We start from the raw sequence: 144179 nt of genomic DNA on the forward strand, positions 1-144179 counted from the left end.
GTTACTCCAAACCACAACCATCCCTTTTACCTGACGTTGACTCAACCCTTCGCTATATTGGTCAATGGCGGTACCTTATTACCTCAGACCTTATCAGTGCCTTTTATCAGATCCCCCTTGCAAAGGCCTCAATGAAATATTGTGGCGTGGCAACTCCATTTCGCGGAGTAAGGGTATACACTAGGTCAGCAATGGGAATGCCTGGATCAGAAACAGCCCTTGAGGAGCTGATGTGCCGTGTCCTTGGTGATTTGTTACATGAAGGTGTGGTTGTCAAATTGGCCGATGACTTGTTCTGTGGGGGGAATACCCCCAATGAGCTCTTGGATAATTGGACTCGTGTCTTACATGCTCTCCGTTCTGCTGGACTTCGCCTTTCCCCTAAGAAGACAGTCGTTTGCCCCAAATCAACTGGCGTTCTTGGTTGGATCTGGTCTCAGGGCACTCTTTGCTCTAGCCCACACCGTGTCGCGGCCCTGGCCTCTTGTGACCTACCCAAGACTGTCAAGGGTTTGAGATCATTCATTGGTGCCTACAAGATGATTTCACGAGTTGTTCCTCATTGTGCTGTGTTGCTCAGCCCCTTAGATGCTGTTGTTGCTGGTCGTTCTTCTTCTGACCGCATTGACTGGTCTGATGACTTACGCGATGCCTTCCAAGCTTGTCGAGATGCCCTTTCCTCTCCTCGTACCATTACACTCCCCCATCCATCTGATCAGATTTGGATCGTCACGGATGGCGCTGTCCGGAACCATGGAATTGGCTCTACGATGTACGTTACCAGGGCTGGCAAGCCTCATCTGGCTGGATTTTACAGTGCAAAACTGCGCGGGCGGCAGATCACATGGTTACCCTGTGAAGTCGAAGCCCTGTCTATCTCGGCTGCTTGCACTCATTTCGGCCCATATATGGTTCAATCCCGTCACCACTCATGTATTCTCACAGATAGCAAACCCTGTGTCCAAGCCTTTGAGAAGTTGTGTCGTGGTGTGTTCTCTGCAAGTCCTCGGGTGTATACCTTCCTCTCCAATGTCAGTAGGTATCAGTGTTCCATCCAGCACCTGGCTGGTGCTGTTAACATCCCATCTGACTTTGCTAGTCGTAATGCTGCTCCTTGTGCTGATCCCTCGTGTCAGATTTGCTTGTTCATCAACACAACCGAAGATTCCGTCGTCCATCGGATCACACCGAGTGAAGTCCTTGCTGGCCGAGAGAAACTCCCCTTCACGTCACAGTCTGCCTGGCACAGCATCCAGGCTGAATGTTCTGATCTTCGACGCACACATGCCCACCTCCATCAGGGGACGCGTCCATCCAAGAAGTTGACTGACATCAAGGATGTCAAGCGGTATCTTCGCGTTGCCACAATAGCACGTGATGGTCTCCTTGTGGTGCGTAGAGAAGTTCCCCTCCTTTCCCCACGTGAATGCATTATCGTGCCTCGAAACGTCCTTGCTGGTATCCTCACATCCATTCACCTCCAACTTGATCACCCAACACAGAGTCAGCTCAAATCCGTTGTCAACAGGCACTTCTTCGCCCTGGATATGGATCACGCCATCAAGCAGGTCACTGATCGATGCCACCAGTGTGCTTCTCTCCGCACTGCTCCCTCTACAATGGCTGCTCAGTCCTCTGGTGATCCCCCTGAAGTAGTCGGTGTTAACTGTTCTTAAGCGGGCAAAGCAGTTGATCCTTGTGCTCCGTGAATCTGTATCCGCATACACTGCTACTTGCCTCATTGCTGATGAGCGCCGGGATACTCTTCGTGAAGCTCTGATTCGTCTATGTGTTGAGCTTCATCCACTCGATGGCCCCCATGCTGTCGTTCGGACTGATCCTGCCCCTGGGTTTTCCTCCTTACGTGATGACCACCAGCTTGCTTCGCTTGGCATATCCATCGAGCTCGGCCGCCCCAAGAATGCCAATAAGAACCCGGTTGCTGAGAAGGCCATACGCGAGCTTCAGGACGAGCTGCTCCGCCATGCTCCTCGCGGCGAGCCCCTCTCTCCTTTGACATTGTCTCTGGCCACGGCCCGCCTAAACAGCCGTCTTCGTTCGCGAGGCCTGTCAGCGCGTGAGATATGGACTCAACGCGACCAGTTCCCAGGACCAAAATCCAGTTAAAACCAATTGGGGCAAAACCAATTGAAACCAGTTGGCCAACTGGTTTCAATAGGGAAATTGGAACAACTGGTTCCAATTGAAAACCAGTTGCCAATTGGTTCCAGTTAAAACCAATTGGTTCCAATTGAAACCAGTTGCCAATTGGTTCCAGTTAAAACCAATTGGGCAACTGGAACCAGTTGGCAATTGGTGTCAATTGGTTCCAGTTGTTCCAATTTCCCTCTTAAAACCAATTGAATCCAATTGGAGGCAACTGGTTTCAATTGGTTCCAGTTGAAACCAATTGGAGGCAACTTGGTTTCAACTGGAACCAGTTGAAACCAATTGGTTTCCAATTGGAACTAATTGGAATGAACTTAATTAGTTACAAATTAATTAGCATTTGCACTAACTATTGCTCATATGCCAACACAGAAGCAGTATTATATGTCTATTAATACCAATGTAAAGGGCATTGATAAAATACAGACTTTCATATGTATATATTATATGGAAGATCTTCAAATATATGTATTTTTATTTGATGTAATTTGGTAACAGTTAGTGGTGTACTAATTATCCTTTAATCTGTTTTTAATTATAATCTATAACATTTATGAACATGGTTTTCACTGCTAAGTATTCTAAATACTTATCTTTAAAAAGTGTGGCACTTGAAATTGAAAAGAATTAAATAGATACATTGTTAATGATGATGAATCTCATAAAACATTAATCTGTGCACACTGGCAGATAATATGCAAATTAACTGGTTTCAATTGGATCCAGTTGGGTAACTGGAAAATTTCCAATTGGAAACCAATTGGAAATCATTTCCAGTTACCCAACTGGTTCCAGTTTTATTTCCAGGTACCCAACTGGTTCCAATTAGAATTCATTTCCAGTTACCCATCTTTCCAGTTAGAAGTCATCTCCAGTTACCCAATTGGTACCAGTTAGGATTTCCAGTTACACAACTGCATGTTCAAGTTAGGATTTCCAGTTACCCAACTGGTTCCAGTTAGAAGTCATTTCCAGTTACCCAACTGGTTCCAGTTAGGATTTCCAGTTGCCCAACTGGTTCCAGTTAGGATTTCCAGTTGCCCAACTGGTTCCAGTTGGGATTTCCAGTTACTCAACTGGTTCCAGTTAGAAATTATTTCCAATTGGAAGTCATTTCCAGTTACCCAACTGGCTCCAGTTAGGATTTCCAGTTGCCCAACTGGTTTCAATTGGTTTCAACTGGAAATTGTTAAATTCCAGTTAAAACCAATTGAAACCAGTTAAAACCAATTGAAACCAGTTGGAAATCCAACTGGTTTCAATTGGATTTTGGTCCTGGGTTCTCCCATGCTCAGATTCCCATTTCTGACAAAGAACTCATCGCAAGCCAGCATCACCAGCGTATGGCTAACCACCCCCACAGTGAACGTGCAAAGGCCCCGTCCGGCCTCCTTCCGGGTGATGTTGGTATTGAAGTCGGCGACCTTGTCTATCTTCGTGGTGATCGCACCAAGTCTCAGGCGCGCCCTCGCTACCTTGTCGGCTCTGTTGACGGTGCATGGTGCAATATCAGGAAGTTTGTTGGCTCCCAGCTCCGTGACTCATCTTATCGTGTGAAAACATCAGACTGTCTGAAGGTGCCTGGTTTCCCTGCCCGGCCTCAATCGGACCCCGTGGATCCCCAACAGAGCGACGATGATGAGGTTATCACTGCTTCTCCACCTGATGCCACCCAGCCGGATCCCCCTCCCCCGGTCCCTCCGGTTTTGTCGACCCCTTTGTGTGACGGCGCTTTCCCCTAGCTCGCCACCCAATAGCCCCCCTGTGCTGCAACGCCCCCAGCGTCGTCGACGCATGCCAGCTCGTTTTGAGGACTTTATTTGTGACTAATCGACCCCCCTCCCCCTCCCTTTGCCCCGTTTATATGTGACGTCTACTTTTCTGGACTTACGCTCAAGATGTGACAGATGGTTGTCGCGGTATTTTCCAGTATGACGGTTATCGATGCCTTTCCGTCATTCATACTTAATTTTTGCTTGTGTTTTAGACACACATGTTGTGTGAAGCATTCCCTTCTTCACCTGCATTATAGGTGGTGTACCTATCTGGTGGTTGTCATGGACAAACCGTTTTTCACTTGTGTCATATTCCCTTTCAATATTGTGGTAACGACTACCCCATGCTTGTACCAGCTATAACTCACTCTTACAAGCTTTAATTTTTGGTTTATCTGAGTCACTGCAATCTCTGTTATATCATACCCCCCAGAGGGAGTGAAGAAGGGAAAGTGATCACGCCATTAATTGTGTGTTGCTTATTTTATGTAATAGCGCCACCTTGTGGTCGCTTTGGCTTGTTGAAGTGTTTTTACTGTTTTGCGTGCTTTGTAAGCACTTCGGTAGCATCTCCTAAGGCCTACCTGCTGCGGGTCGTGTTGAATAAAGAGTTCAAATTGTACGCCTTGTCTGTCGACTTGTTTGTTCTTTCGCTATTTTTTGGTTCAGAGTCTCTTTATAGGAACCTGTTGAAAACTTGTTGTTGGGGACTTCATTTTGACCACAGACAAGATTAAATTGATTTTAATGAGTAAAACAAAAAAAAGATATATTTATAAATTTGTGCCAATTTGATGTACACAAATTTCGAATTTTCGGCAATTTGGGGTCCGCGTGCAACTTATAAACGTTGCATGAGACTCGAAAGTAAAGTCATCGAGCAACGTGTTCCAAAATGCGATTTATCGCCAAAAAATGTGGCGGGGCGGGGGGGGGGGGGTTAATCACCCCCCCCCCCCCCCCCCGTTTTATAAGGGTTAAATCTCAAGTAGTGTAGTGTTGACAAATTTGGGGGATGGGAGAGGTAAAAACAGAAAAAGAACAAGGCAAAATCAATTTTGTGTCTCGCCCACTTATATGAAAATGACCAGTAATATCGTGATTTGCGAGGGCCGGCACGCAACAGAATTCATTGTGATATGACAGATGGAATAACACTTATCATGTGACCTCTAACTGCAGCATAACATGCAGGTCCCCAAAGTCCATCCACCATCCAAGTTTGGTTGAAAACCCGGGGGGGGGGGCACTTTCATTCACGAGTGGATACCATGCGCAACCATGGGGTCTCGAAAAGCACCCTAAACACGTATTTTCCATATACTGAAAATGCACCCCTTAACAAGTATTGGCGTGTAAAACCCTACCCTTAACAAGTATTGGAAACAAAACGATACTCTTGGCAAGTATTCCCTGAGATGAACCCCTAAACAAGTACAGCAATATTTTATTCATATGTCACGGGTCCTTCGGTCATCGGTTTTAACTTTACACATCATTTGGTTTTGTACGACCCCATGCACCTTCCACACCTCGCGCAAATCGGACTCTAAACACGTATTGCTGGGGCAAAAAGGACATCCTTTATAAAACATTTTAATTTTGTTTTATCATCCCCACAATTTGACCCTAAGCACGTAACTTTCCTAGTGAAATTAGATACCCTTTTTTCATTATTTTTGTGTTTTTGACACCCTTATCATGTTACGTACGTAACGTGCCCTATCTTAAAAAAGACATCCTTTTTACGTCTTTTTTGGGTCGTGCAATATGGTATCCATTCGTCAATGTAAGTGGCCCCCCGGGGTTGAAAAGCAACTTACGGTTGCGGAGTTAAGGGAGTCTTGCATGTAAACTTTAATGTTGACCTGAAAATGACCTTTGACCATACCATGTGATGACCTCCAACTACAGCATAACATGCAGGTCCCTCAAGTTCATCTACCATCCAAGTTTGGTTGAAAAGTGACATAGGGTTGCAGAGTTTGGTGTCATAAGAGAGTCTTGCATGTAAACTTTAACGTTGACCTGAAAATGACCTTTGACCTTACCATGTGCCCTCCACGTCTGCAGCATAACATGCAGGTCCCTCAAGTTCATCTACCATCCAAGTTTGGTTGAAAAGTGACTTACGGTTGCGGAGTTAGGTGTCATATGAGAGTCTTGCATGTAAACTTTAACGTTGACCTGAAAATGACCTTTGACCTTATCATGTGACCTCGGACTGCAGCATAACATGTAGGTCCCCAAGCCCATCTACCATCCAAGTTTGGTTGAAAAGCGACTTACGGCTGCGGAGTTAGGTGTCATAAGAGAGTCTTGCATGTAAACTTTAACGTTGACCTGAAAATGACCTTTGACCTTACCATTTACATATATTCTGTAAAGGAGTAAGTTGGGGCGCGTCACAGCTGCTCCAACTTTCTCCTCGATTTGGTTGGACCTGAGTTCTAGGTTAATTTTGATTTTGTTACTGATTTGTTCATTATGTGTCACTCATTATGCAGGATCACTTGGAAGTGATATTTTTTGATGGATTTTCTGTATTTGTGTGAACTATTTTTGACTGTTTGGATTCTCAGTTTGTAAGTAGTAGCCATACTGTACAGCACAGGTTCAAGTCTATATCCACTTTCTATTTAGTGTGTTTGGTGAAGTGTACCCATTCATACTGTTCCCTTATTTTGTAAAGGAAGATTTAAAGGTATTGAATTATACACAATAGGTTACGTAACCTCATACAAATGGCATTCATTCATAATACCTTTACGTTTCAGGGCTGTGCCCTTGTACTGGTTTTAATTTCTTCTAATGTCTTTTTCAGTATAGCTGGTGGCGATCAGTTTACTTGTACTCATTTTCTCACAGATTCCCCATCAACTGTGATTCTTAATTCACCACCTTATCTTAGATACCGATATGTAGGTAGAAGAATATCTTATTACTGTACTCCTACATGTACGTCAACTTTTCAGTTAAGTTTTATTCAGTGTGGGGACGTACATCCGAACCCAGGTCCAACCCCTAAAAATAATGAGGCTACTTATGCCAGCAGTAATTATACAAATAATATATCTAAGATATGTACCACTAGAATTAAGTATGACATCATTACCCTGTACCAATTAAATTCTAAGCAATACAATGTATCTTCTACCATATGGTCCACATTAAATGATATGGGTATTTGTAGAGGTCGAACAAGAAGATGTCGAAAAGGGGGAAGATGTAGACGACGAGCGCGTCGAGAGCTACATGAATCTCAGACATCTAATGAAGTCACCAAAGATTCAGTGACCCTAGCCCTGTGGAACGCCAGATCACTGAATAATAAGACTCATATGTTCTGTGACCTTATGATCAACAATAGAGTAGACATCGCAGCTATAACAGAGACGTGGTTCACAGGTGATCATCGTGATGACATCCCACTAGCACATATATCATCCACCCTCCAGAGCTATATCGTACATCATGTGCCAAGAGAGGGTCGTCTAGGAGGTGGTGTAGCTGTATGTGTACATCAATCCTTCAAAGTCAAGAGGTTTCAATCAGCCAATATCTTCACATCATTTGAATACATGGATGTACTCGTTACTGCTCATGGACATGTTCCGGTTCGACTTCTGGTCGTGTATCGCCCACAACGAACCGCTTCTGGACAGTCTACTGATCAGCTTTTTCTTCAAGAATTTTCTACACTTATGGAGCAGCTTGTATCTTCAACACATCAGTTGCTGATTGTTGGTGATTTTAATTATCACGTGGACATTGCTACGGACTCAAACTCTGTCAACTTCCTGAATGATATTGCAGCTCTTAACCTTCAGCAACACGTCCATTTCCCAACACATAAAAATGGACACACATTAGATCTGGTCCTTACACGAGCAAATGAGGCCCTCATTAGTAATGTATCAAAAGAAGGTTATCTACCATCCGATCATGTAGCCGTCACTTGCTCTTTGAACATTCGTAAACCAAAGCCCCAAAAGGTACAGATCAGAACTCGCAAAATCCAAAATATTGATCTTGGGGCATTTCGTCAAGACATTCTTGTGTCTGAACTATACTCTACCCCCTCGGACACCATAGATGGACAGGTTGACAAGCTGATATCTGCAAAGAGTTTGTATCATCGAAACCAGCTCAGAGACTGCACTCCGCGTGAACTATTCAAGAAGATTGAACGGTTAACGCAGCCTACCACTTCTTCAGTCATTCCCAGTATAAATAACTGTGACTCAGTAGCTGAATGTTTTGTTAATTTCTTCAAAGAGAAAGTGACAAGCATAACCAATCAGCTAAAGGTTGCATCTTCGGCTACATCTTCGCCGAGTGGCATCTGTTTTGGTGAGGGGCTTTCCAACTGCAAGTCATCATTTACACACTTCAAAACAGTGTCAGATGAAGAAGTACGTAGGGTAATCATGCAGTCCTCTACATCAACTTGTGATCTCGACCCCATCCCGACATCATTTCTTAAGCAATTGCTACCTGAGCTTGTGCCTATTATGACAGAAATCATAAATGAATCATTTGTATCTGGTTGCTTCCCTAGTAAATTTAAGTGTGCTAACATCATTCCCAAATTAAAAGGAAATTCCTTGAACAAGGAAGAGCTTAAACATTATCGCCCCATTTCAAATCTAAGATTCTTTGCCAAGATCTTGGAAAGATTAGCTGCTTCTCAATTACAAGCTTATCTTAACGAATATAATTTACATGCCAAATTTCAGTCAGGTTATCGCCAATACTATGGTGTAGAAACAGCTCTTCTTAGGGTAACAAACGATATTTTGATATCATTAGACAAAGGTGAAGAAGTAATTCTTATATTACTAGACTTTTCGTCAGCTTTTGATACCATTAAACACGACATTCTACTGAAACGTTTAGAGTACAGATTTGGGATACGTGATCTGGCTCTGCAATGGTTTCATTCATATCTTTTAGGTCGAAGCCATCGTGTCGTCATTGGAAGTGAGAAATCAACTTTCCACTCTTTAACTCAAGGTGTTCCTCAGGGATCTGTACTGGGGCCGATCTTATTTACACTGTACACTTCCCCACTTGAGGCAATAATTGATAAGTTCAATATACAAAAAATGTTTTATGCGGATGATACACAACTGTATGTTACCCTTAATAAGTGTAAGGATTCTGACCCCACTGCTGAAATTACACAATGTATTCAAGAGATCAAAGAATGGTCACAGATGAATAGCCTCAAACTAAACGGTGAAAAAACAGAGTTTTTACACATTTCCTCACGTTTTCGAGAAACAGAATCAATCCAGATATTAAAACTTGGTGGAATGGACATACGCGCAAGTACTTCTTGTAGAAATCTAGGAGTTATATTTGATGATAAATTGACATTCGATGAATTTATATCCCAAAAATGTCGCTCTGCATCATATGCCTTATACAAAATTGGTAAACTTCGTGAATTCTTGGACAAACCCACCACTGAAAAATTGGTACATGCTTTTATTTTATGTCACATTGATTTCTGCAATAGTCTCCTTTCAGGATTACCTCTTAAACAAATTAAAAAACTGCAAACCATTCAAAATTCAGCTGCGAGATTAGTAACACGAACCCGCAAGTATGAAGCAATTACTCCAGTTCTCAGAGAATTACATTGGCTCCCTGTCCGTTCCCGCATTGTATTCAAGCTTTTAGTTTTTGCACACAACTGTTTTTATAAAATTGCCCCATCCTATTTACTCGATTTAGTATCATATTACCAGCCATCCCGAAATCTTAGATCAAGCTCAAAAGCATTATTCATTGTTCCCTCTGTCTCTACAAAGTCATATGGTGAGCGTGCTTTTACTCATGTCTCTGCTGTCCTCTGGAATGCTTTACCTAATTCAATGAGATATCAGAGTGATTTATGCAGGTTCAGAAAGTCCCTTAAAACATATCTATTCAATGCATAAAATACCAACTTTGAACTAATGGTCCAATATCAATATCTTGATTACTTTATTCTTACCTTACACTATTCCTTCTTTAAGCGCATAGGGACATGCTATGCTATGTGTGATGCGCTATACAAGAATTGAGCATTATTATTATTACCATGTGACCTTCAACTGCGGCATAACATGCAGGTCCCCAAGCCCATCTACCATCCAAGTTTGGTTGAAAAGCGACTTACGGCTGCGGAGTTAGGTGTCATAAGAGAGTCTTGCATGTAAACTTTAACGTTGACCTGAAAATGACCTTTGACCTTACCATGTGACCTTCAACTGCGGCATAACATGCAGGTCCCCCAAGTCCATCTACAATCCAAGTTTGGTTGAAAAGTGACTTACGGTTGCGGAGTTAGGTGTCATAAGAGAGTCTTGCATGTAAACTTTAACGTTGACCTGAAAATGACCTTTGACCTTACCATGTGACCTCCAACTGCAGCACGACATGCAGGTACCCCAAGTCCATCTACCATCCAAGTTTGGTTGAAAAGCGACTTACGGTTGTGGAGTTATGTGTCATTAGATTTGTGATGGACGGACAACGGACCAACGACATTTGGATCCCTAAGTCTCGCCTTCACCTCTGGTGGGCAAGACAAAAATAGAAATCATACAGAAAAATTTTAAAAGTTCTAGTCATATAGCTATTGGATCGATTGCACTTTAACTTTCAACCAACTTCAATAAATACGAAGCAATACATGTCAAGTTCATATTATATACATTTATTGTAGATGATGATAACTTGATGACAGATAACAAATAGCGCAGGATACCTTTACTCTGAAGATTAAGGTAGGATAAACTCTGCAAACTGACATCAATTACGTATTGATGTATTATTGAATGTGGGATATGTCTTATAACAGAATTAAAGTTCAAAGTTTAATTTTCACATTCCTATAAAAATGTATAAAAACAATTTATGCTACAAGCATATCATATCATAGCAAATATCACGTAGACACAGAGCATAACCATAGAGAATACAAAATACATTACAAAAATGTGGAGGGTCAAAAGAAGTAAATTAGAAACTTAAAAAGATTGACCCTAATTTAAGTGGGAGAAAATACAGTGGCATATTAAAGATATGTACAAGGTAGAAATAAAATAGAAAAGCAAATGTGTGATTAAATTGAATTTAGATAATTTCTTAACCCTAACTAGGCCGGGCTTTTTTGGCTGTTCTGTGGCCGGGGGGGGGGGGTTCAACCCCCCCCCCCCCCCGAGATCTCGGCCGCCGATCTAGCGAGCGCCGCAAAATTTGCACGCTGGTAGTGTGCGATGTAATCTACAAGGCTGTATGGTAACATTTTCCAAAATAATGAGATTTTATTTTATATGAATTAATTATGCTAATTTATGCATAAATCATACTTTTTGCTCTAATTCACTAAATAAAGCTCCTAGAATGCTAATTTTTTGTAAAAATATTCTTTGTAGCATTCTTAACAATGGCAATTGAAAACGAGTGGAACGCCTCTGGCAGTCTCGCCTGCATTACGCGATTTAATATAGCAGCAGTGCTAACTTTGAAAACTACTATAAGATAATCATTCACAAAAACACCATTCATATAATGACATAATACCACGTTCATTGACCATAGATGACATTTGAACGGTGACTTAAGACTTGTCAACAGAACTACACCCATGTCCACATTTCATTCACTCTATCCATAAACTTTCAAAGTTATGATGGCAATTCAACAATTACCCCAACATGGCCAAAGTTCATTGACCTTAAATGACCTTTGACCATGGTCATGTGACCTGAAACTCGTACAGGATGTTCAGTGATACTCGATTACTCTTATGTCCAAGTTTTATGAACTAGATTCATAAACCTTCAGAGTTAGAATGGTAATTTAACAAAGACCCCAACACGGCAAAAGTTCATTGACCTTAAATGACCATTGACCATGGTCATGTGACCTGAAACTCGCACAGGATATTCAGTGGTACTTCATTAACCTAATGTCCAAGTTTAATGAACTAGATCCATAAATTTTCAAAGTTATGAAGGTAATTCAACAAATACCCCCAACTTGGCCAAAGTTCATTGACCCTAAATGACCTTTGACCTTGGTCATGTGACCTGAAACTTGAGCAGGATGTTCACTAATACTTGATTAACCTTATGCCCAAGTTTCATGAACTAGGTCCATATACTTTCTAAGTTATGATGTCATTTCAAAAACTTAACCTTAGGTTAAGATTTGATGATGACGCCGCCGCCGCCGTCGGAAAAGCGGCGCCTATAGTCTCGCTCTGCTATGCAGGCGAGACAAAAACTTCGGTTTGGAAATCAATTTCTTATGTATTTTATTGTTTTATGAAATTCTTATGTATTTCTTTGTTTTTCAACCTTTTGTTTTTCTTTGTTTTTTTCACCAGATTTATTGCACAACCTTTTTGAAGCATAATTATGCTAAAATCAATTGCTTTCAGCTGTTTAAAGTAAAAATAATCATATCTTTATGAATAAGATGAGAAAACTCAATTTGCATTGACTTTGTACACAAAATCACGTTTTGGAACAATTTTTGGTCTGACCAAGGAGATATCAGAGTGATATCTCCTTGGTCTGACATGCACTTACAAAACGTTGTGTAATTTCGATACCGCGTACCCGGGCATCGTAAATTTGGTCTCAAAAAATGCGCGAGACTTAAAAGTATAAACTCTGCGAGTGGCGCGCTAAAAAAAATTCGCGCGGCGGAATGATCGCAGAAAATATTGAGGGGGGGGGGTTGATTGGGGGGTTGATTCAACCCCCCCCCCCCCCGGCCATTTTAGGGGTAAGAGATAGGGTATATAAAGTAATATTTAAAAATAGTGATTTGCACTGTTAAAGTTCATGAGACATCTAAAAACAAAAATAATATATATTGCATGAAGATTTACATAAAACATTAATCACTCTTTTAATATAGGCCTTCTACTATCAATACAGTCGTATCATGGGGATTTTCCATTTTTAGATGACAAAACCGTATTTTGGATGTAATGGGGGAAAGAAACAGATCCTGAATTTGGTTTCCATAAATGAAATACATAAGAATCACTTTCTTGACACGTCAATAGTGTTAACCCTAATTCTCCCGGGGGGGGGGGGGCCATAATGGCCCCCCCCCTCAACAATTTTTGCGATATATCTGCTGCGCAAAATTTTTTGACCTCGTCGCTCACTGACTTTACTTTCAAGTCTCGCGCAAATTTTGAGACCAAATTTGTGACGCCCGGGTACGCGGTTACGATATTACACAACATTATGTAAGTGCATGTCAGACCCAAAATTGCTCATAAACGTGATTTCATGTACAAATTCAATGCAAATTGTGTATTTAGCCAAAATTCATAAATGTATCATTATTTCTACTTTTACTGATTAAACTTAATTAATTTTGCCTTGTTTATGATCAGAATTATGTCTGGAACGATTTCCATTGAAAAACCAATAAAAAACAAAAATTAAAAAACAAGGAAATACATAAGAAATTCATAAAACAATAAAATACATAAGAAATTGATTTCCAAACCGAAGTTTTTTTTAATTGCGATTGTTAAGAATGCTACAAAGAATATTTTTACCAAAAATTAGCATTCTAGGAGCTTTATTTAGTGAATTAGAGCAAAAAGTATGATTTATGCATAAATTAGCATAATAAATTCATATAAAATAAAATCCCATTTTGGAAAATTTTACCATACAGCCTTATAGATTTCATCGCACACTACCGGCGTGCAAATTTTTGCGTCACTCGCGCGATCGCCGGCCGAGATCTTGGGGGGGCCATAATGGCCCCCCCCCCCCCCCCCCGGGAATGACAAGAATCAAAATACCCCGGGAGATTTAGGGTTAAGATTCTTTGTAATGGTGATAAAAAAAATAATAATGTTCTCTTTTATAGAGTTTCTATCCGATAACCAACAATCATATTTAATAATTTCAAGCATTTTTCATACTAAGAATATTGTTTATGATTTTCGTGGTGCCACTGACATATTTTCTTTTACTGCATTAAATTTATTTGAAAATTTAATATTTAAATTATTTTTACAGCATTTGCATAATAGTTATCCCATTTTTCTTAATTTTACATAATTTTTTAAAATATGAATTTAAAACAAAAAATTACATACTTTTTTCACACATTCTAACATATGAACAAGTGGAATGCCTCTGGCCGTCTCACCTGCATCACGCGATTCAATATAGCAGCAGTGCTAATTTTGAAAACTACTATAACTCGCACAAGATGTTCAGTGATTCTTGGTTACTCTCATTTCCACGTTTTATGAACTAGACCAATGCACTTATAGAGATATGATGGCAATTCAACAAATACCCCCAACGTGGCCAAAGTTCTTTGACCTTACATGACCTTTTACCTTGATCATGTGACCTGAAACTCGCACAGGATGTTCAGTGATACTTGATTAGTCTTATGTCCAAGTTTCAAGAGTCAGATCCATCAACTTTCAAAGTTATGATGGTAATTCAACAGATACCCCCATTATGGCCAAAGTCCATTGACCTTTGACCTTGGTCATGTGACCTAAAATGTGCACAGGATGTTCAGTGATACTTGATTACTCTTATGTCCAAGTTTTATGAACTAGACCAACACACTTTCAAAGTTATGGCGGTAATTCAACAAATACCCCAATTTGGCCAAAGTTCATTGACCCTAAATGACCTTTGACCTTGGTCATGTGACGTGAAACTCATGCAGGTTGTTCAGTGATACTTGATTAATCTTATGTATAAGTTTCATGAACTAGGTCCATATATTTTCTAAGTTATGATGACATTTCCAAAACTTAACCTTAGGTTAAGATTTTGATGTTGATTCCCCCAACATGGTCTAAGTTCATTGACCCTAAATGACCTTTGACCTTGGTCATGTGACATGAAACTCAGGCAGGATGTTCAGTAATACTTGATTAACCTTATGGCCAAGTTTCATGAACTAGGTCCATATACTTTCTAAGTTATGCTGTCATTTCAAAAACTTAACCTCTGGTTAAGATTTGGTGTTGACGCCGCCGCCGCCGTCGGAAAAGCAGCGCATATAGTCTCACTCTGCTATGCAGGTGAGACAAAAATGATGAAAATGAAAAGCCTTAATTTATTGTTCGAAATTGACATGAAATGAAATACTCCAAAAATTTGCTTTGCCCAGGGTAGCAGCAACTCCCATCTTTAACTTCTTTTGGTCTGACGCGGCTGGGGTTTGAACTCCCAACCTCCCGGTTGTGAGACGGATGCTCTATCGACTGAGCCAACACACCAGTATACAAACTGGTCTGTCTTCCGATGCTGAACACATGCATTTTGCTTCTCAACCACAAAGCATACAAGAGCTTTTTTCTTTTTTCTGATTCACAAAAAAACTATTCCACAGGATGCACCTCTATATGATGTCGTGTAAATTAAAAAATGTTAAAACTGTATTTATCAGAAACGTCTGTGAATTTGTTTTGTGAGGATAGATCCGCATCTAATTTCTGTCGCACATTGAAGACATACATATGCTACTTTATTCAGGAGTCAACTGTCTGTTGTTAAAACAGTGGACTCAAGCATACTTAACCATGGCAACAAGCGTAAATTTGGCGACCTGAAAAGCACACATCAACATTGGAAATTGTTCTCTTGCAAGGAAAATTTATACAGGAAATCTGCATATGAAAACAGTGGGTTCAACCGATGGTTTTCAAAACTACCTTTGTGAATTTGGACCATTGGGTTTCTTCACTGAATGGATTTGTTCATGTTTTTACTGATGACAAAATGCCCTGCCATATTGTTACTGTTAGGGCTTCTCAACTGTATGGAATTGCATACGACTTTTGAGATTGCTTCCAAGATGAAAAAAAAAGCTTCACCGCACATGCAATGGGCTTCTCACTTGTGCTTACTTGTAATGTGGCTTTTGAGAGTGCTACTTTGACGAAATGCCTCATCACAAAAATGACATTCATAGGGCTTTTCACCGGTATGGATTCGTTTATGAATTTTTAGATCACACGCATAATTAAATGACTTACCACAATAAATACATACATAGGGTTTGTCAGAATCATGAATTCTTTTATGTGCTTTGAGATGATCAGCTCTATAAAATGCCTTACCACATTGATCACAGAGATAATTTTTCTCACCTGTATGGTTTCGTTCATGTATACTAAGATTTAGCATTTGATTAAATGCCTTACCGCAGTGAACACATACAAAGCGCTTCTCATTTGCATGACCTTGTTTATGTCTACTGAAAGTAGTTTCTTCACTAAATGCCCTACCACATCGATCACATACATATGGTTTCTCACCTGTATGGATTCGTTTATGTCTTGCGAGATTACCCTTCCCATTAAATGCCTTACCACACTGATCACATACATAGGGCTTCTCACCTGTATGGATCCGTTTATGTGCTTCGAGAGAAGAGGAACTATAGAAGGCCTTATTACAATAATCACAAACAAAGGCCTTATCACTAGTATGGTATCGTTTATGTGCGCGGAGAAGACCTGGTAGAATAAATGCCTTACCACAATGATCACATACATAGGGTTTCTCACCTGTATGAAAGGGTTTCTCACCTGTATGAATTCTTTTACATCTATGTGCTTTAAGAGCGGAAGCAAAATGGAAAGTCTTATCACAATAATCGCAAACATGCACTTCATAATGGATTTGTGCATGGGCTTTGAGAGCACTTGCTTCATAGAATGCTTTGTCACAATAATAACAAACATAGCGCTGATCACCTGTATGAATTCTTTCACCTGCTATGGCATCCCCAACTTGATGATTAATTACCTTCTCACATTGTCTGGAGAAGTAAGAATTCTGTTTTTGCTTTTCACTCGGTTTCCTAAGATATATTACATATTTAGTCTTCCTTCCTATTTTTGCACTTCCTGTTTCATCATGTGAAGGCTCTTTGGGTTTATCAAAAGGGTTTAGTATTTCTCCATTGATGATCTGCAGAAAACGTGAATGGGATGAATCTGGTACCAGAATACCACCATTATGACCATGTTTGTACTTGAGATGCCTTGCTAAGATAAGAGGAATAGCATAGGGTGATCCACAGTACTTGCATCTGCAAATTCCAGAACCTAATGTTAAAGAAACAAAGATATATCTAGTGTTATAAATATTGGAATTGATTAAACTGGTAAGTAATGTGGAAGCCTAAAATAAATTCCAGACATTTGTGTTATGGGGGCCTCAAGAGCATATTCAGGATATTGACCAAAAGAAGAGTAAGTACAGTGTCTGAGCTGCCATACGAGTTTGAGGTGAAGGTAGGTGTACCTCAAGGTTCTGTACTGTCACCATTGCTAATTGGAATTAATGTTTGAGAGGCACAAAAATATTTTTGTTAGTGGAATATGTCATGCAGTGTGAACCCTTCAATTTTTTTGCTTGTCAATTTTTTCTTTGGACAAAATTACATTGATTTCGTGGTGAAAACCCTTTTTTTTTGCTTGTCAAAATTTTCCTGGAACAAATGACCTCAATTTGGCAGTGAAACCCTTTTTTTTTGGGGGGGGGGGGGTGGGTCAAATTGTTAATGGAAGAAATGACCTACATGTGTAAATTTGGTAGTGAAAACATTTTCTCTGTCAAAATTTTCTGAAAAAGCCCCCCCTTTGGAAAATCCTGTATCCACTCCGCCCCTACATACACCTTATTAAAACATTACCCTATTGAAAGCTTTTTAGCTAAATTTACCTCAATATATGTACAGTCCGACCTCTCTTTTCTGGTTACGTTGGGACCAGCACCAATCTGGATAAGGGATTTATCCGGATCTGGGAGACCCAATATTCAATACACGCAGCTGCCTCACAAATGGTAGCTACACATAATCTATTGCAGTGGGCCTACAGACAGTATTTCACTGCTGTCAGTACAAAAAATGGCTTTTTTTTTTGCGGAAATGAAATCGAGTGGTTGCCAAAACTCTTGGATGATTTACCTGCTGAAATGATAGAGGAATACATCGAGCATACCGTGAAAGAAAGAAAATTACTTGATGAAAGTAAGAGTCTAACGTAAAAAATTGGATCATCTTTGCAAATTCAGCCATTGTTACACTAACTGTATGCTCAAACACGATAGATGGCGCTGTCCTAATACTAATGAAAGACTAGGCAGGAGCATGGACAGAAATTTCTGTGGGCCTGGGCGTGCTAACGAGACATGCATTGTTTTGTAAACAATAAAAAGAAAACGTGATGAAATAACAAAATGCTTGTATTCTTTCGGTGATTTGGGCAAGATATTTTCATAAAAAGTAATGATGTTGCAGATATAGACTATATTGGAAAATGTATTTATTCAAAGTGAATTTGCGTAGAAATTTTAGATTGAAATCCCTATTCCCCACGTACTAGATTAAAACAAAAATAAAAAAATCTCTGCAACTTTGCATCCAGAAAATATAGAGATCTAGATAAGGGGAGGCCAGATAAGAGAGGTCGGATTGTACATCAAAACTTCACTGCGGGCAAAGGATAATTACAGTCAAAAAGTCCATCCAGTATTCAAAGTCCTTCCTATCATACAACTCCATTTCATTTTAAATCATCTTTACCTGAAAGATTTCCACCCTGTCCAGTTACTTGTCCATTGTCATCCAAAGAAGTTGCCTGGGACTGCTTGGGGGTTTGGTCAGTTCCTTGAGCTCCCTCTGTTAGTTTGGTCTTCTGATCACATGACTGGGTGTTGAGATCACCTGATTGACTACCCTGATCACCTGATGATGTTGGATTGGTTTGTAATGGGATGGATTTATCAAAGTCTGTTGATTCAAGGAGATTACCATTTCCCAAGTCCTTTAGGATCGGTTTCTTTTCACTTTGCTGAGGCTGCAAAAGCTCCGATGGACGGACATCTAATCCTATTTTCAAAAGAAGAGTGAAGGTTGGAAGATGTCTCAAGAACTTTTCAGTAAAAGAAAAAAAAAAAAGGATCTTGTAGGTAACTATTTTTGCTACCTGCAGGTTGCCCACATTGACAGTCTCTAGCATGCATCTCACATGCAGCGTATAGTTTATTTTTTTCTTTACGTAGTACATAGTATATGATAGTAATAACATCCTGATCATTATTAAAGGACAAGTCCACGCAAACGAGAAGTTGATTTGAATAAAAACAAGAGTGTCATGCACTTAGGCGAGCACATAATACGCCCGTCTGTAATGCGGAAAATGGAGCTATTGGTCAAGCAAGCAAAGTGGAAGATGGCAACTTCACCTTTGACCTTCTGACCTCAAAATCAATATAATTGTTAGGATCTATGCTAGTATCATACACACCAAACTATATGAGCCCAGGTTAAGTTCAACTAAAGTTATCTCGTGAACAAGGACTGCAGAAGGGTAAGATGAAAACATGTCACTGTGATCTTGACCTTTTGACCTCAAAACCTATAGGCTTGCTGGGATCCATGCTAGTATCATACACACCAAACTATATGAGCCCAGGTTAAGTTCAACTAAAGTTATCTCGTGAACAAGGACTGCAGAAGGGTAAGATGAAATACGTCAATGTGACCTTGACCTTTGACCTCAAAAATCAATAGGCTTCCTGGGATCCATGCTAGTATCATACACACCAAATTATATGAGTCTAGGTTAAGTTAAACTGAAGTTATCGCATTTACAAGGACTGCAGAAGGGTACGATGAAAATAGGTCACTGTGACCTTTGACGTTTTGACCTCAAAATCAATAGGCTTCCTGAGATCCATGCTAGTATCATACACACCAAATTATATGAGTCTAGGTTAAGTTAAACTTAAGTTATCGCTATTACAAGGACTGCAGAAGGGTACGATGAAAATGGGTCACTGTGACCTTGACCTTTGACCTTTTGACCTCAAAATCGATAGGCTTCTTGAGATCTATGCTAGTATCATACAAACCAAATTATATGAGCCTAGGTCAAGTTAAACTGAAGTTATCGCGTTTACAAGGAAAAGTTAACGGACGGACGGACGGACACCGAGCGTGATACCATAATACGTCCCGTCGAGACGGGCGTATAAAAAGAAAAATCCAACAAGCACAACACTGAAAATTTCATTAAAATCGGATGTAAAATAAGAAAGTTATGGCATTTTAAAGTTTTGCTTAAATTCACAAAACAGTTATATGCACATCCTGGTCGATATGCAAATGAGGAGACTGATGACGTCATCCACTCACTATTTCTTTTGTATTTTGTGAGAAATATGTAATATTCTAATTGTCTCCCCATTGTCAAGCGAAACAACGATTAATTCCTCCATGAACATGTGGAATTAGCATTGTTTAATACTATGTGGTTCAATCAAGTTGGTCCTTATTGTCAAATTTGTAAAAAATGAAATATTGTATAATTCGAACAATAAAAAACAAAAGAAATAGTGAGTGAGGGACATCATCGAATGTCTCATTTGCATGTCACTGAGTTTTGCATATCACTGTTTTGTGAAAACTAAGCGAAAATTTAAAATGTCATAACTTTCTTATTTTACATCCGATTTTGATGAAATTTTCATCATAATACTTGTATGATTTTTCTCTATTTATTCAAATTGACATTTTTCTGGGGTGGACTTGACCTTTAATAGGTGGTTTGTTGCCATTTATGCATGGGAGAGCAAAAACTTAACTCAGTGAGGTTATCATGAATCACTAACATTTAATGATATTTTTCTTTCAAGTCTCACACAACTTATCAGACCAAATTCTTATGCCAAGGTACACCGTGCACCACCTTCCCAGAAACCAGTGTTTTCATGGAAGTCAAATATTCTAATATACAGTGCGTCCCACAAAAAACGAAACCGAGATTAATCAATGATTTATCATAACTCAATCAAAAATACAATAGACAAATGACCTACTTATTCACGCATGAGTGAGCAAAAACAATTTGAAGAGGGGATACCAAAAAGTCACTTGGCCGGCTGTATCTGGGTTTCAAAACGAAAACCACATTTTTAAAATCTGCTTTTAAATATCTGCTCTTTAATTTGATAACTCAATTACAGAAATTGGTCAAGAAATGACAAAGTTCTGGTCATTTTAAATAAGGCTTGAATTTCAATAATTTCATAAAATGAAGCAGATTTACAGGCTAGCTTTCAAACTCACTCGACACTCTGCTTTGTTGACGATCAGCCATGCATTAAGTCTTTTGTTAACCGTGCGATAGCTTCTGCGGGAAACCGGTGAAAACATGTTTATTTAATGAAATTATGGAAATACACGTACAAGCATTGTTTCGAGAGAACATAACTTTTTTACTTCTTGACCATTTTCTGTGATTAAGGTATCAAATAGAAGAGCAGATATTGAACTTTTAGGCATGCAATTTTCTCTTTGACAATTCAGATACCCCCGCCAAATGAGTTTTTGGTATCCTTTCTTCAAATTGTTTTTGGTCACTCATGCGTGAATGAGGAATAATCTAAGTAATTTCAGAACAAAGAGGACATTCTAAGCTTTACAATGGTAGGTCATTTGTCTATTATATTTATGATTAAGTTATGATAAATCATTGCTAAATCTCGGTTTCATGTTTTGTGGGACGCACTGTAGAAAGGGTTAATGCCTTTTATACTTTGTCATGATTTAGGACATCTTTAAAATATTTCTGACGTAATACATTACTGATACACAAACTTTTAGAAGTCATAATGAAATATGGCATTACGCCAGCTACATCCACGAACCTCTTGACTTTCTTTCCTCCTTCCCTCCATCACTTTCCTCTTTGATCTCTTTCTTTATAACTTGCAGACGTTGCATGAACTTTGGTTGATTTACTTGTAATCCTATGTGTAAAAACAGAACAAATTGTCACCAAAAAATTCACAAATTTGAACAGATGTTTAATCAAGGAAACTAGTTTTCTACGCGATTTTTTTTCTGAGGGGCTTGAACAACGTTGATCAAATAAACAAGGTACTGGAGGAAATGCTATTGTCTGTGCGGCCTGAATGACTTTGATCAAAAATTCAATTTACATTTAGTGTCTCTCCAAGTTACCATCTATTAGGCCAGTCAAGTTGAGATAATAACTATTAAAAACAATTTTTAGTTATATTGCAATTTGTACAATTTTGTTCAAACTTTAGTCTAGACCTCCTCTGATGTTTTTTCCTGATTTCTTTGGGGTTTGAGTCCCCTTAGTTTGGAGAATTTTCTTTGAAAAGAGTTTGCTCTGTGAAATAGTTGCAGGTTTCTAACACAATGCATTACTGATACACATACATTTAGAAGCCATCATGAAATATGACATTATGCCAGCGACATTCACAAACCTCTTGACTTTCTTTCCTCCTCCCCTCCATCACTTTCCTCTTTGATCTCTTTCTTTATAACTTGCACACGTTGCATGAACTTTGGTTGATTTACCACAGGTATTCCTGTGTGTACAAGCAGATCAAATAAACAAGGTACTGGGAGCATATGATATTGTCTGTGCAGCCTGAAAGAGTTTGATCAAAAATTCAACTTACATTTAGCGTCTTTCCAAGTTACCAGCTTATACATCACATGTATGCCAGTCAAGTTGAGATTATAACTTTTAACGTTAAAATTTTTTTTTTTTTATTGAAATTTGTACAATTTTGTTCAAATCTTAGTCTAGACCTCCTCTGATGTTTTTTCATGATTTCTTTTTGGGTTGGAGGCCCCTTGATTTGGAGAATTTTCTTCAAAAAAACTGTTTGCTCTGTGAAATAGATGCAGGTTTCTGACACAATACATTACAGATACACATAATTTAAGAAGCCATCATGAAATATGACATTATGCCAGCGACATTCACAAACCTCTTGACTTTATTTCCTCCTCCCCTCCATCACATTCCTCGTTGATCTCTTTCTTTATAACTTGCACACGTTGCATGAACTTTGGTTGATTTACCACAGGTATTCCTGTGTGTACAAACAGATCAAATAAACAAGGTAATGGGAGCATATGATAATGTCTGTGCGGATTGAATGACTTTGATCAAAAATTCAAATTATATTTAATGTCTTTCCAAGTTACCAGCTTTTACGCCAATCAAGTTGAGATTATAACTTTTTGAAACAATTTTTTATTATATTGAAATTTGTACAACTTTGTTCAAACTTTAGTCTAGACCTCCTCTGTTTTTTCATGATTTCTTTGGGGTTGGAGTCCCCTTAGTTTGGAGAATTTTCTTCGAAAAAAAAGTCTGCTCTGTGAAATAGTTACAGGTTTCTGACACAGTACATTACAGATACACATACTTTTAGATATGATCATGACATATGACATTACGCCAGCAACATTCACAAACCTCTTGACTCTATTTCCTCCTCCCCTCCATCACTTTCCTCTTTGATCTCTTCCTTTATAACTTGCACACGTTGCATGAACTTTGGTTGATTTACCTGTAATCCTGTGTGTACAAACAGAACAAATTGTCACAAAAAAGTTCACATATTTGAACAGATAATTCATCAATGAAACAAGTTATCTACGCGATTTTTTTCTGAGCGGCTTGAACAACGTTGATCAAATAAACAAGGTACTGGAGGAAATGCTTTTGTCTGTGCGGCCTGAATGACTTTGATCAACAAGTGGAATGCCTCTGGCCGTCTCACCTGCATCACGCGATTCAATATAGCAGCAGTGCTGATTTTGAAAACTACTATAACTCGCACAAGATGTTCAGTGATACTTGGTTACTCTTATTTCCACGTTTTATGAACTAGACCAATACACTTATAGAGATATGATGGCAATTCAACAAATACCCCAATTTGGCCAAAGTTCATTGACCCTAAATGACCTTTGACCTTGATCATGTGACCTGAAACTTGCACAGGATGTTCAGTAATACTTGATTACTATTATGTCCAAGTTTCATGAATCAGATCCATAAACTTTCAAAGTTATGATGGTAATTCAACAGATACCCCCAATTCGGCCAAAGTTCATTGACCCTAAATGACCTTTGACCTTGGTCATGTGATGTGAAACTCATGCAGGATGTTCAGTGATACTTGATTAACCTTATGTATAAGTTTCATGAACTAGGTCCATATATTTTCTAAGTTATGATGACATTTCAAAAACTTAACCTTGGGTTAAGATTTTGATGTTGATTCCCCCAACATGGTCTAAGTTCATTGACCCTAAATGACCTTTGACCTTGGTCATGTGACATGAAACTCAGGCAGGATGTTCAGTAATACTTGATTAACCTTATGGCCAAGTTTCATGAACTAGGTCCACATACTTTCTAAGTTATGCTGTCATTTCAAAAACTTAACCTCAGGTTAAGATTTGGTGTTGACGCCGCCGCCGTCGCCGTCGGAAAAGCGGCGCCTATAGTCTCACTCTGCTATGCAGGTGAGACAAAAATTCAATTTACATTTACTGTCTCTCCAAGTTACCATCTTTTAGGCCAGTCAAGTTGAGATTATAACTTTTGAAAACAATTTTTTTGTTATATTGAAATTTGTATAATTTTGTTCAAACTTTAGTCTAGACCTCCTCTGATGTTTTTCATGATTTCTTTTGGGGTTGGAGTCTGATTAGTTTGGAGAATTTTCTTTAAAGAAAAAAAGTTTGCTCTGTGAAATACTTCGCAGGTTTAATACCTGGAGGATAGAATCATCCTTCAACAAATTAAAAAAATGGAATGTACGTACCAAGATTTATCATCATCTCATAGTTCTCTTTGACATTCTTGATACATGTTCTCTCATAAACGCTGATCTTTGCCCATTCCTTGGCTGTAAAGTAAACCTGGACATCTGAATATTGATCCATCTCTGGAAGGGACATGGTGATTAACTTCCAACCCAACGGCACAAAGACTTTCCTGTGATATGCATCAAATAGTAGAAATAAAATTTGCATTTAAAAGTAGAAATAATTGTGAAAGTTTAATTAAAGCTAAATGAACGTAGTTGCAGTAAAACACTGATTTCGTGAGAAAGTCTGTAAAACCAAGGTAAAGTATTAATATATCATCGTGGATCTAGATCTGGTACAGTTACATAAACTGAACTTTGTGAAATCATAATATCTAGCTAAAAAACGATCACACTGAAGATCGCCAACACAGATAGGCACACGTGGGACAGTGTATTATTATTGCTGGAATAAAGACCCGACGGAAGTGACCGAATCCGCGCTTATTTTGCTTATTTCTCAGCAATAAACCTGTTCCATAGAGATGTATACTTTAGTATACATCTCTATGGCCTGTTCACGGTTGTAAACTGCACACGAGCAGAAAAAGGTCATTGGAGACAACCATGAAGGTGGCTTTCAAATTCACTGACATAGGCATTTGTGATTTGATGATTATTCATGTATTCCTTTCAAAATATTTATCACATCCAAGCTGAAGAGTAATAAATAGAGCCTTCACAATCACTGGTATTTGACAGTAGCCTAAACAATAGTCAAATGTACCAAAGGCAGACAATAAAACAGATTTCGAAACTTTATCCCTGATGTACTATTCTAGTCACCTGGTCTATACAATGCCTTTTGTTCTTAGAATTTAAATACTCTACGGTAAAGCTTACGCAACATCTACATTTCAAAATGATAGTGCTTATCCTAATGAAAAATCACAAAGGTCATTTGAGAAAAGTTGATCATGAGCTAACCGTGAACTGGCTTATAGACCAGTTCGTAGTTACCTCATGGACAATTTTGGTCAAATGACCTTTCATTTCTTTCATTATGATAGGCAGATTTCAAAGCAAGATATTACGTAAGCTTGCCTTATATAGCAGGATGAAGAAATTGAATAGACTAGATGACTAGAATAGCACACCAATGAACACCTTATGAAGGTATTTGTTGCATTCCTACTTTGAATGCATATCATAGCATGTTGCACAATGTACTTGGCAAAGTGTGAAATACCAGTCGTTCGTGGACGCATTGTTGTTTTTTGATGTAAATGAAAACCACAATTCAAAAGAATATATGAATAATCAAGACATCAAAGTTGGTGCTTATCTCATTAGATTTTAAACCACCATGTCCCTTTAGTACAAATGATCTTCCTCTGATCATGCGTAGAATCTTTTGATCATGCGCAGAAAGGAACTACGAACTGGCTTATTACAAAATTTCTTCCAGAATCCTTCGGCACATATTTTTTATTCATACAAACAGACACTTTGGTGATCATTATACAGTGCATCCCCCCAAAAAATATACACTTTGAAATGGCTGCCAAATAAAAAATGTAGCACTTTGGGGGAAGAGACTTATAGATATGGAAAGCCAATAAAGTCAACTTTCAAATGACACCAAAAAGTTGGACAACTATTCATGCTTGAGCGAGCGCTGCCCAATGAGACAAAGGGTATGAAAATTAGGGTGGGCCGGAATTAGCCTTCCAATTTCTTTCAGGTTTTTTTTGTTTGGTACTTGCAAAGTTGAGGGTTATTTGGTGAATTAAAGATCAGTTGTGATCAGTTTGTTGTTTGTGAAAATTTAATGCGTTATTAAATTGAAATTTAATGCATGAGTGATCTTGAATAGCAATTTTTAGTGCAGCATTTTGTCATTATTATGTGGATCTCAACAATGTGTTCATGACAGTCAGAAGAGGGGGTAATATGACTTAGGTAGGTGAAGTATACTTACGTTGATGGGATAAAGGTCAACAGAACATTTAGCACCCCCTCTCTCATCTCATCCCCCCCCCCCCCCCACGCTTCTCTCCTCCTGAGAGACTATAAACTCGACTAGGCTGGGCAGGAATTAGCCTTAAAGTTTTTTTTTTGAGTGGTTAGTCCTTTGGAACTTGCTAAGCTAAATTAATGAGAGAGATAAGTTTTGGTTTCTTAGGCAAATTTCATGAGTTACTAAATTGAAATGTAATGCATGAGTGAACAGGAATTGTAATTTTAGTGTAGCATATTCATCTTGTGGACCTCAGAAGTGTGATAATGAGAGTCAGAGTAATGTGATGGTACCTGGGGCATTCCTCTTCTTTTTGTCCTTTTACAAATTAAAAGTCATATGTACCCTCCCCTCTCCACCTCCATTTCCCAGCCCCCTCTCCCTCTCTGTCTCACTTCGTGGATTGTAGCCTATTCAAAATTTAACTGCCACTAAAATGACCGGTGGCTGATGGTCAGTTTTTCTATTGAATGATTACCACGAAATTTAATGATTATGATGATTAATGAAATAATTTATTGAAAAAACTGAATGTTTGATTGATCACATTGCACATTGAATGAGTCTGTGTTGTCCATCCTCCGGTTATCCTCAAAATTGGTGATTTTCGGCCAGTATCTAATTCCTCACACGTATTATTCACGGCCGATTTCAAAACATTGCATGCGATCGGTCGTAGGTCAAACAGCATAAATATTTATATTATATTGGATGGCTCAGAAAATACCAGAAATATTCTAAGAGTTTGGGAAAATATTCCACAAATTATTTTCCCAAACTCTTAGAATATTTCTGGTATTTTCTGAGCCATCCAATATAATATAAATATTTATGCTGTTTGACCTGCGACCGGCCGTGAATAATACGTGTGACTCGACTGTGAGGATTTAGATACTGGCCCAATAACCAATTTTGAGGATAACCGGAGGATGGACACGGAGTGAAATACGGGTGTAGAGTAAGAAATTAAGCTATTTTTCTTTCTCGTTATATTTTTTTTCTATAATTTTTACAATAAATAACTTTTTTATCCCACCTTTGCCTCTATGAGTATCCGAACGAGTTCACGGTCCCGAAGTTCGGGTAGGTAGAGTGTATAGACTGTGGGATGGACAAGGAAAATGTAGTCTCTATAGTTTTTCATTTCTGTGGGGCGGCAAATGCAACCATGGTTCTTGGACATGATAATATGTAAAATATTATGTGTGAATACTTGCAACATGTTGCCATCGCTAAATTCTGCTCCTGAACTCAAAATAAAAACAATAATATGCAAAATCATACCATTGATCCGACTGGAAATTCCGCCATTCACCTCGGTGTTAAGGATTTCCGTGAACGAGCGCAAGCGTGTACAATGCATGTAACCTCGTTCGCGTTTATTTTTTTATTCGCTGTACATGCTATACGTTATATACAAATTCTATTATGGCGGATAAGATGTCGTCATCTTCGTCGTGTTTTGACAGCGAAAATTACGATTTACCACCAGCAAATATATGCTACATGCACGTCTTACCCAAGGAGAGAGGGCCAGTAAATTTCTTTCAAATAAAGAGCTAGAAAAAAATTCAATCCTTTGCTGCATTTGTTGAATTAGACTACCTGGGACTTCGGAATAAAAATAGCTATTCGTGCAGCAGCTGAGAAGTTTGCGATTGACTTGCAACCCGGCCCCGGGAGCAGTGGCGTAACAGGCGGGGGGCAAGCTGTCCCCCCTGGCAGAGTTCACCGGGAAAATTAAAAAAAAAAGGGAAAAAGAAGAAGGGGGGAAAGGGGAAAGAAAACTAAGAAAAAACATAAAAAGTGAAAACTGGAAAAGGAAGGAAAGAAGAACAGTTAGATTGTCATGACGAGGTGATTTTTTTTATAAATCTCGCTCGCTTCGCTCGCTCGGGACTTATATTAAGGTACTTCTTGCCACACGCGCCATACTGGGCCCCCTCGAGCATAGAGCTTCGCCGATTGTCGCGCATGCAAAATCATAACAAAAATCCTGTTCACCTTGACGTACAGACCAAGAAAAAAATAGAGAAAAGGGTGAAATATATTATCTTCTTTAACATTATGTCAAAATCTATCACAAAATTGGATTTTTGTTATAAAAATGTCAAAATTTTTGCTCACTCGCATTCTTTTTTTTTACCCAATACACCATATCGCCCCTCAAAATGTTGCCTCATGACGCAATTGCTTGTTCCATGATTGCCTGTTCCACCCCCCCCCCCTTTTGAGAAGCAAAAACAAAAAAATTGTAATGTAAAAATGCCATTGAAACAGAGGTGCGCCCCCTCTTTTGAAATTGAAGAACTTTTTTTTTGCTTTTTTTCATGTACGAAATATACTTAAGTTATGGTTGAAAACATTTTTTTTTTTTTTTTTTTGCTTGTCATTTTTTCGGGTACGAAATATCCTTCAGTTGTGGTTGGAAACCTTTTTTTTTTTGGGGGGGGGGCTTGTCAAAATTTTCCTCTGAAAAATTGGGCCCCCCCTTTTGGAAAATCCTGGATCTGCCCCTGATAAGACCGGGAAACGTTATAGACGTCACGTGTTACATGCATTAGCGTACCTATGGGGGGGGGTGGGGGGTGGGCAGAGTGCCCCCCCTGATGAGTCACAACTCATGCAAGGGACGTATCCCTGCCCCCCTGACGAGTCACAACTGATCCCTGCCGAGCCACAAGTGGCCTGCTCCTTGAACTTGAAGAGCTTTTTTTTTTTTGCTTGTCAAATTTTTTTCTGGTACGAAATCCTTTATTTGTGGTGAAAAACTTTTTTTTTGGGGGGGGGCTTGTCAAATTTTTTGGCGGACGAATTTGCCCCCCCTTTGGAAAATCCTATGTACGCCACATCTTGCCCAGAGCCAGGTCAAACATCGTTCGTATCACCAGCATTCCAGCAATCAAGCGATCGAAGGTGAAAAAGATACAAAGGATGATTTTGAAGATGGTGATCTTTGTGACAGCGATCTTTGTCCATGCCAAAAATGTTTCACTTTGTGCTCTTGCATTTCATTCTCTGCAAAAGTGAAGCAGTGCAAACTTTTATGATTTTTGTATCGGTCTAGATCTAGTTTTCTTAAATTGAGTCGATAAATAATGTGACTCGTGTCATGACTTACTTCACCACCACATTTATAAGGCGTATGAATAGAAGATGAAATTAGTAAGTCATGAGTCACATTATTCATCGACTCAATTAAGAAATCTAGATCTAGACCTATACAAAAACGGTTACATCTATAAATAACGTTAGTTTGATCCATTCGGATCTTGCTGCAATGCTGGTCGGGCCGGTCTCCTGGGGCTGCAAGTCAATCGCAAACTTCTCTGCTGCACGAATAGCTATTTTATTCGGAAGTCCCAGGTAGTCTACACCAACGAATGAAGCAAAGGCTTAAATTTGTTCTAGTTCTTTACTTGAAAGAAATTTACTGGCCCTCTCTCCTTGGGTAAGACGTGCATGTAGCATATATTTGCCGGAGGTAAATCGTCATTTTCGCTTAAAAACACGACGAAGATGACGACATCTTACCCGCCATCGTAGATTTTGTATATAACGTATAGCATGTATGATGGGGGGACCTAAAGCTACGCACTTTGTTTTCAAACAATAAAAACTATCCCAATTCTAATATTTCAACAAATCATCTTTCACTAATTTGTGGCAAACATTCTAAAGATCGTTAACCAAGAAGAAAATATCGCAAAACTCCCTAATACGAAAATCCCGCCGTGTTTTCCGAACACCTCTTGATTTCGCCGCCCGATGTAGAAGGGGTCCTAAAGCTACGCACTCGATTTATCATGCAAAAAAATAGTATTTCCTGTGCCTCAATTTCTAAAATATATTCAAATTATTATAAGATAAATGAAATTAAAGCGAATATAACTCCAAAATTTCAAACATTTGTTGGTTTTCTCTGCATTTAGAGATTTACTGCAGCCTCTGTAAATAAAATTGAATAGGAATCGTTCGTCACTCTGCAGTCACAGTTCCACACACAGAGTGCGCATTTGCCATAAAAACTGCATGCGCGATGAGTGGTGCGTAGCTTTAGGACCTGCGCAGCTTTAGGACCCCCTACCATACAGCGAATAAAAAAAATAAACGCGAACGAGGTTACATGCATTGTAAACGCTTGTGCGCATTCGCGGAAGTCCTTAACACACGGGGTGAATGCGGAATTTCCAGTCGAATCAATACAATGGTACGATTTCACATATATATTATTTTAATTTTGAGTTCAGGAGCAGAATTTAGCGATGGCAACATGTTGCAAGTATTCACACATAATATTTTACATATTATGTCCAAGAACCATGGTTGCATTTGCTGCCCGACGGAAAGTCACAATTTTAGCGACCATCCCTCAGTCTAGTAGTGTAGCGGCCCAGGGGGGGGGGGGCCTCTTCCAATGACGAGTGGATACCATGCACGACCATGGGGTCTCGAAAAGCACCCTAAACACTTATTTTCCATATTCTGGAAATGCACCCCTTAACAAGTATTGGCTTGTGAAACCCTACCCTTAACAAGTATTGGAAACAAAAGATTTTCTTGGCAAGTATTCCCTGAAATGAACCCCTAAACAAGTACAGTGATATTTTATTGTTATGTCACGGGTCCGTCGGTCGTCGGTTTTACCTTTACACATCATTTGGTTTAGTATGGCACCACCTTCCACACCTCGCGCAAATCGGACTCTAAACATGTAGTGTTGGGGCAAAAAGGACATCCTTCATTAAACATTTTAATTTTGTTTTATCACCCCCGCAAATTTGACCTTAAACACGTAGCTTTCCTAGCGAAATAGATACCCTTTTTCATTATTTTTGTGTTTTTGACACCCTTATCACGTTACGTACGTAACGTGCCCTATCTTGAAAAAGACATACTTTTTACATGTTTTTTTGGTCGCGCATGGTATCCACTCGTCAATGTAAGTAGCCCCCCTGGGTGTAGCGGTAGTGAAGTGGAGTAGAGCCTGCACGAACTTCGCTCGAGGTAACCAGGGGCCTGTTGCATGAAATGGTCTTTGGTAGAACTGCTCTACGTAAGACCGAGATATCCCTCAACTATTTCACAAAGCCGATCATTGGGCTAAACAAAGAATGGTCCTTGGAAAGACACCTCCAGACATGTCCTACGTAGGCATGATCTTATTTGGACACCGCCCGCCACCGTCGGCATTGAGAGAAAATGCGTTTATGGCAAGCCACACTGATATATCACCTTTAAACATTTTGGGGGTCATTCGATCGCACTCAGATGCATTTTATCTTGGATCGGATGGGGCTTGGATGGCGCCAAGTTACGTGGCTGGCATCAAATTAAAAACAGAGGTCATTTTTCTCCGAGGTAATCTATAGGCCCGAATATTTTTTTTTTTAAATATGCTTTCTGTTATTTCCTCACATCAATTTCTCCCTCTTTCCCCACCCCTTTTCCATTTTTTAAAAACCAAACTTGAAATATCGAAATGGGCGGCAACCTCTCAGCTCTGACCCCCATGCTTTATCATTAGATGAATATTATGAAAAAATATGTATGGTAAAGTAAACATGTGTTTATTACGTTCAGCAAAAAAAAAAAAAAATGAAATAAAACATGATACAAAACTGAGATGTTACTAAGCATGCTAAATCATTTCTTTATCTGTTTATATATATATATTTAATTTATTTTCTTTATCATTACTATTTTTTTGCTGAGATTGATGGCAATCAATGAGAATTGTTGAATTGGTGTTAAGGTGATGAATGAAAAAAAAATCTGCCAGTAACAAAATAACTAATTGAATTAAAAATATTAGGCCTATACATGTAGCTTATGAATCCATCACAATCATTACAAATAAAGTTAAGTTCATTGTACCTATGATGATAGACAGGGTTGTGGAAAGTCCATACGAAAAGGCTCATCGTAGTATGTCTCGACTCCTTAAAGGACAAGTCCACCCCAACAAAGAGCTAATTTGAATAGAAAGAGAAAAATCAAACAAGCATGCACTGATAATTTCATCAAAATCGGATGTAAAATAAAAAAGTTATAACATTTTAAAGTTTCGCCTAGTAATTTCTCAAAAGAGTTATATGCACATTCTGTTCGGTATGCAAATGAGGGGACAGATGACACCACCCACTCACTATTTCTTTTGTATTTTATTATATAAAATATGAAATATTTTGATTTTCTCGTCATTGTCATGTGAAACAAAGTTTCATACCTCTATGAACAGGTGGAATTCCATTATTTTAACATTTTGTGGTTCAAGCAAGGGGGTCCTAATTGTCAAATTGGTAAAAATTGAAATATTGTATAATTTAAACAATAAAAAACAAAAGAAATAGTGAGTGAGTGACATCATCAACTCTCATTTGCATATCACCGAGTTGAGCATAGAACTGTTTTGTGAAAAATAAGCGAAACTTTAAAATGTCATAACTTTCTTATTTTACATCCGATTTTTATGAAGTTTTCAGCATTATTCATGTTTGATATTTCTCTATTTATTTAAATCGACTTTTTTCTGGGGTGGACCACTCCTAGTACCAATGAGGTCCAACATTACATGTATGGACCTCATAGGCGACATCAGTAGTATTTTTGGTTAGAAATCTCTGAGAACAGGATAATATCACAAGTACAAGCTATATTCCTTTCTCTTATTTAAATTATAATTTTATAGTGTAAATGCATCGTTAGCAACAACAAAAAATGAAAGAAATGAAGGGGAACTTACATTTTCACGGCTTTTTCCTGATTTTCTGGGCAGCTGCTCTTCTCTTCTGACTCGCGATCGAAGCTGATATGAAGATCACGTGATTCGCGTTCTCGTCAGCTGATCGGTTGGTTATTCTTTTCGTCAGACGTTAATAATATATATTTTATAATGCTAGCATTCATCGCTAATTTAGGTGAAAGAGATTGAAGTTAAACAGCGCCAGGTCGGAATCATAATTATTTTGGAAGAGTGTATTTATACACTCGATCTCATACCTGACGTAGACGGCGCTATTCAACAAATGCACAATCTTCAATATAAAAAATAAAACAGAAAGAACGCCTTGAACACAGGCCAAAATGCCTAACGATTTCTCCGCGGCATTAACAACTATCGTAAAGGGCGCTCCATTTATCAATAAAGATGGATGCTAAGCTGTCTATGGCGACAAAATTTGCCGCAAATATTTACGAAGAATTGTGAGAAATGGTCTGAAAATGCAACAAAAGAACCGGTGAGTACCGATTAAACATTATTAAAGTTGTAAATAGATTATACATACCTTGTAGATTTAGTTTTTAAGGTGATATTAGTGCTTAGTTCTAAGCTAGGGAGGCCCAAACGCGCGTGAGTGGAGTCCCAGTTTATTAGCACGGGTAAGTATTGCGGTGTCGCCTAGAGTGGGGTGGACTTGACCTTTAACTTTGAAATGTTGAGCATATATATTTTTTTTTTATTATCAAAGCTTATGTTATATTAACTTCCATAAAGTTATCAACTTTAAACGTTTATGATCATTGTCATTTTAGCATTGTTTCTGTAAAAAGTAATTTCCCCCGTTCAATTGATTTCACATATTTTTCTATGTTTTATTATTGTAGTGCTACTATACCACCTTGACAAGTTTGCAGCAAGTTTCATATTTTGATTGTCCTCGGTTACTGAAACTTAATTTTCATGCAAATGTATGTTTATACTCTAAACACTCACATTTGTATTTCTTGCGTTATATCTGATGAATGAAATAAATAAATTCGATTTTTCACACGCAGCCTCTCATATTTTTAATGTTGTAAATCGGATCAAAAATCAGATCGAAAATCGGATCGGCAGTTAAGCTTCTAAAATCGAAATCGAATCGAAAATCGAATCGGCGATGTTTAAAAACAAAGGAATACATCAACATTTTGTTCGCGGTCGCGCGCATCTTCCTGACAAAGTCACAAATACCGTGTTTACACTTAATCGGCATTTGAATCGGCTCGCGGTTCTGAACCGCGAGCCGATGCAGCATCGGCTTTTTCATAGCGTGTAAACGCGAGCAACTAGAATCGGCTCGCGGTTCAGAACCGGCAATTTGCACCACCAAAGTAGTAGGTTCTGAACCGCGAGCTGATGCAGAATCGGCTTTTTTACTACGTGTAAACAGAAAGCCGATTCTGCACCGGCAATTTGTGCGCATTTCTATTACTTTACCATTGTGACGTAATTGTAAGCGCACTGATCCAGCGTTGTCTTTATTATGACGTATATTGTAGGTATGCGTATCATTTCAGGTTTTTGCATCGGCTCGCGGTTCTGAACCGCGAGCTGTAACAACGTGTAAACGCAATCCAAATGCCGATTCTGCATCGGCATTTGGTTCAGAACCAATTGCCGATTAAGTGTAAACACGGTATAGACGAATGTTTAGGAATGGAAGTAGTCGACATGCGCGATCGTTTGGAACATGCTTTTAAAGGGTTTTGAGGTTTAACTGCTTAACAATAAAATGAGTGATTTTTATTAGAAAGATAAACGAATGACGCATCTTCCGAGCAGTCGCAAAGGAAAATAATTCTCGTAGATCACAGGTCAATGAACGATCGGCGGGACATCTTTTATAAGTATTTTTATGTGAAGCTGAGCTCAGCTAAGTTCGCTCATTATAATATGTGATTACAGCCACGCCCAATAACCATTCCAAAGTACACCCATTTTGTTATAATAGCTTACTTGGTACATCATTTCTCCGAATCAGTTCTGGGAAAAGTTAAGTCACGCCTCAGTATCGATCTTTTTGTATACCCACCCACTCAACAATATCAGTGAATTACGCAATGCGCGCAAGCATTCACACAATACAAGATAGTTTTGTGGCATAGCCGAGAACTGGAACCGCCCAGACTCAACGGGCTACCGCAAAATTCTTTACACTACCTTTTGGCATGTGCACGTGGTGGGTTTGATTGACACTGCTAACAGTGCTATTCTTTGAGTTGGCTCACTGGCTGGATTAATGACAATATATCACTGCAAGTATGGCTTACATTATACATACAACACATCCATACACACTGCTCTCAAACTCCCTTGCTATTATTCGTACCTAGGCCGTGTGTGCACTTATGGGCGGGATTTAAGCAGGGCATTGACTAGCATATACAACACATCCATGCACCCAGCATTCATATACATTTCTCAAACTCCCTTGCTATTCGTCCATTGTGTGAACTCATGGGCGGGATTATGACAAAAATTAGCGCAAGCACTAGCATACGTAATACACACAATACATTCCTGCACCCACGCGGTCACACATAGCTCTCAAACTCCCTTGTCATTCGTCCATTGTATTCACTCATGGGCGGGATTTATCAGCGTAAGCACTAGCATACATAATGCGTACAACACATTCATGCAGTCACACACAGCTCTCAAACTCCCTTGCTATTGGTCCATTGTATTCACTTATGGGCGGGATTTATCAGCATAAGCACTAGCATACATAATGCATACAACACATTCATGCACCCATGCAGTCACATACAGCTCTCAAACTCCATTGCTATTGGCCATTGTGTGCACTCATGGGCGGGATTATGACAAAAATTAGCGCAAGCACTAGCATACGTAATACACACAATACATTCCTACACCCACGCGGTCACACATAGCTCTCAAACTCCCTTGTCATTCGTCCATTGTATTCACTCATGGGCGGGATTTATCAGCGTAAGCACTAGCATACATAATGCGTACAACACATTCATGCAGTCACACACAGCTTTCAAACTCCCTTGCTATTGGTCCATTGTATTCACTTATGGGCGGGATTTATCAGCATAAGCACTAGCATACATAATGCATACAACACATTCATGCACCCATGCAGTCACATACAGCTCTCAAACTCCATTGCTATTGGCCATTGTGTGCACTCATGGGCGGGATAAATGACAAACACAGTACAAGTACATGTTCATTGTTTGTATATTATACAATACATTCATTCCAAGTTACACTCCCGCCATACCAGTCAGCGCAGCTACCGGTAGGTCATCATAAGTAGGTCAACCTTTTATGAGTCATTTCTGACATTCTAGGAATCTCGATTGTTCGAACTATTCGATTGTTAAAAAGCTCTAAATAGCTAGCACCTCTGCAAGAACAATCTTGAAATATGTTCTGACCGCACTGTAACTAGATCTACAGGTATGCCGATTTTTCATATCCGATTTTTTCCTTCAAGGGGCATGATCGAAGATCGGCAAGTGATCGCCGATTGTTGTGAAATCGAATGGAATCGGTTGCCGATTGCAAAATCGGTTACAAGCTTACATATTTTCCTTTTTAAATTATAGTCTCATACAATCAGACACGTTGATTATGTTTACTCCATTCAAACCCCATTTTTACATCAACAAATAACATTTAAAGCATAATTTGCAAAATTATCACTTTAAGTTTAGATAAGTATTCTATAAAAAATCAGAATATTGAAATAATACAATGCCGAAATTAATTAGTTACTTTAATCAAGGCTCCACATTAACTTTTTTTGGTGGTGGCCCGTTCGGGCCACCAAAACCTTCAAATAATTATTTTTGGTGGCCCGATATCAAAGTCTGGTGGCCCGAAAAGTATAAAGAAAAACATTAATTTAAAATGAATAAAACAAACTTCTGAAATATTAATTCTGCAGCCACTACCACCAAGTTACTTTCACTTTGTACATCTTGTATGTAAATCTTGTTTGCTGTTATTTTACTTTGCTAATTGATTTGTGGTAATATATAAATTGTTCTATCGTTGTAAATTAATATGAAATGATTGAAAGAGAATAAAAGAATTGTATTGTTCCAAAGGTTGTGTGGACTTTCGATTTTTCCTTTCTTCCTATTTGAATCCTAAAACCTAGATTATGCAGGCCCCACATCTATAGTTTATTTTCTCTTCCAGCATATTATAGCAGGAGAAAATCACAGAAATATGCTGCAAAATTAGAACAATGCATAAAAAGGGGGAAACAAACAATAATAATTTTTATTTAGTATATTAAAAAAAAGAAAACAAAAACAATAAAATTAGAAAAAATAAAACAAAAGAAAGAAAATGAAGAAAGAAAAAACAAAGAACAGGAAAAAAAGAAAAGAAAAAATTTAGAGGAAAAAAAAACAAAAAATGAAAGAAAAATTAATAAAACAAAATTTATAAAAAAAATTGGAAAATTTATAATTATTTTTCAGTAGAAACATATTATTTAATCAGGCATATTCAATAGGAAGGGGTATAAATGGTTTAACCACTATAAAAAAAAAATGAAAGAAAAAAAATAATAAAAATTGCATAAGTTATATCTGGAAAAAACAGTGTGAGAAAAGTCCTTCCCTATAATATATTTGACAAATGCTGGAAAAATTCACATTTCATATCAATGAAATGCCTTCCCAAAGTATTTACTTCCTCAAGAGTGGTTTAAGAAGTCATTTATAAAAAGAAATAAAGAAACTGTGTGCTTATTTTTGGCTAGAAAAGACACAGCTTCGGAAGAAACAAAGTATCAACATACATACAAATGCACACGTGGGACTGTGATGTACTCACCTATGTGTTTTATGTGCATTATTGCATTTGGAAATCGGTCTTTTTGAGTCAAAAGAGAGGTCATAATTCCTCTTTTAAATGCTTGCAAATAATCAGGTTACACCAGATTTTAGTAATATGGACTGTAGAAGGGCATTTCATAGGTGTAAAATGTGACTTTGACGTAGATTTTCAAAGTTCTGTGGAAGATTTCTTAGCAGCAACATTTCGTATCGCAGCTCCCTGAGTCTGAGTAGTCTGCTAGCGCACAGCTAACTAGCTGCATGCAGTGGTTTCATGCCATGCAAAGCTCTCGCCAGACGGCCGGCACAGCCGGCTGGATAATAGTTTACTGTATGCTATAGCGGTAGGCCTACATACTGTCATGACTATGCAATCTTTGTGTGTGTGTATTTGTGTGTAGATTAACAAAAAGGGCGCATGACGAATTGACTTGCAATTTGAACTGTAGAAAGTTGATAAATGCGTGCAAAATCGGGAGAAAAATTGCGCTACTTTGAAAATTATTGGTTGCCCGATTCGGGCCACCAAAACTTAACATTTTTTCAATAATGGTTGCCCGAGGTGAATTTCTAGTGGCCCCGGGCCACCGCTAATGTCGAGCCTTGCTTTAATTTTTATTTTCGGACAAGGGTCTCTTTCGTTGGAATATCAATGAAAGGTGTCCTTTAAAAAAAAGGGCACCTTGTCCTTGAAAAGAGGAAATAATGAAAATTTCGATTTTATCCAGGTAGGCCTATGTTTGTGAAACTTCAATTTTTGTTCTCCTTTTTTTTAGTCTTACCTCAGTCAAACAAGTGATCTCCATACATCATTTCTACTATCGGTAACAAACAAATTATTTGAGCTCCATTAATTGAAATAAATGATTTTTTGATAAGTCGTCATTTCGAAATAAATCAATGGTTCAGCCTTCAGGTGAAGATGAAGACTAAATATTTTTCTGATAATATCGAAATAATATGGATATCAAATGATGTCGCGGACTTGGAAGACAAGAATGCCTTCGTGAAACGGAAAGCGCCGATTTGTCGCCAATCTTCCTATCTCAGAAGAATGGTCCTAGGAGTAGGACTAGGAGTAGGACGTTCCTGAGCGTGATCAGTTCATCACGGACGGACATTTGATAGATTTTGAAAACTTTGAAGGCTTGTAACAAATTAGGAATAAGATGAACATGGTTCCTTTGTGTTTTATAGTGAAGGGTAGGACAAAGTATGCTGAATGATGAAAAAAGTTTGTTGCCATGGTTACCTACAAACATAGGTAGCAACTAAATGTGCCAAATCACGGACGGACATGATAGAAATGTGGTTTTCAGAATTTTTGAACATTTTTATTGTTTCTATCTAAATAGCTTAACATTGACCAATAATTGTTAATGCAACTTACACTCAGGTATATTAGCTTCTATGTTCAGCATATTGAATTCTTAACCAATACCAAACTTCTGAGAGAATTGCAAATATTTTCCATCCCGGACGGACATCACGGACATCACGGACGGACACAAATAAAATACATTGGAAGTACCTTGTAAGAAGTTCTTATTACTTGTTTGGGGGAACAAATGCTAATGTATTGATGATTTGTACATTTTTTTATATGATTAAACAATATTAGTTGCACAATCAAGTTGCTACAACTTCAATCAAGTTGCTACAACTTGATTTAAGTTGTAGCAACATGATTTCTATGCTAGACACACAAAGTAATCTAGCCATATGATTGCTTTTAAACACAATTCTTTTCAAAATCAAATATCCTAATGCACATTGTCTTCTTTTCAATTTAGAGAATACTATAGTTGGTACCAAATCAACATCCAGTGGATCAATGATCATGTTGATACTTTTTATGATATATCATGATGATACATGTTCATACATTTTTAGGCATTAATTTTCGGAGAGCACATATTTTTTTTATGTCCATTAAGTAAATCCAAAAGATTCACAGGTTGCTGATCATTATGCTTGTTTGGTGGATCAAGTATGACCACAACACTTGTCCAGGCTCTCTTCAAATTCATCTTTTGTCCATATTAAAGTGGAGACACACCTTCACATCAACAGCCCTCATGTATTTAGGCCCTGACCAAATCCAAAATTGAAATCAGATACCAATTAAACTTCTAAACACTGCAGTGCAAGCTTTATATGAATTGTATTCATTTTCAGATTACCAGATCAGCAATTTGCTCAAAATTAGCTCCAAAATGGACTTAAAAAAAAAAGGAATTATTGTTCTTTTCACAAGCCTCAAGGACGTGATGTCATGTTCTGTTAGAAGCATTGTTAATCCATAGGTTTGCACATGGAAAAAATGATTTTTTTTCCCTGCTTATCAGAATATGCATTCTACTTTCTTCTTTTCCATCACTTTCTGCAAGCTTCAATTGATGAAATATACAGCTTTTGACTTATTCTTGCTCTATTTCATTTCCTGCTTTTTGGCATACATGTAGCTTCCAACTCTATCTGCATTCCAATTATGTTTTTAAAAAAATTCCTGACAACAATTAAGCCCCAATAACAGCCAAAGAAAGATTTCACAAAAAAATGTGAAGAGTTGTAGGTTTCCATCCATTTGAGTTCTGAATAATTCTCAGTACCATTATTTACTGCAAATTGGAACTAATACTAAATTCATAATCTGCTCAGTATTTGCTCATTGTCTGTCCGTGATGAAATTAATGTCCGTCTGCGATTATTTTGATTGATTTATGATATGGATAAAATGTACATGGATTTTAGCTATATTCAAATGAAATGATGTACAGTGTCTAATGAGATGCTTCTACACACTTTTATTTTTGTTTCTATTCTGATAAAGAATTAAAACTGAATCCATACATATTATCCATATCATAAACTCAATAAAAATGATCACGGACGGACATTAATTTCATCACGGATGGAAATTTCAAAATGGAATGTTAACATCTACCAGAAAAATTTACTTCCCATATTTTTTCTACTAATTTATGTTTGATGATAGATTAATGTTCAGAGTACAAGAAAATCCAAACCAAACTGCAGTAACTTTGAAAACAATAAAACTAGAGTGAATTGAATTTGAGTGAATTTACATTGTCCGTCCGTGATGAAATTAATGTCCGTCCGTGATCATTTTTGATTGAGTTTATGATATGGATAAAATGTATGGATTTCAGCTATGTTCAAATAAAATGATGTACAGTGTTTAGTGAGATACCTCTACACCTTTTTATTTTTTATTTCTATTCTGATAGCAAATAAAAAAACTTTTAATATTTTTTTTCATCACGGACGGAAATTTCAAAATGGAAATGTTCACACCTACCAAAAAAAATTACTTCCCAATATTTTTTTTTTACTAATTTATGTTTGATAATAGATTAATGTTCAGAGTGCAAGAACATCCAAACCAAATTAGAATAACTTTAAAAACAATAAAACTAGGGAGAATTTAATTTGAGTAAAAATGTCCGTCCGTGATGAGAGGTAATAGCACCCCCACGAATAAAATGGACTATTCCAGTACTTTCGGATTTATCAATCTTCATGAAACTGAGTTCTTTGAAACCTGAGATATCAAACATTATCTTAAAAGCAATTTTGATAGAAATATCGGCAAAATCGTGATATAGGCCCCGCTCGAGAAAAACTTGTAATCGATTATACTACCTCAATATCTAGGTTGCTAACTTCAGCTCACTAATATATACTCGTGATATAGGCCCCGCTGCTGTGTTGAATGGCTTAGAATGTCCGTTTGCGGGGCCTGTTTCACGAGTATAGTACTATAACCGTTATATAGGCCCCGCACTACGGCACTTCAGACACTCCAACACAGTAGCGGGGCCTATATCACGAGTATATATTAAGCTTGCATCCTAAGATAATCGCTAAACCGGCCCCGTCCAATGCGCTTTTCCCAGCATTCGCACGTGTGTGGGGCTCGGATGACGACTATAGTAGTATACTCGTTATCGAGGCCCCTTACACTGTTATATAATGGAAAATAACGTGGTCGTGGGGCTTGTTTCCCCGGCCGGTGAGAATTATCATGGGCGGTGCTGTAGGGGGCCGGAGGATCGAGGGGGGCTCCAATTTATTTTCCAATAAACAAGGAAAGAATATCATAATCATTCAGAAATTTATTTGTGGATTTATTTATATTCATTAATCATTTGATTTATTTGTTTTCAGTTTTATTTCTTTTGTGATGTAGAGGGTCAGAGGTATCATTCGTTTTTAATTATTTTTATGTGTAAAATTTCATTTAATTTATTTATCAATCTATTTTAATTGATTAATTAATGTATTTATATTTATTTATTGATCATTTAATTCATTTGTTTTCAGTTTTTTTTTCTTTTGTGATATAGGGAGTCAGAGCTAGGTATCATTAGTTTTTAATTCTTTTAATGTGTGGAAGTTCATTTAATTTATTCATCAATCTATTTTAATTGTTTTATTAATGTATTTATATTTATTTATTAATCTTTTAATTTATTTGTTTTCAGTTTTTTTGTGATATAGAGCGTCAGAGGTATCATCCGTTTTTAATTCTTTTTATGTGTGGAAGTTCATTTATTTATTTATTATCTATTTATTCATTTATTATATTTTCATCTTTTTGTTATCTGAGGTCTTATGTTGATACAGGGTCATACATTTCATTTATTTTTCATTTATTTAAAGGTCAAGTTCACCCCAGAAAAAAATGTTGATTTGAATAAATAGAGAAATATTATAAAAGCATAACGCTGGAAATTTCATCTAAATTGGATGTAAAATAAGAAAGCTGTGATATTCTAAAATTTCGCTTATTTTTCACAAAAAAGTGATTTGTATATGCACAACTAATTTGCATGCAAATGATAGTTCCGGCCTCGCTATTTCTTTTTTTTATTGTTTGAATTATACAATATTTCATTTTTCACCTGACAGATTTTACAATAAGGGCCAACGTGAATGAACCATATGTTTGGGACGAATTGTTTCACTTGACAATGAGAAGAGAATTGGAAAATATATTTCCTATACACTGTAATACAATACTAAAGAAATAGTGAGTGGATGGCGTCATCAGTTTCCTCATTTGCATACCGACCTGGATGAACTATTATTTCAGATTAAACTATACTTCCAAATGTTATAATTTTCTTATTTTATCTGACTTTGATGATTTTTTTAGCGTTATGGTCGTTCGACTTTCTTCTTTTTATTCAAATCAACTTTTTTGTTGGGGCGGACTTGTCCTTTGAATTAAACAATTGATATATTTGTTTGTATTAAACTTTTTGTTTTATTTGATGTTAGACCATTGCAACCATTATCGTTAATTTCTCTTTTCTGCTTATGGATTTGATCTCTCTGTGTATCATAATTATTATTATATATATAACAAAATATATTTTGTTACCTTATTGAAGCCAATACGTGAAACGTTAGAAAGAGAGAGAAAGAGAGATGGCCTAATGCATTACTATTTCAAGTTCTCCTTCGTATTGTTTCACTTATTCATTTCCTGGTTTATTCATATATTCGTTCATGTTTGCACTGTTTTGGGACAAGATGTTGTCTATCAATTGACACGATAGGCCTACCCTTCAAGGGGGCAGTTTATCCTGACGCAAAGTTGATGATAATTAAAGCAGAAACCTAAAAAAATATTCTTAATCTAAAGGTTTGATGAAAATGTATATTTTTATTGTCACGCATTTCGGTTAAGAAGTTCGATATTCTCTGATCAAATATTGCAATTCTCATACTTAAATTAGTGTTTATTATTTGAAATAGTACCCAAATAGTACTCTACTCATTTGTGTAATGAATGTCTTGCTAAGATCAATTGTGAATGTCACTTTCACTTGCCCAGTAACCTGCACAATCAAGGTACTAATGGATGATTTGTTTTTCTGTTTCAATCATGTAGAAGCGAAAACGGAAATCAGCCCCCTTAGTTTGGTTTTTGAAAACACAAAAACGATATCACAACAAGAAAAACGTGTTGTGATTTGGCATTTGCATATAAAAAAAAACATAAAAATGAAATTAGAAATACTTTTGTGCTTTATCTGATTTCTCATTCTAAATTAATTTTGTGTTTTTATATATAAAAAAACAATCTCAAAACATGCCACGATTCGTGACCTCACTGTCAACTAAGTATGGATGTCGCCTTGCAACAGGATAATATGTGAGTGGTAATTAAACTACATGTAAATCAATGTAAAATAATGATATTTACAGATGAAGTAAAGTGTTGATCAAGATGCCCCCCCCCCCCCTCTCTCTCTCTCTCACTGTCAGCAGTGCTTAAAAACATACCCTTTTCGTGTCGATATATATCAACAAAATTCATCTCGAACTTCGATCGCATTGGCATCCTATTTTCAAGAGTGAATGGCAATGTGTCCGACCAGCCTGTATCCCCGCCCCTTTAAAAATACTGGACCCGTCAGTACCTGTGTGTATATTTTTTCCTGGCGCATTCAACCAGACAGACCACCAACTGTCTTCTCAAATTTGAGCCCCCCCCCCCCCTCCCCGCTACGAAATCTCGGATCTGGGGGACGCAATAAACTCCTGAAATGAAATATCACAGAAAGGGAAATAGTAGAATAATTCGTACATAAAAATGAATTATAAGAAGACATTGAGACACTTTTTCCGAAATTATTAAATCTTTGAACAAAAACGAGAAATCGGGGGGGGGGGGGGGGGGACTTGGATGTATGATTTAGTAAATAAATGAATACCATATAGGCGAAGAAAAATGCAATATGTGGATGGTGAATTAATGAAGTGACGAACAATAAATATTTTTTGATGAAATTTTCGGCAGTGAATTCTACTCTATTTATTAAGCTATAAATACTTTCAACCCGGACCATCCCTTTAGGTTTTAAAATAAATGCAGGAAGAGAAAATAGGTTAGCTGACGAAATGCTGGCATATCAATGAACGGTATAGCTTTAAAAAAAAAAAAAAGATTATTAAGGTAAAAAAAAAGTACTTTGGAAGTAGCTAGGCCTACTTTTATACGCAAAATAAATAATATACATAATTATGGGCCTATCCCCAATTGCCGGGGGGATAAGTCTCAGTAAAATATAGATTAATATAATTAAGTGTAGATATCCCTCAAGCAATAATGAAATTGACCAACAGAAAATTAATAAATCTTCCCCGAATGAATATACATATTCGTTTTCTTTTTCGAACTTAAATGGATGAAAAGTGGGGAGGCGGGGGGGGGGGGGGGAGGAGGCATTTATGAAAGGAAAGAAAAAACCCAAATATACACATGAAGCCAGATGAGTGATTCAATATTGAATAAGAGAAGAAAGCTGATTTAAAAAAAATATTGACTACTTACATCCAGGTGATTATAAATAGATATATGATACATGAATGAATAAATGGATTCAATCGCAGCATTACGTCAAGTGAAATATTGGGGAAAAATCATATACAAGAACTATGTAATTTGATTATTGATGACACCTACCCATAGGCGGTGGAAGCGGGGGGGGGGGGGCTGGGGACCGGCCCCCTAAATTTGCGGTGGGGGGACGCCCCCCTAAAATTGAGGTTGATAACCTTCTTTTTTTTTCTTTTTTTTTGCTTGTCAAATTATTTTTTACCTGTGTGTCCATCACAAAATTTCAGGTTGACCCCCCTAAATTGTTTGGCTTCCGCCGCCAATGCACCTCCCTCCCCGCAAAAATATAATTAAAAAGAAATGCTGGGGCTCCAATTTATTTACCCCAAAACAAGGGGAATAATAATTAACTTCCACACATAAAAAGAACTAAAAACGAATGATAACTCGATCTGACTCTCTATATCACAAAAGAAAAAACGGAAAACAAATAATTCAAATGATTAATGAATAAATATAAATACATTTATTTATCAATATAAATACATATTAATCAATTGAAATAATAGATTGATGAATAAATAAACGAAATTTCACACATGAAAATAATTAAAAACGAATGATACTCTGACTCTCTACATCACAAAAGAAAAAAAACTGAAAACAAATAAATTAAATGATTAATGAATAACTATAAATACATTTATTAATCAATATAAATACATTAATGAATCTATTAAAATAGATTGAAATGAATGAACTTCCGCACATAAAAAATGATTAAAAACAAATGATACCTCTGACTCTCTATATCACATAAGAAAACACCCTGAAAACAATAAATGATTAATGAATACATTAATTAATCAATACATATAGATTGATAAATAAATCAATAAGGTAATAACTGTAATAATACATAAATAAATCGACAAATAAATTTCTGAAGAGGTAAATTATTATTCTCTCTCCCTGTTTATTTGGAAAATGAATTGGAGCCCCCCCCCCCGCCCCTTACAGCGCCGCCCATGATATTCTTTCCTTGTTTATTTGGAAAATAAATTGGAGCCCCCCGCCCCTTACAGCGCCGCCCATGATATTCTTTCCTTGTTTATTTGGAAAATAAATTGGAGCCCCCCCGCCCCTTACAGCGCCGCCCATGATATTCTTTCCTTGTTTATTTGGAAAATAAATTGGAGCCCCCCCCCCGCCCCTTCCCGCGCCGCCCATGATATTCTTTCCTTGTTTATTGGGAAATAAATTGGAGCCCCCCTCCTCCGGCCCCCTACAGCACCGCCCATGATAATTCTCACCGGCCGGGGAAACAAGCCCCACGACCACGTTATTTTCCATTATATAACAGTGTAAGGGGCCTCGATAACGAGTATACTACTATAGTCGTCATCCGAGCCCCACACACGTGCGAATGCTGGGAAAAGCGCATTGGACGGGGCCAGTTTCGCGACTATCTTAAGATGCAAGCTTATATATATACTCGTGATATAGGCCCCGCTACTGTGTTGGAGTGTCTGAAGTGCCGTAGTGCGGGGCCTATATAACGGTTATAGTACTATACTCGTGAAACAGGCCCCGCAAACGGACATTCTAAGCCATTCAACACAGCAGCGGGGCCTATATCACGAGTATATATATAGTGAGCTGAAGTTAGCTTAGCAACCTAGATATTGAGGTATGATCGATTACAATTTTTTTCTCGAGCGGGGCCTATATCACGAGTATGCCGAAATATCTAAAAAAAAAAATTTCACCTCAATGCTAACCCTTAACCGATCATGCTCTCCTATACGTATCGCTCATCTCGCCGTGCATCAGGCCCCGGCCATAGTCCTACCCGTAGATTCCCCACACTCACAGGCAGGATGGTTGGGGGTGCAGTGGGCCAGTGTAGCGGTAGTGAAGTGCAGTGGAGCCTGCACGAACTTCGCTCGATCTCGAGCCTCGCCTCGAGGTAGGTACACAGATTCACGTCTTACTCTTATTTACTAGATCTATATACTGCAGATCTGTAACTAAATCATAGTGAAAAAACTCACCAGACTCTGTCTCAAAAAGATTCAAGTCAGCTGTGCCTATGCCTTTTGGCTGCGAAATTTATAAGGTCTCCATTTCTGTTGACTAAATAAGCGCGGCTCGTGTCGTCGATGTCCGGGCTTTTTTCTTTTCATGATTTGTATTATTGAGCATACGGTAACATGAAATGTACGGAAAGCAATTTGTCCAAGAAAAAATTTATCATATAAGGTGTCACGCGCGTAAAACATTCCCCATAGACTTGTGTGTTAAAATGGCACTTCTGAAAAATTCATTAAAAAATAAACGTGAAATTAGAGGGTCGAATGCCTACTACTGTTGGATAGGATATATATCTGACTTTCCATATCTGACCAGAGAAGAGTATCGTAGCCAGCTCATTTTACTAATAAATAGCCATTTATGAAGATAACTATGATAGAATAAAATTTATGAGCTATTCGAAACAGTAAAATTGCCCCAATTCTTCCGCCAGTCAAAAAATAGTTCCAAATTCATTGATATATCTTCCCAATTTGGGGAAATGAAGTTCAGTAGTTACCATTTCTAGAATCAGTGTTAGATTTTCGATTATATTCATATATACTTTTGTCAATCAACAATATAAAATGTGAATGGGTTAATTGGGTCGAACAAATATCTTTAGCCTAATTAGGAGACTGAATGGGGTGGGGGGGGGGGGGGGGGGCTGAGTATGATCTCGGCTATCGATCATGCAAACGCGACAAAAATTGGCACGTACGTTACCCATGCCATGGCATAATCTACAAAACTAGTAGTCCCTAGCCTAATATTATAGAATAAGATCAAACTCTTCAAAAATCCAATTAATCAAAACTGCTTATTTATTTATGCGTAAAATCATAAGTATGCTCTATCTAACTAAATAATGCCCCTAAATGCTAATTTTTGGTTCAGAGACTCTTTATAGGAACCTGATGAAAACTTGTGTATTCTTATATTGTTTTTTTTGTTTTTTTTCTTGTGTATTTCTGTTTTTAATTCTTGTTTTTTCAATGGAAATTGTCGGGGACTTCATTTTGACTACACACAAGATTAAATTAATTGATTTTAATGAGTGAAACAAAAAATAATGATATATATTTATACATTTTTGCTAATTTGTATCGGATGTGTACACAAATTCATGTTTTTGAGCAATTTTGGGTCTGCGTTCACTTACAAAATGTACCTTGCTTAATTTCAGAACTGCTAGGGCTAGCGATTTTGATCTCAAACGTTGCATGAGACTTGAAAGTAAAGTCATTGACTGATGTGTTAAAAAATGTGATTTATCGCAAAAAAATGTTTTATAAGGATTATAAGGATTAAATTTCAAGTAGTGTAGTGTAGTGTCGACAATTTTTTGGAATGGGAGAGGTAAAAACGCAAACATAGAATTAGAAATCATACAGAAAAATTAATAAAAAGTTGAATTGATGCTGCTGGATCGATTGCACTTTAACTTTCAACCAACTTCAATAAATACAAAGCAACACATGTCAAGTTCATATTATATATATTTATTGAAGATGATGATAACTTGATGACAGATAACAAAAGCGCAGGAGTAACTATATTGATGACTTAACTCTCAAGATTAAGGTAGGATAAACTCTGCAAACTGACATCAATTACGTATTGATATATTATTGAATGTGAGATATGTCTTATCACAAAATTAAAGTTCAGTTTATTTTTCACATTCCTATAAAAATGTTTGGAAAAAAAATTTTACACTATAAGCACATCAAATCATAGCAAATATAACGTATACACAGAGCATAAACAAAGATAATACAAAATACATTTGTGGAGGGTCAAAAGAAGTAAATTAGAAACTTAAAAGATTGACCCTAATGTTAGCAAATTAAAGTGGGAGAAAATACAGTGACATAAAAGATATGTACAAATAAAATAGAAAAAAAATAGAAAAAGCAAATGTGTGATTAAATTGAATTTAGATAATTTCTTAAGAGATATAGGATATCATCCAAGATTTAAAAATACTAAGTAATTTGCACTATTAAAGTTCATGAGGCATCTAAAAACAAAAATTATATGTATTGCATGAAGGTTTACATAATACATTAATCACTGTTTTAATATAGGCCTACTATTATCAATACAGTCATATCATGGGGATTTTCCATTTTTAGATGACAAAACAGTATTTTGGCAGTAATGAGGGGAAAGAAACAGATCCTGTATTTGGTTTCCCTAAATGACGTAAATAAGAATCACTTTCTTGACCTGGTGTTAAGATTCTTTCCAATGGTGATAAAAAAAATAATAATGTTGTCTTTTATAGATTTTCCATCCGATAACCAAAAATCATATTTAATTATTTTAATCATTTTTCATACTAAGAATGTTGTTTATGATTTTCGTGTTGCCACTGACATATTTTCTTTCACTGCATTTTATTTTTTAGTTATGTTAACAGCATTTGTATAATTGTTTTTCTATTTTTTTTTATTTTTACATGATTTTTTTACAAACTTTTTTTTAAATATGAATTTAAAACAAACAATTATTCTAACATCTGAAAAATGATGAAAATGAGAAATCCATAATTTATTATTCGAGATTGACATGAAATTAAATACTCTGAAAATTGGCTCTTCCCAATTGATCGTGGGCCCGGCAGCCCCTGTGCAGCGCCAGATCGACGAGGCTCTATCCCTTTAATTGTTGAACGCAAACAGGGTAGCAGCAACTCCCATGTTTTAACGTCTTTTGGTCTGACGCGGCTGGGGTTTGAACTCCCAACCTCCCGGTTTTGAAACGGACGCTCTACCAACTGAGCCAACACACCAGTATACAAATTGGTCTGTCTCCCAATGCTGATCACATGCATATTGCTTCTCAACCACAAAGCATACAAGAGCTTTTTTCTTTTTTCTGATTCACAAAAAACTATTCCACTGGATGCACTTCTATATGATGTTGTGTAAATTAAAAAATGTTCAAACTGTATTCATCAGAAACGTCTGTGAATTTGTTTTGTGAGGATAGATCCGCATCTAATTTCTGTCGCACATTGATGACATACATATGCTACTTTATTCAGGAGTCAACTGTCTGTTGTTAAAACAGTGGACTCAAGCATACTTAACCATGGCAACAAGCGTAAATTTGGCGACCTGAAAAGCACACATCAACATTGGAAATTGTTCTCTTGCAAGGAAAATTTATACAGGAAATCTGCATATAGTAGAGCGGATTAGCTCCAAAAATCACAACAATTGTGCAAATTTTGACTAAAGCATGAAACTTTCACAAGTATTAGTATATGCCATAAGATTTATTTTAAAGATGGGAGGTAAATTTATAAATGCCATTTTCGGCCGTTGCCATGGCAACGGATTAATTTCTCCAAAACAACATACATTCCCATATAAATGGTAAATAAACATGATATAGATGACCAAAATGATAATTTTCAGGCTCCCAATTGAATACATATGAAATTTAGAAATATTCAAGATCATCAAGATAGTTCCAATTGGTCCGTTGCCATGGCAACGGCTTGTTTTTCCCCAGAAAAATAAACATTTTGATTAAAAAAAGTTGTAGAATATGATATATCTTTAATTTCCCCTAATTTTACAGTGCTTAACAAAGATATTTTGGTTGCTAAATGTGTAAATTACATCTCAAGCCATTGCCATGGCAACCAAATAACATCTAATTTACAAAAATAACATGGTTGTCAAGACAATGGATAGGTGGAAAATACAATTGGAATTGACTTAATCTGTATGCTTAAGTTTTGACCCCCTCATTTGAACAAAAAATACAAAATTGTTCTGCAGGAGTTCTTTATAAAGATAAAATATTATGTTGCTTTGGAAATGCTTGAATTGAATTTAAAAAGGAACAATTTTACAAAGGGCCCGTTGCCATGGCAACAGCTTATTTTCCTCTAGAAAGGTAAAAATATTGATAAAAATGTAGAATACATGTACGGTATGATCATCATTCCATTTTCCCCAATTTCAAGGTACTAATCGAGATATGTTTGTGACTAAATTTATAAATATAACATCTTAAGCCATTGCCATGGCAACCAAATAACATCTAATTTTTTTTTAAAGTGGATGATAAGGTTAAAAACAGGTGAAAGATACAATGAATATTAACTTAATGTGCATTCGTAAGGTCTGACCTACTCAACTAATTTAGGGGAAAATAATACAGTCAGTGTTCTGCATGAACTAATTAAGATAATAAACATTGATGTTGCCTTGGTAATACTTGAATTCAACGATAAATATCAATGTTCCAAATGGCCTGTTGTCATAGCAACGGATCATTTACCCAAGAACAGTAGCAGTTTTGATTTTTAAAAAGGACTGTATAATCTGATTTTTCTTTCATTTCCCTTAACTTTAGGGTAAGAATAGATATGTTTGCTGTTAACATGCAAATAACATATAAATCCATTGTCATGGCAACCAAGTAACATCTAATTTGAAAAAAAATTTAACATGGTTGACATGATAATGGACAGGTGGAAACTGCAATTTATAACAATTAACTCAAGGTTTGACCCAGTCATTTAATTTTGAACAAAGATTACAATGTTTCGCATTAGTTCATTAGAATGATGAAATTTGAGGTTGCCTTGGTAATGCTTGAAGTTAATGATAAATATCAATGTGGCAAATGGGCCGTTGCCATGGCAACAACTCTTTTTTTCCAAGAAAAGCACCAAATTTGATCGAAAAACAGTTTAAAATCTGCATTTTGTCATAAATTTCCCCTAATTTTAGGATGCAAAGCATAGATATGTTTGCTGTTGATGTACAAATAACTTCAGCCATTGCCATGACAACCAAATAACATCTAATTTCAGTGGCTTAATTTGGTTTCTATGTTTTAAGGGTGAAGTAGTACATTGGGACTAGTTACAAGGACAGCCAGTGGTCTGACGTGTCCAAAACCCTAAGACGGCTTCCAAAAATGGAGTTTGAAATGGCTGTTGATATATAAATGGACATATAGGTCATTTCCTATCAATCTGAGATATATGATTTTGGTGTCTAGACCATGGTTTCAATGGTCAAATAATACACTATCACAAGTTGAATGGACAGTCAGTTGTCCATTATATAAAAAAATCCAAGATGGCTTCCAAAAATGGAGTCTAAAATTGCTGTTGCTGCATTAAAAAAGTAGTTTGTTTGATATCCTGGAATATGTTTATGTCATGGTTAAATGGGTCAAATAATACATTAGGACAAGTAACAAGGACAGTCAGTGGTCAAGTTTGTCCAAAAATCCAAGGTGGCTTCCAAAAATGGAATAGCTCCTGTTACTAACAAATTGACATATTTCGTGTAATATATGTCAGTAAATACATCATGTACATTTGAACAAGTTACAAGGACAGTCCGTAATCTAGTGTGTCTAAACATCCAAGATGGCTTCCGACGATTGGAGTCTAATCGGAGTCTGTTACTTAAAATTTGACATAGTTCATTTAAAATCCACCAAGAAATTTTTTTTTTGGTGTTCACACTTTGGTTTCAAGGTTTAAAAAATATGTTTAGACTGGTTACAATGATATCCAGTTGTCCATTTTTTCCTAAAAATCCAAGAGGATTTTCAAAATGGCATCTAAAATGACTTATATCACTCAGAAATTATCTGAGTTCATACAACATCAACATGTGAGAAACATTTTTGGTGTCTACACTGTGGTATGAAGGGTCCACTATTACATTAGGACAAGTAACAAGGATGGTTAGTTATCAATTTTGTCCAAAATCCAAGGTAGATTCTAAAATTACATCAATGGGTGCTGTTGCCAACTCTTACCTGCTTGCATTTTGAATGTAGGCACCAAAATTATTTCTCACAAGTGGATATTACATCCACTTCAAAGTAACAGTTGTCATTTTAGAACCCATTTATGGAAGCCATCTTGGATTTTCAGGCAAAATGGACAATTGTAACCAGTCCCAAAGTATAATTTGATCCTTGAAACCCTAGTGTAGACACCAAAATAATATCACCAGGTGTATTTTTGATGTACTATGTCCATTTTTTAGTAACATTATAACCCCCATTTTTCAAGCCATCTTTGAATTTTTTGACACAATAATGACACCCGACTGTCCTTTCACCTTGACCAAATGTACAGTATTACTTGACCCTTTAAATACTAGTGTAGACATCAAAATCATATCCCCATATTATATTATTAATGAACTATATTATGTCCATATTGAAGTACCAACAGTCAATTTAGACCCCATTTTGGAGGCCATCTTGGATTTGTTAACATACCAGTCCACTGACTGTCCTCGTAACTTGTTCTAATGCATTAAACCGTGGTTTTATGATTATGGTTTAGACATCAAAATCATATTCCCCAGACAGATATTGAACAAACTATGTCCTAATTTATTATTTGACTCTTGAAAATATGGTTTAGACACCAGAATCACATCTCACAGGCGGATATAGAATGAGCTCTGCCAATTTTTAAGTAACAACAGTCAATTTTAGACCCCATTTTGTAAGCCATCTTGCGTTTTTTAACATACCAAACCACCGACTGTCCTTGTAACTTGTCCTAATGCATTACTTGACCCTTTAAAATATGGTTTAGACACCAAAATCATATTCCCCAGACAGATATTGAACAAACTATGTTTATTTGTAAGCAACATTAGACATTGTTTTATATCTTTTTTGGAAGCCATCTTGGAATTTTGGACATACAAGACCACCGACTGTCCGTGTAGCTTGTCCTTATGTATTATTCGCCTTTGAAATCATAGTTTAGACACCAAAATCATATCTCACATGTGAATATAAAATGAGCTATTCCACTTTTAAGTATCAGCAGCCATTTTATAATTATTTTCGGAAGCCATATTGGATTTTCGGACATACTTGACTGTCGTTGTAACTTGTCCTAATATTATTAGACTCTTGAAACCAATGATTTAAAGTCAAAATCACTTCCCCTAGGCCAATATGAAATGAGCTACGTCCGCTTTAGGTATCAGCAACCATTTTAGATTCAATTTTTTGAAGCCAACTTATGTTTTTGGACATTCCAGACCACTGGCTGTCCCTGTAACTTGGCCCTATGTACTATTGATCCTTAATAACCAATGAATAAAAAACAAATTAAAGCCATTTTATCAAGTAATGGATGAGTTGTGGATTTTTAGCCTACGGCAGCCAGTGAGGGCACCATCTTGGATTTTCCTGTTACCCTGGAGTACTTAATTTTTCTTTTCAACCTTTCAACCAGTAAGGGTATTTTTAAAAATTTAAATATTTTAATAAGTCTACTTATCATGTAAAATTAGCAGTGAATAGATTATACTTCATGTTGATTAGATTCATAATTATGTTAATTTAAAAATTATCACAGTATTTCAAAATCTTCTTCGTCAAAATCTGTGATGTAATTTTGAGGGGTCCAGATATGATGTATTGAGTAAAATTAATTTTTAAAAGTTGTCAGCTAGCCCAGCGAAAGAGTAAAACTTTCGAAATTTTTCATTTTTTTTACAAAAATAAAATTTTGTAAAAGATTTTGGGTATAGTATTCGTAAAATAATCATATTTTATCCATCTCTCTTTCAGGTTCTCTTTATTTTTTTCTTGGTAATGATTTTTTTTGGGGGGAGTAGGGTTGCAGAATTTCCGGGAATTTTCTTGATGGAATCTTTTCATGGGAATAAACGGGAATTTGGTGGGAATTTTTGGAATTTTCGGCAATTTTCAAGAAATGATGGGAATTTTCAAAAAGTAACAATTTTCTGATATATGCAGAAATTAAAATGCGTACTAGCAGATGATACTTGATAATTCTTTGTCATCAAATTTCGAGCCAAGTATTATGCTAAAACAGTCAGACAAAGCAAAATTTTAATGATTTCCATGTAAAAGTTGATTTACTGTATTTACATTGATTAGGAGCTCAAGACCATGTCAACTCCTCAGATAGACTTTTGATTTTGATTTATCAACGCCTATTATCCCCTTATATATTGATATGATGAACGGCCTTAAAGCACAAATCACACCAAGACGCTTTCTTCAAAGTGGCAGCCTGCGAATACTTTGAACGAAATTGACCAGCCTCGAAATTAGAGTTTCGGGAATTTATTTGAGCCCAAAAAAGTCTGATAAGATTTTTGTAGGTCTTATTTCGATGCCATGTATAACGTAATAAGATGGTGCTTATCATTTAGCATATTTATGTTCAGCATCCTCAAATAAGGGACAAGGAAATAAAATAAACATATTATTTTATCAAAATTTTTACTTTTAAGGGACCATTGGCAACATTGATATTTATCATTATGTTCAAGCATTACCAAATCAACATATCGTAAGAAATCATGCATAACACTTAATGTGATTTTAAAATTAAAAGAGTAGGTCAAACCTTACGCATATTAAGTTAATTTTATTGTATTTTCCACCTGTCCATTATCTTGTCAGCCATGTTATTTTTTGGTTAATTAAATGTTATTTTATTGCCATGGTAATGCCTTAAGATGTTATTTATACATTAAACAACAGAGACGTACGTGTATGTTTGGCACCCTAAATTTAGTAGAATTGAATGAAAAATAAGATTCTACAAGGTATTTTTTATCAAAGATGGTATTTTAGGGGGAATAAAATGACCCGTTGCCATGGGAACAGAACACACATTTGTAAACATTGATATCAATAAATTCAAGCATATTAAGTTAATTTTATTGTATTTTCCACCTGTCCATTATCTTGTCAGCCATGTTATTTTTTGGGTAAATTATATGTTATTTTATTGCCATGGTAATGCCTTAAGATGTTATTTATACATTAACCAACAGAGATGTACGTGTATGTTTGGCACCCTAAACTTAGTAGAATTGAATGAAAAACAAGATTCTACAAGGTATCTTTTATCAAAGATGGTATTTTAGGGGGAATAAAATGACCCGTTGCCATGGGAACAGAACACACATTTGTAAACATTGATATCAATAAATTCAAGCATTACCAAGGCAACATCAGTTTTTATCATGCTAATGAACTCATGCGGAACACTTACTGTATTTTTTGTTCAAAACTTAATGACTGGTCAAAGTCAAACCTTATGTAGATTAAGTAAATCTTTACTTTACATTCCACCTGTCCATTATCATTACAACTGTTTCGTTGAACAAGTATTTTTTCATATGTATTTATTTTGGTTTAGTTCAGAAGGCATAATTTGAAGACACCTTAGAAATTTATGTTGACTGCAAAATTGGCCTGTTAAAATTAGGCAGTTATCTACATGTGCAGCGAGCATGTTTGGAGCTGTTTCGCTGTAGTTTTTTTAGGAAAATGAGACCGTGAGGTTTCATTTCTGACTTTTCGAGTTATTGGTACTTTCCGCCAAGAAAGTGAGTAAAGTATGAGTTAAACAAGATCCATTTATGTAATGTACAAATGTGAAAATTTGGAACGGAAAGTGTATGAGTCAAGTGAAAGTTTTACGCATGTATAAAGCGCCCATTGCAAGCGGCTAGGTTCAATGCTTGTATTTTCTTTTAGTGCGGTAATGGCAAAAGACAAAAAAAGATTGAAAGTCAAAAAGTTATAAGATACACTTTCTATTCTGAATCTGCACATTTAGTTTATAAACTAAAGGTTATGATACATGTAAAATGATAAACAGAAGCAAGATAATGTATTTGTTTTAAACTAGTCTGTAAATTATAAACAGACATAAGCCCAAGAAGTAATTTGTTTTTAAACAGAAAATGAGATGAACATTTTCAGGCATTGTGTTAGATGAAGAGTATGCATGAGAATAACAAACAAAATTCCCATGCTTCGTAAAAATAGTGAGATTACAGTTTAAAAGCAAGAGTCGATATTAATATTGAAGATAACACGTGTGTTCTTGCTCAATATCTAGGTTCAGAATTTGTGAGAAATACACTTTTTGAATTAGTTGATTTTTTAATAATAGATATTGTTAAAACCAAAAGTAAGGTTTTGTGAATGTAAAGGATTTCCAAATTTAGGAAAAACAGAATTATGTCAGAAAAAGGATAAATTATGCACCAAGCATTAGAATGTTGTGTTTTTATAAGTGCAAACTGCACAGATAAGAAAATGCAAATATTAGTCTTCTTTCAGACGTTTAGATTTGTCTTTGGCAGATTTTGAATGCAACAAATATGCATCATTTTTGTAATTGCTTCAGTCATTTTTGACTATGAATAATTGATGCCAGTTGGCTCATGTTTACGGTAGGCATTTGAGATTCAATGTTAAGCATTGTTATATTTGAGGTGTTTGTTTACTCATGATGTCACAAGTAGGATATTTGGAGTTCTCAGATTGAGAAATTTAACTAAAACTCTAACTGAAACAAGTTAAACAAGGAAGACACCTGTTCAGATATAGAGGATTATTTTTACCAGCAATATTCAATTTATTTGTCAAGTAATTAATGCAAACATGACATCATGAAAGTAAAAGCAAAGACTTCAGATCTTTTATAAACAATTTGATTCAGACTGTAAAGTCAAATATGCATTTGGTTCATGACAATTTAGGAAGTTATGTAAACCACGTAACATTCAGTGATACATTTATGGTCTTGAAACTGAGGATGTTTTTCCCTCTTTTTCTTTTAACTCCATAGATTGAATAAAACACAGTTACATCGGTTCTTCGGAGGCCAGCTCAGTTGACCGTTGTATACTTATACAATCCCAAGCGGAATTTGCCACCTGTAATCGTTCCTTTTCGTCAACGATCCAACAACTGTGTTAGTTTGTTTTAAAAATTATATCTTAATTGGTTGCCATGACAATGGCTGAAGATGTTATTTATTTATTAACAGCAAGCATATATATGCTTAGCTCACTAAAATTGGGGCAAATGAAATAAAAATCAGATTTTACAATTTTTTTGTTTATCAAACATGATACTTTTCTGGGGGGAATGAGCTGTTGCCATGGCAATGGGACATTTGAAACACTAATATTTATCATTAAATTCAAGTATTACCAAGGCAACATAATTTTATTATTCTGATGAACTCATACAGAACTCTTACTGAAATTTTTGTTCGAAATTAAATGACCGGCCAAACCTTTCGTATATTGAGTTATTTGTATTTGTATTTTCCACCTGTCCAAAATCTTGTCATCCAAATCATTATTTTTTAGTATTAGATATTATCTGGTTGCCATGGCAATAGCTTCAGATGTTATTTATACATTTTGCATCAAACATATCGATGTTTAGCACACAAAGATTAGGGGAAATGCAAGAAAAATCAGATTCTACAGTCCCTTTTTTAATCAAAACTGATACTAAATGATCTGTTGCTATGGCAACAGGCCATTTTGAATATTGATATTTATTGTTGAATTCAAGTATTACCAAGGCAACATCAATGTTTATCATTCTAATTTAGTTCATGCAGAACACTGACTGTATTATTGTCCCCTAAATTAATTGAGTAGGTCAGACCTTACGAATGCACATTAAGTTAATATTCATTGTATCTTTCACCTGTTTTTAACCTTATCATCCACTTCTTAAAAAAAATTGATGTTATTTGGTTGCCATGGCAATGGCTTAAGATGTTATATTTATAAAATTTAGTCACAAACATATCTCGATTAGTACCTTGAAATTAGGGAAAATGGAATGATGATCTTACTGTACATGTATTTTACATTTTTATCAATATTTTTACCTTTCTAGAGGGAAATAAGATGTTGCCATGGCAACGGGTCCTTTGCAAAATTGTTTATTTTTAAATTTAATTCAAGCTTTACCAAGGCAACATTAATTTTTATCTTTATAAAGAACTCCTGCAGAACACTTCCTGTATTTTTTGTTCAAATGAGGGGGTCAAATCTTAAGCATACAGATTAAGTTAATTCCACTTGTATTTTCCACCTGTCCAATGTCTTGTCAAACATGTTATTTTTGTAAATTAGATGTTATTTGGTTGCCATGGCAATGGCTTGAGATGTAATTTACACATTTAGCAACCAAAATATCTTCGATAAGCACTGTAAAGTTAGGGGAAATTAAAGATAAATCATATTCTACAACGTTTTTTTTAATCAAATTTGTTACTTTTTTGGGGAAAAACAAGCCGTTGCCATGGTAACGGACCAATTGGAACTATCTTGATGATCTTGAATATTTCTAAATTTCATATGCATTCAATTGGGAGCCTGAAAATTATCATTTTGGTCATCTATATCATGTTTATTTACCATTTACATGGGAATGGATGTTATTTTGGAGAAATTAATCCGTTGCCATGGCAACGGCCGAAAATGGCATTTATAAATTTACCTCCCATCTTTAAAATAAATCTTACGGCATATACTAATACTTGTGAAAGTTTCATGCTTTAGTCAAAATTTGCACAATTGTTCGGCTAATCCGCTCTACTAATATGAAAACAGTGGGTTCAACCGATGGTTTTCAAAACTACCTTTGTGAATTTGGACCATTGGGTTTCTTCACTGAATGGATTTGTTCATGTTTTTACTGATGACAAAATGCCCTGCCATATTGTTACTGTTAGGGCTTCTCAACTGTATGAAATTGCATACGACTTTTGAGATTGCTTCCAAGATGAAAAAAAAGCTTCACCGCACATGCAATGGGCTTCTCACTTGTGCTTACTTGTAATGTGGCCTTTGAGAGAGCTACAGTGACGAAATGCCTCATCACAAAAATGACATTCATAGGGCTTTTCACCGGTATGGATTCGTTTATGAATTTTTAGATTACACGCATAATTAAATGACTTACCACAATAAATACATACATAGGGTTTGTCAGAATCATGAATTCTTTTATGTGCTTTGAGATGATCAGCTCTATAAAATGCCTTACCACATTGATCACAGAGATAATTTTTCTCACCTGTATGGTTTCGTTCATGTATACTAAGATTTAGCATTTGATTAAATGCCTTACCGCAGTGAACACATACAAAGCGCTTCTCATTTGCATGACCTTGTTTATGTCTACTGAAAGTAGTTTCTTCACTAAATGCCCTACCACATCGATCACATACATAGGGTTTCTCACCTGTATGGATTCGTTTATGTCTTGCGAGATTACCCTTCCCATTAAATGCCTTACCACACTGATCACATACATAGGGCTTCTCACCTGTATGGATCCGTTTATGTGCTTCGAGAGAAGAGGAAGTACATAAGGCCTTATTACAATAATCACAAACAAAGGCCTTACCACTAGTATGATATAGTTTATGTGCGCGGAGAAGACTTGGTAGAATAAATGCCTTACCACAATGATCACATACATAGGGTTTCTCAACTGTAGGAATTCTTTTACATCTATGTGCTTTAAGAGCGGAAGCAAAATGGAAAGTCTTATCACAATAATCGCAAACATGCACTTCATAATGGATTTGTGCATGGGCTTTGAGAGCACTTGCTTCATAGAATGCTTTGTCACAATAATAACAAACATAGCGCTGATCACCTGTATGAATTCTTTCACCTGCTATGGCATCCCCAACTTGATGATTAATTACCTTCTCACATTGTCTGGAGAAGTAAGAATTCTGTTTTTGCTTTTCACTCGATTTCCTAAGATATATTACATATTTAGTCTTCCTTCCTATTTTTGCACTTCCTGTTTCATCATGTGAAGGCTCTTTGGGTTTATCAAAAGGGTTTTGTATTTCTCCATTGATGATCTGCAGAAAACGTGAATGGGATAAATCTGGTACCAGAATACCACCATTATGACCATGTTTGTACTTGAGATGCCTTGCTAAGATAAGAGGAATAGCATAGGGTGATCCACAGTACTTGCATCTGCAAATTCCAGAACCTAATGTTAAAGAAACAAAGATATATCTAGTGTTATAAATATTGGAATTGATTAAACTGGTAAGTAATGTGGAAGCCTAAAATAAATTCCAGACATTAGTGTTATGGGGGCCTCAAGAGCATATTCAGGATATTGACCAAAAGAAGAGTAAGTACAGTGTCTGAGCTGCCAGACGAGTTTGAGGTGAAGGTAGGTGTACATCAAGGTTCTGTACTGTCACTATTGCTAATTGGAATTAATGTTTGAGAGGCACAAAAATATTTTTGTTAGTGGAATATGTCATGCAGTGTGAACCCTTCAATTTTTTTGCTTGTCAATTTTTTCTTTGGACAAAATTACATTAATTTGGTGGTGAAAACCCTTTTTTTTTGCTTGTCAAAATTTTCCTGGAACAAATGACCTCAATTTGGCAGTGAAACCCTTTTTTGTGGGGGGGTGGGTCAAATTTGGTAGTGAAAACATTTTCTCTGTCAAAATTTTCTGAAAAAGCCCCCCCTTTGGAAAATCCTGTATCCACTCCGCCCCTACATACACCTTATTAAAACATTACCATATTGAAAGCTTTTTAGCTAAATTTACCTCAATATATGTACAGTCCGACCTCTCTTTTCCGGACACGTTGGGACCAGCACCAATCTGGATAAGGGATTTATCCGGATCTGGGAGACCCAATATTAAATACGCGCAGCTGCCTCACAAATGGTAGCTACACGTAATCTATTGTAGTGGGCCTACAGACAGTATTTCACTGCTGTCAGTACAAATAATGGGCTTTTTTTTTGTGGAAATGAAATCGAGTGGTTGCCTAAACTCTTGGATGATTTACCTGCTGAAATGATAGAGGAATACATTGAGCATACCGTGAAAGAAAGAAAATTACTTGATGAAAGTAAGAGTCTAATGTAAAAAATTGGATCATCTTCGCAAATTTAGCCATTGTTACACTAACTGTATGCTCAAACATGATAGATGGCGCTGTCCTAATACTAATGAAAGACTAGGCAGGAGCATGGACAGACATTTCTGTGGGCCTGGGCGTGTTAGCGAGACGTGCATTGTTTTGTAAACAATAAAAAGAAAACGTGATGAAATAACAAAATGCTTGTATTCTTTCGGTGATTTGGGCAAGATATTTTCATAAAAAGTAATGATGTTGCAGATATAGACTATATTGGAAAATGCATGTAATCAAAGTGAATTTGCGTAGAAATTTTAGATTGAAATCCCTATTCCCCACGTACTAGATTAAAACAAAAACAAAAAATCTCTGCAACTTTGCATCCAGAAAATATAGAGATCTAGATAAGGGGAGGCCAGATAAGAGAGGTCGGATTGTACATCAAAACTTCACTGCGGGCAAAGGATAATTACAGTCAAAAAGTCCATCCAGTATTCAAAGTCCTTCCTATCATACAGCTCCATTTCATTTTAAATCATCTTTACCTGCAAGATTTCCACCCTGTCCAGTTACTTGTCCTTTGTCATCCAAATAAGTTGCCTGGGACTGCTTGGGGGTTTGGTCAGTTCCTTGAGCTCCCTCTGTTAGTTTGGTCTTCTGATCACATGACTGGGTGTTGAGATCACCTGATTGACTACCCTGATCACCTGATGATGTTGGATTGGTTTGTAATGGGATGGATTTATCAAAGTCTGTTGATTCAAGGAGATTACCATTTCCCAAGTCCTTTAGGATCGGTTTCTTTTCACTTTGCTGAGGCTGCAAAAGCTCTGATGGACGGACATCTAATCCTATTTTCAAAAGAAGAGTGAAGGTTGGGAGATGTCTCAAGAACTTTTCAGTAAAAGAAAAAAAAAAGAAGGATCTTGTAGGTAACTATTTTTGCTACCTGCAGGTTGCCCACATTGACAGTCTCTAGCATGCATCTCACATGCAGCTTATAGTTTATTTTTTTCTTTACGTAGTACATAGTATATGATAGTAATAACATCCTGATCATTATTAAAGGACAAGTCCACGCAAACGAGAAGTTGATTTGAATAAAAACAAGAGTGTCACTAAGGCGAGCACATAATACGCCCGTCTGTAATGCGGAAAATGGAGCTATTGGTCAAGCAAGCAAAGTGGAAGATGGCAACTTCACCTTTGACCTTCTGACCTCAAAATCAATATAATTGTTAGGATCTATGCTAGTATCATACACACCAAACTATATGAGCCCAGGTTAAGTTCAACTAAAGTTATCTTGTGAACAAGGACTGCAGAAGGGTAAGATGAAAACATGTCACTGTGATCTTGACCTTTTGACCTCAAAACCAATAGGCTTGCTGGGATCCATGCTAGTATCATACACACCAAATTATATAAGCCTAGGTTAAGTTCAACTGAAGTTATCGCGTTTACAAGGACTGCAGAAGGGTACAATGAAATACGTCACTGTGACCTTGACCTTTGACCTCAAAAATCAATAGGCTTCCTGGGATCCATGCTAGTATCATACAAACCAAATTATATGAGCCTAGGTTAAGTTCAACTAAATTTATCACGTTTACAAGGACTGCAGAAAGGTACGATGAAAATACGTCACTGTGACCTTGACCTTTGACCTCAAAAATCAATAGGCTTCCTGGGATCCATGCTAGTATCATACACACCAAATTATATGAGTATAGGCTAAGTTCAACTTTAGTTATCGCATTTACAAGGACTGCAGAAGGGTACGATGAAAATACGTCACTGTGACCTTGAAATTTGACCTTTTGACCTCAAAATCAATAGTCTTCCTGGGATCTATGCTAGTATTATACACACCAAATTATATGAGCCTAGGTTAAGTTCAACTAAAGTTATCACGTTTACAAGGACTGCAGAAGGGTACAATGAAAATATGTCACTGTGACATTTGACCTTTTGACCTCAAAATCAATAGGCTTCCTGAGATCCATGCTAGTATCATACACACCAAATTATATGAGTCTAGGTTAAGTTAAACTTAAGTTATTGCTATTACAAGGACTGCAGAAGGGTACGATGAAAATGGGTCACTGTAACCATGACCTTTGAACTTTTGACCTCAAAATCGATAGGCTTCTTGAGATCTATGCTAGTATCATACAAACCAAATCATATGAGCCTAGGTCAAGTTAAACTGAAGTTATCGCGTTTACAAGGAAAAGTTAACGGACGGACACCGAGCGTGATACCATAATACTCATAACTCAATCACAAATACAATAGACAAATGACCTACTTGTTCACGCATGAGTGAGCAAAAACAATTTGAAGAGGGGATACCAAACAGTCACTTGGCGTGGCGGGCTGTATCTGGGTTTCAAAACGAAAACCACATTTTTAAAAAGTTCAATATCTGCTCTTAAATTTGATACCTCAATTACAGAAATTGGTCAAGAAATGACAAAGTTCTGGGGCGGTATTCTGAAAACGTTCTTATCTTAAGTTTGTTCTTATCTACGTCACGATCTCAAATTGGTATTCTGAAAACGTTCTTATCTTTTGTTCTTATCTTGCTAAACATCCTATGCTGAGCGCGTAAATGTATTACTCGCGCATATAATACAAAAGCGCGCTAAAAAGATAAGAACAAAATGAAGATAAGTGGTATTCTGAAAACGTTCTTATCATTTCTCTTTCTTATCTTTCACGATATTTATGATAATATTTAAGATAGCTAGAGGGTTATCACATCTCACGATGTCCGCGTTCTTTCTTGCTCAAACTCGATGGTCACTAGTAGTAAGAAGTACCCACAAGTATTCCTCCCACCCTTTCTTTCATTCACCCTTTATTTTGCCCGTCTCTTTTTTCTATCCCTTTTTTCTTTATTTATTTTCTCTTTTTCTTCCTTTCTATTTGTCTGTCTTTCTTCCTTTCTATGTGTCTGTCATTCTTCCTTTCTTTCATTCTTCATTTATATCTTTTGTTTTATTCTTTTTGAATTTTTTAATTTCTTTTGCTTTGTTTCATTTATTCTTCATCTCTCTTCCTTTTTTATTTTCCCTTTGTGCTTTTTTTTCTTTGCCCTTTTCTCTCATCCTTTCCTTTTCTTTTTGTTTTCATTTTTCTTTCTACCTTCACTTTTTTGTTATCTTTTTATTTCTTTCTTATTTTTTTCTTTTGTCTTTATATATGCTTTTCCTTTTTTCCCCTTTTTCTTACTTTCTTCTATCCCTTAATTATTTTTTTTCTTTCTTTTCTTTTTTTTCTTTTTATTTTTGGATTCCTTTTCCTGTTTTCGTTCGTTCGTTTGTTCTTTCTTTCATTTTGTTTATTTCTGCTTCCTGACACTCTTGTGTCTTATTTACTTTCTTTCTTCTATTTTATTCTTTATTTCGCTCATTCTTTTTTTGTTTGTTCTTTATTTACTCTCTTTCTTTACTTTCCTCTTTGTGTCTTTCTTCTATTAATTTAAAAAAATCTTTTTCTTTATTCTTTCCATTACTATTTTTTTTTTTTTAATTCATTCTTCACTTTTCCTGACTTTTTATTTTTCCCTTTCGTTCCTTTTCTTTCTTTGAATTTACCTTTCTTTCCTTTTATCTTTCTGTAGTCTTTATTTTTTGTTTTAATTTTCCTTTTTTTTTCTCTCTAATCTTTATTTCTTGGTTTCTTTTTCCTTTTTTTCTCTTTTCCTTCAATTTTTACATTTTTTATTCCTTCTTTTTCTCTTTCTTTCTTACTGTCTTTCATTTGTTTTTTTATAACTTTTTTCTTTTCCGGTTCTTTATTACTTCATTTTATCCTTTCTTAATCTTTTTATTTTGTCCTTTTACTTTTTTTCCTTTAAGGTTCTTTCATTTCTTTCTTTATTTTTTCTTCCTCACTTTATCATTGATAATCGTTCTATTTCTTTTTCCTTCTTGTATTCATTCTTTTTTCTTTCTTTATTTTTTTATTTCTAAGTTGTTTTTTTTTTGCTTGCTTACTTTCGTTTACTCTTTATTTCTTTCATTATTTTCTGCTTTGTTCCTTTCATTTTTTTTTTTTTTCTGCTTCATTCTGACACTTTTCTGTCTTCTTACTTACCTACTTACTTTCTTTTATTCATATTTTATTCTTTATTCGTACCTGCTTTATTTACTTTTTTCTTTACTTTCTTTATTGTATGCACGTGTCTCGAAATAATAATCAGTCATTGTGTATAAATTGCCTATTTCGCGCAATGCGCCAGAAACAGGGTACGCGCAGCGCTCATGATATTCTCTTGACATAATGGACGCTTCTATTGGTTAAACTGCCAATATAAAGCGCATTTTGATTGGTAATATCCTAAAAATGGGCGTGTTGAAGATGAGAAGGAGGCAGTCCTTACAAAGATAAGAACGCGTTAAGAAGATTTTCAGAATACTGATTTGCAATGATTTTAGCGTCTTCTTATCTCAATGAGATAAGATAAAAGATAAGAACAAAGATAAGAACGTTTTCAGAATACCACCCCTGGTCATTTGAAATAAGGCTTGAATTTCAATAATTTCATAAAATGAAGCAGATTTACAGGCTAGCTTTCAAACTCACTCGACACTCTGCTTTGTTGACGATCAGCCATGCATTAAGTCTTTTGTTAACCATGCGACAGCTTCTGCGGGAAACTGGTGAAAACATGTTTATTTAATGAAATTATGGAAATACATGTACAAGCATTGTTTCGAGAGAACATAACTTTTTTACTTCTTGACCATTTTCTGTGATTAAGGTATCAAATAAAAGAGCAGATATTGAACTTTTAGGCATGCAATTTTCTCTTTGAAATTCAGATCATCATCATATCAGCCATGTTCAGCCCACTGCAAGGCGAAGGCCTCCTCAAGTTGGTGCCAAAGGTGCTTGTCTTGTGCTGAAGCAATCCAATTTATGCCAATGAATTTTGTGAGCTCGTCACTCCATCTCAATTTTTGTCTACCCGATTTCGTGATCCTAGCCATGGTCTCCAATCTGTGATGCGTTTGGTCCACCTATTATCATGTGATCTTGCAAGGTGGCCAGCCCATCTCCATTTCGTTGATTTGATTGCTTTGATTATGTCTATTACTCTAGTCTGGCTCCTAATCCATTGTATGGTTTTCCTGTCACGTTTTGATATCCGTAGCATTATACGTTCCATACTGTGTTGAGTGGTTTTTAATTTCTGTTCCATTTTCTTTGTTACAGACCAGGTTTCAGAACCATAGGTCATTGCCATTATAACGCATTGATTAAATACTTTTCTCTTAAGTCAAATTGGCATATTGCTCTTCATAATGTCATTGAAATTCCCAAAAGCGATCCATCCAGCTCTTGTCCACCTTTTAACTTCATCCAGTTGTTCATGATCCATTCTGACGTGTTGCCCAAGGTAGATATAATGATCTACTTTCACGATTTCAGAATTATCCATTAGGATTCTTTCCTCCTTAGCAAATTTGTTGAACATTACTTTTGTCTTTTTCATGTTGATCTTCAGACCTACTTTGTTACTTTCAGTGTTTTCTAGCTTGTGGCCATCATCAGTGATTAGAATGATATCATCGGCAAATCTCAGGTGGTGGAGACACTCACCTTCAATGTTTAGCCCCGTACTTTCCCAGTCTAATTTACGTATTATTTCCTCCAGTGCAGCGTTGAACAGTTTGGGTGAAATGGTATCTCCCTGTCGCACTCCTCTGTTAATGGGGAATTCATCACTGTCTTTGTGCAGGTGAATGGTTGCAGTTGCTTGGCTATACATTTCCTGAATGAGTTTGATGTAATTATGGTGCACACCTTGTACCTGTAAGGCTGTTATTACTGCCTGAAATTCTACAGTCAAAAGCTTGTGCGAAGTCTACAAATGCCACGCACAGGGGTTGTCTGTATTCGCAAGTCTTCTCCAATAGTTGGTTAAGTGTGTGAAGATGGTCTGTAGTAGAGAAGCCACTTCTGAATCCAGCTTGTTCCCTCGGTTGGTTAAAATCTAGGGTTCCAGTGATTCTGTTTGTTAGGACTTTTGTAAATAATTTGTAGGTATTTGAAAGTAAGCTAATTTATGATTGCATTGTTCCAGCTGTCTGGTGTTTGTGTTTTTACTAAACAGAGTGTAAACAGCTTGGCCAGCTGTTCCAGGATGACATCACCTCCATCTTTAAGGACATCCACCAGCACCTCATCACTACCTGGTGCTTTACCACGCTTCATTGCTTGCAGGGCTTTAGCAACCTCGTCTACTCCTACCGGTGGTATGTCCTCATCTGTATCTTGAGCAATGATTGGTGTGTCAACGTGGACCTTGCTGGAGTACAGGTGTTGATAGAAATCCTTCACATGATTAATTATCTGGTCTCTGTCATGAATAACACTTCCATCCTCCCCTTTAATAGCTATCAGTTGTGATTTCCCACTGGAGAGTTTACGTTTGGTGGCTTTGTAGCTGCTATTATTTTTTATGGTCTCTTGGACTTTTTTATGTTGAAGCTGCGAATTTCACTTTTCATGCGTTTTCTAATGGTTTTGCACAATTCCGTATATTCTATGCTATCCTTCTGTGTTGATACCTTCATTTGTCTCCTTTTTCTCATCAGTTCAAGTGTCTGATGATTTTCCCTTTTCCCTGCCATCTCAAGAGCACAATTTTGGACAGTGTGAGAGAATTTATCATAGATATCATTTACATCTTCCTGGTTTACTTCATCTTAAAGCACTTGGAATCTGTTCCTTAGCTGTAGTTGAAACTCGTTCTTACATTGTTTAAGTTTGTCCACATTTAGGCTGGCGTTCTTCTTCCTTATTAGTTTACATCTTTCTAGCTTGAAATTAACATGTATTTTTGCTCTCACAAGCCTGTGGTCACTTCCAGTATTGAAGCGGTTTAGCACGGAAACGTCTTTTACGATGTCCGGTCTGTTTGTTAGAATGAGATCTATTTCGTTCCTAGTGGTGCCATTTGGGCTTTGCCATGTCCATTTTCGATGTTCCTTTTTCTTGAAGAAAGAGTTCATTACCTTAAGACCTCTGCTTAAAGCAAATTCCAGTAGACGATCTCCCCTATCATTCCTAGTGCCTATTCCAAATTTTCCTAGCATCACCTCGCTATTATCTTCCATTTTACCAACTTTAGCACTGAAATCTCCCATAACTATAGTAATGTTTGCTTTGTCCTCATCAAGTAGTTTAGCAATTTCCTCATAGACCATATCAACCTCTTCATCAGTATGGCTAGATGTTGGAAGGTATACTTGAATGATTTTCATGGTTTGTTTCTTGGAGATTTTTAGGATGATCTGGGATACTCTGTCTGAAGTGCTCTTGTAGCTAATGACATTGGATGCTATCGCCTTGTGAATAAGGAAACCTACCCCTCCTATGCTACTTTCCTCCTTTCCCCTTGTGTACAGCAGATGTCCACTTTTTAGATGTTGTAGATGTTCCCCGCGGCGTCTAACCTCACACAATCCGACTATGTCCCATGTGATGTTGCCTAGTTCTTTTTCCAGCTCACATAGCCTATCCTCTCCTAAAAGGGAACGTACATTATATGTACAGATGGTCACATCCTTTAAGGAGCCTGTCCTAGCCCAGAGATTCTTAGCACCCTCTGCTCCTTTCTTGCCACAACCGCTCCCGTAGCTGGGCAATCCAGAGCTGCTGGGGACTGAGGGCCGTTTCTTTCTTTGTGCTGCCATAGTCTTGAGGGTGTGTGGCCTTGACTCACCATGCTGGCCACAGTTGCATGTTGGTGAGTTGTGGATGTCGTTGATCAATTATGATTCCTCCGCCTTTAGATGGCATTTCCTTGGACATCAGGGTCCCACTACCCTTCTCAGGTTACCCGAGTTTGCCAGGTTAATTTCCGCCGCCTGGGGCTCGGCGTTGGCGTTTGCTGGCAGTACTGGCTCACTGAGTAAATCAGTGTAACGCCACATTAGCAGTCAGGTTCTGATACCCCTTCCAAGTTCATGACCTCACTGGCCAGACAGAGGAATAATCTAAATTCAGATACCCCCCACCAAATGAGTTTTTGGTATCCTTTCTTCAAATTGTTTTTGCTCACTCATGCGTGAATGAGGAATAATCTAAGTAATTTCAGAACAAAGAGGACATTCTAAGCTTTACATTGGTAGGTCATTTGTCTATTATATTTATGATTAAGTTATGATAAATCATCGCTAAATCTCGGTTTCATGTTTTGTGGGACGCATTGTAGAAAGGGTTAATGCCTTTCATACTTTGTCATGATTTAGGACATCTTTGAAATATTTCTGGCGTAATTCATTACTGATACACAAACTTTTAGAAGTCATCATGAAATATGGCATTACGCCAGCTACATCCACAAACCTCTTGACTTTCTTTCTTCCTTCCCTCCATCACTTTCCTCTTGCATCTCTTTCTTTATAACTTGCACACGTTGCATGAACTTTGGTTGATTTACTTGTAATCCTATGTGTACAAACAGAACAAATTGTCACCAAAAAAATTCACAAATTTGAACAGATGATTAATCAATGAAACAAGTTTTCTCCGCAATTTTTTTTCTGAGCGGCTTGAACAACGTTGATGAAATAAACAAGGTACTGGAGGAAATGATATTGTCTGTGCGGCCTGAATGACTTTGATCAAAAATTCAATTTACAATTAGTGTCTCTCCAAGTTACCATCTTTCAGGCCAGTCAAGTTGAGATAATAACTTTTAAAAACAATTTTTTGTTATATTGCAATTTGTACAATTTTGTTCAAACTTTAGTCTAGACCTCCTCTGATGTTTTTTCCTGATTTCTTTGGGGTTGGAGTCCCCTTAGTTTGGAGAATTTTCTTTGAAAAGAGTTTGCTCTGTGAAATAGTTGCAGGTTTATAACACAATACATTACTGATACACATACATTTAGAAGCCATCATGAAATATGACATTATGCCAACGACATTCACAAACCTCTTGACTTTCTTTCCTCCTCCCCTCCATCACTTTCCTCTTTGATCTCTTCCTTTATAACTTGCACACGTTGCATGAACTTTGGTTGATTTACCACAGGTATTCCTGTGTGTACAAACAGATCAAATAAACAAGGTAATGGGAGCATATGATATTGTCTGTGCAGCCTGAAAGAGTTTGATCAAAAATTCAACTTACATCTAGCGTCTTTCCAAGTTACCAGCTTATACATCACATGTATGCCAGTCAAGTTAAGATTATAACTTTTAACGTTAAAAATATTTTTTATAATGAAATTTGTACCATTTTGTTCAAATCTTAGTCTAGACCTCCTCTGATGTTTTTTCATGATTTCTTTTTTGGTTGGAGTCCCCTTGATTTGGAGAATTTTCTTCGAAAAAAATGTTTGCTCTGGGAAATAGATGCAGGTTTCTGACACAATACATTACAGATACACATAATTTAAGAAGCCATCATGAAATATGACATTATGCCAGCGACATTCACAAACCTCTTGACTTTATTTCCTCCTCCCCTCCATCAAATTCCTCTTTGATCTCTTTCTTTATAACTTGCACACGTTGCATGAACTTTGGTTGATTTACCACAGGTATTCCTGTGTGTACAAACAGATCAAATAAACAAGGTAATGGGAGCATATGATAATGTCTGTGCGGATTGAATGACTTTGATCAAAAATTCAAATTATATTTAATGTCTTTCCAAGTTACCAGCTTTTACGCCAATCAAGTTGAGATTATAACTTTTTGAAACAATTTTTTATTATATTGAAATTTGTACAACTTTGTTCAAACTTTAGTCTAGACCTCCTCTGATGTTTTTTCATGATTTCTTTGGGGTTCGAGTCCCCTTAGTTTGGAGAATTTTTTTCGAAAAAAAAGTCTGCTCTGTGAAATAGTTACAGGTTTCTGACACAGTACATTACAGATACACATACTTTTAGATATCATCATGACATATGACATTACGCCAGCGACATTCACAAACCTCTTGACTCTATTTCCTCCTCCCCTCCATCACTTTCCTCTTTGATCTCTTCCTTTATAACTTGCACACGTTGCATGAACTTTGGCTGATTTACCTGTAATCCTGTGTGTACAAACAGAACAAATTGTCACAAAAAAGTTCACATATTTGAACAGATAATTCATCAATGAAACAAGTTATCTACGCGATTTTTTTTCTGAGCGGCTTGAACAACATTGATCAAAGAAACAAGGTACTGGAGGAAATGCTATTGTCTGTGCGGCCTGAATGTCTTTGATCAAAAATTTAATTTACATTTAATGTCTCTCCAAGTTACCATCTTTTAGGCCAGTCAAGTTGAGATAATAACTTTTAAAAACAATTTTTTGTTATATTGCAATTTGTATAATTTTGTTCAAACTTTAGTCTAGACCTCCTCTGATGTTTTTTCATGATTTCTTTTGGGGTTGGAGTCTGATTAGTTTGGAGAATTTTCTTTAAAGAAAAAAAGTTTGCTCTGTGAAATACTTCGCAGGTTTAATACCAGGAGAATAGAATCATCCTTCAACAAATTAAAATAATGGAATGTACGTACCAAGATTTATCATCATCTCATAGTTTTCTTTGACATTCTTGATACATGTTCTCTCATAAACGCTGATCTTTGCCCATTCCTTGGCTGTGAAGTAAACCTGGACATCTGAATATTGATCCGTCTCTGGAAGGGACATGGTGATTAACTTCCAACCCAACGGCACAAAGACTTTCCTGTGATATGCATCAAATAGTAGAAATAAAATTTGCATTTAAAAGTAGAAATAATTGTGAAAGTTTAATTAAAGCTAAATGAACGTAGTTGCAGTAAAACACTGATTTCGTGAGAAAGTCTGTAAAACCAAGGTAAAGTATTAATATATCATCGTGGATCTAGATCTGGTACAGTTACATAAACTGAACTCATAATATCTAGCTAAAGAACGATCACACTGAAGATCGCCAACACAGATAGGCACACGTGGGACAGTGTATTATTATTGCTGGAATAAAGACCCGACGGAAGTGACCGAATCCGCGCTTATTTTGCTTATTTCTCAGCAATAAGCCTGTTCACGGTTGTAAACTGCGCACGAGCAGAAAAAGGTCATTGGTGACAACCATGAAGGTGGCTTTCAAATTCACTGACATAGGCATTTGTGATTTGATGATTATTCATGTATTCCTTTCAAAATATTTATCACATCCAAGCTGAAGAGTAATAAATAGAGCCTTCACAATCACTGGTATTTGACAGTAGCCTAAACAATAGTCGAATGTGCCAAAGGCAGACAATAAAACAGATTTCCAAACTTTATCCCTGTGTACTATTCTAGTCACCTGGTCTATACAATGCCTTTTGTTCTTAGAATTTAAATACTCTTACGGTAAAGCTTACGCAACATCTACATTTCAAAATGATAGTGCTTATCCTAATGAACAATCACAAAGGTCATTTGAGAAAAGTTGATCATGAGCTAACCGTGAACTGGCTTATAGACCAGTTCGTAGTTACCTCATGGACAATTTTGGTCAAATGACCTTTCATTTCTTTCATTATGATAGGCAGATTTCAAAGCAAGATATTACATAAGCTTGCCTTATATAGCAGGATGAAGAAATTGAATAGACTAGATGACTAGAATAGCTCACCAATGAACACTTTATGAAGGTATTTGTTGCATTCCTACTTTGAATGCATATCATAGCATGTTGCACAATGTACTTGGCAAAGTGTGAAATACCAGTCGTTAGTGGACGCATTGTTGTTTTTTGATGTACATGAAAACCACAATTCAAAGGAATACATAATCAAGACATCAAAGTTGGTGCTTATCTCATTAGATTTTAAACCACCATGTCACTTTAGTACAAATGACCTTCCTCTGATCATGCATAGAATCTTTTGATCATGCGCAGAAAGGAACTACGAACTGGCATATTACAAAATTTCTTCCAGAATCCTTTGGCACATATTTTTTATTCATGAATACAAACAGACACTTTGGTGATCATTATACAGTGCGTCCCAAAAAAAAAAACACTTTTAAAATGGCTGCCAAATAAAAAAGTAGCACTTTGGGGGAAGAGACTTATAGATATGGAAAGCCAATAAAGTCAACTTTCAAATGACACCAAAAAGTTGGAAAACTATTCATGCTTGAGCGAGCACTGCCCACTGAAACAAAGGGTATGAAAATTAGGGTGGGCCGGAATTAGCCTTCCAATTTCTTTCAGGTTTTTTTTTGTTTGGTACTTGCAATGTTCAGGGTTATTTGGTGAATTAAAAATCAGTTGTGATCAGTTTGTTGTTTGTGAAAATTTAATGCGTTATTAAATTGAAATAGCAATTTTTAGTGAAGCATTTTGTCATTATTATGTGGATCTCAACAATGTGTTCATTGTGTAATATGACTTAGGTAGGTGAAGTATACTTACGTTGATGGGATAAAGGTCAACAGAACATTTAGCACCCCTCTCTCATCTCACCCCCCCCCCCCCACGCTTCTCTCCTCCTGAGAGGCTATAAGCTCGGCTAGGATGGGCAGGAATTAGCCTTAAAGTTTTGTTTTAGTGGTTAGTCCTTTGGAACTTGCTAAGCTAAATTAATAAGTGAGATAAGTTTTGGTTTCTTAGGCAAATTTCATGAGTTACTAAATTGAAATGTAATGCATGAGTGAACAGGAATTGTAATTTTAGTGTAGCATATTCATCTTGTGGACCTCAGAAATGTGATCGTGAGAGTCAGAGTAATGTGATGGTACCTGGGGCATTCCTCTTCTTTTTGTCCTTTTACAAATTAAAAGTCATATGTACCCTCCCCTCTCCACCTCCATTTCCCAGCCCCCCTCTCCCTCTCTCTGTCTCACTTCGTGGATTGTAGCCTATTCAAAATTTAACTGCCACTAAAATGACCGGTAGCTGATGGTCAGTTTTTCTATTGAATGATTACCAAGAAATCTAATGATTAGGATGATTAAGGAAATAATTTATTGAAAAAACTGAATGTTTGCTTGATCATATTGCACATTGAATGAGTTGATTTACTGATAAATTGTTGATTAAATGATTGATAGGAAAAAGTTGATGCCCCAATTCAGAATTAATCATTAAATCAACATTCTGCTCTGGACTTCACGCGTACATGACAATAGCAATCAGTCTCTCAACAGGAGGGGAGGGCGGGAAAGAGGGAGGGGGCGGGGCTGAATGTTTTGTTGACCCTTATTTCATCAACCTACTTCTCCCACTTAAGTCCTACATGTATCTCACCCCCTATTCTCCCGACTCCCATGAACACATTGCTGAGTTCCACATGATAAAGTTGAAATGCTACCCAAAAAGAGATCCAAATGATAAACTTGAAATGCTGCCCAAAAAGTGTAATTTGTGTTCACTCATGCATTAAAGTTCAATTTAATAATTCTAATTTATGAAATTTGCTTAAGCAACCAAAACTGGTTACGGTTGATCATTAATTTATCACAACGCCCTTAACTTAACATGTTCGAAACGATTTGCCTCTCAAAAACTGACATAAATTGGAAGGCAAATTCCAGCCCACCCTAATTTTCAAACCTTTGTTTCAGTGGGCAGTGCTCGCTTAAGCATGAATAATTTTCCAACTTTTTGGTGTCATTTGAAATTTGAATTTATTGGCTTTCCATATCTATAAGTCTTTTCCCCCAAAGTGCTACATTTTTTATTTGGCAGCCATTTCAAAAGTGTATAGTTATTTTGGGGACGCACTGTATTAAATTCTGTAAAAAAGTCATTTTGAGATCGTTCCCACAACTGGAATTTATCTTTAAATAAAATATTATAAATTGTAAAAGTTTGCACTAAATAGTCGAAATAATTGTGAATGTTTCTATCAAAAAATAGAAATTGTTAAAGTTTGCATCGGAGGTTAGAAATAAGTGTGAAATTCACACCAAATACATTAGAAATAATTATGAAAGTCTGCATCAAAAAGTAGAAATAATTGTGAAATATAGCATCAATAGTAGAAATAATTGTGAAAAATTGCATCAAATAGAGTTTGTCAAATTTTGCATCAAGAAATACTCATAAAAGTTTGCATCAAAGAGTACAAATGATAAAAAAATTGTGAAAGTTTGCATCTAATACATAGCAGAAATAATTGTGAAAGTTTGCATCAAATCTAAATATAAGAAGACTTAATGTATTAAATTGAGATGACCTTGGCCTAAAAAAATATAGATTGTCAAATTTTGCATCAACAAATACTTGTGAAAGTTTGCATCAAAGAGTACAAATAATTCAAAAATTGTGAAAGTTTGCATCTGATACACTGTAGAAGAAATAATTGTGAAAGTTTGCATCAAGAAGACTTAACGGATTCAATTGAGATGGTCTTGGCCTAAGAAAAAAATCAGATTTTTGTTTCAAAATAAATTATGGATTTTCAATTTTTCTTTCTCTCTACCTCTTTGAAAGACTTTGATGCTCGAAGTAGGTTAAGCGTACAATCGTGTATGATCAAAGAGGATAGGAAATACAGGATCTCTCAGTCTCAACATCAAGAACCTTTCCATTTCAATCTGTTTTTGTTGAACATACATACAGTACATTACATGTAGGGTTGGAAACTTTCCAGAAATTTTAGTGTAATTTACACTATCTTTCATTTTTCTTTATGGGTCAATCCATGTCAAATCAACCAATGCTTGTCACCCGACCCTCTTCGATTTTCTTTAAACTCGCACCAAATGTTGCCCCAAGTGTCTGACGGAAAAATCTGAAATATTTTGCCCCAAGGTCAAATGGTTGCTAAGATACGGCCTCCCATAGCAACCAATGCGCACACAAAGAAATTATTTTAAATAAAATTGCCTATTTTTGATTGACTACTGCAGCAAAGTTTGATTGATTACAGTCTTCATTTTAGGTAAATTGGAAGAACTTTTTGGTCTAAACATGTAAGAGTATTCTGTAGCGCGGACCTGTCAACCGGATTTCGCACATGAGGTCACTGAAAATGGCGTTAAGCATCCGTGTTAATGATTTCAGAAGCATGTTTGGAGGCTCATAAATCCAAAACTAAATTAGCTTAGAACCAAATATTATTATGCACATTTATGGACTGTCATATACTCAACAGAATTACAAAAAATTGACCCAAGAGTGTGTGTAGTTTTCCTGTAGGGCGCCCTCAAAGTTGGATTTTTTTTCAAAAGATGCCAAGTTCAAGGTCACGGATCACCTCCTGTCCCATCGAGGAGGGAGACCAATTTCTGTGTTTTGATAGACATTTACCCATATTTTCAAGTGTTACTTGAGAAATTTTGCTACCGGAATGTTTAGGGGCTGATTTGCGCATTCCAAAATGGTCGTAAACACCCTAAAATTGATGTTAATGACACATACATCATGCTTTTCAACACTTTTCAAATTGTGATAACTCAGAGTCAAAGATGAAGAGCCAAAAGACATTGATCTTCTGTGATGATAGTCTGTAATTATTAAAAGGATAGGCCTATCTTCAGAAATAGTTTTTATTGTTGGTAATGACCTTGAAAACACACCTATACGTGTCGCTCATCTCGTCGTGCAACAGGCCCCATGGCCATAGTCCTACCCGTAGATTCCCCACAGGCAGGATGGTTGCAGTGAGCCAGTGTAGCGGCCGGTAGTGAAGTGCAGGGTTGCCAGATCGTCGCTAGTCTTTACGGCCAAACTCAACAGATTTTGCGGCCAAATTCGGCCAAACAATTTTTTTTCACGGCTAAATTTCACGGCCAAATTTTATCTACATTAGGAAAAATTAGACATACCCCTATACCCAATTAATGATACTATGTGCTTCCCTAATAGAGCCTGCATACTTTAAAAAAAGTTAGATCTCATGTAAACCGTGCGGAACGGGTGCTGAAGCGGAGAATAGTTCGCAAAGTCAGTACATTGGTGACTATCGACTCGAGGAAAATGGCCGATGAAAGCACCATGCATTTCGATCTAGTTCATACCAGCTATATTTGAGGAGCATTTAAAAGATTGAGCTTTTTTGTTTTGTTTTGTTTTGCCAATAATCATATGCCAAGCTTCATGGGGGATTTTCAAACTCACGACAAAAAGAGAGAGAGAGAGAAAATTATAGTTGAGGAAGTATTGAGAAAGAAGAAACAGAAAAAAATAGAAAACGTAATATGTAAAGTTGGGCTGCTTTTGATTACTTTTAATCACATTATATAGCCAAACACTGTTTATTTTGCAATTACATCTTTATATGGTCATGACTAACCAAACATGTACAGCCTTCAGATAACCTGGATCCGCCCCTGTTGGAGCTGTGATTTTCCTCATTTCTTTCTCTGTCATCGATCTCCATCCTACTTGCCGCATACTAGTAGGCATATTTTTATCACATATTTTTAGTAAAAGCCCTGATTTTAAATTGTGAGACACACCTACTCGATTTTAAATCCTAGTAGATATCCAATAAAAAAAGAAGAGAGAAAAAAAGACATAGAAAAGAAAAAGAAAAAAGAAAGGAAAAAGAACTAAATATTTGAATTTTACTTTATTCAATTACTTTTTTTTTTAAAGAAAACAAACGTTAATAATATAATATATATGATGGCGAAAATATGATGATGGTGACTGGTTGCCAAATGAAAATAAGAATCCCCTCCCCAACACGCAACTAATCTCGCGTTTTGAGAATGCATGCTGTATATCCATGAAGCTATTGGTATTATTATTAATAGCTTCATACGTTAGTTAGCTAGATCAGGGCTTAATCCATGCAAAGTACACGCCGTGGCACATGCCTCCGTAACCCAGAGAGCTTACCGTGTATTTTACCATTGTCACCGGACTAGGGTGATTTATGGTCTAAATATTTCTCCAAATGAATTGTGAAAACGGAAAGTATACAATTACCACGATTATATGGATGAAGGTCTAACGAGTGGCAGATTCCTGACATCTGGGCACAGTCTGGAACCTCAAAAAAACGAAAAGTTCTCTCCTTCTACCCAGTCTCGATCGGCCATTTTGTTACGATTTTTAACAACAAGTGGAATGCCTCTGGCCGTCTCACCTGCATCACGCGATTCAATATAGCAGCAGTGCTGATTTTGAAAACTACTATAACTCGCACAAGATGTTCAGTGATACTTGGTTACTCTTATTTCCACGTTTTATGAACTAGACCAACACACTTTCAAATTTATGGCTGTAATTCAACAAATACCCCAATTTGGCCAAAGTTCATTGACCCTAAATGACCTTTGACCTTGATCATGTGACCTGAAACTCGCACAGGATGTTCAGTGATACTTGATTACTATTATGTCCAAGTTTTATGAACTAGACCAACACACTTTCAAATTTATGGCTGTAATTCAACAAATACCCCAATTTGGCAAAGTTCATTGACCTTACATGACCTTTGACCTTGATCATGTGACCTGAAACTTGCACAGGATGTTCAGTAATACTTGATTACTATTATGTCCAAGTTTCATGAATCAGATCCATAAACTTTCAAAGTTATGATGGTAATTCAACAGATACCCCCAATTCGGCCAAAGTTCATTGACCCTAAATGACCTTTGACCTTGGTCATGTGACGTGAAACTCATGCAGGATGTTCAGTGATACTTGATTAACCTTATGTATAAGTTTCATGAACTAGGTCCATATATTTTCTAAGTTATGATGACATTTCAAAAACTTAACCTTAGGTTAAGATTTTGATGTTGATTCCCCCAACATGGTCTAAGTTCATTGACCCTAAATGACCTTTGACCTTGGTCATGTGACATGAAACTCAGGCAGGATGTTCAGTAATACTTGATTAACCTTATGACCAAGTTTCATGAACTAGGTCCATATACTTTCTAAGTTATGCTGTCATTTCAAAAACTTAACCTCAGGTTAAGATTTGGTGTTGACGCCGCCGCCGCCGCCGCCGCCGCCGTCGCCGCCGCCGCCGCCGCCACCGTCGCCGTCGCCGCCGCCGTCGGAAAAGCGGCGCCTATAGTCTCACTCTGCTATGCAGGTGAGACAAAAATGGCCGATCGAGACGGGGTAGAAGGAGAGAACTTTTCGTTTTTTTGAGGTTCCAGACTGTGCCCAGATGTCAGGAATCTGCCACTCGTTAGACCTTCATCCATATAATCGTGGTAATTGTATACTTTCTGTTTTCACAATTCATTTGGAGAAATATTTAGACCATAAATCACCCTAGTCCGGTGACAATGGTAAAATACACGGTAAGCTTCTGGGCTCCCGCCCGCTGCGCGGGCGGGAGCTCTCTGGGTTAATGCCTCCGTAGACCTGACTGCATTTGTATATAGACCATAGAGATGTAGGCCTAGGATACTAATAATCGCTACATCTCTATGACATAGACCTATTTAAAGTGATTTTCTGATCAATTTTTCTATCTGATTATGAAAAAGGCCAAATTTCTTTGGCCGTGAAATTTTTTTTTTTCACGGCCAAGCTACTTTTTTTACGGCCAGATTTCGGGAATCTGGCCGGAAAAAAGGCCAGTTGGCAACCCTGGTGAAGTGGAGTGGATGGAGCCTGCAGGCTGCACGAACTTCGCTCGATCTCGAGCCTCGACTCGAGGTAGGTACACAGCCACAGCACAGATTCACGTCTTACTCTTCATCTTATTTAGTATTTACTATCTATAAAGTATATTAATATACTGCAGGTTCCCAGATCTGTCACGAAATCATAGTGAAAAAACTCACCAGACTCTGTCTCAAAAAGATTCAAGTCAGCTGTGCCTATGGCTGCGAAATTTATAAGGTCTCCATTTCTGTTGACTAAATAAGCGCGGCTCGTGTCGTCGATGTCCGAGTCGGTACGTACCACTTTTTTTTTCTTTTCATGATTTGTATTATTGAGCATACGGTAACATGAAATGTATGGAAAGCAATTTGTCCAAGAAAAAATTTATCATAAGGTGTCACGCGCGTAAAACATTCCCCATATCCATAGACTTGTGTGTTAAAATGGCACTTCTGAAAAATTCATAAAAAAATAAACGTGAAATTAGAGGGTCGAATGCCTACTACTGTTGGATAGGATATATATCTGACATTCCATATCTGACCAGAGAAGAGTATTGTAGCCAGCTCATTTTAATAATAAATCGCAATTTATGAAGATGATTATGATAGAATCAAATTTAAAGGAGAATGAAACTCTTGGAGCAAGTTAGCTTTTGTGAAATCAGAAAAATCAAAGAATAAGATCAACAAAAGTTTGAGTAAAATAGGACTAGCAGTAGAAGGGTTATGAGCATTTGAATGTCGAGATCACTAATGCTATGGAGATCCTCCCATTGGCAATGCGACCAAGATCTATGATGTCACAGATGAACAACTCTCCCCTTTCGGACACTGAAAATATACCCCAAAACATCTCTTTTTGCTCATTCTAATCATATGACAAACGATTCATCAATGACATAATGTTGTGAAACCTCTGTACTTGTCCTCTCATAAAGAGAACACCTCACCTTGTGATAGACTCTATAAAAGTGAGAATATAAGTGAAATAAGTACTTAAGTAATGAGGGAGTTGTACGTGTGTGACATCACAGATCTTGGTCGCATTGCCAATTGGCAATGGGAGGATCTACATGGCATTAGTGATCTCAATATTCAAATGCTCATAACTTTCTTATTATTCATTCAATCTTCCTCAAACTTTCAACAATATGTTTCTTTGATTTTTCTCTTTGATATGGATTCAGCTGGTTTCAAGGGTTTCATTCTCCTTTAAGAGCTGAAACAGTAAAATGGCCCTAATTCTTCCGCCAGTCAAAAAATAGTTCCAAATTCATTGATATATCTTCCCAATTTGGGGAAATGAAGTTCAGTAGTTACCATTTCTAGAATCAGTGTTAGATTTTCGATTATATTCATGTACTTTTGTCAATCAACAATATAAAATTTGAATGGGTTAATTGGGTCGAACAAATATCTTTAGCCTAATTAGGAGAATGAATGGGGGGGGGGGGGGGGCTAAGTATGATCTCGGCTATCGATCATGCAAACGCGACAAAAATTGGCACGTACGTTACCCATGCCATGGCATAATCTACAAAACTAGTAGTCCCTAGCCTAATATTATAGAATAAGATCAAACTCTTCAAAAATCCAATTAATCAAAACTGCTTATTTATTTATGCGTAAAATCATTAGTATGCTCTATCTAACTAAATAATGCCCCTAAATGCTAATTTTTGGTTCAGAGACTCTTTATAGGAACCTGATGAAAACTTGTGGTGTATTCTTATTGTTTTTTTTTTTTTTTTTTCTTGTGTATTTCTGTTTTCAATTCTTGTTTTTTCAATGGAAATTGTCGGGGACTTCATTTTGACTACACACAAGATTAAATTAATTGATTTTAATGAGTGAAACAAAAAATAATGATATATTTATACATTTTTGCTAATTTGTATCAGATGTGTACACAAATTCATGTTTTTGAGCAATTTTGGGTCTGCGTTCACTTACAAAATGTACCTTGCTTAATTTCAGAACTGCTAGGGCTAGCGATTTTGATCTCAAACGTTGCATGAGACTTAAAAGTAAAGTCATTGACTGATGTGTTAAAAAATGTGATTTATCGCAAAAAAATGTTTTATAAGGATTATAAGGATAAAATCTCAAGTAGTGTAGTGTAGTGTCGACAATTTTTTGGAATGGGAGAGGTAAAAACGCAAACATAGAAATCATACAAAAAAATTTAAAAAGTTGAATTGATGCTGCTGGATCGATTGCACTTTAACTTTCAACCAACTTCAATAAATACAAAGCAACACATGTCAAGTTCATATTATATATATTTATTGAAGATGATGATAACTTGATGACAGATAACAAATAGCGCAGGATACCTTTACTCTGAAGATTAAGGTAGGATAAACTCTGCTAACTGACATCAATTACGTATTGATGTATTATTGAATGTGAGATATGTCTTATCACAAAATTAAAGTTCAGTTTATTTTTCACATTCCTATAAAAATGTTTGGAAAAAAAAATTTACACTATAAGCACATCAAATCATAGCAAATATAACGTATACACAGAGCATAACCATAGATAATACAAAATACATTATAAAAATGTGGAGGGTCAAAAGAAGTAAATTAGAAACTTAAAAGATTGACCCTAATTTTAGCAAATTAAAGTGGGAGAAAATACAGTGACATAAAAGATATGTACAAATAAAATAGAAAAAAAATAGAAAAAGCAAATGTGTGATTAAATTGAATTTAGATAATTTCTTAAGAGATATAGGATATCATCCAAGATTTAAAAATACTAAGTAATTTGCACTATTAAAGTTCATGAGGCATCTAAAAACAAAAATTATATGTATTGCATGAAGGTTTACATAATACATTAATCACTGTTTTAATATAGGCCTACTATTATCAATACAGTCATATCATGGGGATTTTCCATTTTTAGATGACAAAACAGTATTTTGGCAGAAATGAGGGGAAAGAAACAGATCCTGTAATTGGTTTCCCTAAATGACGTAAATAAGAATCACTTTCTTGACCTGGTGTTAAGATTCTTTCCAATGGTGATAAAAAAAATAATAATGTTGTCTTTTATAGATTTTCCATCCGATAACCAAAAATCATATTTAATTATTTTAATCATTTTTCATACTAAGAATGTTGTTTATGATTTTCGTGTTGCCACTGACATATTTTCTTTCACTGCATTTTATTTTTTAGTTATTTTAACAGCATTTATATAATTGTTTTTCTATTTTTTTTTATTTTTACATGATTTTTTTACAAACTTTTTTTTTAATTTGAATTTAAAACAAACAATTATTCTAACATCTGAAAAATGATGAAAATGAGAAATCCATAATTTATTATTCGAGATTGACATGAAATGAAATACTCTGAAAATTTGCTTTGCCCAATTGATCGTGGGCCCGGCAGCCCCTGTGCAGCGCCAGATCGACGAGGCTCTATCCCTTTAATTGTTGAACGCAAACAGGTTAGCAGCAACTCCCATGTTTTAACGTCTTTTGGTCTGACGCGGCTGGGGTTTGAACCCCCGACCTCCCGGTTTTTAAACGGACGCTCTACCAACTGAGCCAACACACCGGTTTACAAATTGGTCTGTCTCCCAATGCTGATCACATGCATATTGCTTCTCAACCACAAAGCAAGCGAGAGCTTTTTTGTTCTTTCTGATTCACAAAAAACTATTCCACAGGATGCACTTCTATCTGATGTCGTGTAAATTAAAAAATGTTCAGACTGTATTCATCAGAAACGTCTGTGAATTTGTTTTGTGAGGATAGATCCGCATCTAATTTCTGTCGCACATTGATGACATACATATGCTACTTTATTCAGGAGTCAACTGTCTGTTGTTAAAACAGTGGACTCAAGCATACTTAACCATGGCAACAAGCGTAAATTTGGCGACCTGAAAAGCACACATCAACATTGGAAATTGTTCTCTTGCAAGGAAAATTTATACAGGAAATCTGCATATGAAAACAGTGGGTTCAACCGATGGTTTTCAAAACTACCTTTGTGAATTTGGACCATTGGGTTTCTTCACTGAATGGATTTGTTCATGTTTTTACTGATGACAAAATGCCCTGCCATATTGTTACTGTTAGGGCTTCTCAACTGTATGAAATTGCATACGACTTTTGAGATTGCTTCCAAGATGAAAAAAAAAGCTTCACCGCACATGCAATGGGCTTCTCACTTGTGCTTACTTGTAATGTGGCTTTTGAGAGTGCTACTTTGACGAAATGCCTCATCACAAAAATGACATTCATAGGGCTTTTCACCGGTATGGATTCGTTTATGAATTTTTAGATCACACGCATAATTAAATGACTTACCACAATAAATACATACATAGGGTTTGTCAGAATCATGAATTCTTTTATGTGCTTTGAGATGATCAGCTCTATAAAATGCCTTACCACATTGATCACAGAGATAATTTTTCTCACCTGTATGGTTTCGTTCATGTATACTAAGATTAAGCATTTGATTAAATGCCTTACCGCAGTGAACACATACAAAGCGCTTCTCATTTGCATGACCTTGTTTATGTCTACTGAAAGTAGTTTCTTCACTAAATGCCCTACCACATCGATCACATACATATGGTTTCTCACCTGTATGGATTCGTTTATGTCTTGCGAGATTACCCTTCCCATTAAATGCCTTACCACACTGATCACATACATAGGGCTTCTCACCTGTATGGATCCGTTTATGTGCTTCGAGAGAAGAGGAACTATAGAAGGCCTTATTACAATAATCACAAACAAAGGCCTTATCACTAGTATGGTATCGTTTATGTGCGCGGAGAAGACCTGGTAGAATAAATGCCTTACCACAATGATCACATACATAGGGTTTCTCACCTGTATGAAAGGGTTTCTCACCTGTATGAATTCTTTTACATCTATGTGCTTTAAGAGCGGAAGCAAAATGGAAAGTCTTATCACAATAATCGCAAACATGCACTTCATAATGGATTTGTGCATGGGCTTTGAGAGCACTTGCTTCATAGAATGCTTTGTCACAATAATAACAAACATAGCGCTGATCACCTGTATGAATTCTTTCACCTGCTATGGCATCCCCAACTTGATGATTAATTACCTTCTCACATTGTCTGGAGAAGTAAGAATTCTGTTTTTGCTTTTCACTCGGTTTCCTAAGATATATTACATATTTAGTCTTCCTTCCTATTTTTGCACTTCCTGTTTCATCATGTGAAGGCTCTTTGGGTTTATCAAAAGGGTTTTGTATTTCTCCATTGATGATCTGCAGAAAACGTGAATGGGATGAATCTGGTACCAGAATACCACCATTATGACCATGTTTGTACTTGAGATGCCTTGCTAAGATAAGAGGAATAGCATAGGGTGATCCACAGTACTTGCATCTGCAAATTCCAGAACCTAATGTTAAAGAAACAAAGATATATCTAGTGTTATAAATATTGGAATTGATTAAACTGGTAAGTAATGTGGAAGCCTAAAATAAATTCCAGACATTTGTGTTATGGGGGCCTCAAGAGCATATTCAGGATATTGACCAAAAGAAGAGTAAGTACAGTGTCTGAGCTGCCATACGAGTTTGAGGTGAAGGTAGGTGTACCTCAAGGTTCTGTACTGTCACCATTGCTAATTGGAATTAATGTTTGAGAGGCACAAAAATATTTTTGTTAGTGGAATATGTCATGCAGTGTGAACCCTTCAATTTTTTTGCTTGTCAATTTTTTCTTTGGACAAAATTACATTGATTTGGTGGTGAAAACCCTTTTTTTTTGCTTGTCAAAATTTTCCTGGAACAAATGACCTCAATTTGGCAGTGAAACCCTTTTTTTTGGGGGGGGTGGGTCAAATTGTCAAAAAAGCCCCCCCTTTGGAAAATCCTGTATCCACTCCGCCCCTACATACACCTTATTAAAACATTACCCTATTGAAAGCTTTTTAGCTAAATTTACCTCAATATATGTACAGTCCGACCTCTCTTTTCTGGTTACGTTGGGACCAGCACCAATCTGGATAAGGGATTTATCCGGATCTGGGAGACCCAATATTCAATACACGCAGCTGCCTCACAAATGGTAGCTACACATAATCTATTGCAGTGGGCCTACAGACAGTATTTCACTGCTGTCAGTACAAAAAATGGCTTTTTTTTTTGCGGAAATGAAATCGAGTGGTTGCCAAAACTCTTGGATGATTTACCTGCTGAAATGATAGAGGAATACATTGAGCATACCGTGAAAGAAAGAAAATTACTTGATGAAAGTAAGAGTCTAACGTAAAAAATTGGATCATCTTTGCAAATTCAGCCATTGTTACACTAACTGTATGCTCAAACACGATAGATGGCGCTGTCCTAATACTAATGAAAGACTAGGCAGGAGCATGGACAGAAATTTCTGTGGGCCTGGGCGTGCTAACGAGACATGCATTGTTTTGTAAACAATAAAAAGAAAACGTGATGAAATAACAAAATGCTTGTATTCTTTCGGTGATTTGGGCAAGATATTTTCATAAAAAGTAATGATGTTGCAGATATAGACTATATTGGAAAATGTATTTATTCAAAGTGAATTTGCGTAGAAATTTTAGATTGAAATCCCTATTCCCCACGTACTAGATTAAAACAACAAGTGGAATGCCTCTGGCCGTCTCACCTGCATCACGCGATTCAATATAGCAGCAGTGCTGATTTTGAAAACTACTATAACTCGCACAAGATGTTCAGTGATACTTGGTTACTCTTATTTCCACGTTTTATGAACTAGACCAATACACTTATAGAGATATGATGGCAATTCAAACAAATACCCCCAACGTGGCCAAAGTTCTTTGACCTTACATGACCTTTGACCTTGATCATGTGACCTGAAACTCGCACAGGATGTTCAGTGATACTTGATTACTATTATGTCCAAGTTTTATGAACTAGACCAACACACTTTCAAATTTATGGCTGTAATTCAACAAATACCCCAATTTGGCCAAAGTTCATTGACCCTAAATGACCTTTGACCTTGATCATGTGACCTGAAACTTGCACAGGATGTCCAGTAATACTTGATTACTATTATGTCCAAGTTTCATGAATCAGATCCATAAACTTTCAAAGTTATGATGGTAATTCAACAGATACCCCCAATTCGGCCAAAGTTCATTGACCCTAAATGACCTTTGACCTTGGTCATGTGACGTGAAACTCATGCAGGATGTTCAGTGATACTTGATTAACCTTATGTATAAGTTTCATGAACTAGGTCCATATACTTTCTAAGTTATGCTGTCATTTCAAAAACTTAACCTCAGGTTAAGATTTGGTGTTGACGCCGCCGCCGCCGTCGCCGTCGGAAAAGCGGCGCCTATAGTCTCACTCTGCTATGCAGGTGAGACAAAAATAAAAAAATCTCTGCAACTTTGCATCCAGAAAATATAGAGATCTAGATAAGGGGAGGCCAGATAAGAGAGGTCGGATTGTACATCAAAACTTCACTGCGGGCAAAGGATAATAACAGTCAAAAAGTCCATCCAGTATTCAAAGTCCTTCCTATCATACAACTCCATTTCATTTTAAATCATCTTTACCTGAAAGATTTCCACCCTGTCCAGTTACTTGTCCATTGTCATCCAAAGAAGTTGCCTGGGACTGCTTGGGGGTTTGGTCAGTTCCTTGAGCTCCCTCTGTTAGTTTGGTCTTCTGATCACATGACTGGGTGTTGAGATCACCTGATTGACTACCCTGATCACCTGATGATGTTGGATTGGTTTGTAATGGGATGGATTTATCAAAGTCTGTTGATTCAAGGAGATTACCATTTCCCAAGTCCTTTAGGATCGGTTTCTTTTCACTTTGCTGAGGCTGCAAAAGCTCCGATGGACGGACATCTAATCCTATTTTCAAAAGAAGAGTGAAGGTTGGAAGATGTCTCACGAACTTTTCAGTAAAAGAAAAAAAAAGAAGGATCTTGTAGGTAACTATTTTTGCTACCTGCAGGTTGCCCACATTGACAGTCTCTAGCATGCATCTCACATGCAGCGTATAGTTTATTTCTTTCTTTACGTAGTACATAGTATATGATAGTAATAACATCCTGATCATTATTAAAGGACAAGTCCACGCAAACGAGAAGTTGATTTGAATAAAAACAAGAGTGTCACTAAGGCGAGCACATAATACGCCCGTCTGTACCCTTACGAAAATGTCGTGTGGTATATCTGTGTGGTACCCGGCTTTACCACACGAATTACCACATGAATGTAGGTTACCACATGAACATCTGTGGTAATTTTCCATATCCTTGTGTGGTAACGTCAGCTGGTGGCTGTGGTAATTTGTTGTCTATGTGGTACTTCTGTGGTAAATCAAAATTACCACATGAATGCATGTTACCTCATATGCCATTGTGTGGTAATGTAAATTCAAATATGTGGTATTTGTGTGGTATTGTTATATTTCTGTGGTAAATCAAAATTACCACATGAATGCATGTTACCTCATGATGCCATTGTGTGGTAATGTAAATTCAAATATGTGGTATTTGTGTGGTATTGTTATATTTCTGTGGTAAATCAAAATTACCACATGAATGCATGTTACCTCATGATGCCATTGTGTGGTAATGTAAATTCAAATATGTGGTATTTGTGTATTGTATACTTCTGTGGTAAAACAAAATTACCACAGGAATGCATGTTACCTCATGATGCCATTGTGTGGTAATGTAAATTCAAATATGTGGTATTTGTGTATTGTATACTTCTGTGGTAAAACAAAATTACCACATGAATGCTTTACCTCATGATGCCATTGTGTGGTAACGTAAATTCAAATATGTGGTATTTGTGTGGTATTTTTATACTGCTGTGGTAAATCAAAATTATCACATATGAAAGCATGTTTCCACATTAGCCCATTGTGTGGTAATGTAAATTCAAATATGTGGTATTTTTGTGGTGTTATGCTCTGCGGTAAATCAAACTTACCGCATGAATGCAATACCACATGATGCCATTGTGTGTCAATTCAAATATGTGGTATTTGTGTGGAATTATACTGCTGTGGTAAATCAAAATTACCACATGAAAGCATGTTACGTCATAGCCCATTGTGTAGTACTGTCAATTCAAATATGTGGTATTTGTGTGTTATTGCCCTTCTGTTGAAAATCAGAAATACCACACAAAAAAAGTTTTCACACCCATAACTTAGACCCCTCTCAGCTCACCCCCTATCAAAATTAAAAATTGATTCGCCGGAGGGGGGGCAGGGTGACCAGACGTCCCGTATTTCCCGGGATTGTCCCGTATTTTGCTTCTTTGTCCCGGCGTCCCGACAAACCCTTCCCGGAACGCCTATTTGTCCCGTATTTCAGAATATTGAACAAAATATATTTAAAAGTGACGAATTTTCATTAAAATAACCAACAGATGACGAAGCAGAGACAACAATAAAATCGATAAATAAACTTTTGCAAGGTGATTTTCTTGCTAACCCAATCGAACTGGCCTCCTGCCTTTGTGTGACAGGCTAGTACTAGCAAGGCATGTAGGATCGGAGCAGATTCTCTACACCAAACACAATGAAACATGCCAAAATAATCACAAAATCGGCGGGAAATTTGTATAATTATATTATGGGTTCTCAGATTACTGATATGGGGATGTAATCGGAGGAACAAGTTATTGAGTTTTCATAACTAGATCTAGTTGTTTCAACTTTCGTTTTGAGTCTTGTTCTATATAATGCCGGGATGTTTCATCTAATTTTTAAGTAAAAAAAGAATCACTTTGAAATTTTATTCATTTCTAAAACATTTTTTTAAAATATATTTTAAAAACACCAAATATCATTATGATTTTTGTTAGATGATTGGAATTTTTTGCTTGAAGTTTGAACTTTTCTATCCTTCATCCTTCTATCCTTCCTGCTTGCCCGTTTTTGTTCCATCTATCTCTATTTCCTATTTGCCTTTCCTGATCCTTTCTCTCTCTCTGTGTTCATTTTTTTTCCTCCCTTTTTCTTACCCGTCTTCTTTATCAAATTTCCTTTTTTTATTTCCTCCATTCTTTCTTTCAACTTTTTTCTTCCCCTCCCTTCCTCTCCTTTTTATTTTAATTCTTTCTCTTCTTCCATTATGTTTTCACTCCTTCCTCACTTCATTCTTCCTCCCTCTCTTTCTTTCATTCTTTATTTTATTTTTCCTTATAATTCTTTCCCTTATTATTTCTCTCCCTCCCTTAATTCCTTCCTTCCCTCCTCCCTTACTGTTTCCTTCTTTCTTTGTTTCTTTCTTTCAAAGAATGAAGAAAACATTTTTCTTTCCTTCATTCTTTCTTTCCTCCTCCTTTTTCTTACTTTTTTTCTTTCTCTCCTTTATTTTGTCTTTCACACATGTATTCTTCTTCCATTTCTTTCTTTTTCTCTCTTTCTGTATTCAATTGAAAGAATGGTGGAAACTTTTTTTCTCTTTATTCTAACTTTCTTTTATTCTTTTTTTATTTTTTCCTTCATTTTCCCCTTAATTTTTTTTCTTCTCTTTTCATCTCTTTTCTTTCGCCCTTTCTTTCTTTCCTTCATTCTTTCGTTCACCCTCCCTTCCAATTTTTTAAAGTTTTTTACAGGTGTAACACTGTGTAGCCTTCTTTGTTGATCTTTTTTCGATTGTCCCTTATTTCATTTTGTGAAATCTGGTCACCCTGGGGGGCCGGGGGGGGGGGGCGGCGACAGGCTTGCGCATGCGCACTTACCGCCAACATTTGAAAAGAATACCGTTTGCGTTGCGTTGCAGTTTATTGAGCTCGATCGAGAAGTGGGACGAAGAAGGCCGTTAATAATTCAACTACTTAAAGAATGCGGGTTAGATGTGGACGACTTCGAAGACATTTGCAGTAGGCTAAACAGTAAGTTAGATAACCATTTTCTATGATTTTCTTTTCGTAGTTTGTTAAATGCCCCGGCTTGCAACTAGCTAAAGATTTCGTCAATGAAAATGACATGACACTGGCAATCCCATCCTGTCTAACCGGGCGCTCGCCCGGCCCCGAGCGCCTGCTCGCTGCTGTGATGTGGACCACTGGCTGGTGGTCTCAAGTCTGCACACAGTCACAGCTCACCTAAACGATTTGAGTTTAGATTTAACGTGAATTTCCTGTTATTTTACAAAATCTTTCAATTGATGATGTTCCTTGTATTCTTATGAGTAAGTGTGCAAAAAGTCTCATTAAAAATTAAGAGAAATAATTGATTTTCTTGGGAAAATATCTCGGCCAGTCATGGTCATTTACTTGCATTTTGATTGAACAAAATTATTAAGTTAGTGGTACTGGTACGGTAGCCCGACAGCAGATCAGAATGACATGAGAAATTGAGAATGAACGTTAAGAATATTACTTAGAAATTAGCGGGAAAATTATGTGGAACAATTCATTTTATGATAAAAATTTCTTGATAACTATCGGGAAACGGTATCATGTAAAAATGAAAGGCTACGTCGGACCCGGGTCGCACCGCGGACAATTCAGTTTAACATGCATTGTAGCGTATAGCATGCATGTCCAGCTCAGCTAGACGCGCTGGCAACGCGGGCTAGTGTGGCTGCTCAGCTCAGGCTTGGCTGGCTGGCTAGCCGGCTGGAAGTGGAAATGCGCCAGTTTCTATGCATGGATATTTTTCCGGTCATCAATAAGAAGATCGTAGTTTGTTTGTTGCCGAAATGATTCTGAAACATCCTTTACTTTTGAGGATTGATGATGAATGATGCAACAATTATTTCCGATGACTTTTCCCCACTTTTTATGATTTTTTTTTGCCCGTGATGCATATAGAGCTTGTGGAATTTACGTGTGTCGCATGCGACGCGTGTTCTACACTGGCGAGAACGTTGCTGGTAGGATGGGGGTCGGGTGTCCGGACAGTTTTATCTTTTTGAAGCCTTCCTTTTATCTTTGGATTACACTAAAAATATGAATTCAATACTTGTTATCATCTTCTATTTTGTTCTTTATAATATTTCCTAATAATTTGTACTAAAAATTGATGGAACTTTGCTTTTTTTCCAAATGACTTTCTAAAATTGATCGTCCAGACACACAACCTGTCTGGACACACAACAACTGGGTAATACTAATAGTGGCCGATGTCTGCGCACTTATTCACATGATGCGAAGATTTCGATAAGAAAGCACAGTCACAGAGGCTGCATTTTGAGGACGTCACATGAAATGCCCTGGAAAGAATTCCATATGCAATTCCAATGTACCCCCCACCAACATGATAAAAAATAAGATTGTTGAGACTTAATTCCATTCCAGTTCGTTCACTTCAGATTTTTCTATAATTTTTTTACCCTTGTTTTGGCACCTTAGTTGGGACTTGAGATCACCTCGTTTTATTTGCAGTCAAGACCTGTTCCTGCTATGCTAGCAAGAAGTGCTGATGCCGGAAGGGGTATTTTAACGATTATCAGCCAATAGTTCGCCTAGACTTGACTCACAGACCCTTGAGTAAATAAACCGATGTCTATGGACAATTACACACACTAGATACATCCATACATGCTCGAAATTTGACGGAATAAAGCCATATTTTAGTATGTATTTCCACTCCTAGTACTATCCACTACCCCATCATATATGTTCTATATTGTGCTAGATATATTATTCTGAACCTTCTTCATGTTTTTATTTTCAATTTTAGTGGGGTTGCATATGGAACTCTTGCCAATGCCCTAAATTCATTATTTTCCAACCATTTTAAGTCAGATTTTTTATGAATAGATCTGTTTATGACATTCCAGGAGAAAGAGAGGGAGACCCAAAACTACTTGTCCTGGCATCACATTTGAGGAGGAGATGAAGTCGGTGAATATGACCTAGCCCGGGGGAGTTTCCAGAAGACGGCCCAGAACCACTGGCCGCCAGGAGTGGAGGTCCTTTGTTGTTGCTCTACATGTCAGGAGGCATCGGGCAGTAGGTAAGACTAAGTATAGTAGGCTCTTTCAGGTGTAAAGTTTATTTTTGTTTGGAGTCGTTGCGTATCTTCCATTATCAGAATCGCGCAGATTCGGATGTGCGCAATCTTAGGGCACCTTATCTGTCAATGGTCCTAACTGTACTTAGAGGACTCTGTGATGATATTTTTATCATTTTTACATTGTACAAGGGGTATTTTCATTCACGGAGCTAGACAAGTCTCTGTTGCCTGTAGAACTTGGTACACAAAGATGGATTTCCCTTAAAAAATCCACCTTTCCCACAATAATTTTGGGCAAACATTTGATTTTTCCAATTTGTAAGCCTTTTGTTATCTAAATATACAAAATTAAGGCTTAAGAAATGTTACTTTTAAGCAGGTAAACATTTCGAAGGATCACTTGCTTGCAATTCCCAAGCTATATAACACAATGACATGACCTTTAAGTCGAGAGACGTCCATATGCAAGAAAATACAGAGGGAATTGGTGCAAATGCATAGCTGATTGTGCTAGTACTAGATTCCTGGCTGACGTGTATCGGTTTGGACGTTCTAATGACAAGTTTAGAGTGTAATTTGGCGCTAATAGAGTTTCACAACGGTTGGCATGATTTCTTGGCATGATTGAGGTTAACATTTTATTTTTTTTTCTCTCTTTTGCAGCCCTGGTAGAAGCACCATCTTGATACCATCATTCAAACTCTCATCAGCTGTATCATTATAGGTGGACTAAAAGAACAATATTCATGCAGATATAATGGTGTGTACAAATTTATCCTTTGTGGAAGGTATTTTTTATAATTATTGTGTTATTTTGATTATTTACATGTGCATGAACATGAGATGCAGTTAAATAATTTTGATTTTGTAACCACTCTGATACAAAGCTTGTCTAATAATTAATGCCCTTACAAGGTTCATGCTGTTGTCAATTCAAACGTATTAGATAGGCATAAGTGAAACATCAACATCTGACATGCATTTATTATCACATCAGAATTGATCTTCGTTATGTGAAATTGGCAACTTGTAATTTCTTACTCAAACTGATGGAATTATCCCATAACCATTTAAAACACATTTAAAAAAAGCATGAATTAAAATCATGTTTAATTAAAATAAATATTTTTTTTTTTACTTTAAAATGTCCTTCCCTATACAGAGATGGTTTGGAGGTGCAGCAGATCTTGAGGGCATCAAGCCCCCCTCCCCCGACCTGACTTTACATGTTAATATTTGAAGTATAAATATGGAACAAACCCCACATTGTTTTTTAATCATTTTTTAAAAAGTTTGGAAATTGATATTGAAACCATGTAGTTTTTAATGAATATTAAATAGTTAATGCAGGAAAGGCTTTTATGTTTATCTTCTTCTGTTATTTATTGCAGATGCCTTAAGTTGAAATGGAAGGTGTCCTGAATCTGCACCCATTCATCTGGTTTCGTAACTCCTTTCATAGTGCTATTGGAACCTGCTCCCTACCAGTATAACATCAAACAGATTGGAAGAATAAAGGCCAATGGGAAGTGCCTTTTATATTTGTACTTGCCACAAAGCAGTCCATGGTTTAGCGCTATCTAAACTGGACTATTGTAATGCTCTTCGTGCTTGAATTAGGGCGATCTGGACTGACTGCATATAGTACAGAATGCTGCATCTATTGTGCCATTTGCCATACGCCAACTTCGCTGGCTGCAAGTCAAGGAAAGGATATACATGAACATCAGTGTCCGTCTCCTGATTTTCAAAGTCATTGACAGAGATCCAGATTACATGTTTTATAAGGAATCCCTTGTGCATCATTTTCATTCTAGGCGCACTTGCCTTTTTATTTTTGTGATCATTACGCACCTACGAATTAGCTACTGGTGATGCAACTTTCTCCACTTCTGCTCCAAGGCCGTGAAATTAGCTCCTTCCTCTCCTCCAGTTGTCAACAACCTTGGATCAATCCAAATACAATTTGAGAAGACCTACCATCCTGATCTTTGCTCTGTACTTACAACAATACTGTCACTGTCTGGTAATTTGAATTTTTTTAAATCTCATGCGCTTTGTATCTCGCAAAATAACGTGTTGTGTAAAAGCGAACATGCATTGAGGTCAAGTTTAAGGGTAACCATGGATATTGCCTTTTATTACTTTTTAACAAAACTGAAAAATTCATCCAAATTAGACAAGGGATAATAAAGTAATGTATGACATTCTAACCTCTGCATTATTTTGGTGAAAGAGCTCTAAGCATATATGCAAGTAGCAAGCTGATGATGTCATACTGACGTACATTGTACATGTACACGTATCCCCAACTTATTATTTTGTATATAAAATTGTGCATTTAATTTTGTTTACCAAGAATGAAACAAATCGGATTGTAAACTGTATTGATGTGACTTACCTGTATTGATTATTGCTGGAAGTTCTTTTGCTACATGGGATTGGAAGACATACTTATTACACACATGAAGTAAATTATTATTTTATCTGGTAACATGAGAACAATAAAAATGTGGGCATGATATCATAAACTTACATGTATCTACTTGCATGTGTTGATGACCAATATTTTTGTAATTATTTTTTTTAAAATTTTATCTGATTTTGATAAAATTTTCACTATTTTGCATGGTAAAAATTACTTTATTTTAGATTATGTTGAGCCCGTATCATATACAAGTACAACTTTAAAGATAAATTACCAGTTGTAGTAACAATCTTAAAATTAGTTCGAACAGAATCCAATAGAATTACCAGCAAAATATAAAAGACATGTGCCATAATTAATTATAGCTCGGGAAGAAAATGTGTAATTGCTGAGAAATGAGCAAAATAAGCATGTAATTCTATCCAATGTCAGGTATTTTTCAAATCAATCATAATACACTGTCCTGTCCCACATGTTCTTTTCTGTGTTAGTGATCATCAAAATAATTAATTTTAAGTTCAAAATTAGTGATTTTACAAAAATACAAGCTTACATTAATGTACCAGATCTAGAGATTATGTACAATATTTTGACAATTTCTCATGAAATAATTGTTTGCTGCAACTGCTGTCTTTTTAATACGTTTAAGTGATAGTGTAATACAACCACAAACTTTTCTTAAGAATTAATGTACATGTATGATTCTTTCACCCAAATTTACATGCATTGATACTGTTGACTACTTGCCAAAAGTTCCTGCCAAAAGCCTTTTTTAACGTTGTACATGCTTTTATAGACGACCTGCCAAAACATTGTATTGTATTATATTCAAGGTCCAACCAAAAAGAGATGAATAAAATGTTTGAAGGAAATTGAAATTAACTTTAAAAATGATAGATCTCTGTCAATGCAGTATTATTACAGGGTTCCCACAGTCATGGAAAATCCTGGAAAAAAATTGGTCATGGAAAGTCAGGGATATGTGAAAAGTCATGGAATTGCATTTACCTCTTGGCTATGACAGCTTTCTAGTTTTTTATGTCTCACAACTCTCATACTCTGTGATTGTACTCTACTATTATAATTGGTGTTCATGATCATAACATGTCTGATTTTGTAAACTGTGCCAGAAAGGAATTAAGTCATGGAAAGCAGCAATTTTAATAGTCATGGAGAGGTCATGGAATTCTGTTTTCAAATTTCTGTGGGAACCATGAATAGGTTTGTGCACTTGACACAGTGTGCACTACAGATGAACTTTGTAATGCCATGATATAAACCAGTACAATATCTTAAAGGAAAATAAAACCCAAAATATAATACCACATGATACCATTGATAAATACAGGACAATGAAAATGAATCCACTCATATACCCCCAATCCGATGTCCCAGTATGGAGTACCACCTTTTCAAAGTTGGCATCTTCTGGTACAAAGTCTATGGATGGGGATTATTCCGTCAGCGACGAACTACATCTCTAAACGTTTGGGCATTATATATTCTATTTCATCGATAATAAATCAAATGTACAGATAAAACTCATAAAATATTAATTAAAATTTGTTTAATATTATATGATAGGTTCAAATTACGACTTGATGAGTTTTAATGATAAAAATTACACCCTAATCTACGATTTACAAATTGGCAGCGGAAATTGGGGTGTAAATCTTATCATTAAAACTCATCAAATTGTATTTTGAACCTACCATATATTAAACAAATTTAACTAATATTTTTATGAGTTTTATCTGTACATTTGATTTGTTATTGATAAAATAGAATATATAATGCCTAAACGTTTAGAGATGTAGTTCGTCGCTGATGTAATAATTTCCTAACTAACCCCGCGAAAATGGCGACCTCCATCCAGAAACTTCGAACCATACTGTAAGAGGCCAACTTTGAAAAGGTGGTACTCCGTAATTGGATTAGGGTATGAGTGGATTCATGTTGATTGTCCTGTATTTATCAATAATATCATGTGGTATTATGTTTTGGGTGTTATTTTCCTTTAATTCAGATATTACATGCCAGGGTATTGTCCTAGTTTTCATTTTCTCCAAATACATATTATCATCTCTCGTCTATTTCTACTTGCCCTTCAGCCTTGAAGTAAACTTGGGATAATTATGCATTTTGTTATACGCAATTTTGAGTACAGTGCACTTTGCCGCAGCTACTTATATGATATTACCTATTGTAGACACATCCTTATGTTTTGTTCATTTTCTTAAAAACGATTAAGAGTTTAATCATTTTTGTCTTTAAGCATAAAACAAAGAGTAAATCAGTCCATTCTGTATGTGTGACCTGCAAAAAAACTACAATGGTCGTTAATTTGGTTTGCTGAAAAGCCAGATAACCTTTGAGGTAACTTTTTAAAGTATTTAGAAGAAATGTATCTTTTTTAAAAGTATTTATATGCACTGTAACTAATTTCTTTGATAGTTACTATTATGTTACACTGTTTGTACAGTAAAGCAGCTGTTACACAATTTTTGTCAATAGCAAATCTAAACCAGTATTGTAAATTGATGACTCTATGAGCTAAATACCAGTACTTTCTATATCACTTGTAAAATCATTTGTTGTCTGTTCATTGAAGGTGTTGTATTTTCTTAATCTTATAAAAGTACATAGGGTCATGAACACATTCTACTGCTACCAAAATCATACCCATGATCTGTGATGTATCTAACCAGTTACCACACACATTGCAACACACCAGTTGCAACATACATTATCATGCATCAGTTATCACACATCTAGTTACCACACACATTTTGGGTAATGACTCTGATGCATGGTATTATGTGTATTATGTACAATATGTGTGGTAACTGGTTAGTGTTTACCACACACCATTTACCACACGAATTACCTCATATTTTACCACACACCAGTTACCACATGCATTACCACACACCAGTTACGTAACTGGTGTGTGGTAGTGTATGTGGTAACGTGTGTGGTAAATCGTGTGTAGTAATGCATGTGGTAACCGGTGTGTGGTAAAATGTGACGTAATTTGTGTGGTAAGGCATGTGATAAAATATGAGGTAATTTGTGTGGTAACGCGTGTGGTAACCGGTGTGTGGTAAAATGTGAGGTAATTTGTGTGGTAAAATATGAGGTAATTCGTGTGGTAAATGATGTGTGGTAACACGTGTGGTAACTGGTGTGTGGTAAAATGTAAGGTAATTTGTGTGGTAAATGGTGTGTGGTAATGCATGTCGTAACTGGTGTGTGGTAACTGGTGTGGTAAATGTCGTGTGATAATCTATGTGGTAAATGGTATGTGGTAAAAATTGTTACCATAAATTAATCCCTTGTGTGGTAAATGTTACCATATATTAATCCATTCATGTGGTATTCCTGTGGTAATGTTGTGTGGTAAATGTTCCAATTTACCACAGGACAATACCACACGACATTACCACACATTACCACACAATACCACAGGACATAAAGACATAGCATTACCACACAACAATATATGTGGTAATCGTGTGGTACAGTCCTATGGTAATTATATGGTATTACCACAGGACATTTTTGTAAGGGTAATGCGGAAAATGGAGCTACTGGTCAAGCAAGCAAAGTGGAAGATGGCAACTTCACCTTTGACCTTCTGACCTCAAAATCAATATAATTGTTAGGATCTATGCTAGTATCATACACACCAAACTATATGAGCCCAGGTTAAGTTCAACTAAAGTTATCTCGTGAACAAGGACTGCAGAAGGGTAAGATGAAAACATGTCACTGTGATCTTGACCTTTTGACCTCAAAACCAATAGGCTTGCTGGGATCCATGCTAGTATCATACACACCAAACTATATGAGCCCAGGTTAAGTTCAACTAAAGTTATCTCGTGAACAAGGACTGCAGAAGGGTAAGATGAAATACGTCACTGTGACCTTGACCTTTGACCTCAAAAATCAATAGGCTTCCTGGGATCCATGCTAGTATCATACACACCAAATTATATGAGTCTAGGTTAAGTTAAACTGAAGTTATCGCATTTACAAGGACTGCAGAAGGGTACGATGAAAATAGGTCACTGTGACCTTTGACGTTTTGACCTCAAAATCAATAGGCTTCCTGAGATCCATGCTAGTATCATACACACCAAATTATATGAGTCTAGGTTAAGTTAAACTTAAGTTATCGCTATTATAAGGACTGCAGAAGGGTACGATGAAAATGGGTCACTGTGACCTTGACCTTTGACCTTTTGACCTCAAAATCGATAGGCTTCTTCAGATCTATGCTAGTATCATACAAACCAAATTATATGAGCCTAGGTCAAGTTAAACTGAAGTTATCGCGTTTACAAGGAAAAGTTAACGGACGGACGGACGGACACCGAGCGTGATACCATAATACGTCCCGTCGAGACGGGCGTATAAAAAGAAAAATCCAACAAGCACAACACTGAAAATTTCATTAAAATCGGATGTAAAATAAGAAAGTTATGGCATTTTAAAGTTTTGCTTAAATTCACAAAACAGTTATATGCACATCCTGGTCGATATGCAAATGAGGAGACTGATGACGTCATCCACTCACTATTTCTTTTGTATTTTGTGAGAAATATGTAATATTCTAATTGTCTCCCCATTGTCAAGCGAAACAACGATTAATTCCTCCATGAACATGTGGAATTAGCATTGTTTAATACTATGTGGTTCAATCAAGTTGGTCCTTATTGTCAAATTTGTAAAAAATGAAATATTGTATAATTCGAACAATAAAAAACAAAAGAAATAGTGAGTGAGGGACATCATCGAATGTCTCATTTGCATGTCACTGAGTTTTGCATATCACTGTTTTGTGAAAACTAAGCGAAAATTTAAAATGTCATAACTTTCTTATTTTACATCCGATTTTGATGAAATTTTCATCATAATACTTGTATGATTTTTCTCTATTTATTCAAATTGACATTTTTCTGGGGTGGACTTGACCTTTAATAGGTGGTTTGTTGCCATTTATGCATGGGAGAGCAAAAACTTAACTCAGTGAGGTTATCATGAATCACTAACATTTAATGATATTTTTCTTTCAAGTCTCACACAACTTATCAGACCAAATTCTTATGCCAAGGTACACCGTGCACCACCTTCCCAGAAACCAGTGTTTTCATGGAAGTCAAATATTCTAATATACAGTGCGTCCCACAAAAAACGAAACCGAGATCAATCAATGATTTATCATAACTCAATCAAAAATACAATAGACAAATGACCTACTTATTCACGCATGAGTGAGCAAAAACAATTTGAAGAGGGGATACCAAAAAGTCACTTGGCCGGCTGTATCTGGGTTTCAAAACGAAAACCACATTTTTAAAATCTGCTTTTAAATATCTGCTCTTTAATTTGATAACTCAATTACAGAAATTGGTCAAGAAATGACATAGTTCTGGTCATTTTAAATAAGGCTTGAATTTCAATAATTTCATAAAATGAAGCAGATTTACAGGCTAGCTTTCAAACTCACTCGACACTCTGCTTTGTTGACGATCAGCCATGCATTAAGTCTTTTGTTAACCGTGCGATAGCTTCTGCGGGAAACCGGTGAAAACATGTTTATTTAATGAAATTATGGAAATACACGTCAAGCATTGTTTCGAGAGAACATAACTTTTTTACTTCTTGACCATTTTCTGTGATTAAGGTATCAAATAAAAGAGCAGATATTGAACTTTTAGGCATGCAATTTTCTCTTTGAAATTCAGATACCCCCCACCAAATGAGTTTTTGGTATCCTTTCTTCAAATTGTTTTTGCTCACTCATGCGTGAATGAGGAATAATCTAAGTAATTTCAGAACAAAGAGGACATTCTAAGCTTTACAATGGTAGGTCATTTGTCTATTATATTTATGATTAAGTTATGATAAATCATTGCTAAATCTCGGTTTCATGTTTTGTGGGACGCACTGTAGAAAGGGTTAATGACTTTTATACTTTGTCATGATTTAGGACATCTTTAAAATATTTCTGACGTAATACATTACTGATACACAAACTTTTAAAAGTCATCATGAAATATGGCATTACGCCAGCTACATCCACAAACCTCTTGACTTTCTTTCTTCCTTCCCTCCATCACTTTCCTCTTTGATCTCTTTCTTTATAACTTGCACACGTTGCATGAACTTTGGTTGATTTACTTGTAATCCTATGTGTAAAAACAGAACAAATTGTCACCAAAAAATTCACAAATTTGAACAGATGTTTAATTAAGGAAACTAGTTTTCTACGCGATTTTTTTTCTGAGGGGCTTGAACAACGTTGATCAAATAAACAAGGTACTGGAGGAAATGATATTGTCTGTGCGGCCTGAATGACTTTGATCAAAAATTCAATTTACATTTAGTGTCTCTCCAAGTTACCATCTATTAGGCCAGTCAAGTTGAGATAATAACTTTTAAAAACAATTTTTTGTTATATTGCAATTTGTACAATTTTGTTCAAACTTTAGTCTAGACCTCCTCTGATGTTTTTTCATGATTTCTTTGGGGTTTGAGTCTGATTAGTTTGGAGAATTTTCTTTGAAAAGAGTTTGCTCTGTGAAATAGTTGCAGGTTTCTAACACAATACATTACTGATACACATACATTTAGAAGCCATCATGAAATATGACATTATGCCAGCGACATTCACAAACCTCTTGACTTTCTTTCCTCCTCCCCTCCATCACTTTCCTCTTTGATCTCTTTCTTTATAACTTGCACACGTTGCATGAACTTTGGTTGATTTACCACAGGTATTCCTGTGTGTACAAACAGATCAAATAAACAAGGTAATGGGAGCATATGATAATGTCTGTGCAGATTGAATGACTGATCAAAAATTCAAATTATATCTAATGTCTTTCCAAGTTACCAGCTTTTACGCCAGTCAAGTTGAGATTATAACTTTTAAAAACCATTTTTTATTATATTGAAATTTGTACAACTTTGTTCAAACTTTAGTCTAGATCTCCTCTGATGTTTTTTCATGATTTCTTTGGGGTTGGAGTCCCCTTAGTATGGAGAATTTTCTTTAAAGAAAAAAAGTCTGCTCTGTAAAATAGTTACAGGTTTCTGACACAGTACATTACAGATACACATACTTTTAGATGTCATCATGACATGACATTACGCCAGCGACATTCACAAACCTCTTGACTCTATTTCCTCCTCCCCTCCATCACTTTCCTCTTTGATCTCTTTCTTTATAACTTGCACACGTTGCATGAACTTTGGTTGATTTACCTGTAATCCTGTGTGTACAAACAGAACAACAAATTGTCACAAAAAAGTTCACAAATTTGAACAGATAATTCATCAATGAAACAAGTTATCTACGCGATTTTTTTCTGAGCGGCTTGAAAAACGTTGATCAAATAAACAAGGTACTGGGAGTATATGATATTGTCTGTGCGGCCTGAATGACTTTGATCAAAAATTCAAATTACATTTAGTGTCTCTCCAAGCTACCATCTTTCAGGCCAGTCAAGTTGAGATTATAACTTTTAAAAACAATTTTTTGTTATATTGAAATTTGTATAATTTTGTTCAAACTTTAGTCTAGACCTCCTCTGATGTTTTTCATGATTTCTTTTGGGGTTGGAGTCTGATTAGTTTGGAGAATTTTCTTTAAAGAAAAAAGTTTGCTCTGTGAAATACTTTGCAGGTTTAATACCAGGAGGATAGAATCATCCTTCAACAAAGAAAAAAATGGATGTACCTACCAAGATTTATCATCATCTCGTAGTTTTCTTTGACATTCTTGATACATGTTCTCTCATAAACGCTGATCTTTGCCCATTCCTTGGCTGTGAAGTAAACCTGGACATCTGAATATTGATCCATCTCTGGAAGGGACATGGTGATTAACTTCCAACCCAATGGCACAAAGACTTTCCTGTGATATGCATCAAATAGTAGAAATAGAATTTAATAGTAGAAATTGTGAAAGTTTGAATAAAATATTATAAACTGTGAAAATTTGAATTAAATAGTCAAAATAATTGTGAATGTTTCTAACAAATAATAGAATTGTGAAATTTGCATCAACAAATAATTGTGAAAGTTTGCATCAGACCGTAGGAATAATTGTGAAAATTTGCACCAAATACATTAGAAATAATTATGAAAGTCTGCATCAAAAAGTAGAAATAATTGTGAAATATAGCATCAACAGTAGAAATAATTGTGAAAAATTGCATCAAATAGACTTTGTCAAATTTTGCATCAACAAATACTTGTAAAAGTTTGCATCAAAGAGTACAAATAATTAAAAAATTGTGAAAGTTTGCATCAAATATAGTAAATATAAGACTTAATTAATGTATTAAATTGAGATGGCCTTGGCCTAAAAATATAGAGATTGTCAAATTTTGCATCAACAAATACTTGTGAAAGTTTGCATCAAAGAGTACAAATAATTAAAAAATTGTGAAAGTTTGCATAGAAATATACATAGAAGAAATAATTGTGAAAGTTTGCATTGAAGAAGTCTTAAGGACGTTCCACAGTTATGTTTGTGCGCATTATGATCTGCGCATATTTTACCTTCTGCGTGCTGACGTCCCAATAGATGAACTGGTGATTAATCAGCTGAACATTGGTTATGTGAGCTGATTTTTCTCCTTATCTGCACTACATGTAACTGCAGATCCGATGTGTTATTTTATGAAGCTATTAAACTGGAATTATTCCATGGACCATATTTTGTATTCCTCTACAATTTCAAAATAGTTTCTCTGTATAGTGCTGCAAAGTATGTAAATATGACCCTGAGTTTGAATAAATGGAAAAGTTGTTAAGAATTTTTCCTCACATAGATACAAAGCTTTTGGCGCGTTTTCGGGTGTTTTAAGAAGCAAATTGCTCTAATAAGAGTGCTGATAGTTTGAAAACAAGCACATGAACCCATAATTTTTAACGTTTGTACCTCTTAGGTATACCTTCCTCTACAGCTTTGCGAAGTTTGGTGAAAATGACATGGGTTTTGAAAAAAGTGCAGTATTTCTTTCAAGTTTATTATTGAAATTTGACATTTTTGTGGTTGAGTATCTTTCCCGCAATTTCTAAGAACTGAGAGTGTTGTTAGACTTCAATGAGCTAACAATTGACAGCAATATAAATAAATTATCCATCTTACGGATACAGTTATTAATAATATTGCAAAATTTGATGAAATCTTCATGGATTTTGACTGAGTTATAGAGCTTTAAACTCATTGTTGTGATCTTGTGAGGTCTAAAAATGCCAAATTCTTTGGATGCGCAAATCTTAAGAACATCATCCAATTTGGGTTAACTTTGAAGCTCTATAGCAAAAAATCAAGCACATGGACCCATGTTAATTTTTGTATATTTGGAATATTCAGGTGCTAAGGTATCTATGTGCAAAGTATGATGAAAATGACATGGATTTTCAATGTTTGGGAACAAGACTACGGAACTATTTGCATTTTAGACGGTATTAGCAGACTTTTGCTTGTTTTCGGCGCATTTTGGGCTGTTTCAAGCTAACGCGCAATACTTTGGACACTGATAATTTGAAAACGAGCACATGGACCCCATAGTTTAAATATCTTAACTTCTTCAGAATATATTCCTCTACAAATCTAGAGAGTATGATGAAAATGACATGGATTTTGAATGTTTGGGAGCAGGACTAAGGAACCATTTGTATTTTAGACATTTTGGACGATATTAGACTTTTGCCCAAACGGTTTAAGGCGCATTATAGACCGTTTCAAGCCAACTCGCAACATTTAAGACACTGATAGTTTGATAACGGGTACATGGATGGAGCCCATACTTTTAATATGTAAACGTCTTCAGAATATATTCCTCTACAAATCTAGAGAGTATGATAAAAATGACATGGATTTTGAATGTTTGGGAGCAGAACTACGGAACCATTCGTATTTTAGACATTTTGGACTGTATTATATGACTTTTACTTGTTTCCGGTGCATTTTGGGCTGTTTCAAGCCAACTCGCAACAGTTTAGACACTGATAGTTAAAAAACGAGCACATGGACCCCATGTTATAAATATTTTAACATCATCAGAATGTATTCCTCTGCAAATCTAGAGAGTAGGATGAAAATGACATTGATTTTGAATGTTTGGGAGCAGAACTAAGGAATCATTCGTATTTTATACATTTCGGACGGTATTATACTGGTTTCAGCAACTGGGTGGTATAAAAGTTATGAATTGTAAATATAATATTAAGAACAAATGTTTTTTAGAAAACAGGATGCCTTATTTCTATTATAACTTGATATCAACGTTTTTCTTATTAAAAAGGTATAATTATTCAAGAAATATTCAAGCAGATATACAGCATAATTATCACAAAGAAATTATTTGGCTAAATAAAGATATCTTATACAAAGGGAAAATTTTATTTTATATGAATTGGATAAACTCTGATATTTTGTTTGTGGGGGATTTAATGGATGATAAGGGTTTTCTACCTATAGTATGATGATAGACATCTTCTCTTCAACCTCGTGGTGATAGTGGACGCCGCCGTGAATTTTTAAAGATCGTACTACTGACGGAGCTCGTTGCGGTACTCTCTTATTCCTTTTATGATTATATACATTTTCTCTTCAACCTCGTGGTGATAGCGGACGCCGCCGTGAACTTTCAAAGATCGTACTACTGACGGAGGTCATTGCGGTACTCTCTTACTCCGTTTATGATTATATTCATCTTCTCTTCAACCTCGTGGTGATAGCGGACCCCGCCGTGAACTTAAGAAAGTCGTATTATCGACGGACATCTCTGCGCTACTCTCTTACATCGTACGAGATCAAGAGATCATTCCAATAATTTTAAATCACTAGCACCTAACATAAAAATACTTTAAAAAGATGTCCCGCCGATCGTTCACTGACCTGTGATCTATGAGAATTATTTTCATTTTATTTTCCTTTGCGACTTTGCTCGGAAGATGCGTCATTCGTTTATCTTTCTAATAAAAATCACTCATTTTATTGTAAAGCAGTAACACCTCAAAACCCTTCTAAAACATGTTCCAAACGATCGCGCATTTTGCCGACTTTCGTTCCAATGCATTTGTCTTTGTGACTTTCCCAGGAAGATGCGCGCGACCGCGAACAAAATTTTGATGTTTTCCTTTGTTTTTAAACATCGCCGATTCGATTATCGATTTTAGAAGCTTAACTGCCGATCCGATTTTCGATCTGATTTTTTATCCGATTTACAACATTAGTTTAGACACTGATACATGTAGCTTAAAAACGAGCACGTGGACCCCATGTTTTTAATATTTTAACGTCATCAGAATATATATTACTCTACAAATCTAGTGAGTAGGATGAAAATGACATGGATTTTGAATGTTTGGGAGCAGAACTAAGGAACCATTTGTATTTTAGACATATTATTAGACTTTTGCATGTTTTCGGCGCATTTTAGGCGATTTTCAAGCCAACTTCCAACACTTTGGACACCAATAGTTTAAAAACGAGCACATGGACCCCATATTTTTAAATATTTTAATGCCTTAAGAATATATTCTTCTACAAATTTAGAGAGTATGATGAAAATGACATGGATTTTGAATGTTAGGGAGCAAAACTACGGAACCATTTGTATTTTAGACATATTATTAGACTTTTGCATGTTTTCGGCGCATTTTAGGCGATTTTCAAGCCAACTTCCAACACTTTGGACACCAATAGTTTAAAAACGAGCACATGGACCCCATATTTTTAAATATTTTAATGCCTTAAGAATATATTCTTCTACAAATTTAGAGAGTATGATGAAAATGACATGGATTTTGAATGTTAGGGAGCAAAACTACGGAACCATTCGCATTTGGTCATTTTCAAATGTGTGTGACACGACAATTGGAGAGAGTTAAGGGCTCATATCTTTAAACTTAAAGGTTATGAATCAATCATGACTACCCTATTATGTACAATGCAGGACTGGCATGGGCCACTACCAGTTTGATTTGAATGCTACAATTTGTTTAGTAGATATGATTGAAAAATGATGCGTGAGTGACACGACAAATTTTGGACATGGGTTTCTGACCATTATCACTTATGATTGGATTCGTGCCCAAGTAGCGGTCCAGGAGTACTGTGAGTACCCATACATGTACGTAAATAGTGTACCTATCTAGCACATATAGTCAGAATCAATCAAACCTTCTCTATGGAAAATGGTGCCCTCCTATATACCGTGAGTGACACGACATCCAAAACGTGAGTGACACGACAAGTGCAAAAATACAACATTTATCTCAACTATGAAAGTATTTTTTACATGATTTACAAGAGTTTAATCCCATCAACCAAAAAACAAGCTTAATTACATAACACCTGCCTTTTCAAAGTTGATAATGTGTCATCCTAATGATTTATTCTTGGTTTATGGTCATATTTGCCCATCAACTCACATTCCCTATACCCTACCGCATTATTGTCACACTCGGGCTTCTACCACTCTCCTCTTTGGAGGAGGAGGCACTTGAAGGAGGTGTTATGTGGTCTTGGCATTGACATCAACTCAAACATTCTTTTTGTGGCCTGATTGCATTCAAAACTTTAACTCTTTATCTGTATTTGACAGTTTACGGGTTTACAATTCAGCATCCACAAATAATGGAATATTTTTTCCTTGTAAGAAAGGTATTCTCAATAGTCACTCGCACCATCTGGCATGGTTTGGTAGCCAATGATGTCATTTATGACTCCTTTTTCTTGAAATATTGGATTACAATATTATCCTCCTTAAATATTTTAGGCCTTGTCCAAATAGGACTTGGCAGCTTCAATGTCTTTTTTTGTACACTGTACCAAACCACAGTTACTTGGCTGCACACTTCAGATAGATAAATCCGTGAGAAACTTTAATAGGGATCAAGTTCAACTCATCAAGCATTGGTTTTCTCCTGAACACTGCTTGTATGTGGACCCCTCCAAAGGCACTGTACCAAAATTCAGAGTTATGATTTTTTAGCAGGAATCTTGCAAGCTGTTTTTCATTGCTAATTATCATATCTGATAATAAACCAAACCACGAGTAATACATGGAAAGCCACGAGGTGAAAGACGCATAGTTAGTACCTGATTCTTGCAAAAAGCCACAGCACAGTATGTTTAGTATTACCTACATGTACAACTTCATATCATTAGCCTTTCCTTTGATGAGCCCTTGGATGTTACACTGAAATTCAATTCAGCTTCCCCAACCATCAAATACTCCCCCTATACCTCTATAGCTTTTTCCACGAGGTCCAGCTCAGTTCTAACCAGGGTACGTACCCCCCAAGAAAAATTGATCTACATGAAAACAAGGCAACTCACCAAAGTTGCTTAAATGCAAATTTTTGTTCTTGGTTGGGACTTGTTGGTACCTACCTAATTTACTCAATTTTTGTGTGTAATGCAAATCTGCTCCGAACCCACATTGGCCCGCTCACTGTAGTTTGCTGTGTAGACCCTAGTTCATCACTAGGGGTATGAATGGTGGCCGAACAAAGAATGATTTTGAACCAGGCATGTAGCTACTTCAAGCAATATCCAGAATGCTCTTTAAATCTCAGTGTATTCTCACCTGAGATGTTCTTGCAAAAACTTTGTTTATTTCATGTCCTCGAACACATGCTTTGTGGCAAAAAAGGTTAATTTCAATTAATCAGAAGGAAAGAGGTTTTTCTGATTTTGAAAGAATGTTTGGTGTTCACAGAGATTTCTTCATACTCTTTTCTACCATAAGAATATTTTATCTATTTCTGCAAATTTCAAAATAAGATCCCTGACCTTGTTACAAGTAGCTTTAAACCTTATAATTAGTAAGACAAAGAAATAACATTCCTAAAAAGATAGGTGAATGTTCTGCTCATTTCTGTAAATGGAGACAGAGAATGTTCAAGTCATACCTGACTAACTTGAACCATCGCCAAATCTTTATGCACTATAAATATGTTCATTACTATGTATAGTGGTTTTCTCTTGATATATTCATAATTTTGTGTTGATTGATTATGTTATATTCTTTTATCTCAGTACATCATTAAAATATGAATTAGGATCCGAGTCTTTACACGAATGGAAAGTTGTCAAGATTTTTGAAACTGAGGAAACCATGGAGAGGAAAGAAAATAGATGAACTCAACGTCAAATTCAATATTTCCATTGATAGGGGTGAAGTTGGGAAAATGGAAAATGGAAAAAAATATTAGCCTTTCATAGGCCTAAATGATGTCAGGAACAACATTTTGACTCCATCCCTGAATTTATCTTGTAAAATGCTTTAAAAATTATTCGATGTCCTTTTTTATACACAATATGAGACCGTGAGTGACACGACATTTCATGAGTGACACGACATTGTGAGTGACACGACACAACTTTAACAGTTAATTATAGCTTAACCTTAACACTTTGGACCAAGTTACTTTATATACAATAAGGTATGGGAAAACTGTATTTGTTCCTGTACTGGGATAAATTAATTTTCAGAATACACATAACTAGAAAACTTTTTGTCTTTTAAACGTGAGTGACACGACATCCAGTTTTGAAAACTTTTAAGATCTACTTTTTTCAGAAAAACACTTCAGATAATTTTTTTTTCTTATTTAGGAGTTAGATACAATACAGAACTTGTATCTTACCAACAAATACGCTTCTAATACAAATTTTATATTGTGATAGGCAATATGTGAATTTTAATGCAAAAATCAGCATTTTGTAACATTAAATTTCCCTTGCACTAAATTCACTGTATTTCCGGACAAAATTAATAATTTTATGTAACTGAAATGAAAAAACATACTTTGAGATGTCTAGTTTAAAAAACCATTGAAGCCTACTGATTTTGAGCAAGTTTTAATTTTCACCCCCATGTCCACTTATGTTTGAAAATGACCATTTTAGATGGTATAATTAGACTTTTGCACGTTTTGGGCACATTTTCGGCGATTTTCATGCCAACTCGCATCACTTTGGACTCTCATACTTAAAAACAAGCACATGGACCCCATATTTTTAACTTCCCTACACCTTCGAAATGCATTCCTCTACAATTTAGCAGAATTTGATGAAAATGACATGAATTTTGAAAAAAGTGCAGATTACAAAATACTTTGTTAATTTTTGAGTAGATTCACGTCTTTGAAGATTTGCTTTTTCTGAGTTTTTGCACCATTCTTGCCAAATGAGGGCGCTGCTGACTCCAAATAGATATAGTTTTACCAATTAAAAGACTTTCTCTTACTCTGGTATACACTTTGTAATGTATCTTGAAAATTTGATGAAGTTTGATGCGGTATCCACTCAGTAAAGATGATTTAAACTCATTTGGTGAATTCGTGAGGTCTAAGAGAGGCATAATTCTCTTGATTGCGCAAGATTACATATCATTCAAATACGGCGACTTTGGAAACCCGTAGAAAAAAAATAAGCACATGAACCTATATTATTTTTTGCATTTTCATAATTCATAGATACCAAAGTAACTCTGCAAAATTTGGTGAAAATGACATGACATGGAATTCATTTTAACTGTGGAACGTCCTTAATGAATTCAATTGAGATGGTCATGGCCTAAAAAAAAATCAGATTCTTGTTTTGAAAGACAATTATGGATTTTCAATTTTTCTTTTTCTCTGCTTCTTTGTTGCTCGAGATTGGTTAAGCGTACAATCATGTATAAACAAAGAGAATCGTGTATGAACAAAGAGAATCGTGTATGAACAAAGAGAATCGTATCTCAGAAATGCATGATCTCTCTCAACATCAAGAATCTCTCCGTTTCAATCTGTTTTTGTTGGACATACTTACATTACATGTATGTAGGCTTGGAAAGGGCTGGACACTTTCCAGAAATTTTGGAAAATTTCCATGGAAATTTTCAGTAATTTTCAGCTGCTAGGAATTATCTGGAATTTTCATTTTTCCACAAAAAGTGATCAATTGTGTTTCAAAATACAAAATCATAAACTGATATCCTCAAATATTAATTAAATTTCCATTTTTGTCTCACCTGCATAGCAGAGTGAGACTATAGGCGCCGCTTTTCCGACGGCGGCGGCGACGGCGGCGGCGACGGCGGCGGCGGCGTCAACACCAAATCTTAACCTGAGGTTAAGTTTTTGAAATGACAGCATAACTTAGAAAGTATATGGACCTAGTTCATGAAACTTGGCCATAAGGTTAATCAAGTTTTACTGAACATCCTGCCTGAGTTTCATGTCACATGACCAAGGTCAAAGGTCATTTAGGGTCAATGAACTTAGACCATGTTGGGGGAATCAACATCAAAATCTTAACCTAAGGTTCAGTTTTTGAAATGTCATTATAACTTAGAAAATATATGGACCTAGTTCATGAAACTTATACATAAGGTTAATCAAGTATCACTGAACATCCTGCATGAGTTTCACGTCACATGACCAAGGTCAAAGGTCATTTAGGGTCAATGAACTTTGGCCAAATTGGGGTATTTGTTGAATTACCATCATAACTTTGAAAGTTTATGGATCTGATTCATGAAACTTGGACATAATAGTAATCAAGTATTACTGAAAATCCTGTGCCAGTTTCAGGTCACATGATCAAGGTCAAAGGTCATGTAAGGTCAAAGAACTTTGGCCACGTTGGGGGTATTTGTTGAATTGCCATCATATCTCTATAAGTGTTTTGGTCTAGTTCATAAAACGTGGAAATAAGAGTAACCATCACTGAACATCTTGTGCGAGTTATAGTAGTTTTCAAAATCAGCACTGCTGCTATATTGAATCGCGTGATGCAGGTGAGACGGCCAGAGGCATTCCACTTGTTAAATATAAGCAACTATAAGTATTCTTCATTCTTTGAATTTCTAAGGGTATAAAATATTCATCAAACTGTTATGTAAAAACTATGTATCCATTAATGTAGCATACAATTACAAATGAAGCTTCTTATCAATTGAACCACCCAAGGGTTCATTACATGCCGCCGCGCACAGAAAATTCAAGCCATAGAAGTCGTGTGTTGTGGACCCAAGAAGTGAGATCCCAGCACACGCGACCCACTAGTTAGAAATCCACTGCCAAACGCGGTTCGTGGTGCGAGGTTAGTATACTAATACTAACCTCGCAATACGTGAGTGCAATATTGAACACGAAAAAAATAAAACCTTGCAATTGCATCATACTATTTTTCATTTTTCTTTAGGGCCTAATTCAATTGTCAACTCATTCAAGCCTTTTTAAGAACCTACCTTCCATAATTGTAATGTTATTTTTTTAATTGGTTTTGTATAATATGTGAACAATATGAATATGAATATTAACTTAGCACAGCCTGATTAATATTTTTGAAATGTCCACAAAGTTGGGTGGACACCCCAAACTGAAGAGTGGAAGCACCATACCGGTTACCTCAGGCGATGTTCGTGCAGGCTCCACTCCACTTCACTACCGCTACACCTACCCGAACATCGGGACAGTGAACTAGATCGGATATTCCGAGTCATAAAAGGTGGGATGGCAATCATGATTCATGCCATGGTTATCGTAAAAATTAAAGAAAAAAATATAAAGAGGGATATGAATGACTTAATATCTTACTTTACACCCGTATTTCACTCCGTGTCCATCCTCCGGTTATCCTCAAAATTGGTGATTTTGGGCCAGTATCTTTTTCCTCACACGTATTATTCACGGCCGATTTCAAAACATCGCATGCGATCGCGATCGATCAGCGACCGATCTCGCATGCGATGTTTTGAAATCGGCCGTGAATAATACATGTGAGGAAAAAGATACTGGCCCAAAATCGCCAATTTTGAGGATAACCGGAGGATGGACACGGAGTGAAATACGGGTGTAAAGTAAGATATTAAGTCATTCATATCCCTCTTTATATTTTTTTTCTTTAATTTTTACGAAAACCATGATTGCCATCCCACCTTTTATGACTCGGAATATCCGATCTAGTTCACTGTCCCGATGTTCGGGTAGGTGGAGCGTAGGGCCGTAGTGTAGCGGTAGTGAAGTGGTGGAGTGGAGCCTGCACGAACATCGGGAGGTACATACCGGTGTGACCCTGGCTCGCGGGCCGCTGGGCTCCGAGTTATATCATAACCTTGTTCATAGAATGATTGGGTTCCGAGCAGAGACCACCACCCCCACCACAGTATACCCAGTTGTTGTGTGTCCGGACAGGTTGTGTGTCCGGACGATCAATTTTTAGAAAGTCATTTGGAAAAATTTACAAGGAAAGTTTTATCAATTTTTAGTACAAAATGTCAGGAAATATTATAGAGAACAAAATAGAAGATGATTACAACTATTGATTTCGTATTTGTAGTGTAATCCAATGACAAAAAAGAAGGCTTCAACAATATAAAGTGTCCGGACACCCGATCCCCCATCCTAGTCCTACCGTACCGGTAGGCGGTACGCTGAATTGTCTCTGCATCTTTCACGCCGTATACCGTACGTACGTACCGTACCGCTACCGGTAGGCGGTACTAATTCTCGTAATTGAAAAGATTCAAGTCAGCTGTGCCCATGCGAAATGTATAAGGTCTCTATTTCTGTTGACTGTCTTGGCCTTGGGCGCGGCTCGTGTTATCAATGGGTTTGTGATGCGTCCACTCTTTTTTTTCCTTTCATGATTTGTATTATTGAGCATACGGTAACATTAAATGTATGGAAAGCAATTTGTCCAAGAAAAACTTTATCATACGGTGTCACGCGCGTAAAACATTCCCCATAGACTTGTGTTAACATGGAACTTCTGAAAAATTCATAAAAAAATAAACGTGAAATTAGAGGGTCGAATGTTTATTACTATTGGATAGGATATATATCTGACATTCCATATCTGACCAGAGAAGAGTATCATAGCCAGCTCATTTTAAAAATAAATCGCATGCATTTATCAAGATAATATGATGGGATCAAATTTATCAACTGAAACAGTTAAAATGGCCCTAATTCTTCCACCCGTCAAAAAATAGTTCCGATATATCTTCCCAATTTGGGGAAATGAAGTTCAGTAGTTACCATTTCTAGAATCAGTGTTAGATTTTCAATTACATTCATACACTTAAATTGTCAATCAGTAATATCAGATTGAACAAAAATTGAATTGGTTAATTGTGTCGAACGAATATCTTTAGCCTTTTGTTGTAATTAGGCTCATGGAACCATAATAAAAATATTAATTTCGTGGATTAACCCTAATACTAGTAGACTGGGCAATTTAAATGCCTAAGGAGACTGAATAGGGGGGGGGGGGCTGATTATATGATCTCGGCTATCGCTCGTGCAATCCCCCAGGCCATGGCATAATCTACAAAACTAGTAGTCCCTAGCTAGCTAATATAATAGTATAAGATCAGACTCTTCAAAAATCTAATTGCTAATCAAAAATGTTTATTTATTTATGCATAAAATAATTAGTATGCTCTAACTAAAAAATGCCCCTAAATGCTACGCCATTAATTGTGTGTTGCTTATTTTATGTTATAAAGTCAAAAAAGGGGCCTAAGCTTTCGATCCTAGCAGAATCTTCGTCGGAGGCAAAATGACAAACATATAAAGTGGAACAACCATAATATAGACCACAAACAAGCTACAGCAACACTAGAAACAAGGAGACAAAAGGGGCATTAGTGAGTAGAGAAGACCAATCAGGTTAGTGAAGGGGATGAAAGAAAAGGAGTAGGCAGACACAAAGGGAAGTTAGTGTAAGTAAGGCCAAGAGGGATTAAGATAATGAGGCAGGCAACATCAAACAGGATCTGGAACAAAACAGTGATAGAGGGATGAATAACTAGAGAATTAGTGAGAGGTGGGTCAAACAGGTTACAAAGAAAGGCTTAATAAACTGGTGCATAAGAGTGGGGGGGAAAAAGAAGAAAAAGAATGGGGAACAACTGACAATGTGCAAAAGACATATAAGTATATATGATAAAGCATTAAACAAACTAAGAGAAGAAGGTAAGTGTAAATATGTATCTATAAGTGATATGTATATAAATATATCCAAAAAAGAAATGTATATGAAAAAATATATAAATATATACACATATGGTGTAACTGATATGGTAATCCGCTAGGTGTGACGGGAAAAAACATAAGACTATATAGTAGGAAAGAAGAAAAAAATCTGTATATGTGAAAAAGAGGAAGCAAATTGCCTAAAAAGGTAAAAGCAAATATAGAAGAGAGGGGGTGTATTATGAAGAAACCATAGTATACATGTAAATAAGCAAATGTGGTAAATCTAAAAGAGGTGAGTGGAGAAAAAACAAATATATATATATATATATATATAATAATTATTATATCGCCTGAATAAGGAAGGAAAAATTGGAGCTGAGCTTGTATGAGATATGGGAGGAAAGTAGAGTAAGAAACTATAATGTAACTATTCAAAAGATCTGAGGGGAAAAATTATATGTATATATAAATTGAAAGTGGATAGGAAAGAAAAATCAGTCGTTCCCCTCTTGGATGTTCAGGCCATGAGGTTGGGTGGTGCGAAGTCGTCTCATCCAGAGCTTCTCCCTGCTAGTACGGACTGAGTCAGGACGGGTACCTAAAGATTCGATGCCCTGTAGCATCATGTCAGTGATGGAGTGGTTGGGGAGGTTAAAATGGCGGCCAACTGGAGTGTCCAGCTTTGCTGTGTTGACGGTGGATCTGTGCCCGTAGAATCGTTTCTTGAGTGTGGTCTTGGTTTCCCCTATGTATTGTACCCTACAAACTCTGCAAGTGATGAGATATACAACATTAGTGGTAGTGCATGATGTTGCCCTTGATTTGGTGAGACAGGCTGGTAGAGTTGCTGGTGAAAGTATCGCCCTCGTGAAGGTGTATTTCACATATGATGCACCTGTTGCTGGTGCATTTGAAGGTGCCATGCTGTATGGGAGAAGAATGGTTGGTGAGGGAGGGCACTTCAGCACGAACAATGAGGTCCCTGAGATTCGGTGGGCGTCGGTATGCTAGAAGGGGAGTATCGGGAACGGCCTGTTGGAGACGATCAGAAGTGTGTAAAATGTGGTGGTTATCAAACAGGATTTTGCGGAGAGGGGGTAGATTGGGATGGAAGGTGGTCACAAGCGGTATTCTGTCGGTGGTCTCCTTGTCACTTTTTGGTTTGAGAACTTCAGATCTGGGGAGAGAACGAACTTTGTTAATTGCCAGTTGGACTGCCCTGGCCCCGTGGCCCCTAGCACAGAGATATTTCTGCAGATTCCTGGCATGGAAGGAAAAATCAGGGTCCTCGGAGCAGATACGGCGAAGTCTGAGGGCTTGACTGTAAGCGATGCCGGTTTTGCAGTGACGGGGGTGGCAGCTGGATGAGTGGAGGTACTGGTGGGTATCTGTGGGTTTAGAGTATAGGGTAGTGGTGATACCATTAGACTTTTTCTGGACTGTAACATCAAGGAAGTGGGTTTCCTGTTGGGAGAAATCAGAAGTGAATTGGATGGTCCTGTGGAAGGAATTGATGTGGTCAATGAATGTATGGAGGCTGTCTTCATCCCTGGTCCAGATGAAGAAAATGTCGTCTATGTAACGCCACCAAATCCATGGGCGACAGGGGGCTGAATCTAACATCTGCTGTTCCAGCTTCGTCATGAAGAGACAGGCGAATGAAGGAGCCATCCGGGTGCCCATTGCTGTACCGAATATCTGTAGGTAGTGCTTGCCCATGAATGTGAAGTTGTTTTTTGTTAGTACATGAGACATCAGAGATTTGATATCGGATATGGGGGGACTGGAATGGCCACTGGCGGCCAAGCTAGGCTTCACATGATGCTTGGATACCTTCGTCGTGGGGAATGCTGGTGTACAGTGAAGAAACATCGAAAGTGCCGATGATCGCAGTCTCGGGTATCTGGTCCTTGATGTCATTTAGTTTCCTGAGAAAGTCTGGAGTGTCGTGGATGTAAGAGGGTGCACGTGAGACAAGGGGCTTAATGTGGTAATCAACAAAAAGGGAGATGTTCTCTGTTGAGGAACCATTTCCTGAGAGGATGGGTCGACCGGGGTTGCCAGGTTTGTGGATCTTCGGGAGGAGATAGAAGCGGGCAGGTTTAGCATTAGTAGGGGAGAGAAATTTGTGGGCCTTCTCAGAGAGATACTCGCGTTCTTTCATGTCATTCAGTGTCGATTGGATCTGTAGGGAGAAATTACAAGTAGGGTCAGAATCGAGGAGTGCATAGTGAGATCGATTATTGAGATGTTTCATGGCTTCATCGATGTACTGCTGGCGGTCCATAACAACGACGGCTGATCCTTTGTCTGCAGGCTTGATGATGACGTCGGACCTGTTTTTGAGTGATGAGAGAGCCTGGCGTTCTTCTCGAGGAAGGTTGTCATGTGCTCTGGTGTCGAGGGTATCTGTGGAGCGAACTTGGGATGAGACAGCTTGGATGTAAGTTTCAAGGGAAGGAACTCTATTCTTAGGTGGAATCCATGTGCTTTTCTTGTAGAAGGGCTCGGGATCAGAAGGGGGTGCATCTAAAAAGAACTCTTTGAGACGTATCCTGCGATAGAATGTAGAGAGGTCTTGGCTGAGAGCTATCTGTTCAACTTCTGGTGGCGTGGGGCAAAACTTGAGACCTTTAGAGAGAAGAGAGGTTTCTGCTTGGGAGAGAGGGGAGGATGAGAGATTAACAACCAAATGGGGGGATACATCATTGTTGTTGGTATGTCGTCTAAATCTGTTTGACCGTTGTCGCTTCTTTGTGAGGTTGCCTATTTTCTTGTTCCTGCGTTCAGTGAGGAGAGACCTGTGTTTAGAGAGATCAGATTCAATTTTCATCATTATACTGAAGCCATTGGGTTTGGGTACAGCAAGAACGTAGTTCGTCTTCCAGGCTACTGATGTCAGCTGAAAAAGAATCAAGAGAAGCAATACACTGTTCAGAGAGGATGTTAATTAATCGAACTGAAGCTCCATGTAAGGTCTGGTTCCATCGTTTGCGAAGTTCAGGTGTGAGCGTACCGAGACCGGGAGTGCAATGAAGTTGGAGGCCTGTGGGTATAATGCGATTAAGGGAATAAAATCTGTAATTGTCCTGGTGAAAAGAGGTCTTGAGGGCCTTCAGCTTGATCTTCCTGAGCTGGTGAAATAAAGATAGATGGTTAGTCATGGTAGAAAAGAGACCTAGAATAAAAAAAAGTGTAAAACAAAGAAAATGGATATTCATAACAAATCAAAATATAAAGAAGGAGAAAAGTCGAGTAGATTTGAACTAGACCTAAAACAGAATGATAATAAGAATACACAAAGTTAATTGAATCAAGCTGAAAGAGACCTAGAATAAAAAAATAAAAAAATAAAAAAGGTGTAAAACAAAGAAAATGGAAATTCAAAACAAATCAAATATAAAGAATGAGAAAAGTCGAGTAGATTTGAACTGGACCTAAAACAGAATGATGATAAGAATACACAAAGTTAATTAAATCAAGCTGAAAAGTAAAATCGACCAGACAAAGATACCAGAAAAAAAACAAAAAACAAAGTTATGCAAGTTTAAGTATGGAAGGAAAGTAAACAAGAAAACACTAAAATACAAATACTTATTTTATGTAATAGCGCCACCTTGTGGTCGCTTTGGCTTGTTGAAGTGTTTTTACTGTTTTGCGTGCTAGCTTTGTAAGCACTTCGGTAGCATCTCCTACCTGCTGCGGGTCGTGTTGAATAAAGAGTTCAAATTGTACGCCTTGTCTGTCGACTTGTTTGTTCTTTCGCTATTTTTTGGTTCAGAGTCTCTTTATAGGAACCTGTTGAAAACTTGTTGTTGGGGACTTCATTTTGACCACAGACAAGATTAAATTGATTTTAATGAGTAAAACAAAAAAAAGATATATTTATAAATTTGTGCCAATTTGATGTACACAAATTTCGAATTTTCGGCAATTTGGGGTCCGCGTGCAACTTATAAACGTTGCATGAGACTCGAAAGTAAAGTCATCGAGCAACGTGTTCCAAAATGCGATTTATCGCCAAAAAATGTGGCGGGGCGGGGGGGGGGGGTTAATCAACCCCCCCCCCCCCGTTTTATAAGGGTTAAATCTCAAGTAGTGTAGTGTTGACAAATTTGGGGGATGGGAGAGGTAAAAACAGAAAAAGAACAAGGCAAAATCAATTTTGTGTCTCGCCCACTTATGAAAATGACCAGTAATATCGTGATTTGCGAGGGCACGCAACAGAATTCATTGTGAAATGACAGATGGAATAACACTTATCATGTGACCTCTAACTGCAGCATAACATGCAGGTCCCCAAAGTCCATCCACCATCCAAGTTTGGTTGAAAACCCGGGGGGGGGGGGCACTTCCATTCACGAGTGGATACCATGCGCAACCATGGGGTCTCGAAAAGCACCCTAAACACGTATTTTCCATATACTGAAAATGCACCCCTTAACAAGTATTGGCGTGTAAAACCCTACCCTTAACAAGTATTGGAAACAAAACGATACTCTTGGCAAGTATTCCCTGAGATGAACCCCTAAACAAGTACAGCAATATTTTATTCTTATGTCACGGGTCCTTCGGTCATCGGTTTTAACTTTACACATCATTTGGTTTTGTACGACCCCATGCACCTTCCACACCTCGCGCAAATCGGACTCTAAACACGTATTGCTGGGGCAAAAAGGACATCCTTTATAAAACATTTTAATTTTGTTTTATCATCCCCACAATTTGACCCTAAGCACGTAACTTTCCTAGTGAAATTAGATACCCTTTTTTCATTATTTTTGTGTTTTTGACACCCTTATCATGTTACGTACGTAACGTGCCCTATCTTAAAAAAGACATCCTTTTTACGTCTTTTTTGGGTCGTGCATGGTATCCATTCGTCAATGTAAGTGGCCCCCCGGGGTTGAAAAGCAACTTACGGTTGCGGAGTTAAGGGAGTCTTGCATGTAAACTTTAATGTTGACCTGAAAATGACCTTTGACCATACCATGTGATGACCTCCAACTACAGCATAACATGCAGGTCCCTCAAGTTCATCTACCATCCAAGTTTGGTTGAAAAGTGACATAGGGTTGCAGAGTTTGGTGTCATAAGAGAGTCTTGCATGTAAACTTTAACGTTGACCTCAAAATGACCTTTGACCTTACCATGTGCCCTCCACGTCTGCAGCATAACATGCAGGTCCCTCAAGTTCATCTACCATCCAAGTTTGGTTGAAAAGTGACTTACGGTTGCGGAGTTAGGTGTCATATGAGAGTCTTGCATGTAAACTTTAACGTTGACCTGAAAATGACCTTTGACCTTATCATGTGACCTCGGACTGCAGCATAACATGTAGGTCCCCAAGCCCATCTACCATCCAAGTTTGGTTGAAAAGCGACTTACGGCTGCGGAGTTAGGTGTCATAAGAGAGTCTTGCATGTAAACTTTAACGTTGACCTTACCATGTGACCTTCAATTGCGGCATAACATGCAGGTCCCCAAGCCCATCTACCATCCAAGTTTGGTTGAAAAGCGACTTACGGCTGCGGAGTTAGGTGTCATAAGAGAGTCTTGCATGTAAACTTTAACGTTGACCTGAAAATGACCTTTGACCTTACCATGTGACCTTCAACTGCGGCATAACATGCAGGTCCCCCAAGTCCATCTACAATCCAAGTTTGGTTGAAAAGTGACTTACGGTTGCGGAGTTAGGTGTCATAAGAGAGTCTTGCATGTAAACTTTAACGTTGACCTGAAAATGACCTTTGACCTTACCATGTGACCTCCGACTGCAGCATGACATGCAGGTACCCCAAGTCCATCTACCATCCAAGTTTGGTTGAAAAGCGACTTACGGTTGTGGAGTTATGTGTCATTAGATTTGTGATGGACGGACAACGGACCAACGACATTTGGATCCCTAAGTCTCGCCTTCACCTCTGGTGGGCAAGACAAAAATAGAAATCATACAGAAAAATGTTAAAAGTTCTAGTCATATAGCTATTGGATCGATTGCACTTTAACTTTTAACCAACTTCAATAAATACGAAGCAATACATGTCAAGTTCATATTATATACATTTATTGTAGATGATGATAACTTGATGACAGATAACAAATAGCGCAGGATACCTTTACTCTGAAGATTAAGGTAGGATAAACTCTGCAAACTGACATCAATTACGTATTGATGTATTATTGAATGTGGGATATGTCTTATAACAGAATTAAAGTTCAAAGTTTAATTTTCACATTCCTATAAAAATGTATAAAAACAATTTATGCTACAAGCATATCATATCATAGCAAATATCACGTAGACACAGAGCATAACCATAGAGAATACAAAATACATTACAAAAATGTGGAGGGTCAAAAGAAGTAAATTAGAAACTTAAAAGATTGACCCTAATTTAAGTGGGAGAAAATACAGTGGCATATTAAAGATATGTACAAGGTAGAAATAAAATAGAAAAGCAAATGTGTGATTAAATTGAATTTAGATAATTTCTTAACCCTAACTAGGCCGGGCTTTTTTGGCTGTTCTGTGGCCGGGGGGGGGGGGGGTTCAACCCCCCCCCCCCCGAGATCTCGGCCGCCGATCTAGCGAGCGCCGCAAAATTTGCACGCTGGTAGTGTGCGATGTAATCTACAAGGCTGTATGGTAACATTTTCCAAAATAATGAGATTTTATTTTATATGAATTAATTATGCTAATTTATGCATAAATCATACTTTTTGCTCTAATTCACTAAATAAAGCTCCTAGAATGCTAATTTTTTGTAAAAATATTCTTTGTAGCATTCTTAACAATGGCAATTGAAAACGAGTGGAACGCCTCTGGCAGTCTCGCCTGCATTACGCGATTTAATATAGCAGCAGTGCTAACTTTGAAAACTACTATAAGATAATCATTCACAAAAACACCATTCATATAATGACATAATACCACGTTCATTGACCATAGATGACATTTGAACGGTGACTTAAGACTTGTCAACAGAACTACACCCATGTCCACATTTCATTCACTCTATCCATAAACTTTCAAAGTTATGATGGCAATTCAACAATTACCCCAACATGGCCAAAGTTCATTGACCTTAAATGACCTTTGACCATGGTCATGTGACCTGAAACTCGTACAGGATGTTCAGTGATACTCGATTACTCTTATGTCCAAGTTTTATGAACTAGATTCATAAACCTTCAGAGTTAGAATGGTAATTTAACAAAGACCCCAACACGGCAAAAGTTCATTGACCTTAAATGACCATTGACCATGGTCATGTGACCTGAAACTCGCACAGGATATTCAGTGGTACTTCATTAACCTAATGTCCAAGTTTAATGAACTAGATCCATAAATTTTCAAAGTTATGAAGGTAATTCAACAAATACCCCCAACTTGGCCAAAGTTCATTGACCCTAAATGACCTTTGACCTTGGTCATGTGACCTGAAACTTGAGCAGGATGTTCACTAATACTTGATTAACCTTATGCCCAAGTTTCATGAACTAGGTCCATATACTTTCTAAGTTATGATGTCATTTCAAAAACTTAACCTTAGGTTAAGATTTGATGATGACGCCGCCGCCGCCGTCGGAAAAGCGGCGCCTATAGTCTCGCTCTGCTATGCAGGCGAGACAAAAACTTCAGTTTGGAAATCAATTTCTTATGTATTTTATTGTTTTATGAAATTCTTATGTATTTCTTTGTTTTTCAACCTTTTGTTTTTCTTTGTTTTTTTCACCAGATTTATTGCACAACCTTTTTGAAGCATAATTATGCTAAAATCAATTGCTTTCAGCTGTTTAAAGTAAAAATAATCATATCTTTATGAATAAGATAAGAAAACTCAATTTGCATTGACTTTGTACACAAAATCACGTTTTGGAACAATTTTTGGTCTGACATGCACTTACAAAACGTTGTGTAATTTCGATACCGCGTACCCGGGCGTCGTAAATTTGGTCTCAAAAAATGCGCGAGACTTAAAAGTATAAACTCTGCGAGTGGCGCGCTAAAAAAAATTCGCGCGGCGGAATGATCGCAGAAAATATTGAGGGGGGGGTTGATTCAACCCCCCCCCCCGGCCATTTTAGGGGTAAGAGATAGGGTATATAAAGTAATATTTAAAAATAGTGATTTGCACTGTTAAAGTTCATGAGGCATCTAAAAACAAAAATAATATATATTGCATGAAGATTTACATAAAACATTAATCACTCTTTTAATATAGGCCTTCTACTATCAATACAGTCGTATCATGGGGATTTTCCATTTTTAGATGACAAAACCGTATTTTTGATGTAATGGGGGTAAGAAACAGATCCTGAATTTGGTTTCCCTAAATGAAATACATAAGAATCACTTTCTTGACACGTCAATAGTGTTAACCCTAATTCTCCCGGGGGGGGGGGGGGCCATAATGGCCCCCCCCCCTTCGACAATTTTTGTGATATATCTGCTGCGCAAAATTTTTTGACCTCGTCGCTCACTGACTTTACTTTCAAGTCTCGCGCAAATTTTGAGACCAAATTTGTGACGCCCAGGTACGCGGTTACGATATTTCACAACATTATGTAAGTGCATGTCAGACCCAAAATTGCTCATAAACGTGATTTCATGTACAAATCCAATGCAAATTGTGTATTTAGCAAAAATTCATAAATGTATCATTATTTCTACTTTTACTGATTAAACTTAATTAATTTTGCCTTGTTTATGATCAGAATTATGTCTGGAACGATTTCCATTGAAAAACCAATAAAAAACAAAAAGTAAAAAACAAGGAAATACATAAGAAATTCATAAAACAATAAAATACATAAGAAATTGATTTCCAAACCGAAGTTTTTTTTAATTGCGATTGTTAAGAATGCTACAAAGAATATTTTTACCAAAAATTAGCATTCTAGGAGCTTTATTTAGTGAATTAGAGCAAAAAGTATGATTTATGCATAAATTAGCATAATAAATTCATATAAAATAAAATCCCATTTTGGAAAATTTTACCATACAGCCTTATAGATTTCATCGCACACTACCGGCGTGCAAATTTTTGCGTCACTCGCGCGATCGCCGGCCGAGATCTTGGGGGGGGCCATAATGGCCCCCCCCCCCCCGGGAATGACAAGAATCAAAATACCCCGGGAGATTTAGGGTTAAGATTCTTTGTAATGGTGATAAAAAAAATAATAATGTTGTCTTTTATAGAGTTTCTATCCGATAACCAACAATCATATTTAATAATTTCAAGCATTTTTCATACTAAGAATATTGTTTATGATTTTCGTGGTGCCACTGACATATTTTCTTTTACTGCATTAAATTTATTTGAAAATTTAATATTTAAATTATTTTTACAGCATTTGCATAATAGTTATCCCATTTTTCTTAATTTTACATAATTTTTTAAAATATGAATTTAAAACAAAAAATTACATACTTTTTTCACACATTCTAACATATGAACAAGTGGAATGCCTCTGGCCGTCTCACCTGCATCACGCGATTCAATATAGCAGCAGTGCTAATTTTGAAAACTACTATAACTCGCACAAGATGTTCAGTGATTCTTGGTTACTCTCATTTCCACGTTTTATGAACTAGACCAATGCACTTATAGAGATATGATGGCAATTCAACAAATACCCCCAACGTGGCCAAAGTTCTTTGACCTTACATGACCTTTTACCTTGATCATGTGACCTGAAACTCGCACAGGATGTTCAGTGATACTTGATTAGTCTTATGTCCAAGTTTCAAGAGTCAGATCCATCAACTTTCAGTTATGATGGTAATTCAACATATACCCCCATTATGGCCAAAGTCCATTGACCTTTAACCTTGGTCATGTGACCTAAAATGTGCACAGGATGTTCAGTGATACTTGATTACTCTTATGTCCAAGTTTTATGAACTAGACCAACACACTTTCAAAGTTATGGCGGTAATTCAACAAATACCCCAATTTGGCCAAAGTTCATTGACCCTAAATGACCTTTGACCTTGGTCATGTGACGTGAAACTCATGCAGGATGTTCAGTGATACTTGATTAATCTTATGTATAAGTTTCATGAACTAGGTCCATATATTTTCTAAGTTATGATGACATTTCCAAAACTTAACCTTAGGTTAAGATTTTGATGTTGATTCCCCCAACATGGTCTAAGTTCATTGACCCTAAATGACCTTTGACCTTGGTCATGTGACATGAAACTCAGGCAGGATGTTCAGTAATACTTGATTAACCTTATGGCCAAGTTTCATGAACTAGGTCCATATACTTTCTAAGTTATGCTGTCATTTCAAAAACTTAACCTCTGGTTAAGATTTGGTGTTGACGCCGCCGCCGCCGTCGGAAAAGCAGCGCATATAGTCTCACTCTGCTATGCAGGTGAGACAAAAATGATGAAAATGAAAAGCCTTAATTTATTGTTCGAAATTGACATGAAATGAAATACTCCAAAAATTTGCTTTGCCCAGGGTAGCAGCAACTCCCATCTTTAACTTCTTTTGGTCTGACGCGGCTGAGGTTTGAACTCCCAACCTCCCGGTTGTGAGACGGATGCTCTATCGACTGAGCCAACACACCAGTATACAAACTGGTCTGTCTTCCGATGCTGAACACATGCATTTTGCTTCTCAACCACAAAGCATGCAAGAGCTTTTTTCTTCTTTCTGATTCACAAAAAAATTATTCCACTGGATGCACTTCTATCTGATGTCGTGCAAATTAAAAAATTAAAAAATGTTCAGACTGTATTTATCAGAAACGTCTGTGAATTTGTTTTGTGAGGATAGATCCGCATCTAATTTCTGTCGCACATTGATGACATACATATGCTACTTTATTCAGGAGTCAACTGTCTGTTGTTAAAACAGTGGACTCAAGCATACTTAACCATGGCAACAAGCGTAAATTTGGCGACCTGAAAAGCACACATCAACATTGGAAATTGTTCTCTTGCAAGGAAAATTTATACAGGAAATCTGCATATGAAAACAGTGGGTTTAACCGATGGTTTTCAAAACTACCTTTGTGAATTCGAACCATTGGGTTTCTTCACTGAATGGATTTGTTCATGTTTTTACTGATGACAAAATGCCCTGCCATATTGTTACTGTTAGGGCTTCTCAACTGTATGAAATTGCATACGACTTTTGAGATTGCTTCCAAGATGAAAAAAAAAGCTTCACCGCACATGCAATGGGCTTCTCACTTGTGCTTACTTGTAATGTGGCTTTTGAGAGTGCTACTTTGACGAAATGCCTCATCACAAAAATGACATTCATAGGGCTTTTCACCGGTATGGATTCGTTTATGAATTTTTAGATCACACGCATAATTAAATGACTTACCACAATAAATACATACATAGGGTTTGTCAGAATCATGAATTCTTTTATGTGCTTTGAGATGATCAACTCTATAAAATGCCTTACCACATTGATCACAGAGATAATTTTTCTCACCTGTATGGTTTCGTTCATGTATACTTAGATTTAGCATTTGATTAAATGCCTTACCGCAGTGAACACATACAAAGCGCTTCTCATTTGCATGACCTTGTTTATGTCTAGTGAAAGTAGTTTCTTCATTAAATGCCCTACCACATCGATCACATACATAGGGTTTCTCACCTGTATGGATTCGTTTATGTCTTGCGAGATTACCCTTCCCATTAAATGCCTTACCACACTGATCACATACATAGGGCTTCTCACCTGTATGGATCCGTTTATGTGCTTCGAGAGAAGAGGAAGTATATAAGGCCTTATTACAATAATCACAAACAAACTTACCACTAGTATGATATAGTTTATGTGCGCGGAGATGACTTGGTAGAATAAATGCCTTACCACAATGATCACATACATAGGGTTTCTCACCTGTAGGAATTCTTTTACATCTATGTGCTTTAAGAGCGGAAGCAAAATGGAAAGTCTTATCACAATAATCACAAACATGCACTTCATAATGGATTTGTGCATGGGCTTTGAGAGCACTTGCTTCATAGAATGCTTTGTCACAATAATAACAAACATAGCGCTGATCACCTGTATGAATTCTTTCACCTGCTATGGCATCCCCAACTTGATGATTAATTACCTCCTCACATTGTCTGGAGAAGTAAGAATTCTGTTTTTGCTTTTCACTCGATTTCCTAAGATATATTACATATTTAGTCTTCCTTCTTATTTTTGCACTTCCTGTTTCATCATGTGAAGGCTCTTTGGGTTTATCAAAAGGGTTTTGTATTTCTCCATTGATGATCTGCAGAAAACGTGAATGGGATGAATCTGGTACCAGAATACCACCATTATGACCATGTTTGTACTTGAGATGCCTTGCTAAGATAAGAGGAATAGCATAGGGTGATCCACAGTACTTGCATCTGCAAATTCCAGAACCTAATGTTAAAGAAACAAAGATATATCTAGTGTTATAAATATTGGAATTGATTAAACTGGTAAGTAATGTGGAAGCCTAAAATAAATTCCAGACATTTGTGTTACGGGGGCCTCAAGAGCATATTCAGGATATTGACCAAAAGAAGAGTAAGTACAGTGTCTGAGCTGCCAGACGAGTTTGAGGTGAAGGTAGGTATACCTCAAGGTTCTGTACTGTCACCATTGCTAATTGGAATTAATGTTTGAGAGGCACAAAAATATTTTTGTTAGTGGAATATGTCATGCAGTGTGAACCCTTCAATTTTTTGCTTGCCAATTTTTTCTTTGGACAAAATTACATTGATTTGGTGGTGAAAACCCTTTTTTTTGCTTGTCAAAATTTTCCTGGAACAAATGACCTCAATTTGGCAGTGAAACCCTTTTTTTAGGGGGGGGTGGGTCAAATTGTTAATGGAAGAAATGACCTACATGTGTAAATTTGGTAGTGAAAACATTTTCTCTGTCAAAATTTTCTGAAAAAGCCCCCCCTTTGGAAAATCCTGTATCCACTCCGCCCCTACATACACCTTATTAAAACATTACCCTATTGAAAGCTTTTTAGCTAAATTTACCTCAATATATGTACAGTCCGACCTCTCTTTTCTGGTTACGTTGGGACCAGCACCAATATGGATAAGGGATTTATCCGGATCTGGGAGACCCAATATTAAATACGCGCAGCTGCCTCACAAATGGTAGCTACACATAATCTATTGCAGTGGACCTACAGACAGTATTTCACTGCTGTCAGTACAAATAATGGGGGTTTTTTTGCGGAAATGAAATCGAGTGGTTGCCAAAACTCTTGGATGATTTACCTGCTGAAATGATAGAGGAATACATCGAGCATACCGTGAAAGAAAAAAAATTACTTGATGAAAGTAAGAGTCTAACGTAAAAAATTGGATCATCTTTGCAAATTCAGCCATTGTTACACTAACTGTATGCTCAAACACGATAGATGTCGCTGTCCTAATACTAATGAAAGACTAGGCAGGAGCATGGACAGAAATTTCTGTGGGCCTGGGCGTGCTAGCGAGACATGCATTGTTTTGTAAACAATAAAAATAAAACGTGATGAAATAACAAAATGCTTGTATTCTTTCGGTGATTTGGGCAAGATATTTTCATAAAAAGTAATGATGTTGCAGATATAAACTATATTGGAAAATGTATGTAATCAAAGTGAATTTGCGTAGAAATTTTAGATTGAAATCCCTATTCCCCACGTACTAGATTAAAACAAAAATAAAAAAATCTCTGCAACTTTGCATCCAGAAAATATAGAGATCTAGATAAGGGGAGGCCAGATAAGAGAGGTCGGATTGTACATCAAAACTTCACTGCGGGCAAAGGATAATTACAGTCAAAAAGTCCATCCAGTATTCAAAGTCCTTCCTATCATACAACTCCATTTCATTTTAAATCATCTTTACCTGAAAGATTTCCACCCTGTCCAGTTACTTGTCCATTGTCATCCAAAGAAGTTGCCTGGGACTGCTTGGGGGTTTGGTCAGTTCCTTGAGCTCCCTCTGTTAGTTTGGTCTTCTGATCACATGACTGGGTGTTGAGATCACCTGATTGACTACCCTGATCACCTGATGATGTTGGATTGGTTTGTAATGGGATGGATTTATCAAAGTCTGTTGATTCAAGGAGATTACCATTTCCCAAGTCCTTTAGGATCGGTTTCTTTTCACTTTGCTGAGGCTGCAAAAGCTCCGATGGACGGACATCTAATCCTATTTTCAAAAGAAGAGTGAAGGTTGGAAGATGTCTCAAGAACTTTTCAGTAAAATTAAAAAAAAGAAGGATCTTGTAGGTAACTATTTTTGCTACCTGCAGGTTGCCCACATTGACAGTCTCTAGCATGCATCTCACATGCAGCGTATAGTTTATTTTTTTCTTTACGTAGTACATAGTATATGATAGTAATAACATCCTGATCATTATTAAAGGACAAGTCCACGCAAACGAGAAGTTGATTTGAATAAAAACAAGAGTGTCACTAAGGCGAGCACATAATACGCCCGTCTGTAATGCGGAAAATGGAGCTACTGGTCAAGCAAGCAAAGTGGAAGATGGCAACTTCACCTTTGACCTTCTGACCTCAAAATCAATATAATTGTTAGGATCTATGCTAGTATCATACACACCAAACTATATGAGCCCAGGTTAAGTTCAACTAAAGTTATCTCGTGAACAAGGACTGCAGAAGGGTAAGATGAAAACATGTCACTGTGATCTTGACCTTTTGACCTCAAAACCAATAGGCTTGCTGGGATCCATGCTAGTATCATACACACCAAACTATATGAGCCCAGGTTAAGTTCAACTAAAGTTATCTCGTGAACAAGGACTGCAGAAGGGTAAGATGAAATACGTCACTGTGACCTTGACCTTTGACCTCAAAAATCAATAGGCTTCCTGGGATCCATGCTAGTATCATACACACCAAATTATATGAGTCTAGGTTAAGTTAAACTGAAGTTATCGCATTTACAAGGACTGCAGAAGGGTACGATGAAAATACGTCACTGTGACCATGACCTTTGACCTTTTGACCTCAAAATCGATAGGCTTCTTGAGATCTATGCTAGTATCATACAAACCAAATTATATGAGCCTAGGTCAAGTTAAACTGAAGTTATCGCGTTTACAAGGAAAAGTTAACGGACGGACGGACGGACACCGAGCGTGATACCATAATACGTCCCGTCGAGACGGGCGTATAAAAAGAAAAATCCAACAAGCACAACACTGAAAATTTCATTAAAATCGGATGTAAAATAAGAAAGTTATGGCATTTTAAAGTTTTGCTTAAATTCACAAAACAGTTATATGCACATCCTGGTCGATATGCAAATGAGGAGACTGATGACGTTCCACTCACTATTTCTTTTGTATTTTGTGAGAAATATGTAATATTCTAATTGTCTCCCCATTGTCAAGCGAAACAACGATTAATTCCTCCATGAACATGTGGAATTAGCATTGTTTAATACTATGTGGTTCAATCAAGTTGGTCCTTATTGTCAAATTTGTAAAATATGAAATATTGTATAATTCGAACAATAAAAAACAAAAGAAATAGTGAGTGAGGGACATCATCGAATGTCTCATTTGCATGTCACTGAGTTTTGCATATCACTGTTTTGTGAAAACTAAGCGAAAATTTAAAATGTCATAACTTTCTTATTTTACATCCGATTTTGATGAAATTTTCATCATAATACTTGTATGATTTTTCTCTATTTATTCAAATAGACATTTTTCTGGGGTGGACTTGACCTTTAATAGGTGGTTTGTTGCCATTTATGCATGGGAGAGCAAAAACTTAACTCAGTGAGGTTATCATGAATCACTAACATTTAATGATATTTTTCTTTCAAGTCTCACACAACTTATCAGACCAAATTCTTATGCCAAGGTACACCGTGCACCACCTTCCCAGAAACCAGTGTTTTCATGGAAGTCAAATATTCTAATATACAGTGCGTCCCACAAAAAACGAAACCGAGATTAATCAATGATTTATCATAACTCAATCAAAAATACAATAGACAAATGACCTACTTATTCACGCATGAGTGAGCAAAAACAATTTGAAGAGGGGATACCAAAAAGTCACTTGGCGGGCTGTATCTGGGTTTCAAAACGAAAACCACATTTTTAAAAATTTCAATATCTGCTCTTTAATTTGATACATTACAGAAATTGGTCAAGAAATGACAAAGTTCTGGTCATTTTAAATAAGGCTTGAATTTCAATAATTTCATAAAATGAAGCAGATTTACAGGCTAGCTTTCAAACTCACTCGACACTCTGCTTTGTTGACGATCAGCCATGCATTAAGTCTTTTGTTAACCGTGTGATAGCTTCTGCGGGAAACCGGTGAAAACATGTTTATTTAATGAAATTATGGAAATACACGTACAAGCATTGTTTCGAGAGAACATAACTTTTTTACTTCTTGACCATTTTCTGTGATTAAGGTATCAAATAAAAGAGCAGATATTGAACTTTTAGGCATGCAATTTTCTCTTTGAAATTTAAATACCCCCCACCAAATGAGTTTTTGGTATCCTTTCTTCAAATTGTTTTTGGTCACTCATGCGTGAATGAGGAATAATCTAAGTAATTTCAGAACAAAGAGGACATTCTAAGCTTTACAATGGTAGGTCATTTGTCTATTATATTTATGATTAAGTTATGATAAATCATTGCTAAATCTCGGTTTCATGTTTTGTGGGATGCACTGTAGAAAGGGTTAATGCCTTTTACACTTTGTCATGATTTAGGACATCTTTAAAATATTTCTGACGTAATACATTACTGATACACAAACTTTTAGAAGTCATAATGAAATATGGCATTATGCCAGCTACATCCACAAACCTCTTGACTTTCTTTCTTCCTTCCCTCCATCACTTTCCTCTTTGATCTCTTTCTTTATAACTTGCACACGTTGCATGAACTTTGGTTGATTTACTTGTAATCCTATGTGTAAAAACAGAACAAATTGTCACAAAAAAATTCACAAATTTGAACAGATGTTTAATCAAGGAAACTAGTTTTGTACGCGATTTTTTTTCTGAGGGGCTTGAACAACGTTGATCAAATAAACAAGGTACTGGAGGAAATGATATTGTCTGTGCGGCCTGAATGACTTTGATCAAAAATTCAATTTACATTTAGAGTCTCTCCAAGTTACCATCTATTAGGCCAGTCAAGTTGAGATAATAACTTTTAAAAACAATTTTTTGTTATATTGCAATTTGTACAATTTTGTTCAAACTTTAGTCTAGACCTCCTCTGATGTTTTTTCCTGATTTCTTTGGGGTTGGAGTCCCCTTAGTTTGGAGAATTTTCTTTGAAAAGTTTGCTCTGTGAAATAGTTGTAGGTTTCTAACACAATACATTACTGATACACATACATTTAGAAGCCATCATGAAATATGACATTATGCCAGCGACATTCACAAACCTCTTGACTTTCTTTCCTCCTCCCCTCCATCACTTTCCTCTTTGATCTCTTTCTTTATAACTTGCACACGTTGCATGAACTTTGGTTGATTTACAACAGGTATTCCTGTGTGTATAAGCAGATCAAATAAACAAGGTACTGGGAGCATATGATATTGTCTGTGCGGATTGAATGACTTTGATCAAAATTTCAAATTATATTTAATGTCTTTCCAAGTTACCAGCTTTTACGCCAATCAAGTTGAGATTATAACTTTTTGAAACAATTTTTTATTATATTGAAATTTGTACAACTTTGTTCAAACTTTAGTCTAGACCTCCTCTGATGTTTTTCATGATTTCTTTGGGGTTGGAGTCCCCTTAGTTTGGAGAATTTTCTTCGAAAAAAAAGGTCTGCTCTGTGAAATAGTTACAGGTTTCTGACACAGTACATTACAGATACACATACTTTTAGATATCATCATGACATATGACATTACGCCAGCGACATTCACAAACCTCCTGACTCTATTTCCTCCTCCCCTCCATCACTTTCCTCTTTGATCTCTTCCTTTATAACTTGCACACGTTGCATGAACTTTGGTTGATTTACCTGTAATCCTGTGTGTACAAACAGAACAAATTGTCACAAAAAGTTCACATATTTGAACAGATAATTCATCAATGAAACAAGTTATCTACACGATTTTTTTCTGAGCGGCTTGAACAACGTTGATCAAATAAACAAGGTACTGGAGGAAATGCTATTGTCTGTGCAGCCTGAATGACTTTGATCAAAAATTCAATTTACATTTTAGTGTCTCTCCAAGTTACCATCTTTTAGGCCATTCAAGTTGAGATTATAACTTTTAAAAACATTTTTTTTGTTATATTGAAATTTGTATAATTTTGTTCAAACTTTAGTCTAGACCTCCTCTGATGTTTTTTCATGATTTCTTTTGGGGTTGGAGTCTGATTAGTTTGGAGAATTTTCTTTAAAGAAAAAAGGTTTGCTCTGTGAAATACTTCGCAGGTTTAATACCAGGAGGATAGAATCATCCTTCAACAAATTAAAAAAATTGAATGTACGTACCAAGATTTATCATCATCTCATAGTTCTCTTTGACATTCTTGATACATGTTCTCTCATAAACGCTGATCTTTGCCCATTCCTTGGCTGTGAAGTAAACCTGGACATCTGAATATTGATCCATCTCTGGAAGGGACATGGTGATTAACTTCCAACCCAACGGCACAAAGACTTTCCTGTGATATGCATCAAATAGTAGAAATAAAATTTGCATTTAAAAGTAGAAATAATTGTGAAAGTTTAATTAAAGCTAAATGAACGTAGTTGCAGTAAAACACTGATTTTGTGAGAAAGTCTGTAAAACCAAGGTAAAGTATTATATCATCGTGGATCTAGATCTGGTACAGTTACATAAACTGAACTTTGTGAAATCATAATATCTAGCTAAAAACGATCACACTGAAGATCGCCAACACAGATAGGCACACGTGGGACAGTGTATTATTATTGCTGGAATAAAGACCCGACGGAAGTGACCGAATCCGCGCTTATTTTGCCTATTTCTCAGCAATAGACCAGTTCGTAGTTACCTCATGGACAATTTTGGTCAAATGACCTTTCATTTCTTTCATTATGATAGGCAGATTTCAAAGCAAGATATTACGTAAGCTTGCCTTATATAGCAGGATGAAGAAATTGAAAAGACTTGATGACTAGAATAGCTCACCAATGAACACTTTATGAAGGTATTTGTTGCATTCCTACTTTAAATGCATATCATAGCATGTTGCACAATGTACTTGGCAAACTGTGAAATACCAGCCGTTCGTGGACGCATTGTTTTTTTTTTTTTTATGTAAATGAAACCACAATTCAAAAGAATATATGAATAATCAAGACATCAAAGTTGGTGCTTATCTCATTAGATTTTAAACCACCATGTCACTTTAGTACAAATGACCTTCCTCTGATCATGCGTAGAATCTTTTGATCATGCGCAGAAAGGAACTACGAACTGGCTTATTACACAATTTCCTCCAGAATCCTTTGGCACATATTTTTTATTCATGAATACAAACAGACACTTTGGTGATCATTATACTGTGCGTCCCAAAAAAAATATACAGTTTTAAAATGGCTGCCAAATAAAAAATGTAGCACTTTGGGGGAAGAGACTTATAGATATGGAAAGCCAATAAAGTCAACTTTCAAATGACACCAAAAAGTTGGAAAACTATTCATGCTTGAGCGAGCACTGCCCACTGAAACAAAGGGTATGAAAATTAGGGTGGGCCGGAATAGATTCCAATTTCTTTCAGGTTTTTTTTTGTTTGGTACTTGCAAAGTTCAGGGTTATTTGGTGAATTAAAGATCAGTTGTGATCAGTTTGTTGTTTGTGAAAATTTAATGCGTTATTAAATTGAAATTTAATGCATGAGTGATCATGAATAGCAATTTTTAGTGAAGCATTTTGTCATTATTATGTGGATCTCAACAATGTTCATGACAGTCAGAAGAGGGGGTGATATGACTTAGGTAGGTGAAGTATAATACGTTGATGGGATAAAGGTCAACAGAACATTTAGCACCCCCTCTCTCATCTCACCCCCCCCCCCCACGCTTCTCTCCTCCTGAGAGACTATGAACTCGGGTAGGCTTGGCAGGAATTAGCCTTAAAGTTTTTTTTGAGTGGTTAGTCCTTTGGAACTTGCTAAGCTAAATTAATGAGTGAGATAAGTTTTGGTTTCTTAGGCAAATTTCATGAGTTACTAAATTGAAATGTAATGCATGAGTGAACAGGAATTGTAATTTTAGTGTAGCATATTCATCTTGTGGACCTCAGAAATGTGATCATGAGAGTCAGAGTAATGTGATAGTACCTATGAGGCGCCGAATGTACCAATATTATATAGAACAATTATTTGTTATATAATCATTATTTATTAAATAATAACTATTATTTATATATAATTTACATTTTATTTGTAAATAACTACTATTATATAAAATATCATTTCTAATTATTTATATATAATTCCAAGTAATACTTCATTATTTGTAAATAATAATAGTTCGACATTCCATTATTTATAAATAATGATTATTTGTTTTTCATTATCTATAAATAATGATTATTTGTTTTTCATTATTTATAAATAATGATTATTTGTTTTTCATTATTTACAAATAATGATTATTTGTTTTTCATTATTTATAAATAATGATTATTTGTTTTTCATTATTTATAAATAATGATTATTTGTTTTTCATTATTTACAAATAATGATTATTTGTTTTTCATTATTTATAAATAATGATTATTTGTTTTTCATTATTTACAAATAATGATTATTTGTTTTTCATTATTTATAAATAATGATTATTTGTTTTTCATTATTTATAAATAATTTGTTGAGTTTTCCATTATTTATAAATAATGATTATTTGTTAAATAATGAAAACGTCTACTTCATTATTTATAAATAATTTTTTCGAGTGCACCATTATTCTCATTATTTATAAATAATCATTATTTAATGTTCGAGTTTTCCATTATTTATAAATAAAGATTATTTGTTAAATAATGAAATATCTACTTCATTATTTATAAATAATAATTTTGTTTCAATATCCCATTAATCATTATTTATAAACAATTTTTACAGTTTGCCATTATATACAAATAATCATTATTTATATACAAATAACCATTATTTATTAAATAATGCCATTATTTATTAAATAATGCCATTATTTATTAAATAATGGAAAACTCGCTATAACATGCAAATGTGGGACCGCCCATGATATGAATATTCATGATGCGATTTCCTTTTTCTTGATTTTTCTTCACAAATTTTTGTCCATTTCCTCTTCATAATGACATTTCTTGAAGCAATTTTCTAGGGATATGGTCTGATTGTAATATTCTTCATTTTCTATATAACTTCGTCTTCGTAGAAATATCAAAAAGTGTAATTTTATACGATTTTTCCTACAGTTCACAATCCCCATAGGCGCGCGTGTACGGTAGGGACAACCGGTGAATCGACGGAGTGCTCTTCATCGAAATACTACGTTGGTTGGTCCCCGGAAGTGGCGGGCGGAATTTAGCCCGAATCCTCGATGGAAGTCGATCAAGTGCATATGAGCTGAGAGAGTGAAATATCAGTGTACTTGTACAGGCCCTTCTACTTTTTATAAATATTTCTTGTTGCTTTTTTTGTTTAGTTAATTTTTCCTGGTGTAGAGATAAGTTTCAGTTCTAATAATGCACTTCAAATACATTTTGGAGTGTCTGTTTGAGGCGTTTGGGGCGATTTCACCCTGGCCCCAAAATGCTCGCAACGACAATACGGGGGCATGATGACCCCTAAATTTTTAAAAACTTATTTTTCTATTGAAAATTATCACAAAATTCACCAAAAGTGTGCACGAAAGCCTTCGTATTTCACTTTTAAAACTCCAAAAAGTGCCCAAATGACAAGCTTGGTCGCTTCGCTGTGTCGCTTTCAACTTGAAAACGTTTACGCGTCTGCTTCCCCCCCCCCTCCTCCGAAAGAAATTATGTATACGGCCATGCTCTAAAGAGCCTGGCACATTGATTTATGTATACTTCATTTTCATTATTTTTATCTCATTATCATCATGGCCTTACGCAGAATTTTTTCCGGGGGGGGGGTGGGGGGAGCAGGACGCGCGTAAACTTTCTCATAAAAATCTTGAAAAAGCGAAGCGACCAAGCTTGTCATTTGAGCTTGGTCGCGTCGCTGTCTCGCTTTCAAGATTTTTTTGAGAAACTTTACGCGCGTCCTAGCTGCTCCCCCCCCCCCCCGGTAAAAATTCTGTGTAAGGCCATGATGATAATGTGATAAAAATAATGAAAATGAAAAGTACATATAAATCAATGTGCCATATGCTCTTTTGAGCATGGCCGTTCACAGAATTTCTTTCGGGGGGTGGGGGCAGACGCGCGTAAACGTTCTCAAGTTGAAAGCGAGACAGCGAAGCGACCAAGCTTGTCATTTGGGCTTGGTCCCGTGGCTGTCTCGCTTTCAAGATTTTTTTGAGAAAGTTTACGCGCGTCATGCTCCGGCCCCGGCCCCCCTGGAAAAAATTCTGCATAAGGCCATGTTGATAATGAGATAAAAATAATGAAAATGAAAGTATACATAAATCAATGTGCCAGGCTCTTTAGAGCATGGCCGTATACAGAATTTCTTTCGGAGGAGGGGGGGGGGGGGAAGCAGACGCGTAAACGTTCTCAAGTTGAAAGCGACACAGCGAAGCGACCAAGCTTGTCATTTGGGCACTTTTTGGAGTTTTAAAAGTGAAATACGAAGGCTTTCGTGCACACTTTTGGTGAATTTTGAGATAATTTTCAATAGAAAAATAAGTTTTTAAAAATTTAGGGGTCATCATGCCCCCGTATTGTCGTTGCGAGCATTTTGGGGCCAGGGTGAAATCGCCCCAAACGCCTCAAACAGACACTCCAAAATGTATTTGAAGTGCATTATTAGAACTGAAACTTATCTCTACACCAGGAAAAATTAACTTAACAAAAAAAGCAACAAGAAATATTTATAAAAAGTAGAAGGGCCTGTACAAGTACACTGATATTTCACTCTCTCAGCTCATATGCACTTGATCGACTTCCATCGAGGATTCGGGCTAAATTCCGCCCGCCACTTCCGGGGACCAACCAACGTAGTATTTCGATGAAGAGCACTCCGTCGATTCACCGGTTGTCCCTACCGTACACGCGCGCCTATGGGGATTGTGAACTGTAGGAAAAATCGTATAAAATTACACTTTTTGATATTTCTACGAAGACGAAGTTATATAGAAAATGAAGAATATTACAATCAGACCATATCCCTAGAAAATTGCTTCAAGAAATGTCATTATGAAGAGGAAATGGACAAAAATTTGTGAAGAAAAATCACGAAAAAGGAAATCGCATCATGAATATTCATATCATGGGCGGTCCCACATTTGCATGTTATAGCGAGTTTTCCATTATTTAATAAATAATGGCATTATTTAATAAATAATGGCATTATTTAATAAATAATGGCATTATTTAATAAATAATGGCATTATTTAATAAATAATGGCATTATTTAATAAATAATGGTTATTTGTATATAAATAATGATTATTTGTATATAATGGCAAACTGTAAAAATTGTTTATAAATAATGATTAATGGGATATTGAAACAAAATTATTATTTATAAATAATGAAGTAGATATTTCATTATTTAACAAATAATCTTTATTTATAAATAATGGAAAACTCGAACATTAAATAATGATTATTTATAAATAATGAGAATAATGGTGCACTCGAAAAAATTATTTATAAATAATGAAGTAGACGTTTTCATTATTTAACAAATAATCATTATTTATAAATAATGGAAAACTCAACAAATTATTTATAAATAATGAAAAACAAATAATCATTATTTGTAAATAATGAAAAACAAATAATCATTATTTATAAATAATGAAAAACAAATAATCATTATTTATAAATAATCAAAAACAAATAATCATTATTTATAAATAATGAAAAACAAATAATCATTATTTGTAAATAATGAAAAACAAATTATCATTATTTATAAATAATGACAAACAAATAATCATTATTTATAAATAATGAAAAACAAATAATCATTATTTGTAAATAATGAAAAACAAATAATCATTATTTATAAATAATGAAAAACAAATAATCATTATTTATAAATAATGGAATGTCGAACTATTATTATTTACAAATAATGAAGTATTACTTGGAATTATATATAAATAATTAGAAATGATATTTTATATAATAGTAGTTATTTACAAATAAAATGTAAATTATATATAAATAATAGTTATTATTTAATAAATAATGATTATATAACAAATAATTGTTCTATATAATATTGGTACATTCGGCGCCTCATAAGTACCTGGGGCATTCCTCTTTTTGTCCTTTTACAAATTAAAAGTCATATGTACCCTCCCCTCTCCACCTCCGTTTCCCAGCCCCCCTCTCCCTCTCTGTCTCACTTTGTGGATTGTAGCCTATTCAAAATTTAACTGCCACTAAAATGACTGGTGGCTGATGGTCAGTTTTTCTATTGAATGATTACCACGAAATTTAATGATTATGATGATTAATGAAATAATTTATTGAAAAAACTGAATGTTTGATCACATTGCACATTGAATGAGTCGATTTACTGATAAATTGCTGATTAAATGATTGATAGGAAAATTCAAAATTAATCATTAAATCAACATTCTGCTCTGGACTTCACGCGTACATGACAATAGCAATCAGTCTCTCAACAGGAGGGGAGGGCGAGAAAGAGGGAGGGGGCGGGGCTGAATGTTTTGTTGACCCTTATTCCATCAACCTACTTCTCCCACTTAAGTCCTTTCTCACCCCCTATTCTCCCGACTCCCATGAACACATTGCTGAGATCCACATGATAAAGTTGAAATGCTACCCAAAAAGAGATCCAAATGATAAACTTGAAATGCTGCCCAAAAAGTGTAATTTGTGTTCACTCATGCATTAAAGTTCAATTTAATAATTTTAATTTATAAAATTTGCTTAAGCAACCAAAACTGGTTACGGTTGATCATTAATTTATCACAACGCCCTTAACTTAACATGTTCGAAAGGATTTGCCTCTCAAAAACTGACATAAATTGGAAGGCTAATTCCAGCCCACCCCAATTTTCATACCCTTTGTTTCAGTGGGCAGTGCTCGCTTAAGCATGAATAATTTTCCAACTTTTTGGTGTCATTTGAAATTTGACTTTATTGGCTTTCCATGGGGGGTATTCTGAAAAGTCTCTTAAGTCTCCACTTAAGTTTCCTCATAAGTTACCCATTTAATGGAGCGCTAATGTACCTCCAAATTCGTATTCTGAAAACTCTATTAGCGCTCAATTAACTCCCTTTAGGCCACGCCCCTACTGAGCCGAATTAGCCAATCAAATGCGCTCTTACAACGTAAAATTTTCTCCCAGCGCGTAGTGTCTCTTCACTTTGCTGGCTTGCAGCGCAGCGCCCGGCTGCTGCAGGTGGACTGCACCACGATATTGATACAAAATTTTTTTGCTGAAAAATAATGCTAAAAGCATTTGCATCGGAGATTAACAGGAGGGTCATTATGTTGTTGAAGCTAACTGTTGTCTTTTCCCTTTCTCTCATTTATTGTACCTTTGTGATTTTCTCTTTTTTTTCGAACGCGTTCTGATTTCACATCCACCTATTGTAGCTTTCTTTGTTTTGTTTTTTTTACAATATTTTATTTGCCTCTGTCTCGGGGTCATGATGGGGGGGGGGTTCTTCTTTAACTTAATTCCTACTTATTTTAAAAATAACATACTTTTCATTTTTATGAGAAATCTTCTTCAACAAAATGCTGATTTGAATAAAATGATTTTAAAAATCAAACTAGCATAATCGTTAAAAAAGCCGAAATTTTATTGAAATTGGATGTACAAATGTTATGATATTTAAGATTTTATAGGTGGGGAAAACGATGGCATCCCTCACTATTTTTTTTCTTTTGTACCAAAGGGGTCAATGCTTATTTTTTCATTGTCGGAAACAAGGTTTGATTCCCCCCTGAACATTGCTGCATCTATTGTTACTTGGCAATCTCATTATTGTCAAAATAATGTGCAAAAATACTTTATGATGCTTATAATAAAAGAAAATATAGAAAAATAATAGTCATATTTCCCCTATAAGTACACAATTTCTGTTTTCTTTTTCCTTCTTTTCTAATTTCTTTATTACCAAATATAGCCCCCATTCCTTATTTTACTTGTATAAATTGTGAATATTTTTTGAACAAATTTAAGCCTGAAACATATTGTTTAAAAGTCCGCCAAGTTTGGACACCCATACCACCTTCTTTCCCTTTATTCCCTTTTTATACCTTTCTCCTTTATTCTCTTGCTTCCTCCTAAATTTGGTCGCAGTATTAAACCGATTTGATGATATTTATACGAAATGAAAGCCACATTTAGCAAGAGAAAATGAGACTTAATGGACCTCTTATCACCATTATCTTTCCCCACTGGAAAGTCCGCTAATTGAGCGCTAAGAGACTTTTCAGAATACCAAAAGTCTCGTAACTACTCAATTAAGTCTTCGCGCGGTCATAACGCGTACTGTTGCAAGTGCGCGCAACGCAACCCTGCCAAATAAGGAAAGGGGCACTTAAGTGACTTTTCAGAATACCAAAATGCTAATTGAGTGCTAATTGAGCTTTCAGAATACCGCCCCATATCTATAAGTCTTTTCCCCCAAAGTGCTACATTTTTTATTTGGCAGCCAATTCAAAAGTGTATAGTTTTTTGGGACGCACTGTATTAAATTCTGTAAAAAAGTCATTTTGAGATCGTTCCCACAACTGGAATTTTTTTAAATAAAATATTATAAATTGTGAAAGTTTGCACTAAATAGTCGAAATAATTGTGAATGTTTCTATCAAAAAATAGAAATTGTGAAAGTTTGCATCGGAGAGTAGAAATAAGTGTGAAAATTCGCACCAAATACATTAGAAAAAATTATGAAAGTCTGCATCAAAAAGTAGAAATAATTGTGAAATATGAAATATAGCATCAATAGTAGAAATAATTGTGAAAAATTGCATCAAATAGAGTTTGTCAAATTTTGCATCAAGAAATACTCATAAAAGTTTGCATCAAAGAGTACAAATGATTAAAAAATTTTGAAAGTTTGAATCTAATACATAGCAGAAATAATTGTGAAAGTTTGCATCAAATCTAAATATAAGAAGACTTAATGTATTAAATTGAGATGACCTTGGCCTAAAAAAATATAGATTGTCAAATTTTGCATCAACAAATACTTGTGAAAGTTTGCATCAAAGAGTACAAATAATTCAAAAATTGTGAAAGTTTGCATCTGATACACTGTAGAAGAAATAATTGTGAAAGTTTGCATCAAGAAGACTTAATGGATTCAATTGAGATGGTCTTGGCCTAAGAAAAAAATCAGATTTTTGTTTCAAAATAAATTATGGATTTTCAATTTTTCTTTCTCTCTACCTCTTTGAAAGACTTTGATGCTCGAAGTAGGTTAAGCGTACAATCGTGTATGATCAAAGAGGATAGGAAATACAGGATCTCTCAGTCTCAACATCAAGAATCTCTCCATTTCAATCTGTTTTTGTTGAACATATATAAAGTACATTACATGTAGGGTCGGAAACTTTCCAGAAATTTTAGTGTAATTTATCTTTCATTTTGTCAAGGGTTAAGAAACTATCTTTCATTTACTAATTTAAATACATGTACATGTAATAACATTATTTTT

At 36.4% G+C, this 144179-nt stretch overlaps 5 protein-coding genes and 1 long non-coding RNA gene across 17 annotated transcripts; 1 reads left to right on the plus strand and 5 right to left on the minus strand.

The window, feature by feature from the left end:
• Positions 1-14019: 14019 nt before the first annotated feature.
• On the minus strand, positions 14020-32610 carry LOC129263707 (zinc finger protein 93-like). 4 transcript variants are annotated; one of them, XM_064101115.1, is made up of 8 exons: positions 32520-32610; positions 24638-24810; positions 23278-23379; positions 22784-22888; positions 22271-22375; positions 21680-21781; positions 18552-18857; positions 14020-17067 (listed from the first exon to the last, which is right to left on the minus strand). In XM_064101115.1, exons 1-8 carry the CDS (start codon positions 32564-32566, stop codon positions 15848-15850), a joined length of 2160 nt encoding a protein of 719 aa, XP_063957185.1. In that variant the 5' UTR covers positions 32567-32610; the 3' UTR covers positions 14020-15847. The 4 variants fall into 4 exon arrangements, with proteins under 4 accessions (XP_063957185.1, XP_063957187.1, XP_063957186.1 ...); XM_064101117.1 differs by lacking the exon at positions 22784-22888 and having other exon boundaries at positions 32520-32581; XM_064101116.1 differs by lacking the exon at positions 21680-21781 and having other exon boundaries at positions 32520-32581.
• A 16561-nt stretch (positions 32611-49171) lies between these two features.
• Positions 49172-81290, minus strand: LOC129263706 (zinc finger protein 708-like). 8 transcript variants are annotated; one of them, XM_064101121.1, is made up of 8 exons: positions 81140-81290; positions 72970-73142; positions 72396-72497; positions 71899-72003; positions 71388-71492; positions 70796-70897; positions 62974-63279; positions 49172-61530 (listed from the first exon to the last, which is right to left on the minus strand). In XM_064101121.1, the coding sequence occupies exons 2-8, from the start codon at positions 73103-73105 to the stop codon at positions 60332-60334; spliced, it is 2055 nt and encodes a 684-aa protein (XP_063957191.1). In that variant the 5' UTR covers positions 73106-73142; positions 81140-81290; the 3' UTR covers positions 49172-60331. The 8 variants fall into 8 exon arrangements, with proteins under 8 accessions (XP_063957191.1, XP_063957190.1, XP_063957195.1 ...); XM_064101120.1 differs by lacking the exon at positions 81140-81290 and adding an exon at positions 77957-78068; XM_064101125.1 differs by lacking the exon at positions 71899-72003.
• Positions 81291-83231: 1941 nt separating this feature from the next.
• LOC135154548 (zinc finger protein 678-like) lies at positions 83232-89165 on the minus strand. The gene is made up of 2 exons (XM_064101129.1): positions 88548-89165; positions 83232-86372 (listed from the first exon to the last, which is right to left on the minus strand). The coding sequence occupies exons 1-2, from the start codon at positions 89059-89061 to the stop codon at positions 85153-85155; spliced, it is 1734 nt and encodes a 577-aa protein (XP_063957199.1). The 5' UTR covers positions 89062-89165; the 3' UTR covers positions 83232-85152.
• A 2544-nt stretch (positions 89166-91709) lies between these two features.
• Positions 91710-98939, plus strand: LOC129274345 (uncharacterized). The gene is made up of 4 exons (XR_008585865.2): positions 91710-91862; positions 93758-93933; positions 94597-94693; positions 95325-98939. It is a non-coding gene; the product is annotated as an uncharacterized LOC129274345 (long non-coding RNA).
• A 3500-nt stretch (positions 98940-102439) lies between these two features.
• LOC129263182 (protein SSXA1-like) lies at positions 102440-104281 on the minus strand. The gene is made up of 4 exons (XM_064100462.1): positions 104113-104281; positions 103540-103641; positions 103045-103149; positions 102440-102555 (listed from the first exon to the last, which is right to left on the minus strand). Exons 1-4 carry the CDS (start codon positions 104246-104248, stop codon positions 102440-102442), a joined length of 459 nt encoding a protein of 152 aa, XP_063956532.1. The 5' UTR covers positions 104249-104281.
• A 21467-nt stretch (positions 104282-125748) lies between these two features.
• Positions 125749-135049, minus strand: LOC135153108 (zinc finger protein 184-like). 2 transcript variants are annotated; one of them, XM_064101130.1, is made up of 6 exons: positions 134876-135049; positions 134302-134403; positions 133805-133909; positions 133216-133317; positions 130254-130559; positions 125749-128778 (listed from the first exon to the last, which is right to left on the minus strand). In XM_064101130.1, the coding sequence occupies exons 1-6, from the start codon at positions 135009-135011 to the stop codon at positions 127583-127585; spliced, it is 1947 nt and encodes a 648-aa protein (XP_063957200.1). In that variant the 5' UTR covers positions 135012-135049; the 3' UTR covers positions 125749-127582. The 2 variants fall into 2 exon arrangements, with proteins under 2 accessions (XP_063957200.1, XP_063957201.1); XM_064101131.1 differs by lacking the exon at positions 133216-133317 and having other exon boundaries at positions 134876-135048.
• Between the last annotated feature and the right edge of the window lie 9130 nt (positions 135050-144179).

The sequence above is a fragment of the Lytechinus pictus genome, chromosome 6, assembly GCF_037042905.1.
Source record: "Lytechinus pictus isolate F3 Inbred chromosome 6, Lp3.0, whole genome shotgun sequence".
In the NCBI taxonomy this organism is placed as follows: domain Eukaryota; kingdom Metazoa; phylum Echinodermata; class Echinoidea; order Temnopleuroida; family Toxopneustidae; genus Lytechinus; species Lytechinus pictus.

What these genes read in the sequence shown, in the direction of transcription:
- LOC129263707 (XM_064101115.1), bottom strand. Translation starts at nt 32,566, where the DNA reads ATGAGCCTTTTCGTATGGACTTTCCACAACCCTGTCTATCATCATAG. An exon ending in GGAGGAAATAGAGTCAAGAG is followed by an intron (nt 22,889 to 23,277) that starts GTTTGTGAATGT and finishes TTGTACACACAG; the next exon opens with GAATACCTGTGGTAAATCAA. An exon ending in ACAGGGTGGAAATCTTTCAG is followed by an intron (nt 17,068 to 18,551) that starts GTAAAGATGATT and finishes CTTTAACATTAG; the next exon opens with GTTCTGGAATTTGCAGATGC.
- LOC129263706 (XM_064101120.1), bottom strand. An exon ending in GGAGGAAATAGAGTCAAGAG is followed by an intron (nt 72,004 to 72,395) that starts GTTTGTGAATGT and finishes TTGTACACACAG; the next exon opens with GAATACCTGTGGTAAATCAA. An exon ending in GGAGGAAATAAAGTCAAGAG is followed by an intron (nt 71,493 to 71,898) that starts GTTTGTGAATGT and finishes TTGTACACACAG; the next exon opens with GAATACCTGTGGTAAATCAA.
- LOC135154548 (XM_064101129.1), bottom strand. Translation starts at nt 89,061, where the DNA reads ATGATCAGGATGTTATTACTATCATATACTATGTACTACGTAAAGAAA. An exon ending in ACAGGGTGGAAATCTTTCAG is followed by an intron (nt 86,373 to 88,547) that starts GTAAAGATGATT and finishes CTTTAACATTAG; the next exon opens with GTTCTGGAATTTGCAGATGC.
- LOC129263182 (XM_064100462.1), bottom strand. Translation starts at nt 104,248, where the DNA reads ATGTCCCTTCCAGAGATGGATCAATATTCAGATGTCCAGGTTTACTTC. An exon ending in CGAGATGATGATAAATCTTG is followed by an intron (nt 103,642 to 104,112) that starts GTAGGTACATCC and finishes TTGTACACACAG; the next exon opens with GATTACAGGTAAATCAACCA. An exon ending in GGAGGAAAGAAAGTCAAGAG is followed by an intron (nt 102,556 to 103,044) that starts GTTTGTGAATGT and finishes TTTTACACATAG; the next exon opens with GATTACAAGTAAATCAACCA.
- LOC135153108 (XM_064101130.1), bottom strand. Translation starts at nt 135,011, where the DNA reads ATGTCCCTTCCAGAGATGGATCAATATTCAGATGTCCAGGTTTACTTC. An exon ending in GGAAGAAAGAAAGTCAAGAG is followed by an intron (nt 130,560 to 133,215) that starts GTTTGTGGATGT and finishes TTTTGAAAATAG; the next exon opens with GATTAGATGTCCGTCCATCG. An exon ending in ACAGGGTGGAAATCTTTCAG is followed by an intron (nt 128,779 to 130,253) that starts GTAAAGATGATT and finishes CTTTAACATTAG; the next exon opens with GTTCTGGAATTTGCAGATGC.